At 33.6% G+C, this 144,179-nt stretch overlaps 1 long non-coding RNA gene across 3 annotated transcripts; it reads left to right on the top strand.

Annotated features, from left to right (window-relative positions):
- The first annotated feature begins 69,013 nt into the window (after positions 1 to 69,013).
- LOC129463847 (uncharacterized) lies at positions 69,014 to 101,497 on the top strand. 3 transcript variants are annotated; one of them, XR_008651305.2, is made up of 4 exons: positions 69,014 to 69,540; positions 75,284 to 76,603; positions 82,931 to 83,707; positions 97,856 to 101,497. It is a non-coding gene; the product is annotated as an uncharacterized lncRNA (long non-coding RNA). The 3 variants fall into 3 exon arrangements; XR_008651304.2 differs by lacking the exon at positions 69,014 to 69,540 and having other exon boundaries at positions 74,895 to 75,519; positions 76,192 to 76,603; XR_010115911.1 differs by lacking the exon at positions 69,014 to 69,540 and having other exon boundaries at positions 74,895 to 76,603.
- The last annotated feature ends 42,682 nt before the right edge of the window (positions 101,498 to 144,179 follow it).

Raw genomic sequence — 144,179 nt, 5'->3', positions numbered from 1 at the left:
TATTCCTTGGTATATTCCTCAGAGTAGAACTGCTTTGGCATAAGTTACGATATATATTAACCTTTAGTACATGCTACGAAATACTTTCTCAAAGTGTTTATATCTCTACATATATCACTTTATGTCCCTAAAGGCAGTATATAATAATTCATGTTGATCTATATTCTCAACACTTGATATTGTCAGTTTTTAAGTTTAGCTATTTGGGTGTATGGATTGGGCAATATTTGACAAATACTTTAAGGACTGATTAGATCAGTTAACTTTTATGTGTTTGTGGGTCACTTGGCTGTTCTCCTTTAATGAAGACCTGTTCAAGTATTTGCTCTTTTTTTTAAATAGATTTTCCTCCTTTTTTATCTTCTTGATTTGTGGGATGTTTTATGTAGTTTTAATGTGAGTATTTTTTTTTTTTTGGTTAAAAATATACACATATCTCCCAGCCTGTGCCATCCTTCATCATTTTTTAAAGAAATATTTGTGGAGAATTTATGGTCATGAATTTAATATCATCACTGTCCTATAAGGTCAGTAGTATTAGTTTCTGATTAAGAGGGAGTTGTTCTCATTAAATGTGTATCATGGCATGTTTATATCTCCTGCCTTCTAGAAATGTATTGTTTTTGCCTTTAATATTTAAAACTATATTCCACATGGAATATTTTTGTATGGTTTAATGGGGTCAAACTTTTTGCTTTTCTTTTCCCACTTCTTTTTCCCACATTCTATCATTTCTCACACTCTCTTCTTCTTCATCTCTCACCCTAACCCTCTCTCTTACCTATGTGCATTTAATTGACTTGGCAGCATTTATTTTATTTTAATTTTTAATTTTTACAGGTACATAGTAGGTGTATACATTTATCGATTGTATGAGATATTTTGATACAGAAATATGTGAAATAATCACATTGGGGTAAATGGTATATCCATCACCTAAGGCATTCATAATTTCTTTGAGTTATAAACATTCTTGTAATTCCAAAGTTATTTCAAAATTTACAACAAATTATTGATGATGGTAGTCACCCTGTTGTGGTATCAAATATTAGATCTTATTCATTGATTTAAAATAGTCATCTTTCCTTCACAGCCCTAGAGTACCAACTTTGATGTTCATTAAAAGTTTAATACAGTTAAATATTTACCTGGACTCTTTATTCTCTAATTAATTTGCTACATTTATTGATTTGGTTATTTTTATGCCAGTATGTGTTCTTAATTTCTGGTGCATTCTGGTAAGTATTGATATTTGGTAATGTGATTTCTTAATTAAATTTGCATTCTACTAATGAAATCAATGTGGTCTTTTATTTTCATTTAATTTTTTTGAAATTTTTCTCAATAATATTATATTTAGCAGATTTGCACACCTTTATTTAGCTTCATTCCGATGATTATAATATTTTTGGAGCTAATATGAATAACACCTGTTTAAAAATTTTGTTTTCTAAATATTTTTTGCTGATATAGAGAACTAAAATTAATTTATATATATTAAACTTATACAAGCAGAAGTTTTAATGGTAAATTTCACTCATTAATTGCTAAACTCACTTATTAAATGAATTTATTTTTATATCTATTATTTTACATTTTCTAAGTGCATAATCTTATGAGCATAAGGTTGTTTTATTTTTTTCTTTCTAATCTTAATACTTTAATTAGCTTTAAATGCCTTATTACATTGTTAAATAGAAATTCTTTGAAGGGGCATGATCACTTCAATTTCAGCTTCAGAGAAGTCGGTCAATATTTGACCATTAAGTAGGGTATTAGTCTTTTTAAAAAGCTATTATTTATTTCATTAAGACAATTTCTAGTTTACTAAGCATTGATAGATCCAACTTTATCTTCCTTTTACTGATAAGAGCTGTTTTTTTATGACCTAATAAATCCTCTTATATATTTTATCCTTGCCCTTTTGGTTTTTAATTTCTTTACTTTAAAATTTTATAAATTTATAATAGTTGTACATACTTATGAGATACATATGATATTTTGATACAAGTATGCTTGCATTTTCATTTTCTAGTCTTAATGTTTGTCTTTTCAAAGTCATTATTATGTCACTGTGTTTGTTATTGTATCTCATAAATGCTAAAATAGCTAGCCACCCCTCTATTTATGTTATTTTCAGAATGTTTCTGTGTTTTCTTGTTTATTTAATTTTTTAAATAAATTTTAACTCTTGTGTGGTTTCAAACATGTAATTGTTATTTGATATACTTATAAGTAATTTTTAAAGTATGATTGATATTTAATTTTTATTTCAGGGCTTTTTTTTCCAGTTTCATTATCACTGTTGACTGATTTAAAAAATCATGGTAGATTTCTTTTTTTCATGCTCTTAAAATAATATTCTATAACTTTTTTCTCTAATTTTTAATTATAATTTATCTATTAAATGTTTTTTGAATAAGAGTTTTCTGTAGGTATATGAATTCTTTTAAAAACCAATTTATTAATAATAATTAGTTTTCTCATATTGTCTATGTTTTGTAAAAAAACTTTGGTACATTTTTTTTCATAGAATACTAACTTCATCCAATTCCACAGAATTAAAAAAAATTGTTACATTCTGCTTTGAACTTTATTTATAATTTCATTAACTTATGTGTTGCCTTTGGTTATTACATTTTTCTATTCTTATAAAATAACAGAAGTTTTTATATTTAAATTTTAAATTCCATTTTTGACTATGTTAGCTAATGGTCTAATTGTGTAGTTTTTAAAATGTGTTTATTAAAGAACCAGCAATTACATGTATTTGTAACGTATTTCTTAGTTCTAAGGATTAATTTGCTATTTCATCAATTTTTAATTTAATATTTACTAATTTTTCATCTTTCTCTTTTCAGTCTTCCTTTGATATATTTTATATATACTTTCTTTCTGAAACTCTTACAATGTATGCTTAATCATTTACTTAATTACCCCACATCTTATAATACATCTTCAAGGGTACAAATTTTTTGCTGATTAATGTATCAGAGTTATCTCATTAGTTTTGATGATGTTTTTCAATTCATTTTGTCCTTTTTCAAAACTAATAATTTAATATCAGTTGGTACTTTTCTCTTTGACCCAAGAGTTAAGGTTTTGCTTTTCTCTTTTCCTAATTGATAGAGCGTATTTGTTTATTGATTTTGTTTTCTTGTTTTTGCATTTATTTTAAATGGTTAGTACTCTTTCTATAATTCAGAAATTTTTAATTAGTTTCTTAGGGCCTTTCATAACTCTGCTATCAGATTATATTTATATGCCACTTGGTTGAATGGACAATGATAATTTCAGCTTGTATGGAAGTCAAGCACGCTCAAGAGTGTTAATAATGCACTTTCAGCAATCCTGCACTTGGAGAGACTGCTATGTGATGATTTTCACCATGGTCATACTAGTGAATATAGATCAGACCGAATTTACTGAATGTTGAGATACTTAGGAGATTCAGCTTTAGACTTGGATATTAAGCATAAGGGAAATAAAAGCATCTAGATTTGGGGATTTGGATATGTAATAGATGATGATGCCTTCTGTTGCTAGGAGGCTGGATACGACCCCCGTTCTTATAATAGGGGAAGCTTCGAGAAAATTAAACAAGAATTTTAGTTTTTAACATGCTAACTTTAAAAAGCTTTTCAAAATATAGGAAAGGAATTTGATTTGGAGGTGTAACTTAGAAGAGTTCAACATCTGAATGGCGTTTAAAGGCATGGGCTAGAATAGACTACCAGATTATCATTATAGGTAGGTGAGAGAAGTTAGCCTTGTACACAACCCTATTCTCCCAAAATAAAGTCTCCAGTTGGAGCAATGGCTTTCAAAGAACATGTGTATGAATGGCTGGTGGGCTGAATGAGAAGTGATTAGAATATAATGTAAAGAAAGTCAATAAAATGAAATATCTAGAGAAGGCAAGCCTTTACATGTTTGTTCAGAGGGTGAATAAGATGAAACTAGGTAAATGGGTTTCTCAACACAGCAATTAGTGGCTTTAGCAAGTCATTTTTGAGACATTTCACCCGATTTAAGTGGGATGAAAAAGATATATACACAAGCATAAACAGAAAACATAATTGTAAGAAGTTCAGGAGAAAATATACTAATCAGTTGCTACAGTGAAGTATATGTCAAAGGAGGATATTTAATAGGTAGATCAGTTAATATATTATCAGGGAAATTGAATATGTTTGTATGCTGATGTGAATTACCTATATATACAATAAAATGCTATTCATCTGGTAAAAGACAAAGGAGATGGCTATTAGAAAAAGCTTCTTTGAAGAGACAGGATATGAAATTTACAGTAGGGCATGGGTTGACTTTGAGAGGAGCCAATTCAGCTCATGTAGTACAATCGGAAGAAGAAAAGAGTAGCAGCATGTCTCTGCAAATGTTTGTTCAATTGGAGGCATAAGTAAGTTGTTCTGCTTCTCTTTTCTCAATGAAGAATAAGCCAGAATAATATGTTGAAAGGAAGGGAGAGGAATAACACATGGACAGTTTCACTAAAGAAGTGATAGTTGTGAAATTTCATGAAATGGCAAAGCAGAACTATAACTAAATGCGGTACTATAGGTGGTAATGTTGGGTGTTCATTGAAATTTATGGTAACAAATTTAAAGTAATACAAGTCAGCAGATTTGTGTTACTTTTTTTTCAACAATATTTTGTTGCTCAATTATCCCAGGGAACAATTGTTTTCAAGTAGGGCTGAGTTTGTCCCAAGGAAATAATCAAATGAAAGAGAGGCTAAACCATTAAGAGTGTTCTGAGAAGTGACTTTATTAGTTAGGATAACTAAACTTTTCTTCTTTCTTGAGTTCTGAGCAAGAGAATAGAACAACAGAATTAATAAACTGAAGACAAAACTATTAGCTTTATTTCTGGGGAAAGTGGCATGGAGGATATGGTTTCCATAGGTGAGGCACAGCCTGCTTTCTAATAATTCTTGCCTTACTGCTCAGTTTAGATTATAAAACAGTGCAACAGGATGAAAGCTTAAGTATGCACAGTACACACTTACTGAGATTATTACTTTGCACAAACCTGAAGTTTATGGCAAGTGTGTCAAGAAAGCAGGGAAGCATTAGAAAGAAATCTACCCTTCTATGCTCAGGAATTTTGATAGAAAATATAAAAACCCATCCAGAAATCAGTAAGTGGCTGCCACCTACTTCTCAAGTAAAACACTCTATCTCTGTGGAGTGATAAATGGGATGATTCAAAAGACCAGGACTATTTAAGGGGAGGAAAATCATCTACATTAAAATAAGAAAAACAGAAAAAAAATGTTCCTCACATTCCCAAATAATTATAGAATGGAATTTAATCAAGTTGTGTTACAAGTCAGATTTAGTATCCAGAAATATATATTTTTTCTTTTGCAGGGTGCTGCAATCAAGAGAAAGAGACAGAGCCACACTGATAAGACCACGTTTGAGAGAGAAGGAAATATGAGAGGCTCAAGGGCAGAGCTGTGAGGACAAGCAGGGGAGATGAGATGAGGTAGCGTAAATCTTTTTTTTTTTTGTACTTTATGTAAAAATTTAGTTGACCAAAATGTATAAAAAGTGATACTATTATATATGATACTACCCAGGAGGTAGCATGAATCTTAGCAGCAACGGGAGGTCACCTCTGCCCACAGGTAACAATGTGACCTGAACCACAGACATGGAGAGAGTTGCCTCCATCCTCTAATGAAATGAAGACAAAAATTCAGTCTGTTATTGTACTTCAAATTAGACAGGAATGGGAATTTTAGATGAATGACATTCATTTTCAAGTGTTAGAAATCATATTATCATAAGGAGGAATCAGGATAAATCAAGTATATTTATCTTCACATAATTTCCTGATTGCTCCTCATTACATGGAGAAGATTTGGACTTCATTAAATTCATTATTTCAAATTTCCTTGGAAATCAAGAGTTGTTGAGGTGAAAAAAGAATTGTATGCTAAATTTTAAAATTTATATTGAAATGATATAAATATTAATAATTAGAATACTACTTTATTTTTAACTTTTATATTTTATTAACACTGACATTGTCTTACATTATAAATTATTTTCTATATTAATGATTTAAGAATTAATACATAGTTTGTATTTGACATTTAATTAAATTTGATAGCAAAAATCAATTTACCATACCTTGGAAGAGCCAAGAGTTACTGACAGAAACACATTCTCTGTCAGACTTTTCTCCATTAAAAATAATGAAGTATAATCAATATTTTCTACATCTGTGATTCGAAGTTGAAACTCAGAAAGAACATTTGGACATATATCCTGATTATACAAGGTTATAGATAAAGTCTCACAGGGAGAGTTTTCATTTCCTTTTTTCCATGCCCTTGAGTTCAGTAAATTAAATAGACAAATATAGGAAACATTTTTCAACAAATGAGAATCTATTTAATATGACTGAGAAACAATGCAACTTAAAGAAATTTTTAAAACAAATGCTTAGACAATGTAATGTTCTTCTACAGACTTCATTCTGATAGAGTTGTGTTTCTATATTTTAAAAAATATGCAATGGTATTAGCTATTCATATTTCAAAGCATTGTATCCTATACTATTGACTTGTAAATAATATGCTTAGTTGCAATGTACGGTGAATGAGTATTCATTGGAATTATTTATTCACAAAAAAGCTGTAACATTTTCATGTAGTTGAGGAAAACATACAGTTGGTCAAAGGATAAATCCAGGCATAGACAATAATTTAACACTCACATTATAAATTTACTTTTCAAATGGTAATAATAAATTTTAAAAATTGGACTGTAAAAGATTTCCCTATACAATATAGTAGCTATAGAATTCTGAGATTACTTATAGATATGAACAAGAAGGGATAAAAACTTTGTACTAGCTCCAATAGTGGATAAATTATTGATTTGCAGGTTAAAAACAGCAAATATTTGAAAGAAAATAATGCATTCAATTTTCAGAAACAATGCTAAAAAGAAATTGTTTTTATGATTCTTATATTTAATTAATTTTAACATTGTTTTAAAAAATCTTTCAATATCCCTAATAACAGATGCTTACAGTGAATGTGATAAGAAACTTTTTATAACAGATTAATTGGCTGATTTTACTTCTTCAAGTCTGTAAGATGATGGTACCTTTAAAAATCAATGGCATCTTAAGTTTATGAGGGAAACATATTTTACAATAAAATTAGAATAAAAAGTAAAATTTACCCCCATCGCCTAAGCCAACACTGAATCTTCCTAAAACATTGTTTTGAATATTTTTGAAAAGTCTTTTATATGCTTAATTTTCTAGTCTTTTTGTTCAATTTGTTGCCCCAAATAATAGATTTAGAATCAACTGAGAGTCATTTTGTTAATTTGACACCTATTTAGGCATCTTACCAATACATACAAATTTAATTAACTTCCTTCTTCAAAACACAAATTGACAGACATGAGATTATCCTTTCCCCTTCCTCCCTTTCTCCTTTCTTTTCTGTCCGATGGCCTTTGTTGCCCTAACCGAAGACTGCTGTGTGGGAAGCTTCCAAAGCACTCTGTGTGGAATCCATCTGTCTTTTTGTACTTGGAGGCTTTGTTTACATTTATACCTTGTTTGTTCACCACCTTAATAACGTGGTTAATCATTTACACAAGTGCTCTGAGACTTTATTCTTTGATCTGGATAAGATTTCTCTTCAGCGTGGGATAAGTACGTACCCATAATGTCATTACAGATAGCAATGGGCTGTCTGTGGCTTTGTGTTGAGCAACTTTTCATTTAGGAGGATGAGTATGTCTGAATTCCATGTGAAGGCATGGATGTGGACATCTAAATATTGTGTATACTTGAATATATATACATGTATCTGCAAGGGTGTTGTGTTATTATGTCAGTTCAAATGCAACGATTACAAATTTTGAGACTAGCGATTTCAAGTTTATATTAATAAAACAAATGTGTTTGTGTGTATGTTTAGAGACATCAAGAAATGAACGGGAACATTTTTCTAAGTAAAATTATAAAACATCTAGCTCTAGTATACTGAATAAAAAAACTATGAGGCTTACTTTATAGAACCAAAATATACAAAATAGAAGAAAAATAAATAAAATAGGAAAGCTCAAAAAACAAAGTTCCTTCTCATTTAAATATCTTCTCAGCATTTGACAGTTGAAGATTAAAAAAAACCAGAACATGATTAGTTAGAAAATATGACTTAAAGCTTGAACTTGGATCTATATATCTACCTATCTATCCACTCATCCATGAGTGTATGTTTTTAACCCAAAACATGAATAGAATATATAATATATTGTTGAAAATGAAAATAATTAATATGTTAATGATTTCCAACTTTCGTATGTTTGGAAATTAGTATATATTCAAGTGAATCACATACCATGGAGATGTGAGTCAGCAATTTTTCACTAAAATTTTCATATGATCCTAGGGTAATTCATGTAGTGTTGACAAATGGCTAGGAATGACATGATATTTTGTTGATACAATGTATTTCGGAATGTAAACAAAAACAAATTCCATATCTTATTTAGATTAAAACAAATGGGAAAAAAGAAATAGTCATATATTAAACAGTATTAAATAAATAAAAGATGCCATGTTAACAAGAATTTGTTCTTGCTATAATATATCCTTTATTAGGTTGGCAGGAAAAAAGCCAACCTTATTAAAGTAATTAATAATATATACTGATTTTAATTTGAGGAGCAGACTAGGCTTATTTTAAAAGTTATTCAGAAAAATATATAAGCTTGAAGATTTTATGAATGGGTTTCAATAAAACTATAATAATATTTGTCCACTGTCCTACCAGTGTTAACTCATAATTTAACTGGGGTTCCTGACTTTTTGGCCTATCATGGATGTAATTGTCAGTATGATAAAGCATATCTTTTTTTAAATGTACAACATAAGATATATGTAATCACAAACAAAATTATATAAAATACAATTATACAAATTTTAAAAATTCATATCATTCACTCTCAATACATTAAAATATTTTAAAATGCGTGGAATTCTCTATTAACATTGAACAACCAGTCTGATGACGTGCAATGAAAATTTCAAATTCTGTAGTTTCTTTTGGTGATGAAACAATTTCATTCTAATTCTATTATAGCTTGCTACCTACATTAATAATTAAATAAACAATAGATTTTATCTATAGATATTTAAAAATAGGTGTAAATTTTTACTCATAGTACTTCACAGATCCTCTGAATTCTATAATAGTTTCATAATAAATATTTTATAATAAAATCAGCTCCTATGAGCATATTAATAAGAAAACTTACATTTATGGATAATTAATATATTTATGGTATTTTATAATCTATAAACAGAAAAATTTTGGAAAAGAAATTTCTTAGGCTTTTAGCATGTCTGTTTTCTAGAGGCATTTTTTTTTCTAAAATCTTGTTCTTCTACCTCAATAATCCTAATTTACATGAGATTTATTTCACTTTTAACTTGCTTATATTTTTACACACACATATATATGTGTGTGTGTGTGTATATATATATATATATATATTTTTTTTTTTTAGCATCATTGTCTCACTCTGAAGTGCACTGGCCTGGCATAGCTCAACACAGCTTTGGACTCCTGGCCTCAACCCTCTAGCCTTGACCTCCTAAAGTTTTTGGATTACAGGCATGAGTCTTTGCTTCTGATCGTAAAATATTTGATAATGTAAAACAATCTTCAAATTGATTTATTTGGGGCGATTTCTGTATGTCTACTAGCTTCTGGAATGTATACCTTATGAAATAAAAATAAAATAGAATAAAACCAAACAGGAGACACGTATTTAGTACATTTTTCACCTACAGAATTAAAATTATGAAAAATATTAGGTTATGTAATTTTTAAAAGATCACTATATAAATGAAAATATCTTGTCATATTTGCAAATTTGCAGCTCATTCATTATTTGATATGCTACCATTTAAGTATGAATTTAAATGCAGTTTTCTTGCCTTTGGAAATAGAAACTTTATATATTTGATGCCATAAGTAATCATTAAACTATGCCCCAACTGAAGAGCATTTTAAAATATGATATATTATTTATATATATACATATTCAGAGATTGCTTTTCAATGATATCTATGTTGAAGTAACTTACATGTTTATATCTACTTTTTATTTAATTAGCTATCATCTATGTGTGAGTAGAAGTTATCTGAGGTTATTAAAATACATTAAACAAAAATACTAACATGAATAGCAACATTTATACATAATACCCCAAATAAAAACAAAATTCGAATATAAAATATAAATGTAATAAAAGTAGCACATGACACTGTTAACAGTGTTGAGTGATTCATTTAATACTCTATTTCTTAGTAGGCAAAAGAGAACAAATGTAAAAGTAATTCTTTAAGCAGTTTTTACTAACTTTAGGACAACATACTAATCTAAAATGAAATGTTAATGTAAACTTACAGTAATATATTCATGAGAAAATATCTTCAACAGCTTCCTTGAAGCAATTAACTCTCAGGTTTCATAAGACTATTTTTGTAGTAACACTTTGATGAATGCTGACTACATGATCCCAACAGCAATAATATAGAAACGGAGACAATATACCTACTGAATGTTTAACTTCTCCTCTCCTAGATTCCTTCAAAAGTAAACATTAAAATATCTTAATCAGTTGTTTTCAAATTTTGCCATTCATAAAGTTAACAGCTTTTTTCTTACATGCAAAGCTCAATTCCCATCAATCATTTTTTAACACATATGCGTTGGTAAAGATTGTCTATATTTTCAATATTCCTTCAAGGCAGTGCTAATGCAGATGGTCCCTGGATATCACTTGAAATAAAAATGTCCCATGGGAAATGTTCTACTATTTCTCTTACAAACAATTCTCCATAAATGTAATTGTTCTTAAATAAGTTTCAGTATTTTGAAAAAGAAGGATGGAAACATCCAAAATCTAATAATTCAAGCCAGGCATGGTGGCATGTTCCTGTATTACCAGCCACTTGGAAGGCTGAGGAGGGAATTACTTGAGCACAGGATTTTGAAGCTGCAGTGAGTTGTTATCCTGTAATAGTGCCATAAATGCATAATCATGCAATTATGATCTACTTAAATGCAAAATTAAAAAAGTAATACTTTAATATTTCAAAAATACATTATTAATTATATTACCCATATAATTCATAGAATAAAACATTTAAAACTGAACATCAACTATGTCTTCCCCTTCTTATCTAAATCTTACTAATAATGACTAAGTATCTTTGGGTATCAAATCATTATTTTTTATATTAATGCACATATACTTATTTTTGCACATAAGTAGTATCACATTACATGAACTTTTTAGTAATTTATGTTACTTCATATACTGTAGATATGTTTTCACATAGTCAAATTAATTAATATATTTTTATTAGTAATGTTCACTTACTGAGACAACTTTTGTTGGGATATAACATATTTCATTTTTTTATTACTTTTTAGGCAGTCATGAAAAAACCCACACTGTTTTTCTTCTACTATTGTAAACAATGAAATTTTTACTATTGTAAACAATGAATTGCTTCCTGCTCATGCACCTTTATTGGAGTATTTTAAAGTATAAGTTCTAGAAGTAAAACTGCTGAGGCAAAATCAATGCACATTTTGTATTGGATAGTTACTGCCAAATTGGCCTTTAAAAATATATACTCCCATCAATGTTGTATTAGGGTTCTTATTTTCTCAAATTTCCCTGCACTGGTTATTATAAGCATTTTACGTTTTGCCACTCACAGTGTTGCATCAATATTCATTTTCTGGATTTCTGGTGACATTGAGCAGTACTTCACATGTTTAAAGTTATTTAAATATCCCAGCACTTTGGGAGGCCGAGGTAGGCGGATCACGAGGTCAAGAGATTGAGACCATCCTGGCCAACATGGTGAAACCCTGCCTCAACTAAAAATACACAAATTAGCTGGGCGTGCTGGCATGCACCTGTAGTCCCAGCTACTCTGGAGGCTGAGGCAGGAGAATTGCTTGAACCCGGGAGGCAGAGGTTGCAGTGAGCCGAGACAGCGCCACTGCACCCCAACCTGGCGACAGAGCGAGACTCCATCTCAGAAAAAAAAAAAGTTATTTAAATAATTTTATTGAATAGTAGATACATATTTATCATTTTTAAAATAAGATTATTTAACTTTCATTTACTGACTTGTAGGCTATTTGTAAATAATTAATATTAATCCTTGATCTATTGTGTATATTTAAAAATAATTTCTCTCTGTTTTTTAATATTTTTCATGATACTTTCCAAATACATTTCACTGGAATTTTAATTGAGATTCCACTGAATTTACACGTTTATAAAAGGGAGAATCAAGATCTTTTTAATATTCCATCTTGTATTCAGGGAATTATCTACCTTTTTCATTAGATGCCCATAAAAGAACATGAGCAATTGTATAATGTCACTCAAACAGTATTGATACTATTTTTAGATATCTTCCAACACATTTAAAATACTTTTGATTAACATGAGTGGGCTATATTGCATATGCCATTCATAATTTTGAATCATGGAGAAGGCAAAAGTTGATAAATTTACATAACCATATGTTATTAAGGGAGACTATTGTATAAAAATGGTAGTTACGAGCCTTCTTCCATATCAAACTGCCTTTGACTGAATTCCATTGGGTCGCTTTCTAGGTGCACATCTTTGGACAAATTAACTTAGTCGCTGTAATTCTCAGTTTTACTATCTGTAAAATGAAGCTATGAATACAATCAGGTCTCCTGGTAATTGTACTGGAAATATTGCTAATATTTTATCCTTAAGCATAATGTTTTATATAGATTTCTTATATAAACCATTTAAAAGAAAAAATAAAGTTCATTTTAATTTCTAACTTACAAAATATTTTGTTTGTAATTATTTTTGTCATATTTGGTGAGATTTGGCTGGCTAAAAATCTGAAGGCCTACAGATATATTGCAATGTTTCATATCACCAAATTGCTTATTTCTTTAAAATAAAATAAAAATGTCATAGTAGTTGGCAAAGAGGTATGTTGGTACATACTTGAAAAATAATATAATTTGTTGAGTAATTATTAACTTTATTCTGCTTCAAAATTCAAGATTAAGTAAATAGTTATAAATCATTTTCTTTTTGGTATGCTTCCTATAATTACATTTGGTCACCAGAAAAATGCATTTATAATTTTATTTACATATGAATGACATCATTGGGTTCATAGTGATAGAGTTTTAGTAACAGGAAGATACATTAATCAGGAAAAATGTATACAGTTATGCAAAAGTAGCTCAGTGTGAATTTGCTTGTTACGATACTAAATTTGAGTTACTCATCATACCAACGATACTAAAAGCATGGGTTTGTTCTTAAAATTGATGCATTTGATAAGATGAAATATTAAGATTATTGTAAATAACAACAGTTATTTAAAATTATGTAAAAGAAATTAACTATACCACAAATAATATAAGAAAATAATTAGTTGAAATTATGTTAATTTTGTCAATATAAAATGGAAATGTGCTTTCAAATATAATTTTGTTAGCAGACCCATAAAAATCTATTTTTATTACAATGGACACATACACTAATGTATAAATTATAGGGAAACTTGTATAACCTATATATATTCTTTAAAATACATGGCATAGATAATCTTGGCTCTTTCTAGTTAAAACCTGAAGATATAATAGAGGACTTTACTGTAAATGTATGCTTATAGAGCTTCAAAATTACTAGAAAATTTGAAGTGCCAGGTTTTACATATTCTGTTAGAAACTTATTTCTTAAACCATTTGTTCTGGTTCTTTGTGTGGTGTTTGCATGGATATGAGGCTGAGATCATGTATATATTATGAAAAAGAAATAATGCCTGTTGTTTCATACATATAGTCATGGGAAATATGTGATATGATGATTGGAATTTTTTTGGGGGAGATGCCAACATTTTTTTCCGTTCAAAAGACATCAAGTTTACAGCTGTAAAAGACAGAAGTACACTGTTGTATTTTTTTTTAACTTAACATTCTATTAAAATCAAGGGTTATTTGGGTTATTTTAAACTGATGATAAATTTTCTTAATTACTCATAGAAGATCCTTATAGGTGTTTCCATGAATGAGATAGCATTTTTAAATGTTAAGAATTTTAAAAAATCAATGATGAAGAAAAAGTATTGATAGTAGAATGTGGATGGAATAGTAGAATGTGCATGGAATAGTAGAATGGGGATGGGATAGTAGAATGTGGATGGAATAGTAGAATGTGGAAGGTATCCAAGTTCAAGTGTTAGATATGTTATTATGATCACTCCTTTGAAATTAATTTACTAATCATAATCATTTACTAGTCTGTAAAATTGCACAGTCCACATGATAAGAAGCAAAAATTATCAAACTAAATAATCTATATTGTCAATAGGAGATGGTGAAAGGGTGAGCATTAGCAATGTTTTATCAAAATGATTTTATCATCTAATTTTTTCCTCAATGCAACATATAAAATGTATACATATTCTGATCACAATACAAGCATGTTTGTGTCCTGGTTCCCAGTAAGATGAAGTAAGCATATTTTACCTAATTTCTCCCACAGAACACAGAACACAAACATTGAAACTGCTGAGCCTGTATGAAGCTACTATCCCAGGGCTGTGAAAAGTAGACTAGTTGAGGAAGAATTCAAGTCAACACTGAGCTAGTGGTAAGTTACCAACAATCTGTCCCTATTTTCAGGGCCAGGACACTACACAGACATATTTGTGGTTTACACAAAAGCGAGCATTCATGTACAAAGAAAGAGAACACCATGAAAAGCTTTTGTCTGATTCAAGGAGCTGAAAAGTGAACTCAGGATCACAGAGTGGAGGGATTCACAGAGATTACAACAACATATTACAAGAGTTGGAACTCTTACCGGTGAATATTCCTTTCTTAGTCGTAAAGCAGTGGTCCCAAGAGGCTGGAACAAACCACTGTTGCTCTTAGACCTCTCTCTCTCTCTTTCTCTCTCTCTCTCTTACTCTCTCTCCTTCTAAAACTTAAAGATTGAGATAGGTATAGTCATCAAAGTGTGCCAGAGATTCTGGTAAGTAAAGCCAAACTTTCTAGATAAAGAAGCAGAAAGAGGAGCCCCAGAGAACCAGAAAGCTCTAGGACGATTACAAGGCATCAGTGGGTGGGAAAGTGACCCTCTAAAGTTTTCCATGAACTCCTAGGCTCACTCTTGAGCAGAAGCAAAACAAAATGAAACAGAAAACCTCAACAAATAAATGAAACATATAAAGGAGAATTAAGTGGAAATGTTAATAGCCGCAACATAAAACAGACTTAATGAAAAATGCACTAGATGAGCTTAATAGCAGGATGAAAATGACAGAAGAGACACTGAACGTCGAGTTAAATCAACAGACATTATCCAATCTGAACAACAGAGATGGAGAAGGTGCAAAAAAGAAGAAGCAATCCTCAGGGACCTATAAGAAATTAACACCATGCTAAATATTTATGCAATAGGAGTTCCAGAAGGAAAGGAGAAAGAAGGTGGTGCTGAAAATATTTACAAGATTGATAGCTGAAAGTTTCCTAGATTTGGCAAAAAACTTAACTCTATAAATTCAAGAAAGTCAGAGAATCTCAAATAACATTAATCCAAATAATGTCATGATTAATTACATAATAATAAAACTTTGCCAGACTAAGAAAAAGAAAAAATTCTGAATGTAGCCAGAGCAAAATGACACATGACCTGCAAGGAAGCAACAATTTGTAGGACATCAGAGTCCTAATAAAAATATTAATAATAAAGAAAAAGGGACATACTATTTTTAAAGTGGTGAAAGAAAATTCTAGTTCTATTGGATATACAATTCAGAAATGAATATGAAATAAAGACATTTTCAGATGAAGAAAATGTGAGAAAACTTATTATCTGCAAATCTGCTATAAAAGGATTGCTATTAAAATAAATTATTCAGACTGAGTGGAAATAATGCCAGTGAGAGACTTGGAGCCTTTGCAGTGAAGTAAGAACAACTAACATGGGCAAATTAGTATTAATTTACCTTTTGAGTTTTTATAACATACTTGATGATTGAAAGCAAAAATTATAGCACTGCCTAACTTGATTTTCACCGGTTGTAGATGAAATATATTATAAAACTAATTAGATATACAGGGACTGAAATGGTAAAATGTTGGTTGCACAAAGAGTGTGAAATTTGAGTATGTATGTTGCAATCTCCAAAGCAACTACTAAAAGGAATTGATATTGAGATAAAATCAAAATTATATATCTTAAAATGCATTACTAAAAAATGTGCAAATGACCCAAAGGAAACACAATGTAAATCAGAGGGAACAAAGGAAAACAAATAAGGAAATTATAGAAGTAATTCCCAACATTTCAATAATTGGAATAATGTAAATGATATAAATGTAAATGACCTAAATACACCAATAAAAAGATAGAAATTGCCAAATTGGATAAACAATTATTCAACTATATGCTGTCTTAAGAATTGATTTCAAACAATTATATACTTTTAAAGTAAAAAAGATAATTAGTGTTTGTATGTTATGCAAACACTATATATTAATACAGTATCTCTCACTGCCTAAAAAAGGCAGAGAATGAGCCAGTCCTTACCTGACTTCAAAATCACTTTACCTTCATTGCAGATAGCATGTGCTTATCAAATTCATTTTAACAAATTACTTAGAGTATCAACAAAGGTATTGTTCATTACTTCCTCCTCAGCAGAGAAGAACTGCTATAAGTCAGGGAAAGTCTGATATTTCTATGTGAAAACTTCAACCAATTCTATCTTTAATATGACCAGTAAAATAGGCAGCCCTACCTCTTAGAAAATTTGCTATTAGATCCAGAAGCTTCTTAAAAGAATCATAAGAGGACATTAATAAAGTCAGTGTTAATGCTATGCATTGTTATTATTATTATTAGACAGAATTTCGCTCTTGTTGCCCAGGCTGGAGTGCAATGGCACGATCTCGACTCAACTCAACCTCTGTCTCCCGAGTTTAACTGATTCTCCTGCCTCAGCCTCCCGAGTAGCTGGAATTACAGGCATGTGCCACCACGCTCAGCTAATTTTGTATTTTTAGTGGAGATGGGATTTCTCCATGTTGGTCAGGCTGGTCTCAAACTCCCGACCTCAGGTAATCCTCCACCTCAGCCTCCCAAAGTGCCGGGATTAGAGGTGTGAGACACTGTGCCCAGCTGCATTATTTTTATTGTATATATTTTTTGAGATGGAGTCTCACTCTGTTGCCCAGGCTGGAGTGCAAAGCCGTGATCTCAGTCCACTGCATCCTCCGCCTCCCAGGCTCAAGCGATTCTCGTGCCTCAGCCTCCCAAGAAGCTAGGATTACAGGTACCCGCCACCACGCCCAGCTAATTTTTGTACTTTTAGTAGAGGCGGGATTTCACCCTGTTGACCAGGCTTGTCTCGACCTCCTGACGTCAGGTGTTCCGCCCACCTCGACCTCCCAAAGTACTGGGATTATGGGGTGAGCCACCTCACCTAGCCACTATGCATTATTTTAAGCTGAGCTTTTCTGCTTTTCCTAGGTCAACTGCATTATCCATCATAACTCTTAGTCATTTCAGTAAAATGCATAGTACATTTAAGAATTCAAAATTATGTATTGAGTTATTTTTGAGTTAGATATTGAAGATAAGTAGAAAACAAAACAGATAAACCCCCTTCCCTTATGAGGTGTTTATCTACTGAAATAACTGTTGGTATATCTCAAAGAAAATGATGTCAACAGTAGCAAAATCACTGAAGTATTAATTCTACCATTTCCTACCCAATATCAAGTAATATCTATTTTTAAATTATAAGTTAGTGTTGAAAAAATTATTAAAATTTTTTTATGAAAGTCAACATTTCTAAATGTAATCATCTTCTGTTTTTTTTTTTTCTTTAATAGAAACTCTGGGCCGGGCGCGGTGGCTCACGCTTGTAATCCCAGCACTTTGGGAGGCCGAGGTGGGCGGATCACGAGGTCAGGAGATCGAGACCATGGTGAAACCCCATCTCTACTAAAAATACAAAAAATTAGCTGGGCGTGGTGGTGGGCGCCTGTAGTCCCAGCTACTCAGAGAGGCTGAGGCAGGAGAATGGCATGAACCCGGGAGGTGGAGCTTGCAGTGAGCCGAGATTGCGCCACTGCACTCCAGCCTGGGCAACAGAGCGAGACTCCGTCTCAAAAAAAAAAAAAAAAAAATAGAAACTCTGTAGGAAATCCCAAATCAAGGTATCTTTGGCCAAATATTACTTATTGGAAAACTCACATAACTCTAGCAAAAGCAAGAGGATAGATTATCCTTAGCATCAAATTCTAGGTGCTTCACCGTGAAATCTCTTTCACCTCATCTTTTGTCAGTGTTTCCCATTCCTTATTGGCTTCTTTCTCCCAAGCAAGTTTCCAACACATGTCAGGAAACAATGCCAGTAGTAAAAACTGAGCATGCTTCTACCCAAAGAAACACAGGGCCCCATTCTTAGTTTTGGAAAATTGTTTAGTGTAACTTTGGTGAAATCAGAATCCCTAGACCAATCAATAGATCAGTCAAGGTGATAAGAATTTAAAAAGTGATAATTATTATTTAATTTGTAATTGCACATGCAAAATCAATGTGTCTTTGAAGGAAAGCTGCTGGGCAAGGAAAGCAATACATTTCTCCAGTATTTGTCTGAACCCCAGGTGAGTTAGGCTTTCCATCCATATAGCTTCATTTTGGACTTCATTCTTTGTAATGGCTGACCCTTTATAAGAATACCCAGAGTCAGTTTATAAAATTTATCTAAACTGTACTTCTCAAGCACCTCACATTTGCCTAATTCCAAAGGACAGAGGGATATCAAAGCTCTAGCTCTGCATTCTTATATTTCAAGTCGATGAAGAAAATGACTGCTTCAAAGAATATCATTCTCTAATATTTATTATTCTATTTTAGAAAACAGAAAATCATCTAGTTTCATACTAAATCTAATCTGTCCATGCAAGCTGACTAGAGCTTATGAAAAAAATTGAAAATCAGATAACAGAAATCATCCACAGGAAATTAATTATGATCCTTTCCTATACCCGTATTTTCTGCAATGACTTCTTCAATGGCAACTTCTCCTTGTTAATTGACCTTCTGAATATTTGAAATCATTTAATTTCCATTTCCTTCTCTAACAATTTCATGCAGGAATTACAATGCAGAGATGAGCTCTTCTGGGGACAGAATAAATTTTCTATTTTGACCAGGGCACTTCAAATTTAGGACAGGTCACCGTTAACATCCCAGATTTTATTTGATTCTCACTTCATGCTATTCTGTCTGCATTGCTTCAGTCTCTGGAGAAGCTTAAGAAATTTTTGGAATGCATTCTACTGGGTGTCTTTCTTCATTCTCCTTCTTTCTTTCTCCTCCTGAATTATTTAGTCCATAAATTCAGGCTTTTGAAAAGGCTCCCCTCTTGTTTGAACATTTCTACCAGCTGGAGGAGAATCATTAACAGATTTCTGAACTGAAGCTGCTTTCTTGATGTGTCCAATTTTTGTAACCTTATGCATCCAGTAAGAAACTACATGTACTTAGCCAGGTGGTCCTCCCGAAAGCATCGCCTTCCTTCAGCATTTCAGCTTCCAAGGACTTAAATAACTTGCACTACATCAGTGACTGCAAAAACATTCCAAATTTGCTACCTCCTTCACTATAGCAATAAAATATCCTTTTAATCTTTCTTAATGTTTAATTTTCCTCTGTTGTTCCTCTAATCCTTTGAAGTAGACACAGCTGTTAAAGATATTTTTAACTTAATTCTCAATTTATCCTTAGTCTACCTCTGCCACGTTTTGCTGGATCAGAGTATCTTCCTCTCTATTTGCTACAGGCCAATACATTGATTTTTCTAACAAAGTATTGCTTTGTGGAATTGAGAGATGGGATTGGCAATTTCAGAGACTTTGACTGCATATTCCCATTAAGTTAGCTCTCACTGCACATGCAGGGATGCGATGTAGAAATTATTCCAATTATCATGTCTATAAATCCTACTTATAGACCATAGGTAGGGGAAAAATTATCAGTGGATCTGTAACCCATTGTAAAGCATGGTGTCATTTATGACTTGTTCCTCATAAACCCCCACTCTCACAGGAAGCCCATGGTGATACATGGGTCTCTGGGTATTCACGTCATATCAGAACTTTGTGTTCAACAGTTTTCAAAATTTCTACTCATACTCCTTTCCTCATCGTACAGTCAACTGACTAAATGGCCATAGGTTCTTTTGGAGAAGAACTGGAGGAATAAGTGTGGATAAGCTTACAGTGTAGTTGCAGAATACTTCCTACTAAGCATTCAGACTCCTCTTCAGTCAATGGATTTCACAAGTGAAAACTAATTAAGGTCTGGGAACTGAGAACCTGTCATTTTTGTTGAGGTAACCACTCTCAACCACCTACATGTGCACCATTGTTGAAGATCCCAAGGGATACCATGATCTATTAACCATCGACACAATTCCCAGCTGGCAGTCTCCTTGCCTGCCCTTCCAATTTTGTTATGTATTACAGTAATTGCAGCCTTCTGGCTCCTGGTAATTAAGTACTGTCAACTGGCCTCTATCAGTGTGGGGCCCCATGGATGTTGATGAACTCAGCACTGTAATCACTACTCCTTATGTTTTACCTAGCTGGCAATGAAGAGACATTGCTTGGCTTCCTGTAGCAATGCTGGTATTGCTACACCAACACATTCCTAAAATGCAATTCTCTGGCAGTGAGGTGAGGAAAATAGCCAGAGGATTGTGTTCCACTGGGAAGGCAAAAGGAACACACCATTTCCCAAGGATATGAGGAATGCCGGCATGCACATTTCCATCAGCCTCTGTCTTCTTTCGTCTACTGGGAGACAGCATAGTTACACACTGCATGTAAATATAAAAATAATTACCTATTTCTGTCAGCTCACATCTTTAATCAAGCTGCCTCGATATTCAGTTTCTGTGATACCCCCGTGGTTGACTGTAATATGTCAGTCATGAGTGAGTATTTAAATACTCACTAATTCTGTACCTCTAAATACTTGAAACTTTATTTTCTGCTCAGCTATGTTTATCTTACAACTCAGGAGATAAAGTACTACTCATAAGCTACACCATAGACACTTTGACTCTCAAAATTTATCTGATATTAATCATCTTAAGTCTCTCATCCCTCCGCAGAATGTCAGGAATAACCAGCCATCAATGCTATGTTCCATAATTTTCTAGTGCCTGAAGCATTGCCCCTGCAAGCGTAACTCTCACATGTGTGACATTTCCCAGGGCACCTCAGTGATATATTTAGTAAACCTCCACTGCCACACTATATATGCCATACATACAACTCTGGATATCATCATATTGGCTAACCATGTGATGAGTAAGCAATTTCAGAATGCAGCCTCTTAGCTTCAGATCACTACTGGAACCACATGCTTTAGTTGAGTCCTCCAAGAAGCAAACAAAATAGCATTAAACATGCAAGAGATTTATTAGGCAAGAGAGAATGGGTGGGAGCCTAAAAAGTTCAGGAAAGTCATCACACCATGAGGCAGGGCTGACTCAGTGAGAAATGTTAGATAGAAAAAAAAAAAAATCTTATCAACAGTGGTACAGTACCAACAAAGATATAGCAACAACAGTGATAAGTTTTCAAGCCAAAGTCATCTGTTGTAAACTAAACTGAAAACTAAATAAAATCTTAAGTCCCCCAACCAACTGAATGGACCCACTCTTGGCCAAGGGGACCCTAAAGAAACCTTAAAACTTGAGTTCTGGGCTGGGCGTGGTGGCTCACGCCTGTAATCCCAGCACCTTGGGAGGCTGAGGCAGGCGGATCATGAGGTCAGGAGATCGAGACCATCCTGGCTAACATGGTGAAGCCTTGTCTCTACAAAAAAAAAAAAAAAATTAGCTGGGCGTGGTGGCGGATGCCTGTAGTCCCAGCTACTCGGGAGGCTGAGGCAGGAGAATGACGTGAACCCAGGAGGCAGAGCTTGCAGTGAGCCAAGATTGTGCCACAGCCTGGGTGACAGTGAGACTCCGTCTCCAAAAAAAAAAAAAAATTGAGTTCCCAGCCATGATGGGATGGGAAGCCTGACACATCTTGTTACACCCTCTACCTTTTTTGTTTAGATGCAACAACTGACCAGCATTAATGTTACAATAGAAGTCATAAGACTAACAGAACAAACCATTTGCGGCAATAAGATACAAATTATAAACAGGACCTAAAGTCATGCCAAGCAAGGGTTAAGCCACACAGCCCGTACACTTAAAGAACAAACTATGCTCTAATTACCACAAGGCTCTTCTTTTTCTCTAGCAGCTAAACAAGCACTAGCCTTGAGATAAAACAAAATTCAAACGACTGAAGCTCCTTACCAGACACTGACTATCTGACCCTTTGTTCTACAAACCATAACTACAGCTTGGATTGGACAAGAGACTGATTTCTATAACTCTCCTTAGAGGAGGCCACTAACCATGAACTGGTTCTGGCCAGTTTCACAGGGCTGCGCATTACCGTGCCTTCCTGTCCCTGCTTCACCTTTTGACGTGTAGGGTCTAATTGTGATGCCTTCAGATGTTTTCATGGCCGGGCGTGGTGGCTCACGCCTGTAATCCCAGCACTTTGGGAGGCCGAGCTGGGCGAGATTACTTGAGCTCAGGAATTCGAGACCAGCCTGGGCAACACTGTGAAACACCGTCTCTACTAAAAGTACAAAAATTACCCGGGAGTGGTGGCAGGAGCCTGTGGTCTCAGCTACTCGGGAGGCTGAGGCAGGAGAATGGATTGAACCTGGGAGGCGGAGCTTGCAGTGAGCCAAGATTGAGCCACTGCACTCCAGCCTGGGTGACAGAGTGAGACTCCATCTTAAAAAAAAAAAAAAAGTTTTAATATCTTACATATGACTCAGTGAACATGAGTTATATGTAACATGCATGGTCATTTGGTATGCATGTGTTAGAACCACTTTTATAAATAATCAGAAATCCCCCTTAACCTACTGAATATGTATACGTGGCCAACCCATTCAGCATAAATCATTGTTTCACTCTCTCCTCCCTTGAAGTGCCTGCTAATCTCCTCTGCTGGAGGCTAATCTTCCCAGCCTGTCGGAAGGGCAATCTTGAAGATTGTAATGCTTTACAAGAAATAAATAGAAAAGAAATAATTCTCCTTTCCAACTTTATGAAGACCTCTGGATTTTTCAGCTGATAAAATGTGTTATATCTCCCAGGAATGAGATCGCTTCACTAACCCTGACAGGGACACTCAGTCCTTGCTGAGAGGATCCTACTGAAAGTATGACCTTGCTGAGTGTGCTGTAATGGATTTCAGGGCACAGCAACTGTGTCCAATGCTCAATTATGTTTCCTGCAGTCAGATATCTGATAGGCACATCTTCACGACAATGATTCCTATTTCCTGACCAGGTTTCATTGGCATACAACCTCTACAGTTGCATAAGGTCCCAAGCTCAAGAGACTTTACACTTCATTTAATGCTTCTTAAATTTCTTAATGATTTTAAAAGAAGGAGCCCCACCTTAGGCTCTAGAAATTATATAGTTAGTCTTATGTGTTACTGTAACTATAATTAACATTCTAAGAAAACTTGGCCATTTTCACCTAGAGTAGGGTATTTTTGAGCAAGAAGTAGTTTTCACTTATCATCCTAACATGTATCTCAACTGTTAGTTGGCCTATTATGACTTGCAATTACTCTGCTATTGTTTCTCATATGCTACAACTCTAAAATCTTCCTAGATTTGTTTCCTCATATAAGATATAGTTTTTATCACCCATGCAAACGTTACCTACGTTCCAACAAAGTCTCATGATTCTATAGTGAATTTTACCTTTATTCAAACATCAAATTTGTGTAAAGCACATAATTAGTCCAGTTTTCTAGAATATCATACGCAATAGAATTTACTTTTGACTCCCTTTTGTGTATTTTAAGGAATACCTTTCCAAAATTTGCCATTACCTTCGATTGTCTGGGCAGTTCATCCAAGTTTGATTTCTGAGTTTATTCCTTTTGTATTTTGATATATGTTTGGCACAGACCTCAAGATATAATGAAATATAATTTATAATCACCTATATTATGGCTTAAAAGTAACTAACTGTATTAGTTTTTTTCTTTTGTATAGAGTTCTAACATTGCCTGGTCATCATAAAATAATGCCTTTTTCAGAACAATGATTATTTTTTTCTTCAAGTTGGTTTCGCATTGCTTTTCTTCAGACCATTTCTAATATTATTTTATTACAATGTAAGTTTTCCTTTTCATGTTTAATGTTTAATATTCCCTTTGAAAAGCTTAATTAATGTTTTTCTATTTCAAATTCTTGTTCTTAAGTCTTTTCATCTTGTCATTGTGTTTTTTATTCAGTTGATAAAGCCAAAATTTTAAAAATTCTTTCTCCTTGAGTTTTACAAGAATATTATTAAAGCTGGTCCCTCATTCCAACTTCCAAATATAATAATTTATCTTTATAATAAAGGCCTCCTTTTTATACACATTAGCTAAAGGCTGCCATATAAGCTTTTACTGAATCCAGAGTTTGAGTCATTTAAATTTATAGTCATATGCAAGACTTAGTCTATGAACTAACTAGAGGTAATTTGAAAACAAGTAGCAAAAGTTAACTGTGAGATTGCTGTCAAACCCCTGTGAAAAGTTGGGTACTACAGTCTGAAGTCCACAGGCTCTATCATCTGGAGAACAGCTGGAGCGACCTCTTGCCAGGAGAAACCTGAGTGTGAGAATCTACATGAACATGTTCCCCCAGTCAACCCTGTGTTTGTGGAAACCATTGCCTATAGAAGATGCTGCGTCAGTGGTGTAGCTTTGGTCAGTGTTGCAAAGCTTCTATCCACTGCGTTGAGGACAATTCCTATCATTTTGCAGTGTTTTGACAAAAACAACAACAAAAAATGCTTTTACATGGTAGGCTGCATGATACACATTGATGAAAAATCAGGACAAATACAAGCCCAGCTGTCTGTATATTTTGAAATAGGGTGAGAGAAAAACCTTGTATGTTTAGAGGCCTTTGGTCTTGCTCATGCTTACGCCTGTTTATTGGCCATTGTGCTCACATCGCCTAAAGTGGATGTAGTCTCAATAACTATTAAGTGTTGCCAACAGCCCATATTTATTTAGTGTGATATTTACTCTCTTCCCAAAGCTTATTTTAACAGTTTTAGGAAGCTTGTGCCATGTTTTCGAAAGGAAGTGATTAAACTGGTCCATTTGTACTCACTTTAATCTAGTCTCATTTGCAATAGATATAATTAAAATTGCATATTGAATTTTGTCATGGGGATTTTATAATTTCAAAAATTCAAATACCTAAATATCTTCTATATTTAATTTCTTTGGGCATTTTCGTTAGCTAACTGATGGTGGGAAGAGTAAAATATAGCTCATAAACAATCATATGTTCTGGAAGTGTGGGGTTCAAATGGTCATTAGAGAAACATTTTTGAATGTGGTCAAAATGAGCACTAGTATAAAATCAATGAGTTCTTAATAAATAATATTTTATTTTATCTATTCATTATTATAAATGCATAATTAGCCACTGCAAATGCTAATAGGCATGTATAAAGAGCTTTTAATTCCCTTTTCAAGTTAATAATTGAAACTGCTAGTGAAACCAAAGATCAGAAGATATATGGATGTTTTGTCAGATCTAGTCTACTCTATTAATGCCAAATGTCTGGATTGATTATAAATTCTTATGTCCTCAAAAGGTCTGTTAATACTTACTGCTAAAGATGAAACATACATGTAACTGTGTTTTATTTTCTTTATTATTTTGTATTTTGTTTTTTATCTTTGAATTTCTACTTTATGAATTTTATGATTAATATGCATAGGTATAGAAGTTAAATTATATTGTATAATTTAAAAGTTCTCATGAAAGTGAAATAATTCCAGTAAGATACACTAAAATGTTCAAATTTATAATTCAGGATGAAATAAGAAGTCATTATAATGGGTAATTTGGAAGAACATAAAATAAGTAATGCACTGATAATGAAAAAGATTAAAAAAAGGTTTGAGTAATCAAGAGCTAAGCTATATTGAAGATAAAATAAGTTTTTTTTTCTATTTACAGAGGATAATGTGCATATTGGAATCAAAAAAAAAGTTCCCTGAAAAATCATGATTCTTATAGTAATGACTATAATTCTTATAATGCTTTCAATTTACATGACATTTCTAATTGCGATGACCTTCATGATACATATAAAACAGCATCTAGGCTATATCAGCATTTATTGTATAATAAGCACTTAATAAATTTTAGGAATAGAAGGCTTTACCAATTAATTTTTTAGCAGGAAGTGAAATTCAACTCAATCCTTTTTTTAAGAAAAAATAGCAATAATTTTGTCTGCATCTGGGGAATCACAAGATATAGCTGCTTTATGCACTACTAGATCTATTGCCCTTTTGAATAAGTCATTGGTAAATCTGATTTTTCTCCACCTTTCAACTAGGTTTCTTTCACATCCACTAAAGTATATTATAGTCATATTGTTAGGGGTAGAAGGTCTCCAAGTTAGCGGCGGTCAATCTGTAGGGTTCTGCAGAAACCTCAATTCATGCCTCCTCAGAAAAAGTAACTCAACTGAAGGGAATAAGACAGAAAAAGAGACCAAGGCAAGTTTCAGAGCAGGAGTAGAAGTTTATTGAAAAACTTTAGAACAGGAAAAAAAAAAAAAAAGAAATAAACTACACTTGGAAGAGACCCAAGTGGGCAACTTGACGGACAAGTGTGGCGTTTAACCTTGATTCTAGGACTTTACATGCTTGCTTACCTCCAGTGGCTTGCTCCCCTTTCCCCTCATTTTTCCCCTAGGGCAAGCTGCCCACGTGCACAATGCTCTCCTTACACTCGGGAGGTGAGCATGCACAGTGCGTTTAGGAAGTTGTACACATGCCCATCTGAGGTTTTCTTCCCTTTTCTGGTGGAATGCCTCCAGAAGACCATAGTCTGTCATTTTGTCTCTTAATCTGCATGCCTGGGCTCACTCGCCCAATTCCTGGGATTTTATTGGAAGTGATTGATTACTAATCTCAAGTATTTTTATCTGTTTGGAAAGTTGCCTCTCCCTGGTGCTTATAATCAATTAACACTTCAGTGTGACACGTGTGGACCATTAAAAAATGGCCTCTCCCTGGCACTGGCTGCCAAACTATTTTTAGTGAGGCAGTGTGATAACTGCAGAACCATCATCTGATGGTCACCTGACAGTCGTGGTAGGTGGAGGAAGGGAGAGGCCTCTCTTGCCTTGACTCATGCCTGTCTAACTACCTGTAACTACAATATTGCATTAGGACATTCTTTCATTGCTATAAAGCCATACTTGAGACTTAGTAACATATAAAGAAAAGAGGCTTAATTGGCTCACAGTTCTGCAGGCTGTACAGAAAGCATGGTGCTGGCATGTGCTTGGCTTCTGAGGAGGCCTCAGGGAGTTTTTATTGATGACTGAAGGTGAATTAGGAGCAGGCACATCACAGGGCTTGAGTGAGAGCAAGTGGGTTGGGGGCAGGTGCAACACACTTTTAAACAACTAGATCTCATGCAAACTCACTCGCTATCCTGGGGACAGCACCAAGGCAATAGTGCTAAATCATTCATGAGAAATCCACCCCCATGATCCAATCACCTCCTACCCAGCCCCACCTCTAACATTGGGGATTACATTTCAACATGAGATTTGGAGGGACAAATATCCAAAATACATGAAATATTAATTTAAAAAGTGGAGGATTTGATTCAATGAACAACCATCCACAGCTTTGTTTAAAAGTATTTACAGAAAGAGTTGTTTTTGTAAAACAACATATTAAAATAGCATAAATTTAAGATATCTTTAAATAAAAGTTGATTAATTACTTTAATAGGTAATATTGAGAGAAAGAAAAGTCAGCACGCAGTGAACTAGAAGCAACAAATATATTACACAGAGATATTCCCTAGAATAAAATATGAAGAATTAAAATAGAAATCACATTTTGCAAAAGTATGTGGCCCAATTTTCTATTAGGATGGGCTGAAATCTTTCTGGGGAGGGAATAGATCTGTGATTTTTATTGTTTTTGATTTGATGAGTTAGAGTTTATAGGAAAATAAGAGCAGTGTGAAGTTTTTTAAAGGAGGATCAGAAACTGAACATAAAATAGAAGTACCAGGCAAGCATAGAATTGTTAAGACATGGCATATCCATTAGCATAATAAGGGGAATAAAGAGTAAAGAATGTTGTAGGTACTTTATTTGAATATAAATATGTTGTTTTTTGTGCCTGCTAAAGTGACAGAAAAATAATGAACAAAAATATATCAAGTACTGTGGCTTGTAAAACCTTCGTTAAATAAGATAGCTTTCTAAAATCCTCTACAATGCCACTTTATTTCCCATGCCTACTAAAAGATCTTTACTGTCTGTTACCGGGTTCAAAATGTTCCTTCTTCTTAGCATGACATTCTTAAATTAATATGTGATAATTTATGTAAAACAATTTTAGTTTTTGCATAGGCATCAAGAGTGTTCATTTTCATAATTTGAGATGTTACATAATTTTTAAATCTTAAGCTTACTTATACAGTGGTCCTACAATGAAATTCTCCAGCTTCAAATTCATTCATAGCTGCACTTTTTCCTTGGATCTGAAATGTTCTGAAAGTAATTTAATTGTCTCTCTCCACTGCTTAGTGAATCATATTAGTTACTAAAGATCTCAGAATAAAGGTGAAAAAGGCACTCATAAGTACTGAGTCAACATGAGGAAAGTATTATGTCATTATGATAATACAATATATTTGTACAGAGCTTTATAGTTTATGAGGTGCTTTTATGTGCTTTAAATCATTTGATCTGTAAAATAACTCTGAATAAGTAAGGGTATTTTTTATTGCACATTACAGACATATCATCCTAAAGTAGTGTAAGAATTTAGAGAAATTTGGTGGCTGGCAAGATGACCAAATAGGAAGAGCTCCAGTCTGCAGATCCAATGAGATCAATGCAGAAGGATGGTGATTTCTGCATTTCCAACCAAAGTACCCGGCGCATCTCATTGGGACTGTTTAGATAGTGGGTGCGAAAAAAAGAAAAGACCCATCAATGTGCTGTATTCAGGAGACCCAAATCACATGCAAAGACATAGGCTCAAAATAAAGGGATGGAGGAATATTTACCAAGCAAATGGAAAGCAAAAAAAGCAAGGGTGGCAATCCTAGTCTCTGATAAAACAAACTTTAAACAAACAAAGATCATAAAAGACAAAGAAGGGCATTACATACTGGTAAAGGGATTAATGCAACAAGAAGAGCTAACTATCCTAAATATTTATGCACCCAATACAGGAGCACTCAGATTCAAACAAACAGTGGGAAAAGGATTCCCTGTTTAATAAATGGTGTTGGGAAAACTGGCTAGACATAAATCAAGTTCTTAGAGACCTACAAAGAGGCTTAGACTCCCACACAATATTTGTGGGAGACTTTAACACCCCACTGTCAATATTAGACAGATCAATGGAACAGAAAATTAACAAGGCTCTTCAGGACATGAACTTAGCTCTGGACCAAGCAGACCTAATAGACATCTAAAGAACTCTCCACCCCAAATCAACAGAATACACCTTCTTCTCAACACCACATTGCATTTATTCTAAAATTGACCAGACAACTGGAAGTAAAATGCTCCTTAGCAAATGCGAAAGAACGGAAATCATAGCAAACAGTCTCAGACCACAGTGCAATCAAACTAGAACTCAGAATTAAGAAACTCACTCAAAACCTCACAACTACGTAGGAAATGAACAACCTGCTCCTGAATGACAACTGGGTAAATAATTAAATTAAGGCAGAAATAAGTAAGTTCTTTGAAACCAATGAGAACAAAGACACAACATATCATAATCTCTGGGACACAGCAAAAACAGTGTTTAGAGGGAAATTTATAGCACCAAATGCCCACAGAAGAAAGCGGGAAAGATCTAAAATTGACACCCTAACATCACAATTAAAAGAACTACAAAAGCAGCAGCAAACAAATTCAAAAGCTAGCAGAAGACAAGAAATAACTAACATCAGAGCAGAACTGAAGGAGATAGAGACACACAAAAACGCTTTAAAAATTAGTGAATCCAGGAGCTGGTTTTTTTTGAAAAGATTGACAAAATAGATAGACCACTAGCCAGACTAATAAAGAAGAAAAGAGAGAAGAATCATATAGATACAATAAAAAATGATAAAAGAGATATCACCATTGATCCCACAGAAATACAAACTACCGTCAGAGAATACTATAAACACCTCCATGTAAATAAGCTAGATAATCTAGAAGAAATGGATAAATTCCTGGACACATACACCCTCCCAAGACTAAACCAGGAAGAAGTCAAATCCCTGAATAGACAAATAACAAGTTCTGAAATTGAGGCAGTATTTAACAGCCTACCAACCAAAAAAATCCCAGGACCAGATTGATTCACAGGCGAATTTTACCAGAGGTACAAAGAGGAGCTGGTACCATTCCTTCTGAAACTATTACAAACAATAGAAAAAGAGAGACTCCTCCCTAACTAATTTTAAGGCCAGCATCATCCTGATACCAAAACCTGGCAGAGACGCAACAAAAAAAGAAAATTTCAGGACAATATCCCTAATGAACTTCGATGCAAAAATCCTCAATAAAATACTGGCAAACCAAATCCAGCAGCACATCAAAAAGCTTAGTCCACCACGATCAAGTCGGCGTCATCCCTGGGATGCAAGCCTGGTTCAACATAAGCAAATCAATAAATGTAATATATCACATAAACAGAGCTAATGACAAAAACCACATGATTATCTCCATAGATGAAGAAAAGGCCTTAGAAAAAATTCAACACTCCTTCATGCTAAAAACTGTCAATAAACTAGGTATTGATGGAGTGTATCTCAAAATAATATGAGCTATTTATGATAAACCCACCGCCAATATCATACTGAATAGGCTAAAGCTGGAAGCATTCCCTTTGAAAACCGGCACAAGACAAGGATGCCCTCTCTCACCACTCCTATTCAACATAGTATTGGAAGTTCTGGCCAGGGCAATCAGGCAAGAGAAAGAAATAAGTGGTATTCAAATAGGAGGAGAAGAAGTCAAATTGTCTCTGTTTGCAGATGACATGATTGTATATTTAGAAAACCACATCATCTCAGCCCAAATTCTCCTTAAGCTGATAAGCAACTTCAGCAAAGTCTCAGGATACAAAATCCATGTGCAAAAATCACAACCATTCATATACACCAATAACAGACAAACAGAGAGCCAAATCATGAGTGAACTCCCATTCACAATTGCTACAAAGAGAATAAAATATCTAGGAATACATCTTACAAGGGATGTGAAGGACCTTTTCAAGGAGAACTACAAACCACTGCTCAAGGAAATAAGAGAGGACACAAACAAATGGAAAAACATTCCATGCTCATGGATAGGAAGAATCAATATTGTGAAAATGGCCGTACTGCCCAAAGTAATTTGTAGATTCAATGCTATCTTCATCAAGCTACCATTGATTTTCTTCACAGAATTAGAAAAAACTACTTTAAATTTCACATGGAACCAAGAAAAGCCCATATTGCCAAGGCAATTCTAAGCCAAAAGAACAAAGCTGGAGGCATCACACTACCTGACTTCAAACTATACTACAGGCTACAGTAACCAAAACAGCATGGCAATGGTACTAAAATAGATATATAGACCAATGGAACAGAACAGAGGCCCCAGAAATAACATCACATATCTACAACCCTCCGATCTTTGACAAATCTGACACAAACAAGCAATGGGGAAAGGATTCCCTACTTAATAAATGGTGTTGGGAAAACTGGCTAGCCATATGCAGAAAACTGAACCTGGACCCCTTCCTTACACCTTATACAAAAATCAACTAACGATAGATTAAAGACTTAAACATAAGACCTAAAACCATAAAAACCCGAGACAAAAACCTAGGCAATACCGTTCAGGACATAGACGTGGGCAAAGACTTCATGACTAAAACACAAAAACAATGGCAACAAAAGCCAAAATTGACAAATGAGATCTAATTAAATGAAAGAGTTTCTGCACAGCAAAAGAAAGTATCATCAGAGTGAACAGGCAACCTACAGAATGGGAGAAAATTTTTGCAATCTATCCATCTGACAAAGGGTTAATATCTACAAGGAACTTAAACAAATTTACAAGAAAAAAAAAAACCCATCAACAAGTGGGAAAAGGATATGAACAGAGAGCTCTCAAAACATTTATGTGGCCAAAAAACATAAAAAAAAAAGCTCATCATCCCTGGTCATTAGAGAAATGCAAACAAAACCGCAATGAGATACCATCTCACACCAGTTAGAATGGTGATCATTAAAAAGTCAGGAAACAACAGATCCTGGAGATGGTGTGGAGAAATAGGGACACTTTTACACTGTTGGTGGGAGTGAAAATTAGTTCAACCATTGTGAAAGACAGTGTGGTGATTCCTCAAGGATCTAGAACCAGAAATATCATTTGACCCAGCAATCCCATTACTGGGTGTATACCCAAAGACGATAAATCATTCTATTAGAAAGACACATGTACACGTATGTTTATTGCAGCATTTTTCACAATAGCAAAGACTTGGAACCAACCCAAATGCCCATCAGTGATAGACTGGATAAAGAAAATGTGGCATGTATACACCATGGAATACCATGTAACCATAAATAAGGATGATTTCATGTCCTTTGCAGGGACATAGATGAAGCTGGAAACCATCATTTTCAGCAAACTAATACAGGAACAGAAAACCAAACGCCGCTTTTCTCACTTGTAAGTGGGAGCTGGACAATGAGAACACATGGACCCAGGGAGGGGAATATCACACACTGGGGCCTGTTGGGGGATGCGGGGCTAGGAGAGGGATAGCATTAGGAGAAATATCTAATGTAGATGACGGGTTGATGGGTGCAGCAAACCACCCTGGCACATGTATACCTGTGTAACAAACCTGCACATTCTGCACATGTATCCGAGAACTTAAAGTATATTAAAAAAAAAGAATTTAGAGGAATTTATATAAAGGTCTTCAGCTGATACTTTGAATGCTGTGGTCAGAAATGACTGAAGAACATATAGACAACAGCTAAAAAGTACTCTATCTCTCTCTCTTTCTCTCTGTCTGCACCCTGCTTTTTCCTATTCCTGTATGTGCTCTCATCCTCCTGCCCTCCTCCATTTCTACTGATTTTATTCATTCTAGTTTTACATATTTATCAGGTATGTAGTATAGAAAATATGTCCACTGGTAGACTCAAAGCTTTATGCTTTGGGAACAGACAAAGACAGACTTCTCTTTCTCAATACCCTTTCGAATGTTTTGTGAAGCGTCCCCTAGACCAGCAGGAAGCTTCTGCAAAAACCATTCAGATGAGTGGAAAATAGGGACAAGTCCATTTCACAGAGGGATAAATGAGTCTTATTCTCTAAGAATATCACAAGGTACACAGGAATATCAAACCAAATTTATAAATAAGGAGCCAAGTAAGGCTCAGAGATCTTAATTTATTTTCAACATATTGTATAAAATTTTATCCAAAATATTTATATAAGACTGTGCGATTAAATTAATTTGGAATATTACATATCACATATAAACAGTTATTAAGTGATTGCAAAGTAGATGTGTGTTATAATTTTTACAACTAACTTAAAAGACTTACCTAATCTTAGTTTTTAACTTATAATTATAGATAATTGAATGAATAGACAAATATATACATGTATATAACACTAGACATACACATATGCATGTATGTAAATATATGTGTATATATACATATATATAATTTATAGTCACGTGTATATTTCTGTTTGTCATTTGCAACTCTAATGGAAACTAATATGTATTGATTAAAAGATCTAGACTGATATATGTTGAATATGAAAGCAACTGGTTGTGGTGGCACAATGCTTTAGTCCTCACTACTTGGAAGACTGAGTTAAGAGTATTGCTTGAGTCCTGGAGTTTGAGACTACAGTGCACTATGATCAGGCCTGTGAATAGCCGTTCTGCTCCAGCTTGGGCAACACAGTGAGACTCTGTCACTAAAAAGAAAATAGGGAATGGAAATTTATAACTTTAAAGTTAAAAGTATACTATTTGGTTGTCTAAGTTGATCTGTATCCAAAAGAAAAAAACACCAAAATAAGCCAAATTAGCCATCATGGTGGTAGTGTTACTTAAACACCAGGGGGTTAGTCTGGCTCATGCTGCTCTCCACACAGAAAGCCAATCACTGACACAATGAGTATTGCCAAACAAGAAGGCTTCAACTGGTGCTGCAGCTGAGGAGATGGGAGATCAGTCTTAAATCCATCTCTTTAACTGACTAAATTAGGGGCTTAGAGCAGAAAAGAAAATGTAACAATATACCGGAAAACAGGAACTCAGAAGGGGTAAGGAATTAATCATAATGAATAAGGGGCCTGTCATCTCATTGTGTGTACACTATGATCTGGTGAATTTCAGTTCTTTGATACTTTTTGAGAGACCTGGGGATCCTTTCCTGAGGAAGGAACTCAGATAAAACAAATTTAAGTTCCAAGCTTAAGAACAGAGTCTCAATATCTGTATTTATCAAAAAAAAAAACTGTCTATGAGACTATTGGGTCAGTTTCATTAAGAGACTTACATACTCTAATAAAAGATGTAATCAGGTGTTCTTTGTTCTGAAGTAACTCTAATTTGCTACATAGTCAATATGTTTTTGAATATTTCCTGTATGCCAGTCGCTTATCTACCTGCCTTCCAATTATTCACTCAAATAACATCACATGGTAGTCTTTTTAGAGCTCAAACTTCTCCAAATTTTTGTAAGACAGTATGTTTCTAAATTTATTTCCCATTTAGTTAGTCTTAGAGCCTGTTGTTCTGGCTATTGAAAATATTACAGGTACTAGAATATCAAATAGTCAAGTCTCCTGTCTTCCAAAAATATTTCTGGTATTTCTCAGATGCAATATTTAATACTCATAGTTATTCCATAACAATTAACCATATCTATAGTTGGAATACCTATAGGTAACATCATCTTGCAAATAGCAATCATTCATGCAAAAGTAACTTGTTGATTTGCTTTAAAAGTGCTACACTTCAAGTAAAGACCTACTTAGATAATACAATAATATTCATTTTATTTTTAATGTCATGTGTCATGTGGAGGGAAAAACTTTTCACATTTTTTCAAATAATGCCTAGGCACTCTGCTGTATGAAGACGCTTATTTGATAATTTTATCTGTTGTCATACTCCAGGTAGGGACACAGATGAACACACATGTACACCCACATATGCATTTTATTTTACTTTTCTCAAGTATAATTTTATATTGTGACCTTTATCTATTTTTTTATTTTTGAGTTGGACTATCACTTTGTCATGAGGCTGGAGTGCAGTGGTGTGATCTCAGCTCACTGCAACCTCCGCCTCCCAGGTTCAGGAGATTCTTATGCCTCAGCCTTCCAAGTAGCGGGGATTACAGGCATGCACCAACACGCCCGGTTTATTTTTGTATTTTTAGTAGAGACAGGGTTTCGCCATGTTTGCCTGGTTGGTCTCAAACTCCTGAGCTCAAGTGATCGCCCGCCTTAGTCTCCCAAAGTGCTGGGATTACAGGGGTCAGCCACCGCACCCAGCCTTTTACTACTTTTAATTAACTCATTTTCTTGTCAAGTTGTTTAAATTAATCTCATATTCATCAAAGATTTTTCAGCTTGTAGAGAGAAGACAACTATCAATGTATTTTACAGAAACAACCGTTCTCTGTATGACTTTATATAAAAATATGCAAATATTTGATGAAATAAAAGTTGCAGAATTAAAATGTTTAATAATGAATTAGAAGTAATCATATCATAATGGTTGAGCATTCCTAATCCAAATAACTGAAACCAAAAATAATCCAAAATTCAAAACTTTGTGAGTGCTGACATAACTCCACAGGAAGAAAGTTCCACATTTGACCTAATGTGTTGAGTTGTAGTCAAAATTTTGTTTTATAAACAAAGTTATTAAAAATATTATCTATCACACCTGCAATTCCAGCACTTTGGGAGGCCAAGGTGGGCGGATGACCTGAGATCAGGAGTTTGAGACCAGCTTGACCAACATGGAGAAACCCTGTCTCTACTAAAAATACAAAATTAGCTGGACATGGTGGCACATGCCTGTAATCCCACTACTTGAGAGGCTGAGGCAAGAGAATCGCTTCAACCCGGGAAGCTGAGGTTGCAATGAGCCGAGATCGTGCCACTACACTCCAGCCTGGGCAACAAGAGCAAAACTTTGTCTCAAAAAAAAAAAAAAATCTAATATTACCTGCAGACTATATGTACAAAGTGTATATGAAACATAAATGAATTTTGTGTTTAAACTTGAGTACTGTTCTATAAGATATATCATTATGTATACACAAAAATTCCAAGCTTGAAAACGCTTCTTGTCCCTAGCATGTCAGATAAGGGATACTCAACCTGTACTACCACATTTTAGACTTATTTCAAACAAAGTACTTAATAACAATTGTTTTAAAATAGAACACTGAGATTATGGCAAGTAGACTAAAGATGTATATTGATAAGTGACTGAGAAATGTATTTATTTTTATAATTTTGCTTAATGTCAACTATATTCTATTTATGTAGGTAGAGCTCTCATCATATAGATAGTTGGAAAGTAACATCCCAACAGTTCTGAGAGAAAAAAAGTGAGTATGTATAAACACACACACACACACACACGTTTCGTTTTTGCCATCATTACGGGCTAGCTATTTACTTTGCATTGTCATTTTCTGACTTCTCTTGGACTTCTGAGCTTCAGATACCTGATAAACATTGTATAAAGGAGACAGGAAGAAAAGAAATTGATTTGTGCTGGCCGGGTATGGTGGCTCACGCCTATAATCCCAGCACTTTGGGAGGCCAAGGCAGGCAGATCACGAGGTCAGGAGATTGAGACCATCCTGGCTAACATGGTGAAACCCCATCTCTACTAAAAATACAAAAAATTAGCCGGGTGTGGTGGCACACTCCTGTAGTCCCAGCTACTTGGGAGGCTGAGGCAGGAGAATCGCTTCAACCTGGGAGGCAGAAGTTGCAGTGAGCCAAGATCGTGCCACTGCACTCCAGCCTGGGCAACAGAGCGAGACTGTCTCAAAAAAAAAAAAAAAATTGATCTGTGCCTTAATGCCCACAACTGTGACACATGACATCTTCTATATTCAATGTAGGCTGAAAAATTATATTTTTAACTTTTAAAGAATCAGTAATTTAACAAATATCTCTTCATGACGTTGGAAATGATAGATCAAAAAGCTTTGGCTTTTGATACAAACCATGATATACAACACCTCTTGAAAATTACTTTTGTAATCAAGGCATGTAAACACCTGTCTCTCACTCCTTCTGTCTCTCTCTCTCTCTCACACACACACACACAAACACACAAAGGTAAATGCAAATATAGTAACTCATAAATTACTGGAATTTCACTTATTTGTTCCATACTCTTTTAGTTACTCTATAATATGGCTTTAAATACAATGAAGTGTATTTCTCCACTTAATTTATTAAGTTCTTCTCATGTCCTTGTGTTAATGTGTGTTCTACCTCAAGATACTTGCTCTGCCAAAAAATAAGATCTTTCAAGATAGAAAGTTTTGACTACCTTTTATAATGGAACCCAATACATGAAGAATTCGCTCTTTAAAAATGTTTTTTTTCTACAAAGAATAGATTTATGTTTTATTGTTAGCAAAATTAGCAATCTATTATTAGCAAAATTAATGAAACTCCAGAAAACATAGATCAGCTATTATTTGCTGGACCAATAATGACTGGAGTACTAAAGTGATCAGAGTAGAAGTTAGGTAGTATATTAATTAATACCAGAGACTGAAACAAGGTATAAAAAACACAATGACAGAAAGGAAACAGGGTTATCTTTTGCTGAACTTAGATGAAGATAATAAAAGTTTGTCCTAAGTGAAAACATAAGTCAAGTCACAAGAAGAAACCAAAAGTAAAACTGCATCATACATAAGATTAAATGCACAATTAGACACAGAGTAAGAGAGCATAAATATTCCATGAGTAGTCCCAATAGCAATACCATTTATAATAGTCAACAGAGTCTGGAAAATGTTGGAGTAAAAACAATGAAACTGTATCAGTACTTCAAAAAAGAAAGTGAGATGTTTCTTCTCCATTGCAGGTATGCATGAAACTTTGTTTTTATCCTCTGCCTATCTTCTAATCTGACAGAGCTTCCACCTTCTGAAATCACACTGGCTAAAGCAGCAGGAGGAGAGGGCATCATTATTAGGAAATGCTGCTTAAACACTTCTTATAATTTTCCCTCATATCTCTTTGGTCATAGTGACTCATATGGCCACTGCCAACATTAGTGATGACATGGTTTGGCTCTGGCTCTGTGTCTCCACCCAAATCTCACCTCAAATTGTAATCCCCACATGTTTAGGGAGGGACCTGTAATCCCCACGTGTGGAGCTGCAATCCCCACGTGTGGAGGGAGGGAGTTGACTGGATCATGGGGGTGGTTTCCTCCATGCTGTTCTCATGATAGTGAGTGAGTTCTCACAAGGTATGATAGTTTTAAAAATGTCTGGCATTTCCGTTGCTTTCACTTCTCTCTCCTGCTGGCATGTGAAGAGCATCCTTGCTTCCCCTTTGTCTTCCACCATGATTGAAAGTTTCCTGAGCTCTCCCAAGCCATGCTGAACTGTGAGTCAATTAAACCTCTTTCCTTTATAAATTACTCATCTCGGGTATTTCTTTATAGCGGTGTGAAAACGGACTAATACAAATGGATACTGTGATTATCTTTTATGTCGATAGTTTGAGGAAAATGTTAGTAATGTATACTATAGCAGTGATCGTGGTAGGTGTTCTGTAACCATTTGTTATAGGCATCGTAACACACCCAAATTCATATGCTGAAGCCCAAACTGCCAGTACTGCAGAATGTGATTGTATTTAGAGATAGGGACATTGAAGAGGTAATTAAGTTAAAATGAGACTAATAGTGTTGGCCGTAATGCAATCTGATTGGCATCTTTATAAGAATAAATTATGACGTATGGGGAAACAGGAGGGGTGTGTGTGCACAGAGATACCACCATGTGAAAAGATAGCAAGAGGAACATTATCTGCAAGCCGAAAAGAGAGGTTTCAGAGGAAAGAACCCTGACAGCACCCTGATTTTGGACTTCGAAACTTTAGAACTATGAGAAAATAATTTTCTGTGTTTTAAGTCACTCGGTCTATGAGATTTTGTTATGGCAGCCATAGCCAACAAATATACCAGTCGTGCTGAAATTATTGGCCATTTCATAGATAATAGACAATGTTTGAGATTCTTATTATGAGAACCACATGAGAAATTTTTACATAAAGCAAACAACTTTATAAAAACCTGGCAAATTATTTAATTATTTTCTCCAGTTAAACTACATTTCTATGAACATGGCATGGTCATTCCTACCTCTGGGTTTATATGTTACATTTATGCTGCTGTGTCAGTTTCCCATTGCTGTTGTAACAAATTAACATGAAATAGTGGCTTAAAACAACACATATTTACTTGTTAACTGAAAGTTCAGGATATTAAAAGTTCAAATTGGGTCTTATTGGGCAAAGTTGAGATGTTAGAAGAACTGTATTTCTTCTGGAGGCTCTGTAGGCTAAACTATTTTCTTTACTGTCTCAGCTTCTAGAGGCCATCTGAATTTGGAATTTTGAACCTGTCATTCATCTTCAAAGGGAGTAGGGTAGCTCCTTCCAAAATATTTCAGACTGTAAAGTCTGTTACCACATCTCTTACTCTGATGTTTCTGTCTCTGTTTTAGTTTCATTTACAAACACTTGTGATTATGTTGGGTCTGCTGTGATACTCCAGGATACTCTTCCCATCTCAATATCCTTAGATTAATCATATCTGCAATGATTCGCCATGTAACATAATGTATTCAGGGTTTCCAGAAATTCAACCATTATTCTATCTACATGTAAACCTAGAACATTCTTTTTCCCCTTTGCACCTTCTTATAATATAGATCTCAGATTATTTCCTACTCAGGAAACCATCGCTTGCCTTAATGAACCCATCAGATCTCTGTGTTATAAATGATTATGGTACTTTATGTATTTCCATTAAACTACTTAAATGTAGTCACTTGATATAAATAATTATATATTTATTATTTTTTCTTGTTTTTCTTCATAGAACATATGAGGGGAGGGACAAATTCTGCCTTGCTCACTGCAGTGTCCTGAATGCCTTGCACAGTATTTTAGTGATAATATTTAGCAGATGAATGTTGATTAGATAAAAAACTCACACTCTAACGAATATCTATTAATACTTTAATTAGAATGAATTTATTTTAAGCATTTTAAATATATTTGCAAACGATCAGTGTTACTTCAGAAAATAAGAAAATATTTGGAGTTATACAAACCTATGGCCAAACCTCACTTATTTAGATCAGTTTCTGGCCGTACAATCTTGTACAAGATATGTAATGATACATGTAAAAAAGGGGTGGTTACATACTCTAAGATTCTTTGGCAATTAAATATCAAAAGTAGCTCCTGGAGTTCCTGGGCACATTTTGAGTACTAAATGCATCATATTCTTCAAAACCGTTTTAACTTGAATAAACTTTGTATTTTCTATCATACATTTTTGTTCTTCAGTATTTTATTGTTCAGTTGTTAAAACCTTCAGACCTTCACGTTGTAATCATATAATTCTGTATAAATCTAGCCAAATAACGAGAGGTTCCTATAGTAAATTTTAGGGCTTTCTAGGGCCAGATCCATTGTAAAAATATACTCCAAAACAGAATAAGTTCACATATATTTTAACTAGGAAATTTAGCAAGTAATGAAAGTCAAAATTGCATATTAATGTATTTAAATTTTAAGCTTATATATTGATTATGTTCTTTATGAATTCTATGTATGTTATTGAAATATTTAGTCTAACACTTGGCTCAATTATTATTTGCTGTGTGTTTTTCTTTTGTTAGTAGACATAGGTGTTTGGCAGATCAAAAATATGCCTAATTAAACTGTGAATCAAAACATCTAAAACTTGGTAGATGCTCAATAGATGCTGGTTAATTAGATATATGACTTAATATTATATCATATCACAGTTAATATAATTTGGTATCTATCAAGCATTGGGGAAAAATTTCATGTCTCTCAAAAGACAGAAAAAGTTCACTCATACCCCATTATAATTATTGCAGACAATTCTGATGCCAAAAGAAAATGGTTTACATTTCTGTGATCTTAGGTAAACTAATATAAGTTAAGCAAAACTAAACACAGAGAAAAGAAATTCATTTTTTAAAATGCTGAGTATATTCAGTGCATTTGTAAAACTGGTGCATAATTTGTAGTGAAGCCATAGATGCATGCATACCTTAAATATTCATAAAACTGACTTTATGTCTTAAAATGTTTTTCTATATATAATGGTGGGATTTTATTTCTTCTATTTTAGTCAATTACCATTTTTAGGCAAGGTCTTTTTATTGATGCTAAAATGTCAGAGTTCCTGATGTCTGTCAATTATGAACTTTATGAGATGTGCTACTAAATGTATGCTTTTTAAATAACTAGGTCTGCACCACTTGATTCAAAGTTGGAGCATGTATTCATCTGATGTGATGTTGTGTTTTGGACAAAAATATAGCAAGTATAGTAAAAATTAAACTAAGAAAAGAAATAGAAAAATTTAAATCTTCAGGTAATTAACCTCAGGGTCTTCTTCTACTAGAAGAAAATCAAATACATCTATTTATATTGTACTATAATGTAAATACAAATCATACTAAAATAAAATACAATTATATTAGCAACTTATGTATTTAATACATTTTCTATATTCTTTGTTTCCTATGCAATAAAGATGATAATTTAAATACGTTTTGCAGATAAAATAAAATAATGTTATTTTTAGTTATTTTGAATTTTTAGTTGCTTTCCTCATTAAATAATGATGAAGTGAAACCAGCTCCCTATTTTCTGCTATATAGACACACAGCTCCTCCTACAGCTATATTTTATACTTAAAAATTTAGCTGTTTTTTTTTCTCATAGTCTTCCAATAAACGGTCTCTGAAATAGTATTAAAATAATAGTTTCCTGTAGTTGATACTTTGGAATATTGTTGATTGAGTATTCATTTTTGCTCATTTATTTTGCAATTTTAGATAAATGCTATACATATTCAATATGCATTACTGAAAGTAAACATGTAGATTTAAGTTAATAGTTAATATAGCTTGAGGCAAAATTATTATCAAAATACTTTATAAATGCTTCAGCTGAGCATTTTAATACACACCTAAAACAAGTTAAACATTATCCCAAGAGTTCACTCTCAATTAAAGCTTTAAAAAAGAGATAACATAAATTATAAATCATTATTGCACAAAGCATAGTATTATAATGTCATGGTTGTAAGAACAATAAAGCTTTAAATTTCCCTACAGGCTACTCTTGCCTATTTGGATATGTTGTTCAAGTTATGCATTGCCTAAAGGGATATATTCGCTGTGAACAATACTTTCCAAACAAATGGATGTTCCGTATCACAAGTTAGGATTTGATTACTGAAAATGTATATAATGCAAAGCTAATTATAAAACCCCAAGATTTAAATGTAGTTTTTTCAGGGATTTACATTTTTTCTACTTAGGAAGAGGAATTTTCAATATGCAGAGAGCTAGCATTATGCTTCTACGAAATAGTAAAATAGCTCAAGCCAAGTAACGCTTTCCAAAATTTTTTTCTAACATTTCTATGTGGCTTTAGAGAAATTCCAAAATAGTGCTTAGGATCATATTCTACATAATGCTTATGCCTAAATGAAAATATGCACTGCTTTTCTTTCTAAAAATGTCTTTTATGTATAGAGATGCTGTCTTTCTAATTAGCGATTCTATAATTAGCAATCTAATTTTGGCTACTCTTGAGAAATAATAAAATGAAATTTTCATTTGCCATTTAGTTTCCCCGGGAATTTCCCAGCCATGCTAAATGACTGCCATGGAGCCACAGATTGAATTGAAAACAAATGTCACACACATTTTTGTGACTTGCAGAATGTCATTAATGTTTTGTAAAAAAAAAAAAACATAACATATTCTCTAGTCTTCAAGGTATTTATTATTTTATGCCTCATGATTCTTTCTTATTACTTTATTACTCTTCTTCACTAACAAATTCATAGCTTTTTAGAACAATCTTTACATCTTAATAAACAAGAATGTTAGAAGCTAATGTAAATATTTACCTACATCTCTGAAATGTTCATATTCCTTTTAGAAATATTTTCACACACCACAGTGTGGTGCTGTGAATATCTAATAAAATAAGGAATAAAACCCTGCCATATAAACTCTACAATGTAGAGCAACGTTCATACAATGGCATGCTGTGAAAACAACAAAGTACTTTTGAAATCAGGCCAATTGGAGTTTGACTACAGTCCCACTATGCTGTGTAACTTTATGACCTTTGCTCTCTGTACTTCTATTTTCTCCCCTAATAAAACATCAACACCCTTACTTAGGATTATTTATTTCATGAAAAATAGCCAACTCAATGCCTAGCACATAGTGCTGTTCAATACTTGTATTTCTTGGTTACTTTAGAATAAAGTAAAAGTGGAAAGATTTCTTGGATGCAATATAATCTTCGACTTGACAGTTGAATGGAAAATTACAGCAGAAAGATGACTGGAAGCAAAGATAAAATACACAAAGCTGTGTTGAAACAAACAATTACATCTATTACCACATAAAAAATGACTACAAGTCAAAATGAATAGGCTAGAAATGTTCATAGTAGTCAGGTTATAAAGAGCCAGAGAAAAAGATGTGGCTCTTACACTTTAACATGTATCTAATGCACAACTATGGGAAAAATTTAATTACAAAGTGGCTAACATTTTGATAGAATTCTCTCACAGTCCTATTATTTGATTACCTCATCATCATCATTTACTTAATTGATAAATACATTTGTTAATTTATTCAACTCAATGATTGATTTCTCAAAACAAAGCAAGTAATGAGGGCAGGGATAATGTCATTGTGATAGCAAATCTGAGACACGCTGAGGGATTGAGTTTGGTTTGTGTAATAGGGAAGGTGGGAACAGTATTTCAAAGAAAGATTTAAGGTGTAGTGTTGTTTGTAGGATTTCAATAAGTAATAATCCTGTCTCCTTCCTCAAGTATTCCTTCCTTTATTTAATAACACTTATTAAACATCTGCTATGTGACAGAACTCTGTTAAGAAAATGTATCTGTTATGTGATATAATTCTTGCTTTCAAAGACCTGACACTTTAGAAGGGTGGTTCAAAGGCTAAAAAAAAAAAAAGCCTATATTTATAAATACTATGAAAAAGACATAAATAAAGATTACATATTTTATAGAGAGTAGTTGCAAAAATTATCTCAGTGAAGATGGCATTTAACCATAAACAAAATATTAAACGAATAAGTCACACAGATATCAATGACAATAGTGTTCTAGAAAGATGAATCAACAAGAAAAATGCATGTAAACCATGACCAAATATGTATTTTGTTTAAATCAGTAGTTAAACTATTAGGATTACAACTGAATAAATGTGGTCAAATAGATGGAACAGAAAGTAATAGAAAAATCAAGGAACCAAAACAATGTAAAAATTTGTACAGCATGGTGAGGAATTTCATTTTTATACACAGTGAGATTGAAAACTTTTGAACGCTGTTAATCTTATAGATTACTTTGGTTTCCATATGGACTAGTTTGTTAGTAGAGAATAGACGTGGTTATATCAACCAGTGGTTTATTAAAATGGTCCAGGGAAGAAATGTTGGTGGCTTGGACTAGAGTACAGCATAGATGCCATGACAAGTGTTATTTTACATATATTTAAAAGGAACCTGCCATAGGACTTATTGGTAGATTGCTTAGACTAGTGATAAAAAGAGAGAGGAAAAATAGAGTCAAGAATGAATTTTGTGCTAAGAATATAGCAATTCATTTAATTGACATAGGAAATTTTGAAAGAAAAGTTGTTTTTCTTTAGTTTATTTTCTTGAAAGGATTTTTTTAAATTGCTTTTGGATACATCATGACTATATTATCTATTCTATATATCCTGTTACAGATAGATAATAAGTCTACAGCTCTGAACATAAAACAGGGCTATAAATAAGCATGAAGGAGTCATCAGCAAATAGGTGATATTTAAAGACATGTAACTAAATGAGTTCTTCTAAGGTTTGAATGATAAGATGCAGAAGATGGAGAGTGATCAAAATGTCTGCTTTATTAATAAAATTATATTCAGTAGCAGATGTGAACCTTGTGCAAAGCTAAATTGTATCTTCTTTTATAATACACTTCTGAATTTAAATTGTCCTTTTGCCAGTGTCTGAAGCTACCTTGCAAAACTTAATGCATGTCTGAAAATAAACAAACAAACAAACGAAACGACCAGAATGGACCTCTCTGCAGGAATGAGTTTCAGGAAAGAATTGAAGAGAAAGGTTTATAACTAGGCATTTTTCAATTAACAGTTAGGGTATTCCTGACAGTAAAGTAATGAGGGGTAAGGAGAGAGATAGATGTTTTTCTAGTGTGTTCTTGTCATGATTAGGGAAAGAATAGTATTCTAACAGTGATGTCCACTGATATTAAAATATAATTTCAGAAAGGAGATAAGGCTGAGGGAGGAATTTCTGCTAAATCTCTGATTTTCTTTGAGGATATATAAAGAATAGCTATTTCACTACATAACAAGGGTGCTCAAAAGGGACATTTATTGTAGTGAAAGAAATCCCTAAAATTACATATTAATGGTCTCATGGGGGATTAGAACAATATTTTCGTAATGTGTTCATGAAATAACACACTTAGAAATAACATCAGTTTATTTATTTATCTTAAACTGAAGATTGGTTTCAGATGTAATTGATCAGCTGAGGAGTCAGTGTTGCAACATAGGCCACCCCAAGGGATAAGGGTAGCAGTATATTACACATATATTAGACATACTTTCTTTTTTTTTCTTTTTCTTTTTCTTTTTTTTTTTTGAGACAGAGTCTCACTCTGTCACCAGGCTGGAGTGAAGTCGCACCATCTCGGCTCACTGCAACCTCTACCTCCCTGGTTCAAGCGATTCTCCTGCCTCAGCTTCCCGAGTAGCTAGGACTACAGCACACGCTACCACTCTCAGCTAATTTTTGTATTTTTTAGTAGAGACGGGGTTTCACCATGTTGGCCAGGATGGTCTGAGTTTTTTGACCTCGTGATCTGCCCACCTCCCAAAGTGCTGGGATTATAGGCGCGAGCCACCACGCCAGGCCTAGACATACTTTCTTTCTTTCTTTCTTTATTTTTATTATTATTATTATACTTTAAGTTTTAGGGTACATGTGCACAATGTGCAGGTTTGTTACATATGTATACGTGTGCCATGTTGGTGTGCTGCACCCATTAACTCATCATTTAGCATTAGGTATATCTCCTAATGCTGTCCCTCCCCCCTCTCCCCACCCCACAACAGTCCCTGGAGTGTGATGTTCCCCTTCCTGTGTCCATGTGTTCTCATTGTTCAATTCCCACCTATGAGTGAGAACATGTGGTGTTTGGTTTCTTGTCCTTGCGATAGTTTACTGAGAATGATGGTTTCCAGTTTCATCCATGTCCCTACAAAGGACATGAACTCATCATTTTTTATGGCCGCATAGTATCCCCTGGTGTATATATGCCACATTTTCTTAATCCAGTCTATCATTGTTGGACATTTGGGTTGGTTCCAAGTCTTTGCTATTGTGAATAGTGCCGCAATAAACATACGTGTGCATGTGTCTTTATAGCAGCGTGATTTATAGTCCTTTGGGTATATACCCAGTAATGAGATGGCTGGGTCAAATGGTATTTCTAGTTCTAGATCCCTGAGGAATAGCCACACTGACTTCCACAATGGTTGAACTAGTTTACAGTCCCCCCAACAGTGTAAAACTGTTCCTACTTCTCCACATCCTCTCCAGCACCTGTTGTTTCCTGACTTTTTAATGATGGCCATTCTAACTGGTGTGAGATGGTATCTCATTGTGGTTTTGATTTGCATTTCTCTGATGGCCAGTGATGATGAGCATTTTTTCATGTGTTTTTTGGCTGCATAAATATCTTCTTTTGAGAAGTGTCTGTTCATGTCCTTCGCCCACTTTTTGATGGGGTTGTTTGTTTTTTCCTTGTAGATTTTTTTGAGTTCATTGTAGATTCTGGATATTAGCCCTTTGTCAGATGAGTAGGTTGCGAAAATTTTCTCTGATTTTGTAGGTTGCCTGTTCACTCTGATGGTGGTTTCTTTTGCTGTGCAGAAGCTCTTTAGTTTAATTAGATCCCATTCGTCAATTCTGGCTTTTGTTGCCATTGCTTTTGGTGTTTTAGACATGAAGTCCTTGCCCATGCCTATGTCCTGAATGGTATTGCCTAGGTTTTCTTCTAGGGTTTTTATGATTTTAGGTCTAACATGTAAGTCTTTAATCCATCTTGAATTAATTTTTGTATAAGGTGTAAGGAAGGCATCCAGTTTCAGCTTTCTACATATGGCTAGCCAGTTTTCCCAGCACCATTTATTAAATAGGGAATCCTTATCCCATTGCTTGTTTTTGTCAGGTTTGTCAAAGATCAGATAGTTGTATATATGCAGCATTATTTCTGAGGGCTCTGTTCTGCTCCATTGATCTATGTGTCTGTTTTGGTACCAGTACCATGCTGTTTTGGTTAAAACTTTAAGCATGTTGCAATGTCTTCTTAATGCTTGATGGACTCCATCAGGTGCAATCACTTCTTGGCAGATTGGAAACGTCTTTCTCTTTTCTTGGCTTATTTTGCTAACACATCTTCCAGGCATTCTTTAAAACATATAATTGTACTGTCTGCATATCTATTGAACTCTGTCTAATATTTTGAGGTGCCTGTGCCTATGGAACAATAGTACAGTACTCTTTGGAGCTGCATGCCTGACCAATCTTTTAAGACAAAACTCTTTATAGAAGCTCAGTTGGTACACGGGATTAGGTTGGGGATTCTATCAGAGACTTCCATTAGACTTTTAAATATTTGCCACTTTGGGACTACTACACTCAGGCCTGCCTTTGGCAATAGAGAGCAAGAATACTGGCATCACTTTCCCATATGACACCTACAAGCCCATATTTTGTAACATTTTTAAACTTATAATAATAATTGGATACATTTGTAGTTTATTATTATATTAATAATTAAAATATATGGAGAGTATATACATATATTCTTTTTGCATGAAGAAAACGAGTTTAAAGGTTTCTCTGTGTAAAGTCATAAATAAATGCTGAAAATCTAGACAGATATATCAATAACAGCTCTTATAGAATGCTATTTTCAATAATCCTTATTTCTGTATATTTTTTACATGTTATATATGCCAAGATCATTTACTGCATATAATCTCTGAAATGAGATCTTTAAACTTAGTTGTGCTCCTACTGTTTAGCTTTTTAACTCTGTTTCCAAGTTATGAAAGCATACAATTTTAGTTGGTAATCCAGTCTGAATGATGTTTCATTACAACTTTGAAGATTGCCTAATTTGAGTAGGGGATTATTTATATTTAGAGCAACAGATGAGGATCGAGCTTAGAAACATAAAGTGTGTTAAGGTAACAGAAGTATACTGAGGCTAACGTGTACCTACTAGCAAGTTAGTTAGTATTCACCCTTTCTCAACTCTGTGTTCAGTGATGTCACGTGGGTAGCATTACGTCAGCCATGGTGGGAGAATTTACAGTACAGAAATGGGCAATATGGTGGACCTTTGAATAACAGGTTGTGAAGTACTCAGGTCCACTTATAGGTGGATTTTTCTCAACCTAATGCAAGAAAAATATATTTATGGTATAGAAAATCTCACATGGATGACAGCAGGGCTTGAGTATGGACATTTCGTATATGTAGGGGTTCTCTGAAACCAATCTCCCATGTATTCCCAGAGATAGCTGTAGTTGCAAATCAGTTCCCTTCTCCCTTCCACCTCAGAGTTAGATTTTAACATTTGCTATCCAGCCATCAATCACAGATGCCTTGTGTTTTATTCTTGACAGTTTAGGTCAATTTTGTCCAACCCATGGCCCATAGGCTGCAAGCCGCCCAGGCCGGCTTTGAATGCGACCCAACACAAACTTGTAAACTTTCTTAAAACATTATGAGATTTTTTTGGTGACTTTTTTTTAGCTCATCTATTATTGTTAGTGTTATTGTATTTAATTTGTGGCCTAAGACGATTTTTCTTCGTCCAATGTAGCCCAGGGAAGTCAAAGACTGGAAATTCCTGGTGTAGGCTATATTTGATACACAGTAAATGAAATTAGAAAATTGTATACAGCAAAAATTTATTTATGATTGCATCATAAAGAGTAATGTGGGAGCTTTTCTAAGTGTAAATGAGAGTTTTTAAGGAACTAGAGGCAGAGGGCAGGGCAGTGGTTGCTGCAGTATCCTAAAGAAGGATTTGTAACTCTCCAGTTGTGGTAGGAGGCAAATGAAATGAAGAGAGCTTCACAAATGTGTGTTCAGAAAGGTTCATGGATACATACCAGGTTTTAAGCCTAAGCAGCTCTTGTCAACAAATACAGTAAAATTGAGAGGAAAGTGATTTAATTTATAATGAAATAGACATAGGTATATAGATACAAAATCACGTGGAGCAGAGAGGCTATGTTGTACTTTTTTATTATTATACTCTAAGTTCTAGGGTACATGTGCACAACGTGCAGGTTTGTTACATATGTGTACATGCGCCATGTTGGAGTGCTGCACTCATTAACTCGTCATTTACATTAGGTATATCTCCTAATGCTATCCCTCCCCCTTCCCCCCTTCACACACCCACGACAGGCCCTGGTGTGTGATGTTCCCCTTCCTGTGTCCAAGTGTTCTCATTGTTCAATTCCTACCTATGTTGTACTTTTTAAAAAAATATTTCATTCCAGAAATCCTGAATTGGCCTGAAATTATACCCATGAAGGTAGTCTACTCTGCAACCATTCTCTGAGCATAGCACCTTTAGGGACCAAAACAAAACAAAACAAAGAAAGAAAAAGGAAAAGAAAAAGAAATTCAATTTTTCCCCCAGAAGAAAATTAGAGAACTTCTTTAACATATTTTTAACATATTTATTTTCATTAAATTTGCTTTTTAGTTTCTGCTAAAAATATAGAACATTTTTGAACATTATGTGTGCATTATGTCTTTTAAATTCTTTCCCTGGAGTTTATCGATTTTTAAAAATTGATATTTATATTTATTTACTCATTTATTTATTTTGTGACAGGAGATGGCTTTGTCACCCAGGCTGAAGTGCAGTGCCACCATCATAGCTCATTGGAGCCTCTAACTCCTGGGCTCAAGCTGTCCTCCCACCTCTGAATAGCTGGAATTTCATAGTGCACCAATACACCCAGCTAATTTTTTAAAGTTTTTTTGAAAAGACAATGTCTCACTGTGTTGCCCCAGGCTGGTCTTGAAGTCCCAGGCTCAAGTAATTCTCCCACCTCAGCCTCTTAAAGCAGTGGGATTATAGCCGTGGGCCACCGCACTGTCTTTTACTGATTAAAAAAAAAATAGTTATGTGATTGATCACACAGATTTGAGGACCTTAAATCCAGGACTACTTATGCCACTACAGTTGTCACTTGAGATCTGTAATGAATTAGTTACAGGACTTTCTGCGGATACAAAAATATACTGATGCTCAAGCCCAATATAAAAAATGGTGTCATATTTGCAAATAACCTGCACACATCCTCCCAAAACACTAAATAATCTCTAGATTATGTATAATACTTAATACAATGTAAATCCTGTGTAAATAGTTATTATACTATTATGTTTAGGGAATAATGGCAAAGAAAACAAAGTCTGCAGACACTTTTTATTCTCCAAATATTTTTTATCGGTTTTTGGTTGGATTCAAGAATGCAGAACCCAGCGATAGTGAGGGCCGACTGTCCTATGATGAACAGACTCATCGCGTTCCAGGACATAAGCACATCTCTCTGGGCTTATTTTATTTTTTTAACCAAAGGTGCATAACCAGAATGTAACCAAAAAGGACTAATTGAAGTATATTCTACACAATAAATGACATGTACTCTGCAAAAGTGTCAAGGTCATGAAGGCTGAAGAATGGTTCCAAATTGAAGGAGACTGAAGAAAGACATTACCAAATCCGATGAATGATTCTGAATTGTATCTGGGTCAGCTAGTTGCTTGACTGCTCTAATAAGGAAGGCTCCACTGGTCTTGGTTCCAAGTTGTAGGTTGAGTCCAGTCTGGTACCACGTGTTCATATTCTCAGCAGCTAACTGAAGCACATTTTTCCACAGTCAGAATTCAGGACAAGTTCAACTGCACAAAGATATTTCAAGTGTCTGCTCACTTCACATCTAAAACATCTAATTGGCTAAAGCAAGTCACAAGACCAACCCCAATGTCAAGGGGTTCATATGGATGCATAATACTGTCACTACAGGGCAGTGAAGAACTGAGATCAATAATTCAAGCTACCACACTAGCTAAGTGCCTTACACTTTCCTTGGCTTGCTACATGGTATAACACACAGTGGCAAATTCCCATCTCAAGTGACAGTTAGTGCCAACCACATTGCTGAACCCATGGATGATGCTGATACTGAATGATCTACTACTGTAAAATCTTTCTACTCTGTTGATGAAGAGGTTGCCATGCCAATGTTCTATAACTATGTTGGTTCTAGGGAAACATAGCTTTTTGGAAATTTACATTTACCTATTATAAAATCTGCAATCATCTTATAGCAGAAGTTCCAATTATATGGTCTGGAAAAGTAATTACAAATATGACCAAAAAAGAAAAACCAACAACATTGTGAACAAGGGGGGTTAGTAAGCATGAAATACGAGGGTGACAAAGTGAAAAATTCCCAAATTTCCTCAAAAGGGTAAGAAATAAATAATTCCGTCATTTCCATGACAGTTAAAAAGAATAAAAAATGAAGTGTTGTTTTTAAAAATAAAGAAAAAATAAAACAGTGAAAAATATAAGCTAGCTTTAGAGTCACAATGCCCAGATTTATGTACTGACTCCAACATGTAGAAGGCCTGTTAACTGATATAAATTATCTCACCTATCCAATTCTTAACATCCTATTCTCTAAATCCAGACAATAAGAAGAATATAGTTCATGGAACTGTTTGAGAATTAAAAGAAGTAATACATGTAATTCCCATAAAGTGGTGGCTGGTTGGCCCTATTTAAAAAGTGTGTGGAACTTGTCAATACATTGAAATTATTATTTTATAATTATTTATTATCAATTTTGAGTACAGTAATGAAATGTCATTTATTAGTTTTAAAATAAACAAATATATTACTGATCTTAAAAAACTTCCTAAGACTTAGTTATATATTATTATACACATATTACAACATATATTTTGATGATAACTATATACAATATACTTCATTATACATCTTATCTATGACAATATACACATAAAATATTGCTGTCATTAGAAAAATTATTGTGTATTTTTTGTTAATAAAATAAATGTGATAATCTGGTTAATCATTTGGAAGAAAAATAAAGATTATTCTTCCCAGAATCATTTTAGATTATTCTTATAAATATGAATAACTCATATGTTAATAAATTGACATATTTTAACATATAAAATAAAAGATTTAAAGGCGGTAAAAATTAGTTAAAACTTTCATCATGTGAGGATGATAACAAAAACTATAAAAATTTTGCTAGTTAACATTCTAGAAGAAAATCACATCTTTTTGTAATAAAACACATAATAAACTTGAATGCAGAGGAATATTGAAAGATTACATTATAATAACTTGTTAATGAATTTCAATTATATACATTTAAATTTTAATTAACAAAAACAGTTAAAAGTAACAATTTAAATCCTAAAATGTATCATTTTTTCTCAAGTATAAGTAACATATCTAGCCAAGCAAAAAAATGCATATAGATGAACTTCTTTGACCTCACAGCTTAGATCAAGGATCTAAGTGCTTTCCAATAAAATATTTTTATTAATTTATTTGCTCTACTCTTGATTCGTGAACACTACAGATGAACCCTATAATAATTCTTTCCCAGTTGAAATTTGTTTCTGAAAAAAGGTACTTCACTTATTTGTTGTATTAACTACCTAATCCTCTGTTCAACACATTTCTTAATGCATGCAGGTATAAATTAATGTATTGTCTTATCATGCATTCAACATGCATGCTTACTAACACCATACTTAGTTAATGAATATCTTCTAGATGAAGGACAATGTGCTAGAAACATGAATGGACACTAAAGTCAAGGATGTATATGAGACATTAATTTGGTATTTCATCATTTAACTTCATAGAATGTAAGAATTGTAGTGCATTATGAATTACTAACAGCCTGTAAACTCTTAGGGAAATGCTCTCTAGAACAGTCTGACACATGGCAATAGTTCATTTTCCTTTGCAATATCACAGCATTGGCTTTTACTATTCATTAAAGAGGAGATTTCTAATATATGAAAGGTGTTTTGATATTTGGAGGACCAAACAGTATTCATGAGACCACTTTAAGTAATTTCATAATATCCTGGACCTTACTTAGGCCTCTCTACTGCCTACATTTGCTCCACAGACAGACTTAATTACCTGCTCAATCATGAACACACGTTTCATTCTTTCTAGTCTCTATTGTCTCCATTTAGTAATTTTTTTAACTCTAAAATTTGAAAAGTCATCCCCATTATTTATAGGTGACAGGGCAACTTGCACTCCTGCCTCTCAGCCTCCCCAACTCATGTATACACACAGAAATGCACAAATCTTCAATATACTACAAACTATTGGCAAAATCAGAATGTACTTTCTATAGAAACATATCTTCCATTCAATTCCTTTGACTTCTTTCATAACAGTTAGTCATTCTTAAGTTCCTGCGGTAATCACATTCATTTTTAGTTCACCTAAACATGGAAGGCTTTACTGACTCACCTGGAAACTGTGATCTCACCACTACTAAGTTATCCTCATGCACTTTTATTGGCTGTAATAATGATAACAATGATGTTCAAACCAACAATATCAATATGGCAATGTCTGTGATTACTTTGCGTGTATTGTTTATTCATGCAACAAAACTGATGTGGCTATTGCAATCTACTTTTAACAAACAGGTGAGAGAGAATTTAAATAATTTGCCCAAGGTAACATAGCCTAGGCTATTTGTTTTATTCAAATCTATCTATCTATCTATCTATCTATCTATCTATCTATCTATCTATAATTGTGTAAAACATGCATCTTTTTATCTATAATTGGATATATATATAATATCTATGTTATAGTCTGTCTATAGTTCTAGAGATTTATTTTATAACACAGTAACTGTAGTTAATAATTTATTATATACTTGAAAATTACTAAGAGAATAGATTTTAAATGTTCTCAAAACAAAAAAGTTAATTAAGTGAAGAGATAATCGTATTAATCATCCTGATTTCAGCATTCCACAATGTATACAGATATCAAAACATCACATTGTACCTCATAAATATATACAATAATAAATATTTCAAATGTTATGATTATTCCATAATTCTTATATCTTAATACGTATATTATATTTTCCTTTTTTTAATTTAAGGGTATTTATTAACTCATTAGATTGTCAAATAATTTTAGAGAGGCCTATAATCTCTCTATTATCTTTCTACCTATCTATCTACCTAATCCATTGGTTTACTTGGCATAGTGGCCTGCCTGTAAAATAAAATAGTTGCTCATTAGGTGTTGGTTAAATTTAATAGTTGGTAAAAAAAGATACATCAAGGACTACAAATATATTGACTACTTTAACATCATAAAGCCCACCAATAGCTCCTGTATAAATTACATTAAATCTTACAGCAGTTTTCTTAGTTTTTTTTTTCTAATATATGTGTGTGGGCTGTGATCCTGACAAGCTTCGGAAAAACTCTCAGACTCTTGTTACTGTGGTGATCAAAGATCTGTTTGTATAACTGCAATCTCATTTCTTTTGGAGGATCAGAATGAAAAGAAGTTGAGAATTCTTATGCTTGTTTTTCATCATGTTATTTTGTTATAGGGCTGTTGGTATTGGAAATTAGGAATCATAATTTCAGAACAATTTTAGAAGAAGTATTTTGGTTTTATCTGAAATTAAGATTATAAACTTTAGTAGCTTATAGTAATTCACTGATGAAACAATATTTCTAAATATATAAGAATAAATATAAATATAAATTATTAATATAAACAGAGAAACAATAAAGGAAGCTATTTTTAATTTTAAGAGAGACATTTAAATGGTTGCTATAAGGTAATATGTTATGTTCAGATTACTATGGTGGCAGCAATAATTACAACTGAACCACTGAGATGGGGGAGGGTATTAGAAGAAAGGAGAAAAGAGAAATAAATTTTGACTGCTGTGAAAATACATAATTTTGTAAATTTTATAATATCTTGTGACTATATTATTAAGATCTCTCCCTGTGATTGAAAGAAGCCAGTACGAGTAAGATTCATGAATGTTATGCTTCATTGGCTTCTCAGTAGTTCTGCTACTGTTCATCATATATATATATTAAGTTACATATTAAACGCACATATATGGATATATATATATATATATATATACACACACACACACACACACAAACACACATATATATGGTTGGCCCCATTGCAAAAGCTTTTGGAACTTGACACTACATTGAAATTATTATTTAATAATTATTTATTATTAATTTTCAGTAGAGTAATAATTTGTCATTTTTTAGTTTTGAAAGAAACAAATATATTAATGAACTTAGAAATGTTCCTGAAAGTTAGTAATATATTATTATATGCATATATTACAACTTATATCTCCACCTTTTTGTCCAATAATGCTGTATCTGACATTCTTCAGTAGTCACTAGCCTTATATCATACATTTCAAATTTTGGACCATAAGCAACCCAGACAGAATGGGCTTCTTCTGTTAACGGACATTATAAGAAGAACATCAAATGCTTTACTGAATACATTCACAGAATCATTTTACTGATTTTTTTCGTGTTCTCCAAGGTTACAGAATAACTGCTAGCCATTTCCTTACCAGGAAAGTAATTCAGAAAAGTATCATAAAAATTAAAATTAAGATAAAGATTCTTGAGAGATACAGCCCTGCATTAACAGGACTGTTTATTTTTAAAAATCTGCCTAGAAAAAATATTTCATTATGTTACTAAATCACGTATTGATTTTGCACTTACCAAATTTTTGAAAATGAAGAGTCAAAACATTCATTTTGTTGAATTTCAGGATCATTATAATTTATTTAATTTTGCTATCCAGCAAAAGGTAAGCATAATATCAGATACAATCTTATGGCTAGGGTACAGAATCAAGTAAAACATCACAGTGAATTAAAAAGAAGTAAAAGAAATAAAGCCTCCAATAGGAAATTATCCAATTTGATCTTAAAAATGTTTCTTCTTCCTCTTCTTTTTCTTCCTCCTCCTCCTCTTCTTCTTCTTCTTCTTCTTCTTCTTCTTCTTCTTCTTCTTCTTCTTCTTCTTCTTCTTCTTCTTCTTCTTCTTCTTCTTCTTCTTCTTCTTCTTCTTCTTTTCTTCCTCTTCCTCTTCTTCTACCTCTTCAGCTTCTTCTTCTTCCTCCTCCTCGTCCTCTTCCTCCTCCTCCTTCTCCTCTTCCTCCTGCTTCTTCTTCTTCTCCTTCTCCTTCTCCTTCTTCTTCTCCTCCTTCTTCTCCTTCTTCTCCTTCTTTTTTTTCTTGAGATGGAATCTCTCTCGCTCTGTCACCCAGGCTGGAGTGCAGTGGTGAGATTTCTGTTCACTGCAACTGCCTCCTTCCAGGTTGAAGCTATTCTCCTTCCTAAGCCCGCCAAGTAGCTGGGACTACAGGTGCCCACCAGCACACCTGGCTAATTTTTGTATTTTAGTAGAGAAGGGGTTTAACCATGTTGGGCAGGCTGTTCTTGAACTCTTGACCTCATGTGAGCCACCGCCTCAGCCTCCCAAAATGTTGGGATTACAAGCATGAGCCACCACACCTGGCCTGTAATTTATTCTTAATTAGAAAATCAGAAATAAAAAGTCAGTACTGTTCATTAGCTACCCAGCTAATAGTGGAAGATAGTTTCTCAAGGTCAAATACACATTGAGGTAAGTTAAATACTATTAAAAACTTGATAATAACTAATGTTAAAGATATGTGATTCGTCCCTTCACTGAGAACTTAGAATGACCATAAGTAAGTATGATAGCACATGATAAAAAATGGTAAAAAGAAAATGACACAGCATTTATACACAATAAAAGTGAGTTGTAATATACTCTTAAAATGAATTGTGTACATCTTCCTAAATTATAATGAATAGACTTGAAGCATGACAGAATGTAATTAGTGCAATGATACGGTATGTCAAATGCACTTTCCTTAATAGCTAGTTTCAAAAACCTTCATAAGATGTGTGAATCGACCGTATCATATTCATTTGTCATTTCCAATATTGCTGTCACTTGAATGTGTGTGTATATCTATATGTGCGTGTGAATATATATATAGATGTCTTAATGTTGCTGTCATATTTGCCAATTTCTTTTTGTGATCATCATTGATTTGAATTTACTGAGTATATTAAGACAATGATTAGACAATTTTAGATCAGACTTTGATTTAAACATACCAATTACTGTATATATTAAATTATACATATTATATATTAAATTAAATATATATTATACATATATCAAATTATTATACATATATCAAATTAAACCATCTTGAGAATATCTCCAGAGTATAACATGAGTCTTTTTTCTGGGTTGTTTTCCAAATACGGTTTGTTGATATTACATTAAAAAAATTAAGGAGTCTTTCAACATCAAATCCTTCTCTAAAATATATAAACAGTAATAAAATATTAAGAAGTCTATAGTGAAAGAAAGAGGTAATATAGGTGTAAATAATAATTAGAACAGATATAGATTCTTTATTTGAGTACATTGGCAAATATTTCTGAAAATCAAGTATAAAATAGATCCTTTACATTTTGAACTTTTATTTTCAAACATTGCTCAGAAACAATAGAAAAAGTTGGAAAAAGAGGAGAAAAAGGAAGAAAAGTAGGAAGAAAGTGGCAAGCTTTCATAAAATAGTTTGTTCTAAGTTCTAAAGAAACGTATTAAAAATTTTCTACTTTAACTTTTGTTATTTTATGTCACAGGTCATTTTTCTTAACTTACTGAAATATATAAGACCAATAAGCATTGAAATTTCACATCGGTTTGTCAACTAGGCAATGTATGCTGGACAAATTATCTTTAAATTAGATTACTATTTGTAATTTCATACTGTATTAGTTTTCCATTGCTACCATAACAGGTTACCATAAATTTGTTGAGTTAAAATAACACAAATTTATTACATCACATTTCTTAGGTCAGAAGTTTGATGGAGGTTTCATTGGACTATCAAAGTCTGAGCAGGGCTGTGTTTCCTTCTACAGGCTGCCAGAAATAATTCATTCTACAGGAATATTTAATCAATAATTCAGGAATCAATAATTTTGTATTGATTAATTGGCATAGCAAAAATTCAAAGCAAATCAACACCAAAAAATATAATTTTGCAAAGGTGCCTTGAAACCACTCTGAGAAGAAGCATTTTTTTCAGAAATTGCCAATTCTATCTTAGAGATTTTGTTATGATCCACAAAGAAGCAGGTCAGGCCTGGCGCAGTGGCTCACGCTTGTAATCCCAGCACTTTGGGAGTCCGAGGCGGGAGGATCACGAGGTCAGGAGATCAAGAACATCCTGGATAACACAGTGAAACCCCGTCTCTGCTAAAAAATGCAAAAAATTAGCCGGGCATGGTGGCGAGTGCCCGTAGTCCCAGCTACTCCGGAGGCTGAGACAGGAGAATGGCGTGAACCCGGGAGGCAGAGCTTGCAATGAGCTGAGATCTCGCCACCGCACTCCAGCCTGGGAGACAGTGCGAGACTCCGTCTCAAAAAGAAAAAAAAAAGAAACAGGTCAGATTTTCATAGTCTGTACTCCCCATGTGTCTATCAATCCAAATACCATGATGAGAATATAATCATAACTCTGAGACAGTTTAAGCAAACTGTTTCTGAAAATTCAGCTATAATATGCTCAGGACACACACACACACACACACACACACACACAGAGTTTCTCAGGATCACTGAGACAAAGGCAGATGGAAACCAAGTCATAGGTAAAATAAAATTTGTCTTCTCATTGTACAAGTTTAACTTGGGTTTGCACAGCCTAAAAGAGAGAGAAAGTCAAATATGATTTGCTCTGTTCTGAAGCCAAAATGGCATGTACATCAAAGGCTCAATGCTGATAAATTTGATTATTTCTGCAGAAACAAAATAAATGCCTACTTGGAAGTACTTTATGTCATTTGTATAATTCCCTTTATCTCTGAAGTATATATTGATCATAATATTCTGGACCTAACAATTAAGACATTTCCTCAGTTTTCCATTTATCAAAAATAACTTCTAACTCTTCTTCAAGAGCAAAAAATATACTATGTCTAATACGGGTTATATTACTATCAAAATGTAAAATCCAAGGCAATTTAAACCCTTAACTGAAAACAAGACTGTAATCAAGAATATTATTTCTATGGAATTTGGAAAATAAGCCCGTGCTGAACTGTATTTAAGGCAATTAAGAAAAATTACACATTGTTTTTCTTAATGATCTACAATCCCTGAAAAAGAAAACAAGTGGGCTAGAAATGAACAAATAAATAGACACTTTAAAAGTTTTATGTTCGGTAATCAAGAGTTTCAGAATTATTTGCCAGTAAAGTGATTCACGCCAATTTATAACTTATCCACCTCCTCCAAATTTGGCTAGCTTAAAATTCCATCTGATTTTTTAAAGCATATGTAATAGGTAAGATTATTCAATGTATATCTTCATTTGCTTTATCTGTACTTTTTTTTATCTGTACATATAATTATTTAGGGAAAATAAGTTTCAAGAATATTGTTTTTTTACAATATTGAAGACTGCTACTTCAAACTAAGAGTAAACTATTATAACACAACCATGTGAAAGATTCAGATATCCCTTCCAATTAATCTACACATACTCAGTGTAACTAATGACCATTAAGTAGAACTACTTTTTTGGAATGAATTATGCTGTTAGCACTTAGTGATAAGAGCTGTTCTAGCTATAAGACCTACCACTTCTTTTCTGTAACCAGACAAAAAACCAATTGACACAGTAAATTCATTGTAATTTTTTTAAAAAAGAGAAAAAAGGTTATACCCTTTAAGTGATATACCATTTATGCACTTATAAATGGATTCTTGCTTTATTGTAACAGCATCATGGAATTTGTCTAGAGTGCATCTGCTTTCAAAAACAAACAAGTTAAGAACACTGTAATATTACATCCTCATGCCATAGTCATCCATCTAAATATGCAAAGAAATATAAATTGTCTTGTTACTTTTAGGATGCCACAAAACAGTCTTTCCTCTGAAATGTTAAATGATGCATGTTGTATACTATAAAGTTACATATTATATATATAGTATAAATAATTATATATACTATATGTATTAGACATAGTTATATACTATACTATATATATACTATACAGTATATACTAATATATACTACATAGTATATACTAATATATACTATATAGTATATACTAATATATACTATATACTAATATATACTATATACTATATACTAATATATACTATATACTAATATATACTATATACTATATACTAATATATACTATATAGTATATACTAATATATGCTATTTTCAAAAAGTGGTTCCTTAATAAGAAAATTACAAATGTGGTTTTGTATTGAAAAACAAGAAATCGATCTCCATAATTACAAGATAAGATTCCTTTTGTCAATATCTAGTACTTTTTGTATTTGAAATTCAACAAGGAAAAGACCCTGTGAGGTCTTTGGTGTAACACTTATATGGTATAACATTTTTTCTCATTTCTTAAAAAAATTACGATGAATTTACACTATACTATACTATATACTATACTATATAGTATATGGTATAGAGTTATACTACTATAACTAAGTAATTTTCCTAAAAGATAAATTAAGGTATCGAAAATGTTAATGTGTTTTCATGGTTTTTCTTCATGATGTTGATTCTTACACAATACTATATTCTATTGTATAAGTTTTCCCTTGTTTTCTCCCACTGTATTATATGAAGATTAGAACAAAACATTACCTACTCTAACACACAGAATCAAAATTTCTGAACTCTTTACACTCTAATGTCTATTTGATTATGTGGTATCTATGTTAAAACATTAATATAATATTAAATATTGAAGTTATATATTCTTGGATATTAACAGGGCAATTCTACATCTATATACAATATAATTCAAATTTCTACAAGCACAATGCTTTATGTTAAAAAATGAAAACAGTTTTCTCCTGTTTGTTGAAGGTATTAATCCCATGGATTTCTTGTACACATTTTCACAAAGTTCTGCAACCTGATTTCTACAGGAAATTTCAGATTAATAACTAAACTTATGGATTTTGAGAACAACTGTAGTGAATTCAGAGATTTTACAAATTCTAAATAAAGTCTTAAATGTAATTCATCTACAAGGGACATTGTCAACATACGCAGTATTGAACAAGTTATTCTCCTTCAAACCTCGCAGGGTCTTTGCCTTGTTGAATTTCAAATACAAACAGCCCTAGATATTGACAAAAGGAATCGTATCTTGTTGTAATTATGGAGATCCATTTCTTGCTTTTTCAATACAAAACCACATTTGTAATTTTCTTACTAAAGAACTACTTTTTGAAAATAGATGAATGAGACTGACATAACACACCTGTAGCTGGGTCATCAAATCAGACTCACCGCAACTGGAGATCTTAGTCATTATTACGGTTTACCAATAAATCAAAAGACAGAAGAGATCAAAAGACACAGGTGAAACAAAGTTTGAGACAGCTCTTGGGTTCATCTTAGCTGTTTTAGAGTGCATCCAGACTGAGATCCAGCATATGATGTATCTAAGTGATACACAAAGAAGCATCGCCTTCAAAAAGGGACCTATCTCAGTCAGAAAATATCTCCACCTTTTTTTGTCCAATAATGCTGTTTCTGACATTCTTCAGTAGTCATCAGCCATATAACATAAATTTCAAATTTTGGACCATAAGCGACATGGACAGAATGTGTTTCTTCTGTTAAAAGACATCATAAGGAGGACATCAAATGTTTCATGGGTATTTTTACGGAATCATTTTATTGATTCTTATTTTTGTGTTCCCCTAAGGTTACAGACTAGCTGCTCTCCCTTTCCTTACCAGGAATATAATTTAGGAAAGTACCACAAAGATTAAAATTAATATAAGGACTCTTAAGAGATACAGCCCTGCATTAATTGGACTATTTATTTTGAAAAATCTGTCTAGAAATTATATCACATTATATTCCTAAATCATGTATTGATTTTTGCACTTGAAGCTGAATAGTCAAAACATTCATTTTGTTGAATTTTTAGGATCATCATAATTTATTTTATTTTGCTATCCAACCAAAGGTAAACATAATAGCAGACAAAATCTTATGGGCTAGGAGTGAGAATAAAGTAAAAAATCACAGTGAACCACAAAGACATAAAAGAAATAAAGTCTCCAACAGGAAATGATTAAATTTGATCTTAAGAATGTATTCTGTGCTTTCTTCTTAATTAGAAAATCAGAAATAAAAAGTCAATACTGTTCACTAACTACCCAGCTAATAATGGAAGATAATTTCTCAATGTCAAATACATATCAGGATAAATACTATAATAAGAATCATCTGGTTCAAAATCCTAATATTTCTGAGGATATGAAATTTTCTCAAGTTAGTATATCCAGGCAGGACAGAGCATGACAGCATAAGATTTTATCACACTACTAAGAATGGCACACAATTTAAAACTTATTAATGATTTTAATGGAATTTCCATTTACCATTTTTGAACCATGACTGACCACAGGCAATCAAAGCCATAGAAAGCCAAACCATGGATACTATTATATAGGATTTTGAGTTAACAATTCTCTTCTTTCAACGTCTGAAAAATATTTTGCCGCTTCCATCTGAACTCATGGTTTTGGGTAAGAAACCTCCTGCCTTTTTAATTTCTTCTCTGATATCACTTAAACCTGGCTGCTTTCAATATAGTTTGATTATAGTTTATACAAGCTTAATTATGAAGTGTATTGGCACGGATTTCTTTGAGGTTATTCTGGTAGACTTTGGTCTGGTTCTTGAATCTATACTTTTATTTATGTATCTTGCCAAATTTGGGAAATTTTCCGCCAGTATTTCTTAGAATACATTCTTCGCCCCACTCATTCTTCTACCCTGTTTTCCAATGATAAAAAATTAGATTTTATGTTACATTTCCACAGTTCCCTGAATGCCTCTTTATTTTTATAAGGAATTTTCTGAAGGAAGAATGTTGCACAGATTCAGTAATAACTATTGTTCTTTTTTTAACCACTGATTTTTTTCTTGTCCTCTCCATTTTGTTATTTTTGAGCCCATAATCTGAAGTTATTGTATTTTCAGTTCTTTCATTTGTTATATCTTCTATTGTTTGTAAAGACTTTCTATTTCTTTCCTAACACTTCCAATTTTTTTTTCACTTGTTTCAATCATGCTCGTAATTGCTCACTGAAGCTTCTTTATCATGGCTGCTTCAAAATCTTGTCAGATAATTCTACCATTTTGGTATTGGTATCTATTGGGTGACTTTCTTAATTTAGGTTGAGATCTTGATTATTGGTATGATGAATACTTTCTTCTGAAATATCGATGTTTTTATATACTGTCATGTGACCCTGAATCTTAATCTCCTGTTTTTTTTTTTTGTTTTGTTTTGTTTTTTGTTTTTTTTGAGACGGAGTCTTGCTCTGTCGCCCAGGAAGGAGTGCAGTGGCACGATCTCGGCTCACTGCAAGCTCTGCCTCCCGGGTTCCCGCCATTCTCCTGCCTCAGCCTCTCCAAGTAGCTGGGACTACAGGCGCCCGCCACAACGCCCGGCTAATTTTTTTCTGTATTTTTAGTAGAGACAGGGTTTCACCGTGCTCTCGATCTCCTGACCTCGTGATCCGCCCGCCTCGGCCTCCCAAAGTGCTGGGATTACAAGCGTGAGCCACCGCGCCTGGCCTTAATCTCCTGTTTTAGCTGACATTTTCTGACACTAGTTAGCATGGAAATGGGGAAGGTTCTGCTTCATTACTGATAAGTGAAAGTACAAGTTCAGGTTCTCCACTATAAGTTATTTGACAGGCAACAAGCTACTATCTTCCTTATTGTTGGGCAGGTGTGAGTTTAACTTAGTTTACACTGACACCATGTGGGACAAGCTGTGTCAAAGCTCTGACTCTCCCCTATACCTCTTCTGACACTATGCCAGTGGAGAGAGGGATAGCACAATAATGATATCCTGGCTTCCAAACTGACCTTCTTTGAGATCACTTCAGGGATATTGGGATGCCTTATTACAGTGGGGTGAAGCTCAGGCTTCCCACTCAGATTTTGCTTGCATGTGCCGGATTTAGGTTAATGTTTTTTTTTTGTTGTTGTTGTTTTCTTTTTTGTTGTTTGTTTCTCCATGTTGTTTAGATGTAGGGGATTGGTTACTTCTGAAAGTTGTCTGTTATACTAGCTGCACTCTTCCTGATGTTTTGACTAGAGACAGGTGAGTCTGTGGGGGATAGGGGAGCTTGCCATGGTATTTGTGTTGTCAGTTTCTTCAAGTCAAAATCGGAATTTTTGTGGGAAAAAAAGGAAATCTTAGTGAACTCAGCATCATGTCTTTTTGAGGGTCACCAAGTCCTCTCTCCAACTTTTAGAGGCTTCTTATGTATTTTTGACATGCTTTGTCCAGTTTTTATATTTGTACTTATTGAAAGAAAGAGAGGACACATATCAATTCCATCTTCCTGGAAACCAAATTTTTTGTAAATATTAATTTTAAGTTCTATTGATCTATGTATTATATTTTTATTGTGCATTTGATCTATGCTTAAAATTCTACTATTAGTTTGTAGGGTATAATGTACACAATTTATTAACATTTACATATGTTTATATGTTTATAAATTGACTACATTATACCATACAATTTATAAACATTTACATATCTAAAAGTTGATTAATTCACTTAACAGTGATCTGTTGAGTAACTATTACATAAAAGAAATTAGTCTGGATGTTGAATTACAGAGTATATACTCACATGATACTCATATTTTAGTTGGAGAAGCTATGAAACAAAAAGAAATCTACAAAATAAAATAAATGAATATATAGTATAATGTCAGGAAATAACTTTTCAATCAAATATATTCCTTTTATTCAGTAAACTTCCAAGAATTTTTTTGATGAGTTGAAAATTGGGCCATGATATGAATAAAGAATTAATTCCTATTTCTTGTGAACCAAAATGATACCTACCTCTCTCTCTTGCCATGGTACAAATTTGACTTCTTTATGCTATTATCATGACAGAGGAGCCTGAGGTCATTCTGATACTTTTATCTTCCATATCCTTTATTCAACTTTTGAAAGATCTATTTTAATGTTGACATTCAGAAATTTTATTAGAAGATATCTAGTTGCTAATTTATTTTCCATTTGTTGATTTTGTTTAATACCCCATAAAATGTCTTCACATAAAGTACATATTTACTTAGAACAGGAAATTTATTTTTAGCTCTTCACTGTATTGTTGCTTATATTTTTTACATTTACTTCTCTTCTGTAATTTCTACTATACGGATTTCAAAAAACTATTTTACAACTTTCTTATTATGTTTGCTCATCAATATTAGTTTGGGAATCCTTTTATTTTGAATTATGGAAGAGTGCTAGAGCTGATCCTGGTGTCTCTATCACAGTGTTGGTAAGTATATTAACTATTAGTGCTATATTTTCAAGTTCAGTAATTATGTTTTTCTTGTGAAATAATATTCTGATACATATGTCCTCTTTTATATGTATTATACATAATACACATATATAAAGTATATGCATATATACTATATATTTTTTATATTTTGTATATATAACACATATATATGTATATATTCCTTTTTAATCTTATTTGGAATACAACATTTTTGCAAGAATTCATTATTTTTATTATGTTGATTCTGTTATATCAAGGAACATTTAATTTAATTGCTTATAATCATTCCATGATTTATTTTAATAAAAAATTAGAAGTGCTTTTGTATATTTTCATTTGTAAAAAAAGTTTTCCTGTAACTTTTTTCCTGAAATTGATTTTATAATGGAGTATTTTCAGAGACTGGATTGGCCTATTTTTAAATCATTTTATACCTGTCAATGAGGAGTTATATATATACATATATATATATATATATATATTTTACTTCATTCTGGAATTCTCTAGTGTGAATATTAGGGAACTTTTACCCTCTCATTATTTGTGTTCCTGCTCTTGTTCCAGGTCCCTTACCTGGAAGTTTAGCATTTATTTCAGAAATTAATTTTAATGTGAAGAATAATGAATAAATTGCTAGAAGTAGTTAGGTGGTTTTTAACCTTGCCATAAGACTAGATGATTCTTGTTTTTTATTTTATTCATTTATTTTTTTGAGACGGAGTCTCGCTCTGTCGCCCAGGCTGGAGTGCAGTGGCTCAATCTCCACTCACTGCAAGCTCGGCCTCCCAGGTTCACACCATTCTCCTGCCTCAGCCTCCCGCGTAGCTGGGACCACAGGTGCCCGCCACCACCCCCGGCTAATTTTTTGTATTTTTAGTAGAGACGGGCTTTCACCGTGTTAGCCAGGATGTTCTCGATCTCCTGACCTCGTGATCCGCCCGCCACGGCCTCCCAAAGTGCTGGGATTACAGGCATGAGCCACTGCGCCGGGCCATTTCTTGTTTTTATTAAATCTATTTCTATGTTGGTTTTGACAACTTTCACTTACTTAGGGTGATGCAACGTCTATTCTCCCTACTATCTGCCTTTTAAAAATCACATTTAAGCAAGGTCCTCTAATTTGGGTACCTCAGTCCACAGGAAGCAAAACTTGGACATGAAAACTATTGTCAATGTTTCAGTGCAAGAATCAAGTAGAATTCCAGACATTCTTTTCATAAACTCCCTGTACTAATCCTACTTCATGCTAAAAAAATCTTAATAGTATCATCACAACGTTTCCACTTGAGATTTTTCTGAACAAATTAGACAGTTATTCCCTCTGTTCGTAACAATTAGTCTTATTTTTCTTGCATCTATATGCCTTTGGGATTCTGAAAATGCTTTGAGTTAAAAGCAGACATTTGATTTCTACATTGTTACTTCTTAATTAAATATTTTGTCCATTATTTATTTTTAATATAATAAATATCTACTGGAAAACTTGTATGAAAATGTTAAATATCACTTTATTATTTTTCAATATGTAAATGATTTATAATTTTATGACATACTGGATATTAGAATACATAAATTATTTTCATTAGAAGCATTGCTTTACATTAGAAGGAATATTATTTACCTAATTAGAGTATTATTTTCATAAAGGATTTCGAAGCTTTTTTTTTTCTTTTATTGTGTATTCGTTTTTGTCAAAAACAGACCAAATATAAAGAAATGTAGAGATTAAAGTAAACCATTACAAGGCCTGAAATTATCTACTACCTGCTTAATATTAAGTGATAAAGACCTGATTTATTCTTAAAATATTTATCTAAGAAGTGATTTTATTAGAGTTCAAGCAAAATACTTAATATCCTGGCTATTTTACTCTTATTTTGAGGCAACCCTTGTTTCCTTTTTGAAAATGTGTTTATGTGTACGTGTGTGTGTTATCAACTCGGAAGTTTCAAAATTATATGGAACTCTGTTTCTCCTTGAGTCACCCTGCTGTGGAGTGTAAATAAATGTAACCAGCTATTTCCTCAGGCTTATCTGTGTGTCTAACTCCAGTGGAGGTACATGGAAAAACATCCATCTGAGAAGTAAATGAATTATTCTGCAAACCATGTCTTACCGTTAAAATGAAGATATTAAATTCTCAGCTTCATACTTAGAAAGCATCAGCAGGTGGTTTATAATTTTAAAATAAAATATTTAATAAATTACTTGAACGTGTACCTAATTTATAATATATGATTTAGTAAAATTATTTATAAATAAAATAGACCTGAGACTAAGAAGCAATGTAGTATTTTATTAATTTTGGAGCAAAGTGAGGTTGTTGCTTCACATATGCTATTTTTCTCTGACAAATACTAATCCAGTTTCATTTTGCCATGCCTTAAAGACTAAGTTAAAATTCATAATTGATAAGAAAAATTGAGTTTTACTGTTAGCAACATATCTCCATTTTCTCCTACTTAAAAGTAGTTAAACAAATCATTAACTGTACACATTGAAACCCTCAAATACCACAAGGTTACACACGGAAATGAAATACCAGTCTTATATAATTTATTCCTTAGAGAAATAGTATTTTTAAAAATTTACAACTATAGCATTCATTGCCATGTTGAGTACTAGATGGACACATAACTACATATTTATATATGTTTATAACATTTTTTAGTCTTAACTGAATTGCAAGTATTTACTTTGAATTGAGTACATTATATTCTATTGTAGTACTATAAATGTTGTCAAGATTATTACTGAAATACAGTATCTTATTAATTTAAAAGCTCACACATATGGATTTGAGGTTAACTGATGACATTACAGAATATTTACTGAATATAGAAGAGTTCTTTTTTGTTTTGTTTTGTTTTAGTTTTTTGGAATCAGAGTCTTATATCTCACTCTGTCCCCCAGGCCAGAGTAAGTGGCATTGTGGCGTGATCCTGGATCACTCAAGAGATCCTCACACCTCAGCCTCCTGAGTAGCTGGGGCCACAGACACGCACCACCACATCTGGTTAATTTTTCTACATTTGTAGAGATGAGATTTCACCATGTTACTCAGGCTGATCTCGAAATCCTGGCCTCGAGTGATCCACCCTGCCTTGACCTCCAAAACTGCTGGGATTATAGGCATGACCTGCTGCGCCCAGCCCAAACGTAATGAGCTCTAAATTTTAGAAAGCAGTTCTTAGGATAGTCAGTCATTGAAATTCAAGAGGATCTCTATCTGATGTTATGCTAATATACTAATATAACTAATATCCTAATAACCAATATACTAATCAGTGGGCAAAGGTAACGTTAAAATTAAAAAGAGTAATTTATTTGCAGAGGTATTTTAATGTCACACTTTGTTTTAATTTCAAGCATATCATATTTCATGTCATAGGACTGTGCTGGTTATCAATTTATTGAATTAGAACTCCACATTCATATTTCATTGCTTGCAGTGCAATAATATAGTTTGGCTCTCTAAACATTTTTCCCATGATACCTCGCGCAATCTTAAAATTTACTGGTAGAAGGTATTGAGGTTCTTTGAAGGAGAAAGTGGCTTCTCTCCTTCATTCCATTGTGCTTGCGTTCCCTTTTCTCATCTGTCATGACTTCCATATGGAGAATGCTCATAGTCACTCACCCCCATCCTGTTTCAACATCTCCTCAGGAAACGGCTTCCCAATGAGTCTCCCTGAGTTCATGGCAAGTTGCACTGGTACGTCAGAAGGCAGAATTGCAAGAATGTCCTTAGGCTTTCCTAAGCATCTCTGCACAAGGTTTTCAGTTAATTTAATCAACACAACAGAGGATTGTTCACTGCTTGGTTGTCCTAACTTATGGTACCTCAATGGACTTTCCCATCCAGTAACTCAAGGCCAAAAACTTTTCAACACAGTCTGAAATTCGGGTTCTAATTGGAATTGAAGGAGCTTTTTCATTTGTTTTTCTTTGTTTCCTCTGTTTCAGCCCTCAAGAGAGTGGTTTTCCCTATATTTGATATTCTTTTATTCATTAGTGTTCTTTTAATAATTCACATTTAACCTGTAGTTATTAATTATTTACATGTTAACTTTCCTCTGTCAAATTGTTGTATGGTTTCTATCGCTTGATTTCCCTAAAAGATACATGTGTTAACACAGAAAAACAATTAAATTTGACACTAAACTATTTCAAAGACAATGATCAGATCACTAAGAACAGTCAAAACTATTATTTTACACTCTTTTCTTGTTGCTATCTGCTTTATGCAGCATCAGCATCATTCAGTGCAACTTTTTAAAGGCAGGAATACAAAATGAGAAGGAAAAAACCTTCAAATAAACTTATTTTTTTCAACACTGGGATCAAATACATGATTAGGGATCAGAGTGCCTTCCAGCTCTGAGGATGTGGCTGTCCTGTTTTTAAATGCTGGCCAACTCATTCCTCAATGTATTTTCTTTCTTGTCTGGAATACACAGGTTTAAAAATACATCTGCATCTAATTTTAAATGTGTACATATCTTTTATTAACTTTTAACAAAAGCAATTAGTCTCAATAAACTGACCTATTTCAATCATAATGATATTTCCATTGCTTTGCCAGTTCTGGTCTTTTAACTTTTTGACACTGAGCCTTTTTTTTTTTTTAGTTTGATTCCCTGAAAGCTCATTAATAGAGAAAGAGTCTTTAAGAAACAAGTAATACTTTAAGACAATAATTTGGGAAATTAGATATGGAATTGATGCTCTTAAACGTAGTAATCAGACCGTTCTTTGAAAGCTTAATGATGGATTCAATACATGTTAAGCATACTATGTTATAATGTATAAAAAATCACAAGAATATACAATAATATATGTTTGGCAAAAGTTCTAAAGTTGGGAAGAGTTGTTAAAATTTTGATTAGAATTTTTTTTTTGTATCCCACAAATTAGTACCAACCAGTAAAGTTGAGAATGGTATGACATTAAAATAGTGACAATTACAGCTTTTTTATATGAAGTATATATAAGTATATATATGAGGTCTATATATCAGATGTACCTCAATACTCACGACAACACCTTAATGGAAAGTAACTGTCTTACTACTCTTACAGGTGAAGAAATGTAGATTTATAGTTTATGCAGTATGCCCAAAGTCACACAATTGATAAGTGACAGAGGCATGGTTTAAAATCAAGTTATTTGAACTTGCAGTTCATATTATTTATATTTAACTTATTGGTTTAAAAATCAAGTTAGTCCATTTTTCTAAATTTTATTAAAAACTATTCACAAATATATTTGCTTTATGTTTACAAAAATTATAAATATAATTTCAGGTAAGGAAAAATTAAATCCCTTAAATTACTCAAGTTTATTATAAAATTAGATATATTAAAATTGCAATCAATATTCCAAAAATTATTCAACTGACAGCAATATAAGAAAGAATAGAGAGACATAAGAATGGGAATTTTCACTGACCATTTTCTTTATCCACCCCAAACACTATATTATGTAAGCTGGAAATGCTAGTCTTTGAAATATTTTAAAACAATGTTAAATGATTATTAACTTTTTCAGATTATGTTTGTGTTGTGTTATTAACTTTTTCAGATTATGTATGTTTGTGAATAATAGAGCTTTATAATAAAAAGATGTAAACAAGACACATTTTATTTTTCTTCCAGGACTGCTATAACATTTCTACCACATAAAGTTCTTAGCAACTTAGATTCCATTTCTTGAGCTTGATGGGTGACATCATTCTGACAGTTAACATCTTGCCAGTTGGGTTTTCCTGGAATCAACTCGGAGTTAAAGATTGGTGTGAAAGAAATTTATTAGCATTTACCCTTGGGATATATGTCTTAGTAGGAAGGAGAGGAAGCAGCACTGAACAGAGGATAAATTTGGCTGCAATGCTGTTACAACAAAGTCTCTTCTCACAGTACAGGGAGCTCTGTAGCTATAATAGCTTTTCAGAGTTGTCCAGTGTTGGATCAAGAGGCTGGGGCTTTCTACCCACACTAATCGCTTACTAAATGCAGGGTGCTATGAAAACGTGGTGGGATCTTGGTCAAGATGACTTAAGTCCTCCCAAGAGAACAATGCTCTAAGGTGGAAGGATAACTCCTTCTTCCTTGACGAGTGGCTCTGAAAGCACAACTCTGAATCTACTAGAGACCCTGTGGTCTAGTTTCTAATTTCAGACAGAAACAAGGAGAAAGTATGAATGAGAAAGTATTGTACTGAAATTTTTATAAAGTTTAAACTGCAACAAAATACTTCTACTTATATATTATTAGCCTGAACTTATTATTATAATGAGCCCTCTCAAAATGAGAGGTTATAAATATGTATTTATTTACAATACATTAAATTGGTCCAGCTGAAAATTGGAGAGGGAATTTATTAAAATAGATGAAAGGTGTGTATATAATAAGAATTAGCTCTATTTGGTACATCATAGAAACAAGAATTCTGAATCAGAGTTGAAATAACTTGCCAGGGCCAGATGTCTATGTATTAAACTCCTAAGTACACTAGCCTATGTCTATTTTCTTTCCACTACCAACAATTACCTTTCTAATGTAAGTAAGATGAATGTATGAACAACTCAGTTTCTAATCAATTACAGTAAGTTACATATTCAAAGGGAAGCTACTGGGAATACCAAATAAATGCTTTCAGAATCATGCAATTATAACATACTGCTCTTATTTAATTACAGGCAACATCAATATTCTGATGTAAGTAGGCAATTCATTTCCTCTTTCATTTCATGTTTGAGATGCTGAAGCTCAGATAGTATCTGACAGCACATAATCTGATAGTAAATAGTAAAATAATTCAAGCTGCATAAAAATGTTATCTTTTATCTTCTTTTTTAATTATTTCATTTTTTTGCTTTTTCTGAAGACCAAATGATCAAAAATATTATGTTTTTTAAATTCTTAAATAAGAAATTCATAATCAATTTTATTAGACTTTAAATATCACATCGTGCAATACCCAAATCTTGTTAAGACTACTTTAAATCTAAAGATGTCTGGTGCAGAACCAAAATTTTTGATAGAATGTAAATCTGTATACATTAGAATAACTAAAATTGTAGTTTATTGTAAATGTGTAGAAAAATATCACATAATTTAAGTATGAGGAGTGTCATAAGGTTAGTCTTACTCAGTTTGTTTCTAAATTGAAAGTTGCTTCAGAGATACCAGCCAAATTCAAACACTGATTTTAGTGCTTCAGCATCCATGTGATTTTGTTTCATTCTATGTATCGTTGCCTTTTTGTGTTTCTTGAGTGAGTTTTTTTTTTCTTTTGGTACAATCAGCTGAGGCCCGAGGGAATAAATTTACAAAGCTGAGAAGGGGCGGGTTCTCTGTAATTGGAAAACCATCCATAAACAAGTTCTAGAAGAAGTAGTTTACATTTACTGTATTATATTGCTATATTTTATTTCCCTGTCTACTTTATATTGATTAAATGATCTATTGTTAATTAGTTAAATTCTGCAAATAATTTCTAAATGTATTTAGAAAATAGAAGGTAAAGTACTTAGTGGATGGAAATAAACATATTAATATGAATAAAATCTGTCTAATTAAATTAAGCCGTATTCAACTCTTGAGTCATGTGTGTGTTTACAGATGATTCAAGTTATTCCCAGTAGTTACCTTCTATAAATTTGGCTGAGCACTGAAGGAGTAAATACTGAAGAGTGCTCCTGGCTGGAATAGAAGTTAAGACTCCTGTGAGACACCCATGACAACACCTTTGTCTACCAATCAATGCATAACCTTGTTTAATGTGCATTTCTTTTAAAAGGCATCTTATTTAATAGATATTGTTGATTCACTAACAGAGAACTGGCCAAAAGCATTATATCTCATACCTCAATGTAGCTTATTTAACAAAAGCATTTCCCCTTAAGGCATATCACAGCCATTCTGAGCTTAGGAAAAGTAGAATACACTTCAGTACTATACTCAGAGTCCACTTTAAACAGGAAAATCACCAACAAAAAGCACAAAAATGCAAAAAATATAATCCCAAATATACTTTAAAAGGACCTTTGTTTACAGTATGAGGACTAAAACAGAAAGTAGAGCACTGTCTTGTTTAGCTTCAGCTGGGAACGTGTGTGTCAGGTGACTAAAATTGTTCAGTGCTGTCCGCATATCCATGAATGATGGTAAAAGCACCAGGTGTGTTGATTTTGGGGTTACACATAAATGTTAAATTTGTAAAATTGGCACATTTGCAAATATAGAGTCCATAAATACTGAGGATTTTTAAAATATATACACATTACTTTCTTTTAAAATAAAACCTGTGTTCCCCTAAATGTTTATGCCATATCAACATGATGGACTAGTAATATTTTTCAGTAACATTTGGATATGGGCACAAGAAGTTTTATATCAATTTATCTATATATTTACCCCTTAAAAAGTCCTTATTAATTTAATTAGTAAAAGTAATTGTTTTCTTATATATTAAGATGTTTGTTATAACATAGAGTAGAGTTTGACCAATTCACTCCAAATGTTGAGTGATTTTTTTATGTACTTGAAAAACAATTTATAAGTAACAAAATTTTCTGCTAATCGGAGTGCTAGCAAATGTTGGAGCTACAGTTGAAAGCAAAAATGCAGTCCTTACTATTTCATATGTGCTTCTCTGGGACTGCTTTTATTAAGTCTAAGATGAGACAAGATTTGAGTTTGAAATTACATAGACTAGGCAGACAGGCAAACTAAAAGAAGACAGGAGGCAGGGAAGTTGAGAGGGGTCTCAGAGAAAGTTACTAGCAGGCGTTCTCTGATTCTGTTTTTCTTTGCAGGTTTGTGATTGGTGGCTTCACAGAAGGTTTTCAGGCACATGCTGAGAAGTCTAATTAAGAGAGTTATCTCCATTTGTGCAGGCTTGAGGGGGTACTTCAATCAAGTAGAACCTATTGAAGTGTGAATAGGATGAGCAGGGAAAGTTGAAGTGTCATCAGGAGAAATAAGTTGGCTGTCGACCAAGAAGTGTCACAGGACAACTTTAGCAAAAATGTCTCCAGTTTCATAAGAAGAGTTGGGGCAGAAATGAGCTTTTACCAGCACACTGGAAATTAATCTGTTTCTCAGGGATAACTTACAGAGCCCCCAGATGCCAGTGAGTTCAAATGTCAATGTATTATTTTGCAATGAGAAGGCAACTTACTCTTCTCATCTGAATAATATATTTTCTCCACAGAGGATGGATTTCCTTTAGATGTCGACACATTTTTCAATAATTGATTGATAGTCATAAAATCTAAATAAGGAGAAAATTTTAATAATAAATCCTGATAGTCTGATGAATGAATATTCTCAGTAGAAATATTCCTGCCTCCAGAATGAGGAAAGCCGTATATCTCATATATCTTCACATCTGGCTACAGAAAACTGACAGTGATATTATTTGCTTCTCCAACCTCTTTTTTTTCCTCTCTTTCTTTGTATTACTGACTAGTTATTTTAACTGATCTATTTCACAAGAGTATCTGGGAGTATTAATAAAACTATCTTTATAAACTTTATAAAATTAACTATTAACCGGGAAAGAAGGAAGGGGGAGAAACCAAAATAAACCAAGCTTGTAGCACATTCAGCAAATTGATCATTAGGTCAGCTTACTCTCTAACTCAGTCCCTCATAGTTAGTTGTTCAGTGCCTATTCCCTCAGAATCATGCAGACCCTATCATAAGAGTATAGTTCTTCTTAACTGTTCTGTAGATAACAATGTGAACTTTATGAAATGTTAAGTTTCCCCTTTGAGAGATTCTTTCACGTCCTGCATACCAGTGAAACTGCGGATGTCAGCTGGTCTGAAGGACTCTGTGGAGAACAGCTCGTCTGAAGGACCTCATTGATGCCAGCTGGTCTGAAGGACCCCAGTAGGAGCTGACGGACCAAATAGTGAACTCTCAAAATCTTGGTGATTTCATCCTCCTTACCCTAACCAATCAATGACCTCAATTTTCCAGCCCCTTTCACTCTATGATCCTATTTTAAAAATCATGGCCCAGAAATCCTTGGGGAAATGAATTTGAAGGTCTCTTCCCATCTCCTCCCTAGGTGTCCTGCAATCATTAAACTCTTTCTCTGCTGCAGATCCTTCTGTCTCAGTGTATTGGTGTGTCACTGCATAGCAGGCATATATATGACCTATTGGTTCTACAGCATTAATATGCAGTTTTATCCCAAGAACTTGGAGGTAAGTTAACCTGTAAAAATAATAAATCAGACAAACCTGACGCCACAGAAATTGTTAGCAATCTGAAAATACAGTAATAATTTATCAGTGTATGCTAGGTAGTTTGGGAAGCCTGGAATCAAAAATGATAGTTTTCTAGCGGTAACTTGATGCAAATTTATTCAGGGAGTATGTCACAATTACCTTTTGTTAGCTAAAATTTGACTTTTTCTTCCTTTTTTTTTAACTTTTATTTCTTTGAGAGATTGTATGTTCACAGCATTGGATTAAAATCCTGGTTCACAACTTATACCCGTCGTTGCATTGTACAAGATTTTATGTGTATATGTATATGTGTATGTGTGTATGTATATATATGTCTGTCTATAGATCTATTGATCGATCGATTGATCTATTAATTTAAAAATACCATATATCTGAATGTTAGAATAAAGACAATAAGATAACTTAATCACCATGCGGTCATTCCCTATTTTCTCTTCTTCATTCTCCCTCTACATTTATCTTTATTATAAATCTTGTCTCATTATTGTTTTTTATATATAATTTGAATTATCTATGTAGAGGATAAAACTACATGTGAGATGTTTCCACTATACCAGTGAAGAAATCCACAAAGATTCAATTTCCTCTAGTAGTGAGAGAGAGTGGCAGAGCAAGCAACTGGGTGGGAGTGTGGACCCCAGTTTTGCTTAGAAACTCCATAAATGTCTTTGTTCTGATTTCAAGCTCGCCTCACAATCTAATAAATACACAGCAAATTTCCAAGTAAGTTGCCTAGAGATAAAAATGTTCTAACAACTTTAAAGTTTTGTCTTATTAAATGTTTGCATTTTTCATTATAAATTTAACAGATATTGTCATTATAATTTGGCATGCCTTGTAGCATATTTAGAAGAGAATACACAAAGAGTTCGATTCTTTGAATATTAGTGCTGGAAATGCAATTGTTGTATTGAATGCCTGATTTGAAATTAAAACATTTTTCAGAGAACTTTAAGGAAAAAAATGAACAAACTAGAATTATTTTTCAAAATATTGATAAAAAATAAGAATTAAGAGCCAAAATATTAAATAGCCTGGGCTTCAGGATTTTAATAAAATCCAAACAATGTCACTTAAAACTTATATACGCCTTTTTATTCACATAGCAATAATATTTTAATCACTTTATTGATGTATGTTTGACATAAATAAGGCTCTCTATATTTAATATATACAACTTGACTAGTATAGAGGTAAGAAAACACCCATAAAACCATCACCACAATCTATGCCATATCTGTTACTTCCTAGTTTCCTCTTGCCTTCTTATTTATTATTTTTGTGGTTAGAATACTTAACATATGTACTCTGTTAGCATTTTTTTAAATATACAATTACAGCATTGTTAACTACAGGCACCACTCTGTACAGTAGAATTACAGGATTAATTCATCTTATGTAATTGAAACGTTGTACTCTCCAAATCTTAATTGTAACAACATTCCAAGTTCTTGAAATTAATAACTATATTACTAAAGCACCTATCATAGTGCTAGGCATATAACAAGTGCTCAATATATAATGCTATTTTTCCTTCCTCTCTTCTTCATTACCTGGTACATTTTTCTATGTTCAACCAAAATATCATCTTATGTTTTATTTCTTCACATCACGTTCAATTGCATGTCAATAAATGATACTTAAATTGCATGTCAATTGAATGTGATGTAAAGAAATAAAACATAAGATGACATATTGGTTGAACATATGTCAAACAAAATAATTGTTATGATGAAAACTCTCGTATAATGCATTGTTGGGTGAATACATCATGTTCTAGATCATATAAAAGCTTGCTCTTCTCTAAGAATACTTGGGATCTTAGGACCATGTCACTGAATTGACTGTGACAGCCTTACTTCTATGGAACATTGGTATGCACACAGATGACACTATGCTCTCTGCCATCCCAAATATGTAACCATTCAGTAATATTATCCAGAAATCTGTCATTCTGAAAACTAACCTCAAAGGGTGTATAACATAGGCTGGAATCTACTGTGGGTAAATGAATTGAGACTGTAGCACATCTTGTTGAACTCCTAAGCTAAGCACCTAATCATTAGTACTAATCAGATTTAGAGACATAACTAAGAATGCAGATTGTTTAGAAAAAAATATTAAAAAGAAGGAATAAAACCTGTAATCAGTACACAATACAAGGTATTGGCAATAAATGTAGTTGTGGGATCACTTGACCCCTGCAACATCCATAAGAGGTTAATCTATTTCATGTAAGTACATTTTTAGTGGCAAATTTCTAGAGAATGAAACCATTTATGCCACTCTCTTATCTTGAATTTTGTGTGAAAGAAACAGCCACCAAATCTTTAGTTTTGAAGCAATTAAAAATAAATATTGTTTTGCAATATTACAGAATCAGCTGCTAATTTAAGGATGACTCAAAAAACAGTATGCCTCAAGGTATAGTTTATGGAACATCTACAAATTAATCATCTGGCCTGCCTGTACAAAATTAAGATTTCAAGTATCTGTTTAGGTTAATTGGTATATAAACCCTGGGATTCTACACATATTGTGATACTCAGATAATTTGTATGCATGAGCACCAATGTCCCAGGTAATCTTGGGAAAATGACCAAAACAAGGAGAGAGATATTATTTAGAGGCCATTAAAAAAAAAAGGGCCACTTGAAGCTAGAACCACACACTGACATTCAATATAGGCAGAGAGTGGCACTCTTGAGGCTTATTCCACTAGCTGTGTAATCGCAAATATAACTATTCTTAAAGATAGCTGTTGCTTTCTCTTATTAAAAAAAAAAAAAAAAAAAAGATACTAGGCTGGGCATAATGGTTCACACCTGTAATCCCAGCACTTTGGGAGGCCGAGGCGGGTGGATCACCTGAGGTCTGGAGTTCGCGATCAGCCTGACCAACATGGAGAAACCCCGTCTCTACTAAAAATACAAAATTAGCCAGGGCTGGTGGCACATGCCTGTAATCCCAGCTACTCAGGAGGCTGAGGCAGGTGAATTGCTTGAACCGGTGAGGTGGAGGTTGCAGTAAGCTGAGATCATGCCATTGTAACAAGAGTGAAACTCCATCTCAAAAAAAAAAAAAAAAAAAGATACTAATAATAAGTGATAAAAATTGTGATAAATATTTGACTAACAATAATAGAATCCATTGACCAGGCTGTAAGGAAATAGGCGTTCATATTTTACTGTTTTGAGTGTAAATGAAACAACTAGTGTGGAAACAAACTTAGAAATAGCTATCAATATTAAAAATGAATTTATCCATCAAATCAACAACCCACTATTAAAAACATATCCTGTAGGTATAAGTGCACCTATACGTAATCATGTATGTGTAGATCTCTTCATTGCAACATTATTTATAATAGCAAAAGACGAAACAATTCACAATGCTGCAATATGAGATTCGACAAATAAAAATAAAACATGTTATACTTACACAATGAAGAATACTGCATCTGAAAAAGTTAGGTTGCTCTCTGTGTATTGAGATAAAAGTATTGCAAGATAGCCTGATTAAAACAACAAAAACAACAAATTATAGAAGAGTATACGTAATATACTAACGTGAAAAAAAGTGGAGTTTGAAAAAACATATCCATATTTGCCCTAAGAAAATCTGGTTGTTTTTATAAGAGACTACAAAATGTAGGTTTGTTTGTTTTCATAAATTATATTTTATCTGAGAAAAGTAATACTTCTATGTATTTATGGAGTACAATATGATGTTATGTTACTTGTATAAATTGTTGAATGATTATATTAGGCTATTTTTTTCTTTGTGATGACATCTCTTAAATTTCTTTAAACAATTTTGACATATATAATACATTATAATAACTTTAGTATTTTTATGGGAAATTTAGGAGAAGAGTAGACGTCAGGACAGTACTGGGGAAAAATGTCTCAAACTATATAGCATTTTATGTCCCTTTGCTTTTTGACTTACGTTAATATATATCACGGCAAAACTAACTTGCTATAAAGTGTTTTATCTCAAAAGTAAAACCAAATCCTTGTTACAAAAAAGTAGATGTATTCTTTATATCACTTTCTCTTTTACTAGTACTTAACATATATTAAAGATTGTCAGCAGATAAAACAACAAGGAAATTTGAACAAGCATTAAATTGATTCACATGAACATTGATGAAATTATCATTTAATGCTTAAATTATTCTTATATTTTTACTATATTCTTTTTGCAGCATTTGTTCCCTGCCTTTCTGAAGAGAGGTTTGGATAATGAATCTGTTTTGGATTACTCCTGCGAATTTATATTTTATCTATTCTGTTTCCTTAGACATGTGAAAGTTGTCAGACTACAAAGAGGATTTTTCACATGGGCCAATGTGAACACATGATTTACTTGAAGCTGCAAGTAGCAAGACCAGAAATATCTATAACAGTGCTTGTTCCCGCTGGAATGAACTAGATTGAACTGTAATTTTCCGTTTAATTTCATTCCTCGCATTTAGTGTAGTCAGTCAGAATCCAAATCTAAATCGGTCTCAATCAAGTTTATATGCAGCAATTTGGCAGCTGAAGAAACATTATTCAAAACCCTAGTTGGCCATGCCTGTAGCATCTATTTCAACTGAAATGGAGACAAGAAAACTTAGAGTAAAACTGTTCAAAATATTTCCTTTGTACGCATGAATAACCAAAATATTCTTAGACTAGAAATTTGCAAGTAAATTCAAAAATATATATTTGTCAAATTTAGTGGGGAAAAAGATCCCGTTTTAGGAAAACATAATAAGCTACATTTTTCATTAGTGTTTTTTTTTTTTTGGCAGTCCCAACTTTATCTGGAGAACTAAAAATTATATATCAACTAAACTAAATGTCTTATTTACGTCATATATATTTGAAATATACTATTCTAAAGTGAATCAATGAATTATGACATTGTACAATCCGGTTGTCACAAAAGATTGCTTTTCAGAGGTTCATGTTATCTATAGTACTTATTATTATTTTGAATTAAAAACATAAATAAAGCTATCTGTGCTTGACTTTCCCCATTTGCAAATTTAAAAGTGAAATTCAAATAACTTATTTGCCTATATTTAAGTTATATAATACTCTGTAGTTCTTAAAAATTTTGCTAAATTATGTAGTCCTCAAGGTAACTCTGTAAGATAGAGTCATTATCACTATTTTCATTCACTGGTGAGAAAATTAAAACACATGGGCATTAATTAATGTTTCTTATCCCTATCAATAATATAATTTCTATGCAGCCTTGGAATTTTCAGTATCAACAATTGCCTTTAGAAGATGACATGCAATTATTATTTATAAAATAGAAAGCATTGATATTAATATTGGACTTTTACATATTTTCACCTCTAGAAATAATACCTGCATGCCTGGGTATTACTTAGGTACACCTACGTGTTTTAGCCTCTCTTTAAATTGTGCTTTGTTACACACTCACAACTCATTTGTTACTTCTTATTTACTCTTATACACATGACAGCTGCTGAACAGAACTGTCTATACATTTTTTAATTGGATATCCCATTCAAATTTTGTGGTTTATGTCTGAAACGAAATATTTAAACAAGGATCATTTGACTTACTCTTTTCCAACTTGGATATACTTGATTTCTTTCTGTTGCCTAGTTGCTCTCGCTAGGTCCTCCCACACTATGTTAAATAAAAGTGGCAAAAGTGGGCATCCTTGTCTTGTTCTAGATCTTGGGGGAAAGTCTTCAGTTTTTCCCTGTTTAGTACAATACTAGCTATGGATTTGTCATCTATGACTGTTATTGTGTTGAGGTATATTGCTTGTATACCCAGTTTTTTGAGAGTTTTTAATCATGAAGAACTATTGAATTTTATTGAATGCTTTTTTAGCATCGATTGAAATGGTCATATGGTTGTGGTCCTTCATTATGTTGATATGTTGTATCACATTTATTGCTTTGCATATGTTGAACCTTGCCTGCATCCATGGGATGAAACTCACTTGATCATGATGAATGATCATTTTAACATGTTGAATTCATTTTCTAGTGTTGTGTTGAGAATTTTTGCAACTATGTTCATCAGATATATGTTTATTTGTTTTCTGCTTTTAGTCATTGTCTGGTTGTAGTATAAGGGTAATACTGGCCTGGTATGATGTGGTTGGAAGTTTTTCCTCCTCAATTTTTAATGGTTTGAGTAGGATGAGCATTAGTTCTTTAAATGTTTGGTAGAATTCAGCAGTGAATCTATCAGGTCCTGGAATTTTCTTTAAATGAAGACGTTTTATCATTGCTTCTTACAGGAACAGAGACCGGGAAATATTGGGTAGAAGAGGGTAGTTCTTTGGCAAAGGCCTCACCCTCATGCCTGAAGACCCGTGGCCCTACATGAGAACAGGCATTTCTGTTTTCACACCCAAAAAGTTGCCTTTTGGCCCACCACACACCCTATCCTTCCCTATATAAACCCTGAATCTCAAGCTCTAGATGAGACCCACAAGTGAGGAGAAGAGGAGGCAAGCAGACCAGCAGACCAGTGAACCAGTAGACCAGCAAATCAATGACAGTGGAAAGATGCTGCAGAGAAAGATAAAATAGGAAGGATGTCTGGGAACTGAGGGGAGTTCACCCATGGGCTGTCGGAAAAGAGTCAGCTGCTGGGTGGCCCAACTCCAAGGGAAGACCACCTTCCCATTCCTTCACTCCTTCTGGCTCCCCATCCATCTCACTGAGGACCACCTGTACCACTCAATAAGACCCTGCACTCATCCTTTGAGCCTGAACATGATCTGATTCTTTTGGGACTTTGGGAAAGAGCTTGGGATCAGAAGGATATCACACTGGCACACTGCCCTTGCGATAAGGCAGGATCCATTGAGCTGATTAAAACACAAGCTGTCTGCAGACAGTAAAGTTAAAAGAGCGCACTTTAACACACTCCCTCTTGGGCTTGAGGAGTCACAGACACCCACCCCTAGAAGCTGCCAGAGGACTGAGAGCCCAAAGCACTCACCCTTGCCTCTGCATCTGCCTGACTGCATGCGCCCCCTAGGAGTTTGAGCTGTGGGGCAACCAAACAGGTGAGCCAGACCCCTCTTGCATGTCCTGTCCCTCAAGGGGAATCAGGGAAATCTGCCATTTTACTTCTATCTCATTACTTGTTATTGGTGTATTCATGTTTTGGATTTCTTCATGGGTCAATCTTGGTAGGTTGTATATGTCTAGGAATTTATTCTTTTATATCAGATTTTCCAATTTATTGGTATACATTAATAGTTGCTGTAGGCCAGGTGTGGTGGCTCATGCTTGTAATCCCTCCACTTTGGGAGGCTGCGGCAGGTGGATCACCTGAGGTCGGGAGCTCAAGACCAGCCTGGTCAACATGGTGAAATCCCACCTCTACTAAAAATACAAAAATTAGCTGGGCGTGGTGGCGGGCGCCAGCAATTCCAGCTACTCAAGAGGCTGAGGCAGGAGAATCGCTTGAACCCAGGAGGCGGAGGTTGTGGTGAGCCGACATCGCACCATTGCACTCCAGCCTGGGAAACAAGAGTGAAACTTCATTAAAAAAAAAAAAAAGATTGCTGTAATAGTTTCTAATAATCCTTTGAATTCCCAAGTTATCAGTTATAATGTCTCTTTTTTCATCTCTGGTTTTAATTATTTGGTCCTTCTTTCCTTTTTCCTTTAGTCTGGCTCAAAGTTTGTTGATTTTGTTTATCTTTTAGAAAAAAACTTTTCATTTTGCTGATCTTTTGTATTAGTCTCAATTTTATTTATTTCTCTTTTGATATTTATTATTTCTTCTACTAATTTTGGATTTGTTTTTTCTTGCATTTATAGTTTTTTAAGATACATAGAATATTTATTTGAAGTTTTAAAAAAATTTTTTTTTACATAGGTGTTTATTGCTATAAACTTCCCTCTTAGTACTGCTTTTGCTGTATATCGTAAGTTTTGGCATGTTGTATTTCTATTTTCATTTGTTTAAAAACATTTTCATTTTCATCCTAATTTCTTCATTAGCCCAATTTTCATTCAAGAGCATATTGTTTAATTTCCATTTGTTTGCAAAATTTCCAGAGTTCTCCTTTTTATTGATTTCTAGTTTTATTCCTTTGTGGTGAGAAGATATTTGATTATGATTTTAATATTTTTGAATTTCTTAAGATTTCTTTTGTGGCCTAATATGTGGTCTATTTTTGAGAATGTTCTATGTTTTGAGAATGCTGAGAAGAAGAATGTGTATTCTGCAGCTGTTGGATAAAATATTTTGTAAATTTCTATTAGGTCCATTTGGTCTATAGCACACATTAAGTCCACTGTTTCTTTGTTGATTTTCTATATGGATGATACATCCAATGATTAAGGTGGGGTGTTGAAGCCCCCTGCTATTATTGTAATATACTGTATATCTCTTTTTAGCTCTAATAATATTTGCTTGATATATCTAGGTGCTCCAGTATCGAATGCATAGATATTTATAATTGTTATGTCTTCTTGCTGAATTTATCCCTTTTTATTATATAATGACCTTTCAAACAGAATAGAGAACCCAGAAATGAATCCATGCATTTACAGACAACTTATTTTGACAAAGGTGTAAAATTTATACATTGGGGAATTGTCAGTCTCTTCAATAAATGTACTGGAAAATTAGATATCCATATGCTGAAGAATGTAACTAGACCCCTCTCGTTATATACAAAAATATAATCAAATGGATTTAAGGCCTCCACGTAAGACTTGAAACTGAAACTATTAGAAGAAAACATTGGGGAGATACTGCAGGACATTGGTCTTAAAAACAATTTCCTAATTTGAACTTAGAAGCACAGGCAACCAAGGCAAAAATAGACAAATGGGATCATATCAAGCTAAAAAGCTTCTGCACAGCAAAGGAAACAAACAACAAAGTAGAGAGATACCCACAGAATGGGAGAAAATATTTGCGAACTGCCTATTTAACAAGGCATTTATAACCAGACTATATAAAGAGCTCAAACAACTCAACAGGAAAAAAAATTTGATTAAAAATTGGTAAAAAGTCTAAATTGACACTTCTGAAAACAACACATGCAAATAGCCAACACGTATATTTATAAAATGCTCAACATTAATGATCAGAAAAATGCAAATCAAAAGTATAATGGGATATGATCTTACCCCAGTTAAAATTACTTTTATCCAAAGAAAAGCAATAATTTACGCTGGTGAGGATGTGCAGAAAGTAAAATTATTTCTCCTCATACACTGTTGGTGAATGTAAGTTAATACAGTCACTATGGTAAACATTATGGGATTTCCTCAAAAAACTATAAATAGATCTACATATGATCCAGCAATCTCACTGTTGAGTACATATCCAAAAGAAAGGAAGTCAGGATATCAAAAAGATGTCTGCAATCCCATATTTATTGCAGCACTAGTCACAACAGCTAAGATATAGAATCAAGTTAAGTGTCCATCAGTGAGTGAATGAATAAAGAAAAGGTGGTACATATACACAATGCAACATTATTCAGCCATAGAAGTATTGAAATACTGTATGGAGCTGAAAGGTATTATGTGAAGTGGCATAAGCTAAGCACAGAAAGACAATTATCACGTGTTCTCACTCTTTAGTGGGAGCCTAAAAAAAAATTGAGTTCAATGAGAGAGAATGGCATGTTAGTTACCGGAAGCTAGAAAGAGTAGTGGGGAGGAGGGGAGGAGAGAATAAAGTGAGATTGGTTAATAGGCACAAAAATATAGTTAGTTACAATGAATAAGATCTACTCCTTGGTAGCACAATATGACAACTATAGTTAACAAAAATACATTGTATATTTTAAAATAACCAAAAGAGTGAAATTGGAATATTCCTAATCTTCCTAACACACACAAAAATGGTAAATGTTTGAGGTGATTGATATTCCAATTATACTTATTTTATCATTATACAATGATGCCTACATCACAATATCACCTTTACTCCATAAATATATACAACTATTATGTATCCATAAAGATATTTTAAATTTTTAAAAAAGAAATCAAGATATTTATCTTTAAAATTTAGGCATTGTCAATGCTCAAAGGGACCATAAAGAATAGTTAATATTTGCATTAGGAATGCATATTAAGTTTTATTATAATAAAATCAAAATACAAATTTTAATGAAAATAAAACTATAATGTACATAATTTTACAAAAGATACATAAAATTTACAAAAAAGAATGTAATTTTATAAAATTTTATAAAAAGCTACAAATCAATGAAATGTTCCTTTCACATGAACCCAATAAATATATGCCACTATTATGTATTCATTATAAGTAAAAATTTAAAAATTCAAAAATTAGTGATATTTACAAATAGGAACGTTATAAGTACTGCAACCCAACAACGTTTTCTAGAATTATAACTTATCTTTGTAAATTTCAATCACACTGTTACAAAAAATTTGTCAAAAGTGATATTTTATTCCCTTAAAGTTTACATAACTGATAAATTTTCTAGATATATTTTGAAAAAAGTCACAAATTAACACATTTTTAAGAAACACTTTGGTTAGCAGGGTCTTTAGCTTTAATTAATTGTATTCTATGAATGTAGACTATGGAGAGAAATTTAGGAAGAAAGCAATGTATTACTAAGTATAGTGACCAACTTTCAAAATAGATCTCTTGAATTTATTCTTCTTAACGGAAATTTTTTATCCTTGACCAACATCTGCCCAATCCTCTGTTCCCAAACCACTTCACTCCTTGGTAACAACCAGCCTACTCTCTAGTTCTAGGAGATCAAATTTTTAGATTCCACACGAGTGAGATCAAGCAGTATTTTTCTTTCTATGCCTTGGTTATTTCACTTAACGTCCTCCAGGTTCATATATATTGTTGCAAACGACAGAATTTCCTTCTTTGTTATGGCTAAATAGTATTCCCTTGGGTGCATATATTGTATTCCTGAAAAATGCTAATAGGGTGCACGTAAAGTGTTCTCACCACAAAAGCGATAATTAAGTGAGGTAACGTGCATGTTACTTAGCTAGGTTTAGTCGTTCCACAATATTTATATATTGCAAAACATCATGCTGTACGCAGTGAATACATACAATTTTATCTGTCACCTCAAAAGTAATTAAATTTATAAAAATCAGGGATAATTTCTGCTCTGAAAATAATAAGTTAATCGTATCTTTCAGAGACTGACAAATTCCTCCAAGAGCTGATTTTAGAAGACTAGGTGTAAATATTTAGCTCTTCTTTTTGGAGTGGGTATGCTAAGAGGGTATTCAGATATCAGAAGATCCTTACAGATGTAGGTTGCCTTCCATTATCTTTCCTTCTCCCCTCTGTGGTCCTATTCTGAGAAGGAGAGTTAAAATTCAGGTGTAATGCTTCTATGGAGACAAATGGGCTACTCATTTTGGCTAACCCTTTGGGAACATATGTGATTAAACTTTATCAATGGAGGAAAATTGTGTGACTTCAGTAATTTCTCTTTATTATTCTTTTACTCCTCTCCTTAAGGTGGGGAGATTAGAGAGCAGATATATTTCCAGAGTGCCACTGAAGGCTATAATGGGAATTAAACAACCCACAACACTCTTGGAGGAAAAGCTGTTTAAAGCTTCACTGAAGAATCTTGGCCTCTAAACCCAGTATTTAGTGATGGCAGGACAGAAAAATTGTGGAGTGGGAGGTTGCTGCAGAGTGTAGTGGCAGCAGAGTTACTCATTAGGAGGCAAGACATGAGGTCGTGTGATGACCAAGACGTCTGGGTGGCAGTGGTTTGGCTTCTGAATACTCAAAGCACCAGAACTCTTGTGATGAATTACAAGGGGGATTTTAAAGCTTTATTGTCATTAGCTTGACCAAGTCATTGAACTCATTGGTTACTATAATGAATGAGTGAAGGAGTTTGTCATCAGAGATAATAAGTAACAGTGTCATTAAATGGGAAAATTGTTGAATTATTAGTGTTAGGGCTGAACAATCTCTACCATTTTCTCAAAGTGAAAAGTTAATGAACATACAGTGATTCTTTAAAAGTCCTTGGAGAAGAAATTGAATTGCTTCCAGGTTGTCAGAAAAGTGCTTTTGCAGGACAGTTAGGAGGAGGCAAGAGATAAAAGAGAGTGTCTCCTGGCCAATAAAGGACAAGGATAACAGTGAGTTGCAAAGTTTGGAAACTATTTTTTTTTTTAAAATACAGTTTGAAGTATGTCTTGATTTCTTTAGGTCAGAATGACTAAGATTGGACAGAGTGAATTCATTACAGTCTCACAGGAGGGCTTGTTTTTAACAACTATTATTTATCAATGAAAAGAATAATAATTAACATATTCATTGTTTACTGAGCATCAGGCAATGTTTTCAGCACTTCACTTAAATGAACTCACTTAGTCTTCACAGAAAATATGTGGTAGATTTATCAGTTGCTACCATTATTCCTGAATTAGAGGGAAGGAAACTGCAATAGAAAAAATTTATGTGACTTGAGTCTCTGATACTTGAGTCTCTAATCAACTAGCAGAACTAGTTCCAAATCTTGTTCAATTAATTACTATTAGAAGGGTTGGGTGGCTATATTTAAACATTGTGTTTTTATAGGCAAAACTGTTAAGATTGTATTCTTAAAGTAATTCAATATTTTAAATAGGAAATAGCATATTATTATCTATTGGAAATTAATCTATGTAGGTTTGTCGTTGTCGTTGTTGTTGTTGGCAGAGTCTGGCTCCATCACCCAGGCTAGAGTGCAGTGGCGCAATCTCAGCTCAGTGCAATCTCCATCTACCTAGCTATTTACTAAAATAACTAATCGTGCTACATTTGGAGATGTTTTCTATCAGTGATTTCAGCATGAATAATTTATAAACACACAATGAAATGAAAATTATGCTTCCAAGATAAGAGTAAACATGCGAAATAACTTGTTTCTATATAAAATTACCAAATCAATCATTGAGCTGATCTAACTAATTTTACAAATAAATATAGTCTGAGGCTACTTGACTTGCACAAGGTCACTCAGGGTTCTTTTAAGGAAACGGCATACAGAGGGTTTCAACCTGTCTTTTGTTGTATATTTGGGTTGTTTTCAGTCATTTTCTATAAGAAATATACAGGAACATTGCAAATGCATGTTAGAAATATATTCCCGAAATACTTTTGCTGGTTGAAAATGTGAATGTCTATGTCATTTTGCAAGATTTTGTCAAATCTCTCTTCGCAGTGCTTCTATTATTTTGCATTTAGACAAGAGATACATGAATTTATTCATTTAACCACAAGTTTCCCGACAGAATATATTACCAAATTACTGCACTTTTGTCAATGTCATAGATAATTTATGGGATCTTAGAATATTTTACTATGGTCAATTCTAATTAAAAGCAGGATTCAACATTATTTTATATATTAGGAATATTTATATATCTCTGTGTTTGTGTGTGTATGTGGGTGTTTGTATGAAACTGCTATTTATCTTGTAATTGTTTATTAGATTGTTGGCCTTGTTCTTATTTATATTGTAGAAACTCTTTATATAGAATTGTTCAATATGTGTTATACAATTTGTAAGTATTTTCTAGGACTTTTCTCACTTTTTTTGTTGTACTTTACAAGTATTTGTTAATCTGTTCAATCATAGGACAGCTTTTGACTCGTAGGATAATTTTTCAACAAATTAAAAATTATATTTTTCCCCATATTTTAAGATGCACCTTTCTTATGTGCAACTTTTCCACATATTTTAAAATAGATCTTGTCAACTCTATTTCCTAGATATTTTATAAAGGCTGTTATGATGGATGATATATGCTCTAGGTGCAAGCTGATAGCAAAGTTGCAATACAAACTTCTGTTTCTCTAACTACAATATTTATGTACTTTATACAATTACAAAAGAATTTCACAGTTCTTATGAACCTGACAATTGTCTAGCTATTTTACATGTATTAATTGTCTAGACCCTGTGAAGTAGGTACTGTTATCCTACTCATTTTGCAAATTCGAAAACTGAGATTTTAGAGCCACAGATTGAGTGCAGACAGCCAGAGTCATTTTTCTAAACCACTACAACGCACCATATTTCACACTGTTCAGACTGCAACCATCCTACAAGTTGATATTTCTTCAGGTCTTAAAATACTTATCATTTAAAATTGAATATGATATGTAAAATATTAAATATTGTACCCACCCACTTAATTCAAAAAATATCAAGCAATATTGCACAGATTTTATTAAACTTATTAAATATAAATTTCAGACTATTTTAGTATTTCACGTTTTCTACAAATGGTATTATTTAACTGTAGCATGATATTATCAGCAATAGCAAAAATAGCCTGTTTATGAATGTCTTCTACTTGTATAATCACTAAAATCATATCTGTCATATTGAGAGGCCATGAAGGAAAGTAGTTAAAAGTGCTAGCTTGGAATCAGCTTGAATACAATATGTACTCAACTGCTTAATTATTTTTGTAGTCACAGGCATATTTATTGTTTAAATGTTAGTTTCCTTCTCACTTGAATGGGGAAGAAAATAGTATTTTTACTTTTTCTCTAAAAATTAAATGAAATATCAGAAATGTTTTACACAAAAATGCTATACACATTTTAGCTAGTATTATTTCAAAAAGAGCTAGCCATTTTCTATACAAAGAGCAAAACAATACAAATTAACTACATGTTAAAAACAAATATAAAATAACCAATGGATTTGCATTCACTATCTCTAATGAACTAAAATGAAAGTCAAAATAAATTTTTACATATGATTAGGCATGAGAAATAAAGCATGCTGCTCTGATAATTGGGTTTGGAGACCACATAGAACTGTGATATCTTTTTGGCATCAGTGAAATTGACACTAAGCAAAACTAAGAAACTAATGGGAGAAACACAGTGAGTGATGAGATAGGGAATGAGAAGAGATTGTCTTCTCATTATTCTCACCTGAAGGAGGCAGACACATGTGGAGGAAAAAAAAAATGTTATCTTCTAAAAAAAATCCAATTAGGTAACAATAGAAAATAAATTGAGAGAAAAATAGAAAAATATGTATGGAATTTATTCTAACTCTTTAGTAGTCACAGTGAAAAATAAAAGCATATTGTACAAGTTACCCAATTCTTACTTTTTAGTCATCTTTGAGCTTCTTGGAATAACTTCATAAAAATAAGAAAAAAAAGTCTGTTGACTTCGCGCAATTAAAATAAGCTACTTACATATTATAGTATTTTGGGGATCTCTTAGGAATTTTATTCTGATGTTAATTTCTTTCCCATTAACTTGTTCACACTGAAATTCTAATGTCTTTCACTCTTTTGGGTTGAGAACCTCAATTTGAGAGTATGAATATTAGCTTGGAGACATATTATATTACATCAAACTTTTTGATGGCTAATAATTATGGTTGCACAATTAATCTGTTGTCTGTTTTATATTCTCAACCTTCATCTGAATCACATGAGTCTACACTTTTTTTGGCTTTCAGAAAAACAAACAAGCCCAGATGACATTCAATATTTACAACCTACATAGCATCTTAAGAATTATCCCTATAGCAACATATTAACATTTCTGCAGCTAATAAATGATCACACTAAGTGAGACATATAAAGAACATAAGTAGTCTTAAAATAGTTTTCTTCAGGTTTTTTACTAAGTAACTCTATTACGGCTTTCAGAAATTTTTGGATTCTATAAGTATGAATAAGTTAATGCCTATAAGCTACTTAGCTACATTAGGTAGCTAGTTACACAGATGTTGAAGTAAAAGGCATTAGTGAACAAGAAAGTGAATACAAAGCACTCCAAGCTATTTGGAGAACAAGCCCAGAAAGTGGTTTCAGAAACATCAGAACCTATTGCCATCACCATGAACATTTTCTTCATTTTTCCTTTGAAAAGATGATATAAAGAAAATTTTTGGTAAATCTAAATATACAAAATGGATCTTATTACATGAAAAATAAATAGTTCAAAGTTGCAACTCAAACATAGAAGTACTCATAATTATAACATAATTACATGGACTATCACAAATGTGACTAGATTAGATAATTTTGAAAGTCTTAAAAATCCTAATTATAATCTCACTTAATGTTATGACAAAATTTCTTTATGGAATATCTCATTTCAGTTTAAATAGCCCAATAAAGTATATCAGAAGTGTTTATTTTTGTGGAAAAATTAATTAATCTTAATTTAAAACAAGTAAGAACCTTATGCATATTTCAGATTTCAAATCACTACTTTCTGCTACCCAGTTTTATAGAATAACTCTAGGCAAGTTGCAACACATTTAATTAACTTTATGTTGCTTCACTAAAATAGGGATGTGGTCTGTTCCTTTATATCCTACTTGTAATGAAAGCATATGAACTTATAACAGAATATTTATTTTATAAAATAAACATATATGAATGCGTATTACTTAGCAATGGCTTTTGATCTGCTTCATGGCTGATAGGGCAAGAACATTATGTAATAATATATTGTTCTGTTTTCTACTCTTATTTGATTAATGTGGCATATGGATATTTTTATTTTATTAAAAGTTCTATTTTAATGACCTTCATTTGATTATTTTTGAAATGTAATGTGCATAAATAATATGAATTCTTTCATACACACTAGTGCTAGTAAATTTGTGGAACTGCTTTGAAGAAGAATGACACTTATACAAATTCAAATAATTTGACTTTGAATTTTGAAGAATTTATTTAAGCTGGAATTGTCAAATAAGTGTGCAGAGACATATGCTTGACGATGTACATTGAAGCATTATATACAATGGCAAATATGTACATATAAGGTGAACTTTTATCATTAAGAGTATGACTAAATAAATATTCTTAAGGCAATATTATTTGTAGCTAGTAACTAACATAGTGTGAATCTATAAATACTAATAAGGTAAGGATGCCTATGAAATATTGTTCACTAAGCCTGCTAATCAGTATTTCTAGTATAATTAGTTTTTTAATATGTAGATAAATTACATATTCAAATATTAATTTCTATATATTTATGAATATCTGTATAATATGTATGTTTATATTTATTAAGTACTTGTGTCTGATTATGTCAATATATTATGTGTGGCAAAGAGGTATTTTAAGGAATATTTTGAAACACCATAGAACAAAATTGGACCTGTAAATCTATTTTTAGAAAAAAATTTTACATCATATAAAGATAATATCAAATATTAAAATACCTAAAACTGTACACATCTATAATGTTTTATGGAGTCTCAGAAAGAAAAATGAATTTAACTTTAAAAATTAACATATACTATTGACTGTCTATATTAATATCCATGCAAGGGTGCAAGACGTAAGTATATAGAAAGAAAGAACAATCCAAATAACCAAGAAAACAGACAATTTGCAAGAAGTTATGGTAATGATTATTACATCTGTTTAGGAAATTCCAGGTGCTTGTTGGATGGTAAAACTGTTGAACATCAAATTTTACCATTTCTTTGTTGGAATTTAATTCATTCTAGAAGTTTCTGTAATAAGAACTATAAAAATTCCTGACGAATATTCAGGGAGAGTCATGGGGTTAACTGGAAACAAAACATTAGCATCTGGTTCTACATCTTTCTGCCTCAGCAATGCTTGAGGATTTGACACTTCTTAGAATCCTTCTTTGAACGACAGCCTCAAGGAGTCAACAGAAGTTTATTTATACTGGATCTAAGAGGAATGAAAACGTGGCTTAGTATTATCACTCTTACAAAGCATCTGTACTTCATTTTTTAAATTAACCACAATATAATTAGTAACTGATAAATGATGAGATGTTTTTGTGCTGGAAATCGGCATTTTCTTTTTCTTTTCTTTCTTTTTTCTTCATATATTTGAGAAGTTGTACGGCTTACTAAAGTATAACAATTTATGCTTTCATAGGCTTCTCTAAAATGAGATTATCCATGCACACTCAGCCTCTTCTCTTGTGTCCCCACATATTTAAGTGTATATTGTGTATATCAGATGTTGTACACTGAAATTGTAAGCCAGTGCCTTGTTACTTGCCTTCTTCAGTTGTGTAAAGTAAGTATGCTTCTGCTACACAATGCCTTTAATGTCCTATGAATGTGAATATTAAAACAATCCAAATATGGCTAGCTTAGTCAAATGCACTGTGTCCAACCAAAGTTAACTTATAAGATTAAAATAAACAGATGAAATAAATTATAAATTGAAAGATAGCAACCCACAGGCTATTTTTTGAGTGATGCTCTGGGCAGGAGAGGGATGTGGAATAATAAAAATATTTTCAAGCATATTTAATGTTTTAAATTGAATGTGAATGATTGGAATAACTAGAGTACATCATATTCATATTTCTCATAATGATCTTCATTAAACTTTCTGTAATTCATCTATAATGTATCCATTTTTGTCCACTATCTTTACCTGTTGGCATTACTGTTTTGGTAGAACTGTGAAATGGAAGAAAAATTGAACCTCCTTTTCTGAATCCTAATGTAGCTGATTTTTGCCTATGATAATTTAAGTAACTTGATGCTTTTGTTAGTCTTTTTTTTTTTTTTTTTTTTTTTTGAGACGGAGTTTCGCTTTTTTGCCCAGACTGGAGTGCAATGGCGCGATCTCAGCTCACTGCAACCTTTGCCTTCCAGTTTCAAGCGATTCTCCTGCCTCAGCCTCCCGAGTAGCTGGGATTACAGATGTCTGCCACCACGCCCAGCTAATTTTTATGTTTTTAGTAGAGACGGGGTTTCACCATGTTGGCCAAGCTGGTCTCAAATCCTGACCTTGTGATCCGCCTGCCTTGGCCTCCCAAAGTGCTGAGATTACAGGTGTGAGCCACGGTGCCTGGCCTTATTAGACTTTTTTAATATTGCCCAGGAGAACTAAACACATTCCGATTAAATCAGTAGTGAGTTTAAAAGGTAAAAAAATCCAACTTTTTAGAAGAAATAAAAAATATATCAGCTATTACCCAGTCATACTAATAAAACTACTATAGTACAGTTTATTATATTGATGAAGAATTGAGTTGTGCAGATATGAGTTAATAATATGCCACACCTCATTTCATAGACAATAAATAACCCTAATGTGGTGGATATAGGTCGTTGAATGTGTATGCTAACTTGTGATATATATAGCTTAAAAACAGTAATTCATATAGTATTTGATATAGAGATAATGTATTTACTTATCAATTTTCACTTAAGACTAATTTTAAATATCAGCCCATATAGACTAATGTTCATTTAGAATTATCCAACTATCTAATTTCTTCCAGTTTGGTGGATATAAAATGGTATCTCATAGATACTTTGCTGGTTATAAAGAGTTTGATGTCTTTGTATTCTTAGGCATTTACACTTACGTTTAGTGTATTGTCTACACTTAATCTTCATTTTCTTACTTTTTTCCATTTTAAATGTTTTGTTATGCAAAGAGTTCCCTGTCAGTTTTAGGAATTGCAAATATGTTCTTTCATATTGTCATCTGTCTGCTAATTTTACTTAAGATTTCCTTTGTTGAAAATAAATCTGTAATTTTTTTTTGTAATCAAACGTCTCAGTGTCAACATATAAAGTGTGCTTTGAAGTATTGTTAAGTTACTTCAACCATTGTGGAAAGCAGCATGGCGGTTCCTCATAGATCTAAATGCAGAACTACCATTCGACCTAACAATTCCATTACTGGGTATACATCCAGTGGCATATAAATCATTCTAACATAAAGACACATCACACGAATGTTCATTGCAGATACTATCCACAATAGTGAAGACATAGAATACACCTAAACGCCCATCAGTGAAACACTGGATAAAGAAAATGTGGTACATATACACCAGGAAGTACTATGCAGCCACTGAAAAAAGAGATCATGTCTTCTCTGGGAATATGGACAGAGGTGGGGGCTATTATCCTTAGCAAACTAATACAGAAATCTAAATGCTGCATGTTCTCACTTACAAGTGGGAGCTAAATGATGAGAACTCATGAACACAAAGGAGGGAACAATAGACACTGGGCTCTACTAGAGGGTGGAAAGTGAGAGGAGGGAGAGGAGCCAAAGGGAAAACTATCGGGTAGTTAATACCTGGGCAATGAAATAATCTGTACGACACACCTCTGTGACCCAAGTTCACATAAGTAACAAACTTTCATATGTACCCCCAACTCTAAAATAGAAGTTCAAAAATAAATAAATAAATAAATAAACAAATAAATAAAATATTCTGCACACCTCATGGCCACAAAGACATCTGTGCACATTTTCATCCATCAGGTTTGCTTTGCCTTTCACATTTGCTTCTTAAATATAGATTTCAGATTTCAAAATAACATAAGAAATTCAACTTACTGTTCTTTCAAAGATTAATCACACCACTTTAATCCTTTTTACTGAGAAATTCTTGCCTCTTCTATTTACAATACTAACTTTTAATTAATAAATATTCTATCTATAAATAAATCTGTGCCTGAGCACATTTATCACTTGAATTTTTTGTTGTTGTTCCTGCATCAGTACCATACTTTTAAATACTTGCCTTTACAGTATGGTTTCATGTGTGGTTGGCTACAGCTTCTTTTTCAGGCTGATTTGTTTCTATGATAATACATACATATTCTTTTATATACATTTTAGAGTCTATTTTTTAAATATCTCCAATATTTCTTTGATTTTTTTTTTGTTTTGTTTTGTTTTTGAGACAGAGTCTCACTCTGTCACCCAGGCTGGAGTGCAGTGGTGCGATCTTGGCTCACTGCAACCTCTGCATCCAGGTTCAAGCTATTCTCCTGTCTCAGCCTCCCAAAGTAGCTGGGACTACAGACACCCACCACCACGGCCAGTTAATTTTTGTATTTTTAGTAGAGGCAGGGTTTCATCATATTGGCCAGGCTGATCTCAAACTGCTGACCTTGTGATCCACCCGCCTCGGCCTCCCAAAGTGCTGGGATTACAGGCATAAGCCACAGTGCTCGGCCTATTTCTTTGATTTTTATTGAAATGCTTATTCTTGGTTTGTTTGGGTATAGAGACATCATATACTTTTTTATGTTATTATTCATATTTTGACATATTTTTTATTTTCTGAAGGAAGTATATTAAAATATCCAATTATAACAGTTTATCTATCCCCATAATTTTGTCAGGTGCAAATCCATTCCGGCATGCTTATAATGATTTTTTTTCTTTCTGATGTGCTATTCTTTTTCCAATAGATAATTTCCCAGCTGGGTGCAATGACTCACTCCTGTAATCCCAGCAGTTTGGGAGGCCGAGGCAGGCGGATCACCTGAGGCCAGGAGTTTGAGACCAGCCTGATCAACACGGAGAAACCTCGTCTCTACTAGAAAATACAAAATTAGCCGCGTGTGTTGGTGCATGCCTGTAATCCCAGCTACTCGGGAGGCTGAGGTGGGAGAATTGCTTGAACCTGGGAGGCAGAGGCTGTGGTTAGCTGAGATTGTGCCATTGTACTCCAGCCTGGGCGACAGAGTGAGACTCCATCTCAAAAAATAAATAAATAAATAAATAAAAATAAAAAGATAATTTCCCATTTGTCCTTTACAGTATCTATTGAAATACATTTTCTTTGAAAACAAAGTGGCTTGCACTGATTTTTATTTTACATTTTTCTAGATTATAATAAAATTTATTGTTCGTATAAGGATATGTGAGAATAAAACATATCTAAATCTAATTAAAATTTAGAAATGTTTGTTTATTTAATGACATATTGGACTAATAGAACGGTAGACAAAAAACAAAGTTTATTTATTTCAGGATTACAAGAATTCAGAATAGTATAAGTATATGCATGTTTTCATCACCCATTGTAACAATGAACAAATCATCACAAGTTCTGCCCACTACATTTATAGTGACATTTCCTTTTCTCTTGTTATTTTGAAGCAACTATTCCACTCTGTCATTATAGTGCAAAAGCAGCCTTAGATAATTAACAAAGAGTGCGGCTGTAAGCTTTATGTCTAAAAACAAATGATATGAAGAATTTGACTTGTGGCCATCATTTGTTCACAATTTGGTAACTACTGGTTGAGCAAATATAAAATTTGGGCCTTTACATTACTCTCATTTAACACCCTGAAAATGTTACTCCAAGGTTGAGCTTTCATGTTGCACGTGAGGTATGAGATAAGTAATTTTCCTTTTAGGCGATCTCTTTTTCTAAGACATATTTTGTACATTTTCCTGTAATCTTTAAAGCTTTTAAATTGCATTTTTGGGTGCTTACTAACTTTTCATCATTCATAACTATTTTTGAACCCTATAAACTTTTTCAAGGTGCCATCTCTATCAATCTTTAATCTTAGGAAATCAACATCATTATTTATTCAAATTTATTTATTCTTTAGATTTTTTTCTCCTCCACCTGAAAGTGCATGATCAAGAATGTTGACAGGTCCACATATCACAGTCATTCCTGTGAATTGTGTTAAGCATTTTTAAATGTTTTCTGATCATGCTTTTCTTTTAGGAGAAATTTTGACTGTCTTTCAGTTCACTGTTAAAAACATGATTGCAAAACAAACTCTATCAAGAAGATAAATAGATCCAGAAAGACATCATGGTGTACAAAGAAACTACCTGTCCTTTAGCTATAGCCATCCAACTTTATCAACTGAACAGCAAGTTCTTTGTTTTTCAACCATTATATGTTTAAAACCCAGTATTTCAAATGGATCCCTCTTTTAATTATTTAATATGGCTTACTATTCTTGTACACTTATGATTTTGAGAATATTTGCAAAACTTAGTTAACATTACTTATCCCTTTTGTCAAAAACTTCTGCTGTAGTTTCCATAGGTTACCACACTTGCCATTATTTTTTACTTCTGTTTTTTGTTGTTATTTTATATATATTGTTGTTATACATGTATTTATTCTGTGAGTACATTATTTTTCTGGATAATATTTTTCTCCACACTCATAAAACTTGCCTGATAATATGAAGGGGCTGAGCAGGAAGGCTCAGGTTATGGCTCTCCTCATTATTACTATTTTTTCATGTGTTGAGTTTTATACCAAAGAATAAAGAACCCATTGCCTCAATGGAGGGTTTTGGTCATTATTGTCTGTAGGATCATTCTGTATGTCATTTCCCAACCTCAAAGAGGTAACAATTAATTCTGTTCTTTTGGACAACCTATACACTACACTATGCTACTTGAAGAGTTGTCCTCTGTTTTCATTTCCTCACTTTTGAGGAAGGGATGATGTATTTTCAGAAATTTCCTATTTTCCAGATTGTGTAGTCATCTATAATTCCACACAGCTAAGTTCCCACTGCCCTAAAGTTTCTCTGTCACCCCCTAAACTGCACTGGGCTGACTAATATGTTTTAATTCTTCACAGTTACAAATATATTATCCAAATTAGTGCAGTGGTGGCTTTGTTAAAATATTTCCCCCTATTTTTATCTTGTCTGAAATAAGGTAGAAGCTGGTGATATGTCAATCTTAAGTATTGAAATTTGAAGCTATATATTAAAAAGTAATTTTTTATGGTTTTAATCACATTATATTTATTTCACTTACTGGATTATTAAAAATATAATATCAGAAAACATTATTAAAACTCAAATTTTACTACAGCACTTGCAAATTAGAAGGAAGAGAAAATCACTTTTATTTAATCTTTTCCTGTTAAAGTATTTAATATTCAATTCTTTTTCTTGTAAATATCAGAATCATTTTTGTGTATAGATTGCTATACTACATGCTATAGCATTTTTTACATTCAAGACTATTTCTTTAAAGCATATTGTTTTGAAGTAGAAAACCACATCAGACTATGAATATTTTAGCATCTTATGCCATAGCATCCTTCCTTTAGAGATGGTTACAGACATTCCACCACAACTTCCTCAAATTTAATTTAAAAAATACCAATTTAGTTTCTGAAATGACATTTTATTGTTGATATTAACCTTCAGTACTAGCAATGTTAAAGTTTCCCACACTGTCGTATATTTCTATAAATGTTTTGTGAATTGTCTCTTCAAACATTGTGTTCATTTGTGTGGATATCTCAATTTCATCACACAAAATTAAATATAATACAATGAACATATTTAACTTATCCGGTTCTTCCAAAATATTTCAAAATGTATTTTTATGTATTTTTTACATTTTTATATTGACAAATTTATCTTTTAGTAGTTACAAATCTCTGTTCTTTGTTTGCACATATTGTATTTTATCATGAAAACGATAAATATTATTCCCATTCATTTTTATAAATATTCTTATTAATATTCCCATAGTATCTGTGTTTTGATTTCCAAATAATGTGTTTTTTTCAAATGAGAAAAATGTTTTCTTCTACATTTTGCAGGTCTAAATTTAGTTATTATATTCACAAAACTACCCTGTAAAAATCAGTTTATTTTTATGTTGAGTTATGATTCATCCATTTTTTGTGTAACAACTCTTTAGAGAAAATAGTTTCTATTTCTGGACCATTTCCTTAATAATCTGTTTTTCTCTTTAGTAACAAAATACTTATAAGCACTGCAGCTATTTCCAATGATTTACTATCTCATTATGTTTCCTTTGTAAATTCTTCTTTGAGAATTTTATCTTGTTCATCTTACATGCACACTGAATAAATGGGAAAAGAGATACGGACATCACTCACTAACAAGAGAATAGTGTTTATGTTATTTATTATATTTCCTTCATAAAAAAAGCACCTGCAAAATTCTTGTTTACATTTGTATAATCCTCTGCATTGTTTTTCAATAAATAATTTCTTATGCATCTTGAATCAAAACAATAAAATTTCAACATTACCAACTTGTCATCAGTTCTGTCTTTCCATTTCTATATTATACATGTTTTTATTTTCTATATGCCCTGGAAAAAACTTATAAAATTTACTCTTTTTGATACAACCAATTTTTTTTGACATTTTGCCCTGCTTACTGATACTATCATTAAATTTCTTATTGATGTTATTATTAAATTTCAGTGGGTTGTACCTTTGAAGTGTTAAAATAACCTCTGCAAGCCTGAAATTATTTAAAATGTCAGGTAATAACTGCAATTTTTCTTGATGGTGTTCAGTCAAAATAGTAAATAAAACCTTTATAAACTAGTGTGTGGCATTCAAATAAAAGTCAAGAAATATATTTCCACCTTCAGATAATATGAAAGACTATTACAATGAATATCTCATTTTTATATCTGAAATAAAATTTACATTCAATATATGAATGTATTTTTGGATGTTTTGTGAACATATTCATAATTTTTACTTTACTCAAGTAGAACTATGTTAGCAGTTCAAATTGTATATGTATAATGGCAGTATAATACACAATATTAATTTAATTAGAATTTTTCAGACTAACGGATTCAAGTTTTTATTCTAAGATGTCTTGTATGTTTTCGAACAATTTTAATTTTTAATTATATATCGCTAAACAATGATCATTAAATATAGGGTTGGTTGGTTAAATTCTCCTATATCTTCCTATGCAAATTATCTCAGGGATAAATTTCATGAAAATTTACTGTTTAGATAAGATAAAAACTCAATTTACTATTCTTAAAGGAAGCTAAATAAGAACTTACCACTTTCTTTAACCACATGGAGGGCAAATCTACTTGAAACAGAGATATTAAATATATATATTTACAAAGTACAAGCAGAGTACCCAGTATCTGGCCATGATGCTGTAACATTTTATTAGGATACACACACACACACACACACACACACACACCATAATTTTTATGAGATCTGAAAAAGAAAATACCAAGAGGCCAGAGAAGCGACTGATATACTTTTCTTTCCCCCAGTATCACTCAAATTCACGTAATTTTCTCCAAAAGCAAAGTAAAGAATACGGCAATATGGCTCTTTTGTCACTGCCAAACTGGGCTCCTAGATACTCATGACTCCTTGAAGACACAAAAAGAGTACATTCCCTTTGAAAGCAGGATGCTACTACCTTCTTACTGGCCCTACTTGAAACAGCAAGATTCCGTTTCATTTTGTTTATCACAAATTGATTCATGCTAGTCCATCCAGTTCTAAGGAGAAGCAGGTAAATCAGCAATCCATTACAAATGAAGTAGGTTGTCTGGGATGTTGCAAGGTAAGAGAGCATAACATACTTATTTTTTCTACTCATCAACCTTATTTTTTAAATGTAATTTTTGTTATACTCAATATGTTTGTGAAAGCATATATTACTGGAACTACAAAATATTATATATAGTTAATCAATTTCTGACAAATTATTATATTTATGTATATTTTGTTCTATATAAAAATGTTGACAGCTTGAGAACCTTTAATTTTAAAGTAGGAGTTATCAGTTAAACCAATTATATCTCACATCAGAAATAGAAAGGGAAAAAAGATGGCAAATAAAAGAAGAAAGGTTATAAATAAGTTACATTTGATATAGTAATAGTCAAATAAATAATAGACAAAGTTACTATTTACACACAGCATTCACCCCTAGTCAGGTTCAAACCCACAAGCTCCCTTTTCTTCCACCACAGTGAATGACTGTGTATCCTGCTGACTGCATGCTCTCATTATTTCAACTTCTACACCAGATACTTTCTAAAAGTATATTTCCAAAATGTAAAACAATCATCAAGCCAGTTTTTGACAAATTAATCTTTTCTCATATGTAAGATGGATAGAGGCAAATACCCATTGGAATCATCTCCTGTCAAGATTCTACCCATTCTTATGTCCTGAGGCAACTGATAATTTTTTATATATCCTTTACTAAGAATCTCAAATAGAAATGCTGTTTATGTATTTTTTACAACTAACAAAAGTCTTTGTACCATAACATGTTCCTGTTATTAAAGTCATTTATATCTACATTTTCTCCACAATGTTATAAATCCAGCATGGATTAAAGCCATAATTTTACTTACCCTTTAGCCTTCAATTTCTCATGTTTTAATTATTGTTAAGTATACAAACATGTTTTGAGCAAACAAACTGTATGTGAGTTTGGAATACGGAGGAAAATGGGTAACGGTATGCTGGGAGGAAAAAGAAGAGTTCGAGAGCATGCAAAACTATGGTACTTTTTTTCAGTGTAACCTTTGGCAAGTTTAAGGATGTGAGAAAATATACTAAACTTTGGAAGCTTAATGTTTCCTATTAAACAAAACACAGAAAATAAAGTTCAATTATATTTTCTTTAAAATTTTGTAAATTGGGATTGTCACAAACAGACCTAAACCATTTTTTTTTTTTTTTTTTTTTTTTTTTTTTTTTTACCAGTGAATGGTTTTGGGAAAATACTCTTGAACCTTTTATTGGACTAAACTAAGTGAACTAAAAAGAATATGCTTTTAGGATATTTTCAATCTGAGATATTCTTGTCACTCAGCAATTCTCATGTCTCTAAGAGACTAAAAGAATTAATAATAGTAAATTATTTTATACAAACATTTATAATACATCAGTTTGTATGAACATTTAAGTCAATAACACAGAGTTCGTATATATACATATATATATATATATTAGCATTTAAGTCAAATAAGCCAGAAAAAATGAGAGAAATAGTTGAAAATTATTTAAGAATGTAATAACATTAAGTATCTTGTAAAGCTCATGTGATTCAAGTATAATTTTTTGTTCTAGTAATTTTTCCCACTATTATATTTGCAAAATGAATATCTCCTAATTTTGTTTATTACTAAAAATGCTTGTTCCACCTAAGTAACAGATATTTGTTTCTGCTACATTGACCTTCACTAAAACAAACAAACAAAAAACACTCATGTTGGTTCCTTTGTATAAATGCGCTTCAAGGACAACTGATTTTCTTTACACACCTCATAAACGTCAAAACTTCCTTTGCTGAGAGCTGATGTTTTTACACGGTGTCATTTTTCTTCTTCCCATGGGGTAACTGATGCCTTTACTGTAACCACATGAGTCACCATTTATGATTACCGTTGCCTAAGACACTTTGTCCACTGCTGTTTCTCCACATTCCATTGCTGTGTCATGTCGTGGGAAGCTGTGCCTCACTGAGCACTTGCTGCGTTTCTCCTGCCTGCTGCGTGCTGGTGGTTTTCCCTCCTCACCTCACCATATCGCAGCTGTCATCCTGCTGTCATCTGTTTTCTGTGGATTTCGTCCCCAGCAGCTCTGTTACAATGTGCATCGCCTCATTGCTCAGAAGTCGGCTGTGATCCAAGAACTTAAATGTGGCAATCCTTATAAATAAAAGCTTTTGCCGATGCTCTTAGTCATCATAAGTATATTGAAATTGTATATGCAGGGCAGAGATCAGTTTCATACCTGCCCACCTAAATGACTGCAAAACAACTAAATAAATTTACTAAGGATTTCAATATTAATTTAAACTGGGTAGCAAAATGAATAAGGGGTCTCTATTATTCTGAAATATCCAGAGAAACAGACCAATAGGATACATGCATGTGTGTATGTGTGGGTGTGTGTCTGTGTATGTATATGTAAAACAAGGAAGTGGCTCACATGATATGGAGGATGACAAGTCAAAATCTGTAGCGTGGGTCAGCAGGCTTAAGAGATAAGGAGTGCAATGTGCAGTTTCAGCCTGAAGACCAGTAAGCAGAGACCAACGAGAGCCAATTGCATGAGGAAGCCTGCAGGTAGTCGACTGGAGAATTCTTTATTGTTCTGGGAGGCTGACATTTTGTTCTAGTGAGGCCTTCAACTGATGCGGGCCACCAACATTTTGAAGAGTAATCTGTTTTACCCAAAATTTACTAATTTAAATGTTAATCTGATCCAAGAGCACCTTCAATGTTTACATAAAATTAACCCTCACAGTATGTGTTGAAGTATATTCATTTCATTTTAAATACATTCTCTCATTTTAAATGAATCATTTTTATTATTTATTTAATCTGTTTAACTGTGTCCAGCTTGGCTATCTATACTATTTTCATTTTCAAGATTACTGTAATTAGCTGATCTGATGTTTCAATTTAAGCAACATCATACTGTAAACATTTATATATGACATGTTGTGAGCTTAGCAATCACAGTAAAGAGATTTTTTGAAATAATTTTTTTAAATGAAGAAAAAAATCAGTGAGTTGCATTATGATTAATACATATTTAAACAAAATTTAGGGACAAGTATTAAATAGAGTTGTAATAGAAGGAAAAATATATTTGTATTATTAGGCTTCCACCAATTTCGGATTATATGAAAACACACGCAATATTAAGAGTGTAATACCCGAAAATCAAAAAGAATTGCAAAATGACATGGGGCTCAGTCGCAATTGAATGCGTGACTTCTATTTTGGTTTGTAGTAAGGACTATTGCACTTTGGGAGAGCCTACATGTTGGGAATGAGAAGTATTTCAAAGACAAATAGATTGCCAAAAAAATTCCAAGGATAAAAAGAATAAGAAAAATTGAAAATAGATGGAAATAAATAGCATGTGTCTTTACATATTCAAAAATATATTCTGAGCAGTTACAATGTGAAATATAGTTTTGGAAATTTAAAAGAAAACACAGCCATTCACACTCACAATGAAAACTCAGAAACCTAAACATATGTTTCAAATATTATAAAATAAATGGAAGTAAGCTAGGTGTACATCAATGGTGGACTGGATGAAGAAAATGTGGTACATATACACCACGGATTACTATGCAGCCATAATAAAGAACAAAATCATGTTATTTGTAGCAACATGGATGCAGCCAGAGGCCATTATCCTAAGTGAATTAACATAGAAACAGCAAACCAAGTACCGCATGTTCTCACTTATAAGTGGGAGCTAAACATTGGTTACTCATTGATATGGTTTAGTTTCTCATTGATATGGTTTGGTTCTGTGCCCCCATTCAAATCGCATCTTGAATTGTACTTCTGTAATTCCCATGTTTTATGGGAGGGACCCAGTGGGAGATCACTGAATCATGGGGGCACATTCTGCCATACTGTTCTCGTGGTAGTGAATAAGTCTCACGAGATCTAACGGTTTGATAAGAGGAAAGCCGTTTCACTTGGTTCTCATTCTCTCTCTTGCCTGCTGTGATGTAAGATGTGCCTTTTGCCTTCTGCCATGATTGTGAGGCCTCTCCAGCCACGTGGAAGTGTAAGTCCAATTAAAATCTTTGCTGTATAATTTACCCAGTCTTGGGTATGTCTTTATCAGTAGCGTAAAAATGGACTAATACACTGAGGGACATACAAATGAGAAAAAAAGACACTGAGGACTACTAGAGTGGAGAGGAAGAGAGGGGTTCTTGGACTGAAAAGCTGTCTATTGGGTAGTACGCTCATTACCTGGGTGATGGGATCATTTGTACTCCAAACGTCAGCAGTATAATATGCCCATGTAACAAACTTGCACATATACTCTCTGAATCCAAAATAAGTGTTGAAAAATATAATGATAAAAATAAAAATAAAAGGACAGCCTTTTAAAAAACAAAAACAACAACCAAGAAAACCCCCACATACTTTGGGGACATAAAGGTAAGACCATTTAAGTTGTATTTTAAACATCATACATAATTTTAATAGAGTAGTATACTGTGACTTTAGTGATGGAAGTTCCATGTGAAGTATGTATTGCTTTTAACACACATTTGCAATCCAGTAAATGGTCTATGTAAATAATAAATGCATTTAATTAGAGATTACATGAGGCCACAAACATCATCATCATCATCACCTTATGTTGGAATTCGGGCAGCAAATTTTAAGAGAGGAAATTAATGAAGCTAATAAAAGCATTGCTATCATCTACATAGACATTCCAGGGGATACATCAAGAGCGGTTTGAAATATAGAGTTTGAATATATAGTCGTAAAAGGTAATGTCAGTGTTCATACTTCTAAAATTTCTTTGTTACATGTTATTTTTATGTTATTATTTATGCATTTTATTTTTTAATACTAGTCTCAAATCTTTTAATTGTATACTTATTTTAAACATATCATTTGGAACTTGGATCCATGTTGTATCTTTAGGGTTAAAACATAATTTCTTTTTTTTTTTTTTTTTTTTGAGACGGAGACTTGCTCTGTCACCCAGGCTGGAGTGCAGTGGCGCGATCTCGGCTCATTGCAAGCTCCGCCTCCTGGGTTGCCGCCATTCTCCTGCCTCAGCCTCTCCAAGTAGCTGGGACTACAGGCGCCCGCCACCACGCCCGGCTAATTTTTTTTTTATATTTTTAGTAGAGACGGGGTTTCACCGTGGTATCCATCTCCTGACCTCGTGATCCGCCCGCCTGGGCCTCCCAAAGTGCTGGGATTACAAGCGTGAGCCACTGCGCTGGCCTGGTTAAAACATTTTCTTAAAAACCTGTCAAGTAATGATTACAACTTCATGACTTACTTATACATAATATATTCAGGGACTGTATTATCTTTAATATTTGTTCTTTAGAAAGTTTATTTAAGATTACATGGCCTGGCGCAGTGGCTTATGCCTGTAATCTCAGCACTTTGGGAGGCCGAGGCGTGTGGATCACCCGAGGTCGGGAGTTGGAGACCAGCCTGACCAACATGGAGAATCCCCGTCTCTACTAGAAATACAAAATTAGCTGGGCATCGTGGCACATGCCTCTAATCCCTACTGCTCAGGAGGCTGAGGCAGGAGAATCGCTTGAACCTGGGGGGCAGAGGATACGGTAAACCGAGATCGCGCCACTGCACTCCAGCCTAGGCAACAAGAGCAAAACTCCGTCTCAAAAAAAAAAGAAAATAAAAAGTTACACTTAGTTTTCACTGATCTGTGAAAAAGAATATGTAGCTGTTATCATAATAAATATCTTATATAACAATTTTAAATATTGCTGTAATGAAAATACTTCTTAATGTATGAAATTTTGCTGAATATGTTAATCAAAAATAGATATTTGATATTTTTAAATGGTAAACTTTTTAGAATATATGCCTCTTTAAGTCTTGTTATAAGAGAATTGTTAATTACTTGTATTAATTTCATTAATTGCCATTAATAAGAAATATGCTCCTTTTTCTAAAGTTTGTATAGCTTAAGGGAAGCTCTGTAAATGCAATAATGACTATTCATTATTGCTATTGAGAAAAGTAAGAAAAGAGCCAGAGCCTGGAAATGCACACTGAAAAAAAAAATCTGTATAGAACCAAGTGTGAGTGAAAATCTTTAAACAACATATTATCTTGGTAGTAAACTGACATCTGGATTCAGGTGCAGTATGGGGGCCCCCTGCTTCTTCACATTAGTGCACTAAATTAGCAATCAACTAGTTCATTGTGAAATCAACTGCTGTTTCCAAACAAAGGATGCCAGCATCCAGTGTCAGGGTTGCTAAGTGCCTGATTACACAAAGACAATGATGGGCTGCCAAAGCAATCCTTTAGCCTAGCTTTAACACTAAAGCCAAGAGGCATTTGGTATGCAGAGCAGAACATAGTCAAACACGGGTAACTGAAGGATTTAAATTAGGTTGTTTCTGTGTAGTCCCCTTTTCTTACAATCACATCCTTATGTTTTCCTTGGACATAGTAAAGGGTATGTTTGGATCTAAATAATTTTTATAGAAATAAGTAAAGAGCTACTAAAATAATCAATTATATATCTTTATATTCATTTCATATTCATCGGACCCGAAGTGGTTTTAAGATATATGTATATTCACCTTTATTTAACCCAATTGCCCCAACCTCCAGGCATCCTTTGTTGTAGTTAAGGTCCTAACAATCCCGTCACAAAAATTATATTAGATGCTCCCAGTTAAAATTTACTTACAGCCATTTTCTTAACCAGGACTTCACACACAATGGCATAGTCCTCTCCCTGAATAGGGCCTTGTTGTTAGTTATCACCCTTGGCTTTCTGAAAATAGACATGTTGACTGAGCAATCAGGACAAAGCAGGAAAATGAAGGCTGTTTTCTTCCAAAAATGTCTGACATGCTTGTGTGCTTGATCACTGGACATATTAGACCTTCAATCATTCCGTAGCTTACTTAGAAGCTGTTGTCTTCAACTTGCTTTTTTCCCCATTGTTGTACCAAAAATTTCATACTTAGGCAATGTAATAACCATAGAAATGCTTTAGACTCTCATATTTACATATATATGTATATATATATGCATGTATGTGTTTATGTAAATATATATATATATTTACATAAACAGTCCAGGTCTCAGTCATTTACTTTTACATCCAACTTCTTGTTGTCATTTCTGTCTGGGATATTTTAATTCTTCCAATTAAAGTGTCTCGTACAGAATTCTTTATTTCGGTAATGTCATTACCAAATACCTTATTTCACAAGTTAGGGTTTGTCATTTATCTTTGCCTCCATCCTTTCCCCTGCAATATCCTTCACTCATTCAGACCACCAGCATTTCTTACATTGTAATTCCTTTGTCCTTCTCCAGTCTGTTACCATGAGAGATATATAAACATGAGAAGATAGCCTTGAAATGAGAAGATAGGCACGAAATACTAGTCATCAGTTCTAAGATTAAAAAAAAACAAAACAAAACAGCTTCTCTAACAAGACATAGAGGTCTCTCAGTGACTTGGATCTGGCCCAGTGATTTGAATCCTTCCAATATTAGTAAACTCATCTTTTTTGTCCCTTACCTGACACATCAGGAACCTGCACAGTAGATTTTGTATAGTTTCCAGACAAACGTGGTCTTCTGCAATACTCATTCATGTATTTATTATGTTGGAAAATACAAATTTGCCATTATATAGAGCTTCATTTGGTCTTTGCTTTCTCTCTTTCTTCCAAAAATATGCTTCCTCCCTACCCTAGCTGGTTGAATTTCTATCATTATTTAATCCACATCAGGTGTCACTTCACTGAGTCTCTTACATGTCTACATCTGATGACTCATTCATCAGGTGTCACTCTCTTGGACTCTCTTTCATATCTACATCTCTAACTCTGTATTTGGTATTGTATTAGTCAGACTGCTTCAGAGAAACAGAAACAACAGGATATCGAGAGAGAGGAGAGACTTATTATAGGAATTGGCTCATTTGATAATGGAGGTTGCAAATCTAAAATCTGCAGTGTGGGCTGGCATGCTCAATACCCAGGAGACCAGGTGGCACACTCCCAGTCCAAAGGCAGGCAGCAGAGACACAGGACAATCTAAAAGTGCAGATAAAGTCTAACAGCAATTTGCTGGAGAATTCCTAGCTTGGGAAGGTGGTATGTTAGTTGTGTTCAGGCCTTCAACTGATTGCATAAGGCCCAGTTATATTATGCAGGGAAATCTGCTGACTCTGACTCGAGTTTCACAAATAAAATGTTAACCTCATCCAAAAACATCTTCCAAGTTGACACATAAAATTAACCATCACAGGTATATATTTTAATAATTGCGTATCAGCCTTTTTTATGGTCCAACAATATTTGTGATTGCAAACATTTTTTCCTTATTTTATGACAAAATTAGTAAAAAAAAAAGTCGTATATTGTAGGTGATCAATAAGTGGTTATTAAATTATTGCAGAGGTTTATCAAGTTTCTCTAAATCTAAAATTATTCCGACATGAAAACCTCACTTGACTTATTGCTACCTTCTCTCTAAACATGAATACATTGTTCCAAGTACTCAATTCCCACATACTATTGCCCCTTCCAGCAGGCTACATGAAAGAGTTCATACATATTTGACACAATGGAAAGAGTTTGGCTAGTTACCAATTTTTCTGGATTTCAACTACCAGGGCACATAAATAGAGACATTACAAATACCTTGCATGCTTATTATCATGTAAATTTTTCTACACGACCTGCAGTGTTGTCTTCGTATTATAGATATCTCCTCCACCCTGTACAACTAACTCCCTTATATCATGTTAATATTCTATCTAGTGAGTTTCAGGTTAATTTAGTGTTGTTGTTTAAAGTAACTGGAAAACATGTGCAATGATTGATAGATATAGTGGATTACCAATGAACAGTGAGTTTCTGAGAATCTCAAATTAAAATATTAAGCATATTAGGCAATGGCATATGTGTAATTAAAAGAAAAATAAAAAGTATATAACGAATCACTGATAGTTAATGATTTTCAATTCTGAGGTAAAAGACATTATTTTCTCCACTGTGTAGTTCTTTAATATTTAATCTTTTAACATGAGCCTGTATTACTTTTTATACAAATACATGTTTGTGACGGGAAATATAGTATACAGTATGAAAGATTATCATTCATCATTACAAAAAGCATCTTATGCAAAGTAAGAGGTATGATTGGCATGGGTAAGACTTCTTTCATTCACTCTTTAAAGAAATAGAGTTTACACAAGCAGTTCTATTAGAATTACCAGTTAGATTTGTGTATCTATCGATCTCATATGTACATACATACATACATACATATATACGTGTGTGTGTATATTTCTATCATGTATATGTATATATATTTCTATCATATATACAATAATAAGAAAAAATGAAAGTAATCTGAGTTGTAATCTTTTTTTACTGACCCTAATATGTAAAAAAATTGGTAATAAATAAATTAGTGAATAATCATGACATAATCTTTGTTTTTATAATAGTCAAGATTTCAAGATTTGAATATGCTATTAAATCTATAGGTGAACTACATATAAATTCTGGGGCATCTCCATTGAATAATTTTATGCTTATAAAATTAATAAGTAACTAATATTAAATTTTTTTTAAACCCTTTTCAAGTAAATATATTCATGTATCAGAAAGATAATGCAAACTATACATGCCACATAGGCTTTAAACTTTTAGAATCTGCATTCTGAAGAATGTTCATGAATGAAAAGTTTCTAGCTATAAATAGAAAAAGGAAACACTAAATATTTAAAAGAAGCCAACTTGTCATTTTCAGGCAGAAGGTATGGTCTAAAGGAGAAAAAAACTGCATCTGTATGTCTGAGGCACATTCCCCTCATTCTGAAGAGTCTCAGCTGCTGTTTTTCAAAGCTGATGTGAAAGACAATAGAAAGTAGAGTTGTGACATAAATGGGTTGGGGAATTTATAAAAGGAAGGTGACATTTAGTCCTAGAATTTCTTTTAGTGCACTTGTCCTGCTATGTTTGGTATAGAATTTTATTTTAATTCAGACACCTCAGAGTAAAGTATTCAGCTTTTAAATTTGTGGTTCTAGAAAATATTTTGTAAATATTTTAAAACATTTTTCTGTTTCTTCATTAACAGCTACATAAATTGTGCATATAAGACAATTTCTACTCTCTGTCTGATCATTTACAAGCTAAAGCTACATATGCTAACATTTCCCACGGTGGCAATGGCTGCAAAATTGGAGTCATGCCAAACTGCATTTTAGTTCTGACTGTGTCACTTACTAATTGTGCGATTAATAATAAAATTCAAATTCTCTAGTCCTCAATTTCCTCACTTGAAAACGGTAATCTTTTTTCTAAAGGAAACATTTGTCTTAATGTCTAATACAATAAAAAGTTGAAGGAATGCATTTTGTGAACTTTGGTCATTCAAAAACCATTAATTGGATACACAGATCCCATGCCAGATGATAGAAATACATCTCTGAAAAATAAAGACATGGTTTCTGTCTTCTGGGACCTAATGCATTTGCATACCTCAAGTTATGAAATACAGAGCAATAATTGTATTATTTTTGTCTCTGTAAAATACAGAGACAAAAATAATACCTACTTCAGCTACTATGAGGATTAAATAATATGCCAGGCACCTGGAAATAATTACATGCTGGGTACATTTTCTATTTATTATTAATGCCGTCTGTCTCCTCTACATCTCTAATGCTGCCTTCAATATGCTCTTCCCAAAATTAAAATCTGGATACTTTTATTATAATTAGAAAAGAATTATTTGGAGAATAAACTTGATTTATATAAACAGTGAGGGTTAATATTCACAACCAATGTACCTACTTTTTTTTTTTTTTGAGATAGAGTCTCACTCTGTTGTCCAGGTTGGAATGCAGTGGCATGATCTCAGCTCACTGCAACCTCCGCCTTTCCAGTTCAAGCAATTCTCCTGCCTCAGCCTCCCGAGTAGGTGGGACAACAGGCACCCGCAACCATGCCCGGATAAGTTTTGTAGTTTTCGTAGAGACAGGGTTTCACCATGTTGGCCAGGCTGGTATCGAACTCTTGACCTCGTGATCCGCCCACCTTGGCCTCCAAAGTGCTGGGATTACAGGCATGAGCCACTGCGCTTGGCCCAGCAGTAACACTTCTATGTATTTATCCAAAATAATTAAAATCTGGATCTCAAAAAGGTTTCTGCACTTCCATGTTCACTGCACTGTTATCACCATAGCCTGATGTGAGCCCAACCCAAATGTCTAAACAGAAAAAAAGGGATAATAAAAATGTGTATATACACAACGAATATTATTTAGGCATAAAAACGTGAAATCCTGCCATATGCGACAGCATGGATGAATCTTGAGAACATTATGCTAAGTAAAACAAGCCAGTCACAGAAGGACAAATACTGCAGGATTCCACTCATACAATGTATCTAAAATAGTCCAACTCATAGAAGTCTAAAGACAAATGGTGGTTTTTAGGGACTGGAGAAAGACAAATATGGGGAGTTTTCACTGAGTGTGAAGTTTCAGTACTGCAAGATTAATGAGTTCCAGGGACATTTGTACAATATTATGCTTATAGTTAACAACGCTATTGTTATAGTGTGCACTAGAAAACTTGTTAAGCTGATAGATCTCATGTTATCTGCTTTTGCTATAATAAAAAAAATATTTTCTTAAAAAGTCATTCAGGTGACAGAAAATATATTCTACACAAATTTGGGCCTATAGAAAAATTCAAAACATTGGAAAGTATATGAAAAATATATACAAAAAATTGGAAAATATGTAAAATATATATATACTGTGTCCAGTTTCTTATTTGAAGATAATGAAATGTGTAAATCAAACATTATGACAGTGTATTGCAGAGTTTATAACATATGTAAAAGTAAAGTGTACAATGATACTAGCACAAAGGGTGAGAGATAAGAAGATAAAATTTTAAAATTCTTACAACAAACATGACAAGGTAAAATATGATTTTAAGGTAGACTGATAAATTAAAGATGCTAATTGTAAACAGAGAAACCATGGAAAATTTAAAACCAAAATAAATATCTAATGAGTAGGGGAAATATAAAATACAAAAAATAATCAATGTATCAAAAACTGAGGAGGAACAGAGAAAATCACCAAGGACAGAATAGATAAATAGAAAACAACAAAATTAGACTTAAACATAATCATATCAATAATTATGTTAAATGTAATTTAATAGTACACCACAATTAAAAAAACAAATTTTGGATTGTATTTGTTTTCTAAAAAGCAAGGCTCAATAATATACTGCTCATAATAAAGAGCTATGATATGAAAAAAGATGGGTCATATCACATATTTCATGTCACATATTATTATGAGAGAATAAAGAATTTACTCCATGTACATCAAAAAATGATTTATCATTAGTCATTAAGGAAATACCAATTTAAGCCACAATGATATATCACTCTACAGTGACCACAATGGTTAAAATTTGTTAAAAAAAGCAAATTGACAAAAAATTATTGTAAGAATGTAGAGGATATAGAAATATCATTAATTGCTAATAAGAATATAAAATTGTACAAATACTTTAAATATTACTCTGACATTCTTTGTCACATAAATTTACACAACCCTATGAATCAGAAATTCTATGTGTAAGTATTTCCCAAGATAAATTGAATCAGATGCACACACAGAGGCACAGAGACATATAAATGTTCAAAGCTACTTTATTTTTTTAAGGGTATGGGATATGTGAATATATGACTTTTTAAACCCTTACATAGATTTTTATATTTAAGATATGTTTGTGGCACTATGTACAAATGATACTTCGATGAAAGTTAATAATTTTTAAAGAAATAATTTTGAGGGAAATACAACTTAGCTAATATCATTCTTGTTTTGCATTTTTCCTGCTTTAATTCCCTCTTTTCTCAGATATCTGGAAAGAAAAGACTAGCTAGCAAGCATAATAAATCAGAAACTTTGAATTATTAGCTACTTTATTTCAAAAGTAATTGAATAATATTTTTATCACATATACAGAAAGGTTCCTTGAAGTGACAAAGCTATAATCTTATTGCCCGTTACACTCGCACTGTTAGGCTCTCCTTGAATAAGCATTAGCTCTGAAGAATCATTACTGTATGAATAAAACTTGACACTGAGTTTTAGGACACTTGTAATTTCCTACGCAAACACAGGGCTTATAGTATTGCTAACACAAGTTTGCATTTATTCTGCTGGCCAGGGTACTGGCAATTTTCCTTAATTATAAAATGTCCTTATGTTTTGAGCATAATGCACATATGGACAAGGCAAAATGTTAGCAATTAATCCTTAAGTAGAAAGCCATGTGGATACAATGCATCGTGAGTTATTGTATGCTATTGCAAATCCCACAAAGGGGCTCTAGCATCAAGAGGTTCAAAATAACTGGCTTTGAACACATAGTTAAAATTAATATAAAGTGTACTGCCACTGGCACCCAGTGTGCACTGCAAGAACCATTTTAGACAAATGCGTAGCCTAATCTCATACCAACTATAAATCATGAACTTTTCTCTTTTCAACTCTATTGAACTATGGCCTTATTTTCTAGTGAGCAATTTCAACATTCTTACAGTTAAAACTGTAAAGAAATGGCATACACGTATAAAGAAGATTAAGCCATTTGTTGAGGTTGTCAATGATCTGTTTTCTATACCAATCTCTCATTGGTGATGGTCTGATATTTTTTATAAAACTTAGGATAGATCAGCTTCTTCTCTCTTAAGACTATAGCTAGTTCGTATTTATTCATTGGAATTTATTTTTTTCAAATGTAAGATTCTAAGAGTAGAACTCAATGTTCTATGTACACATTGCAGATATTATTTCTCAAATTATAAATAAAATATTTTCTATATAATGCTAAAATGATATTTGTATGAGGTATACCTATTCAGGCATAATACAATATGTGAGGATATTTTATATGACAAAGATTTTTAAGAAGTAGAGGTGAAGATTAAAAGAATAGCATACAGAAATATTATTTTAAGGTGCATATTTACTTAATAACAGATACACAGAAAATTGAATTAAAAATGTAATCATTGCTTTATGTTTACTTTTTTAAAATTGTTGGTCATCATATTAGTTTCCTAATACTGCTATAACAAAAACAATCAATAGGGTGACTTAAAACAACAAAAAAATGTATTCTCTCATGCTTGTGGAAGCCAGAAATCTTAAATCAAGGTATTGACACACGCTATACTCTGAGATTTGAGGGAATAATTTGTTTTGTTCTTCTCTCCTAGCTTCTAGTGGCTTCCAGTAATGCTTGGTGCTCCATGGTTTGTAGTTTCATCTCTCCAACACACCTTCATTTTCACATTCCCTCCTCTATCTCTCTGTGTATGTGTGTGTGCCAATGTGTGATGTCCAAATTTCTCTCTTATAAGGATGCCAATCATACTGGATTTAGGGCCCACCCTAACCAAGTACAGTGTCATCCTAACTTGATTACATCTGCAAAATCCTTATTTCCACATAAGATCACATTCAAAGATTTCCAGGGAAGACAAATTTTTAGGAAACACTATTAAACCCCGCACAAATACAATAAAATAAAGTTCTTCTTGTTAGCATCATGGTGAGTATTCCCACCTGTCATCAACAATAAAAAGTATTTTTAATGTCATTTCACTTTAGATTTTTATTCTAATTCAACTCAGTAAATGAAGTATGCCACTTAATAATTTATTTACTGTTTTAGTCACAAATACTTACAGAATACCTATTCGGTGATACTGTGGTAGCCACTGGTGATTTAAAAAACAATAAAAGAAAAAAAACAAACCTAGAAATCGACAATAATAAAAAACACCCAAGCTATTAATATTTGTCTTAAATATATTGACTTTGACAAATGGATTTGATGCCATGTTGCTAAGTGTAGGGTGCCTAATGACAATAATAATGCCATTTCAACAAAAGATATCTTCCTTGCAGGATCCAACGTCATTTCATACGGGCCCTTGGCTCCCAAATGTCAGTTTCCTGGGTTCTGGTAGTGAACAAATGATCAACCACAGCAATAACAATTTAGTCATAGACATACTGACAATCTGCTGGCATTATAATAGTATTTAGTTAGAAGAACAAGATTACTCGAATTATTCCCTAAAACATAGCACCCTGTATGTGGTTACTATAGGCAAAACATACGAAAAGAAATAAGCAATATCAACATCTGTTACCTGACTAGTTTTCAACCTCAAATTCTAATACATAAATTTCTGAACTAGCTGATTTTCAGCATATTTTTCCCATCATAAAATAATTATCTATGAGAATCACCATATTTGGATTATCTTCAATGCTTGTTAAACATAGACATTCTTTGGTCTAAGACAACTAATTTATTGATTCAGAATCTTTGTGTATATTTATAAGCATTTGCATTTAAATCAGTTCTCTAACAGAATCTTACATTAAAGTCCAAGAACCATTGCTATAGCCCATAAACATCATTACTAAGAGGGAAAATAATTTCTTTCAACAAGAAGGATTATAGAATAAAAAATTTAAATGAAGCAGAAGGATTAATAGAGAGAAAGAAGGTGGAAGAGTGTTCAAATTACTACAAATAGCAGCAAGAAAATAATTGTGGGGTGGGTAAATAGAATTTTTAAGGAAAGTCATCTAAAATCTTTGTTGATGAAATAAAATGTCCAAAAAACAGAGTCAAAAATTGCTGAAATGTTCATCTTAGCTATAGGCAAAACACATAGGCAAACAAATTTTTATTTTGGCACTATTTATTAGTATTATGACATATTCTTGATGCCTGATCAATTTTCCTGCTTAGAAGTGTAATTTTTCTTCTTAGAAGTACTATCCTTGGAGAATATAGAACAAAAAATTATGAGCTTCTTCTAGTGGCTATAACCTTGTTCAGAGAAACACTTTTTACAGAAAATTATGAGAAGCATCTAAATATTTCTCTTGAAATTTGGGATCAAGAGAAATCAAGGGAAAATACTATATTTGACTAATGTTACCTAGGCCTGCAAAATTGTTTTCCCAAGTTACATTTCTGTATTATATATTGAACATCAAAAATATCTCCTTTTTCAGAATGCAGAGCAAAGAAAAGATGAGTGAAATTCTAACCAAGTTTATATGTTGCAAATGTGAGTCTACTGGGGGGATTTTCAAGTGAATGGACAATCTAAATTACTGTCCCTTGCTTGTGGAAACATACCCAAATCTTTTGTAAAGACCTTTTTGATCTGGTCCTTGTCTATGTTTCTTAACTGTGTTGTTTAGTTATCTCTATATTCACCTTATCATCTTAGCATGTTAAAGTTAGCCCTGTCCATACCTAAGCACAGGGTATTTACATCGCCTCAAAGGTTTTTTTCCAGTTGCCTAGATCATGAGCTACACATTTTTAATGGTTCCACTCTAAAGACAAATCTTTAGACAATCTTTCTACATCATTGCAAATGTAAACTATGCATATTTCTTTACATACTCATACTTTCCCTTTTTGCTACTTCTGTTATAACTTACACTATTCCCTTAAATAATGGGAGTTATTAACAAATCTCACTTCCCCGGTAGAATATGTTGGAAGGTAGATTTACTTTCTTTATTTTGGCCCCAGAGATTGTATCATAGTAACTGCAAACAATGTTAAACTTTATGTGCAGCCTATTCTGCAGAATAGTAATAGCCCAATACCTTTGTGTTCCGGAAACAGGTTATGACAAGCAATCATCCTTCTTAATATGATTTAGGTAAAACTCACTGATACCTTATTCACCTCTAACAAAGCTAGACACAGAACCTCCAAATTTCCATTATTTATCTCATAAATGATTAGCTGAACTGCTTGTCTGTAGGAGTTCAGTCAGGGTGGTGGGAAAAATTATAAGTTATAGAGAAAGACGCAAACTTTCTTGGAAGGCTGGGAGGTTTTGCAAAAGCTTCATAAGATAATTTGGCTGAAGGCAACAAAATTCTCTTATCTGGAGCCTGAGAACAAAAGGTAGATAACAAGCAAGTGTAAAGGAATTGATCTAGATAAGTTAGTTTACTTAGGCCTGGGAACCTGACCTTTAATCATTAGCACGTAGGATTGCTCTCTGGGCAGGAGTTGTGGGGGGAGCATTTTAATTACCCACAAGTGTGTTGACTCAAAGCCTCTGTCATTACATCTGTACTAAAAAAATGCCTGCAGTGCCAGCATGTCAGGGCTGCGGCCGCTGTGACTTTTTGTGGCATCCTCTTCGATGTCTGTGAGTGGCCCAGTCTCCTAGCCATGCAGCTAGGCAAAAAAAACCTGTGTCTGCATACATTTTTCATCCGTCATTCAGCCAGAGTCTGTGGATCAGGCCTGGCACTTGTCTCCACTAATTAGTCAGAGAAAAATCTTGTTAGTCAAACTTTGGTTAACTTTTTCTCTTTTCCCCAGGCCTCTTTACCCACCTCAACCTAAATCAAAATACAGCCCCTCCTTAAAAGCCCATCCTGAAATAGGTTGTTCTCAGGATAAAACACTCATTGCATCCTTACATTCCACTTCACCACTTATGGTTCCTTCTAGCCTGTTTACTTCTCTCCATAAAACAAAATAAAATAATAATAATAATAAAAACCCTTTTGTCTCACTTTAGAGACACTTCAAGAGTTTTCTTGGTTAGACCATTCTCCTTATTGCAAGAGTCATTTTGAATAAAGTTTCTTCTTACTTAGGTATGGAGTTTATTTTTTATTTCCTAATGACTAGTAAATGTGTTGATATATTGATGAATTAAAATCAACTTATTATTTACCACTACCCCTTAAAATCTTCTATATCTTCTGTTTGCATAAACATGCCATCATCAGCATCCAAACAATAAATGTATAGTGACCTTTAATTTTCCTTATTCTTATATTTAACCTGTACCTCTATTTCACTATTACTGCAAATGTTTTTCTCTTTCTAATTCATTTCTATTGTCTTAGTTCTGGCTTTGAGAACAGAGTGGGACTCTAACTCATTCTCCCTTCTCCTTGTATGTCTTCCATTTTACATTTATTTTTGCTATCATATTCACATTTGCAAAATAGAAATAGTTCCATGTCATAAGCTATGGAACAAGTGTAATTAGTTCTGTGTAATTTATAGAAAAGAAGTGAAAATTTCTTGGCTGAGGATACAGAGAAATAACTCACTACACCCTCTGTTTCCTTTCTGCTTTTACCTGCTACTTCTTATTAGAAAATAATTTTATGTATTTGCTGCTTATCATACCTCCTGGCCATTTATTATTTTTCGTAATTTAATTTTTAACTTTAGTTATCTTTATGAATACATAATATTTGTACATATTTATGAAGTGCATATTGATATTTTGATACAGTTATACAATGTGTAATGTTCAAATCAGGTTGTTTTAAATATCCATCACCTCAAACGCTAGTCATTTCTTTCTGTTGGGATATTTCAAATTTTATCTTCATCTGTTATTTTGAAATATATTGTTGTTAACCATAGTCACCCCATTGATTTTTTCCCACTATCTAACTGCATGTTTGCACTCATGAAGCACCTCTCTTCATCCCCCAACCGCACACTTTCTCAGCCTCTGAAACTATCATTCTACTCATCTCCATGAGGTCCACATTTTTAGCTACAACACATGAGTGGGAACATGTGATATTTATCTTTCTATCCCTGGCTTATTTTACTTAACATAATGACCTCCAGTTCCATTCATGTTGCAGGAAACTAACAGGATCATATTCTTTTTTATGGCTGAGGTATATTCTGTTGTATTTGTTTGCATAACACATTTTCTTGATGGAGACTTAGGTTGATTCTCTATCTTTCATTATTGTGAGTAGCGCTGCAATAGATATGGGAGAGTAGCTAATATTGATTTCTTTTCCCTTGTATAAATACCCAGTAATTGGATTGCTGGATCATGTGGTCATTCCACTTTTAGTCTTTTGAGAAACCTCCAAGTTCTTCATAATGGCTGCATGAATTTAAATTCCCACCAACAGTATAAAAGAGATTGCTTTCCCCCATGTCCTCTCCAGAATTATTCATTTTTTTCTAAATTTTGATGATTAGCCATTCTAGCTGGGATAAGGTAATATCTCATTATGGTTTTGATTTACATTTCCTGGATGATTAGTGATGTTAAATTTTTTTTCATATACTTGTTAGCCATTTGTATGTCTTCATGAATGTAAAACCCAAAATGATAAAAACCATAGAAGAAAATCTAGGCAATATCATTCAGGACATAGGCATGGGCCCAAAATTCATGACAAAAATGCCAAAAGCAATTGCAACAAAACCCAAATAGACTAATCAGATATAATTAAACTAAAGAGCTTCTGCACATCAAAAGAAACGATCATCAGAGTGAACAGGCAACCTCAAGAATGGGAGCAAATTTTTGCAATCTGCCCATCTGACAAAGGTCTAATATCCTGAATCTAAAAGGAACTTAAACTAATTTACAGGAAAAAAAAAAATGATCCCATCAAAAAGGGGGCAAAGGATATAAACAGACAGCCCTCAAAAGCAGACATTTATGTGGCCAACAAGCATAGGAAAAAAATGCTCAACATCATTGATCAATAGATAAATGAAAATCAAAACCACAATGAGATGCCATCTCATGCCAGTCAGAATGGTGATTATTAAATAGTCAAAATACAATGGATGCTGGCAAGGCTGTGGAAAAATAGAAATGCTTTTACACTGTTGGTAGGAATGTAAATTAGTTCAACCACTGTGGAAGTACAGTGTGGTGATTCCTCAAGGGTCTAGAACCAGAAATATCATTTGACCCAGCAAACCCATTACTGGATCTATATTCAAAAGAATATAGATCATTCTACTATAAAGACGTGCAGATGCATGTTTATTGCAGCACTATTTACAATAGCAAAGACATGCAATGAACCCAAATGTGCATCAATGATAGACTGGATAAAGAAAATGTGGTACATATACATCAAGGAATACTATGCAGCCATAAAAAGGAATGAGATAATGTCCTTTGCAGGGACATGGATGAAGTTGGAAGTCATCATCCTCAGCAAACTAACACAGAAATAGAAACCAAACACTGCATGTTCTCATTCATAAGTGGGAGTTGAAAAATGAGAACACATGGACACAGGGAGGGAAATAACACACACTGGGGCCAGTCAGAGGGTAGCATCCAAGGGGAGGGAGAGCATTAGGACAAAAAGCTAATGCATGCGGGGCTTAAAATCTAGGTGGTAGGTTGATAGGTGCAGCAAACTACCATGTCACACGTATACTGATGTAACAAACCTACACGTTCTGCACTTGTATCCCAGAACTTAAAGTAAAATTTAAAAATTTTTAAAAACGAAGGGTGTCCACTCAGATAATTTGCCCACTTTTTAGTGAGGTTATTTGTTTTTTGCTCTTGAGTTGTTGAGTTACTTATATATTTTGGATATTAGTCCTTTGTTGGATAATTAGTTTGCAAATATTTTCTTCCATTCAATGGGTAGTCTCTTCATTCTTCTGTTTCCTTTGCTACACAGAACTTTTTAGAATATAGCGAGATAATATTTCACAATCTAAACAAAGGGTGGAGATTTCTGTGAGTCTTGCCTAAATCAATGAGAAGGGGTGATTGTTTACAGTAACCTGTTTCCAGAACACCAAGGGACTGGGGTATTACTTTTTTGCAGGATCATGTGCTTCACATAAAGTTTAACATTGTCTACAGCTACTAGAATACAATCTCAAGGGTCAAAATAAAGAATTAAAGTAAATCTACCTCTCAAAATAATTAGTTTACCATGGAAGTGACATCTGTTAATAACTTATTATGTAAACAGAGTGAGTTTTAATAGAGGTACCAAAAGGTGAAATATGTGTGGTTTTATAATTCTGCATATAGATTTTCAGTTTTCCCAGCACCATTTACTGAAATTGTCTTTCCCTAAGTTATGTTCATGACTCTTTCATGTTTCATGTAATTTGTCTCCTATATGCAAATTATTTTTCTAATAAGTTCATGCCTAGTAAAACCCTATTCTTTCTGCAAATACCATTAACATTTCACTTGCTAAAATGCACAGTACTCAATTTCCCATCAGGATTGTTTAAACTGTCTGCTTTTTACGTTTACTCTGATGTAGTACTTAAAATAATCATTGAAGTGTATTATTTGTGTAACTTTGTAGACTAACATATCATCAGAATTAGTTTTAAATAAAGCTCCAGAAACACAGTTATTATTCAATACATACTTATAGAGTTAATTGTATATGGGTATTATGTTCATTTAATATACTTTCTAATTATAAAATAAGTATATATATGGTACATGAGTTTTAAAAGTACATAACATGACAAAGATTAAAAGAAAAAAGATCAGCTCTTTCATCAATTTTTTACAATGCTTTTCAAGTTTTGTAACTACTTTGTAACATTATCTCAGTCTCCATGAATACAAAATAGTTTCATAAGAAAAATGAAATAAAATGACATAAAACACTTCTTATTTCTTTTTTACCATACGATTTTGAAGGTGTTATTTTTAATAATTAAATACTAGCCAATACTCTATTATGATAAAATATGTTGATTTATATGTTTCGCTTCTGTTAGACATTTGCAGTTTTTAAATTTCTACTAATATACACATGACAGTGATATATATATATAAAAATTATTAGCCAATTACAAATGAAGAAGCAAATAGCCTGATTTTGTAAGTTTTGAGTATATCAATAATTATATCAGAAATTATGTGCATAAGAATACAAGAAAGAAGTGTCATAAATTTAAATTTGTGTGTGTGCATAGATAGATAGACATAGATATAGATACAGATATAGATGGTGTATATATCTTGTATTTGCTCACAATATCAATGCCTCCATAATTCATACTTTAGCAACAATTGATTTTGTATGTGTGTGTATGTATGTGTGTTTCTCTACATGCTATCTTTTTTTCTGTGGTGTCTGCTCCATTAGCTTAAGTCACCTCCTGGCTTGTAGGTAACTAGTCAATTTATATTCACTCCCTTCTCTACTTTCTTTCATATATATTTACATGTATGTATAGCAATAAGAAAATTAATCTCAGGTGTTAGTATTGTCAAATAACAAGGAGGGAAATATCAAGTGGTCTCCTAGACTGAAACTCTAGATTAGAAGACTGTTGGTTTATATAATCTTACTCCAAATATTTCTTGTATTTGTGAATATTAAGAAATTTAGAAGCAATTTTTATGTTAATGCTCAGATGTTTATTCGACCTCACATTGTTTAGAACCTCTCTTCATATTGGTGTCTCTCTTTGCTCATGATTCAATACTTAGTGCCGGAAACTTACAGGACCTCAAAACATATTTATTAAATAAACCAATAAATCCTGCAAACCAACTGGTGAAAAAAAAGTCATGCACTGACATTTGGGAGTAAAATTCATTCTTGGGTTGCTCTGCATTAAAGATTAAAAAAAAAAATTCCTAAAGCTCTATAACCCCTTAGTATTGAAACAATACAATATGATAGCCAGATACTTTAGGTAAGAGCCTAGGAAATGACTCTCTTTCTAACAAAAGCCCCACTGGCCCAGACACACACACACACACACACACACACACACACACACACACACACATATACAATATTTTTAAACAAAGTCATGTCAGTCTTCTAATTATGAATTTGTTTGTTGTCACCCAGGATGGAGTGCAGTGATACAATCACAGCTCACTGCAGCCTCAATCTCCTGGGCTCAACCATCTTCCTATCTCCTGAGTAGTTAGGAATACAGGAGAATGCCAACATGCCTAGCTATTTTCTTTCTTATTTTTTTGTAGAGGCAGGACATCACTATGTTGCCCAGGCTGGTCTCAAACTCCTGAGCTTAAGTGATTCTCCTGCCTTAGCCTCCAAAGTTCAGGGATTACAGACCTGAGCCACTGCACCTGCCTTTACTGGCAGTTTTATCTATCAGCCATTCGCTCCTCAATATCCTCCATCAAATTTTTCCTATCAATAAAATATAAAATATGGAGTTTGGAATTTAAGTGAATAATCAGGATTTGGTGACTTTCACCCTTCTCAAAGGATAAGGTCTCTCAAGGTGATACACTTTGGCTCTGTGTCCCCACCCAGATCTCACCTTGAATTGTAATTCCCATAACTCCCATGTGTCAAGAGCAGGACCAGGAGGAGGTAATTGAATTAGGGGAATGGTTTTCCCCATGCTGTTCTCATGACAATGAGTGAGTCTCTCAAGATCTGATGGTTTTAGAAGCATCAGGCATTTCCCCTGCTTGCACTTTCTTCATCCTGCCACACTGTGAAGAAGGTGCGTGGTTCTCCTTTCCCTTCTGCCATGATTGTACGTTTCTTGAGGCCTCTCCAGCAATGTGGAACTGTGAGTCAATTAAACCTCTTTCCTCTGAGGCCTTTGTAGCAATGCGGAACTGTGAGTCAATTAAACCTCTCTCCTTGATAAATTACCCAGTCTCGCTATTTCTTCATAGCAGTGTCAGAATACACTAATGCAGTAAATTAGTACCAAGGTAGTGGGGGACTGCTGTAAAGATACCAAAAAATGTGGAAGTGACTTTGGAACTGGGTAACAGGCAGAGATTGCAACAGTTTGGAAGGCTCAGAAGAAGACAGGAAGATGTGGGAAAGTATGAAGTTTCCTAGATACTTGTTGAATGACTTTGACAAAAGTGCTGATAGTGATATGGACATTGAAGTTTAGACTGAGGTGGTCTCAGATTGAGATGAGAAACTTCTTGGGAATTGGAACAAAAGTGACTTTTGCTGTTTTAGCAAAGAGACTGATGGCATTTTGACCCTGCCCTAGAGATCTGTGGAACTTTGAAGTTGAGATAGATGATTTAGGGTGTCTGGCAGAAGAAATTTGTAAGCAGCAAAGCATTCAAGAGAAAGCAGAACATAAAAATTTGAAAAATGTGCAACCTGACAATGAGATAAAAAAGAAAAACTCATTTTCTGAGGAGAAATTCAAGCAGCCTTCAAAAATTTGCATAAGTAACCAAGAGCCAAATGTTATTCATCAAGACAATGGGGAAAATGGCTCTAGGGCATGTCAGAGACCTTCACAGCAGCCCCTGCTATCACAGGCCCAGAGGCCTAAGAGGGGAAGATGGTTTCCTGGGGTTGGCCCGGGGCCCTCCTTCTGTGTGCAGCCTCAGGAATTGGTGCACTGTGACTCAGCTGCTCCAGCCATGGCTTAAAGGGACCCAGGTACAACTCAGGACTTTTCTTCAGAGAGTCCAAGCCCCAAGCCTTGGCAGCTTACACATGTTGTTGGGCCTCCTGGTGCACAGAAGTCAAGAATTTAAGTTTGGGAGCCTCCGCCTAGATTTCAGAGGATGTATGGAAATGCCTGGATGTCCAGGGAGAAGTTTGCTGCAGGAGTAGAGCCCTTATGGAGAATCTCTGCTAGGGCAGTGCAGAACAGAAATGTGGAGTTGGAGCCCCGACACAGAGTCCCCACCATGGCACTGCCTAGTGTAGCTGTGAGAAGAAGGCCACTGTCCTCCAGAACCCAGAATACTATACCTGCTGCCAGCTTGCACCAGGCACCTGGAAAAGCCACAGACACTCAGTGCCAGCCTGTGAAAGCGGTCAGAAGAGGGGCTGTACTCTGCAAAGCCATAGAGGCAGAGCTGTCCAGGTCTGTGGGAGCCCAACTCTTGCAGCAGCTTGACCTGGATGTGAGACATGGAGTCAAAGAAGATCATTTTGAAGCTTTAAGGCATAATGACTGCCCTGTTGGATTTCAAACTTGCATGGGGCCTCTTGTCCCTTTGTTCTGGCCAATTTCTCCCATTTGGAATGGGTGTATTTACCTAATGCCTGTACCCCCATTGTATCTAGGAAGTAACTAACTTGCTTTTGATTTTACAGACTCATAAGCAGAAAGGAGTTGCCTTGTCTCAGATGAGACTTTGAACTTGCACTTTTGGGTTAATGCTGGCATGAGTTAAGACTTTGGGTGACTGTTGGAAGTGCATGATTGTGTTTTGAAATGTGAAGACATGAGATTTTGGAGGGGCCAGGGGCAGAATAATATGTTGTTTGCCTCTGCTTTGCCTTCTGCCATGATTATAAGTTTCCTGAGGCCTCTACAACCACGTGGAGCTGTGATTCAATTAAATCTCCTTCCTTTATAAATTACCCAGTATCTGGTATTTCTTCATAGCAGTGTGCGAATGGACTAATATGAAGGGAATGAATATTTAGAAAGAATAGGATGAAAAGCACAAGTGAGAGATGAGTAATTTTTAAAACATGTCAGAGACATGGTAATCTAGTAAATCAATGACCACTTCCCTTTTGTGTTGAGTTGAATGTAGCCAGAAAATCTTAAATGAATAATTTAATTCTGTCTTCAAGTAAATAAGCACAGAACTGCCTTCTGCAAATGTATGAGTCATTAAGCTGTCTACACATAGCTTCATTCCCAGATTTTACAGTTTTTTTTCATGATAAATTATAAGGACATTGTAATGAATTGTTATTATGTATAATAACAATTATTATAGTGATGTGTATAAAATACTATTCAGAAAACACCTACTTGGAATTAAATGTATACCCTTATTAACTGATTTACATGTGAGGTTTTGTTGTGGCCCAAAGCATTGAAAATATTTTAAATGATACCAAATTCTATGTAGGGAAATGCTATTTCAAAACAGCAGTTTAAAATTGTTTTGTATCATTATCATATTTTCTTCAAGTAAAAGCTTCTCTTGAAGCTGACTATAAAAAACCTATAAAGGTGATACTATTACATTGGATAGAGTAAAAGAAAGAAAGTTTCTGATAGTTGAACCCTTGTTATTTCCCAATGTATTTGGAACATATACCTTGGAAATTCAGGTTATGATAACAATTTGAAAATGAATATTGAAAAATAATTAAATAGTTTATAAACATATATTATGATTATCTGTTTTGTTATCTTTCAAAATGCACAAAAATGGGTATGGATGTCTATCAAAAGTGTCTATACAACACCATGAGCACTTATAGGGTTAGTAGATTTGGCCAGATTCATCATCACAAAACCAAAACTTTGCCTTAACAAAGCCTCACCATGAGTTCATATTTGAAAAAATAATATATATGTATGTGTGTGTGTATATATACGTATATATAAATATATACCTATATATTATATAATATTATATATACATTATACATATATACATGCAAACCAGATCAAGAACATAAAAGCAAAGTTCTTTTTCGGTTGCCACTAAAATGCACTCTGAATCTCCAGTTTACTATACGGGGCTGAATTGAAGATTCCTTTTGCTTAGGCTCAAGGCTAAACTTAGTAGTTTCTTCTTCCATCGCCAGTAACATCACATCAATCTGACAGTAACTTCAACAATAGTGGCAAAGGGAAAGGTGCCGGACAGCTCTGAAGGAAATCAGAGACGAATTGGTGATCACCTTCAACCCAGAGAATATATTTTAAAGCCAGCTTAATCTCCCCATTGGACATCACTCTAAAATAAACACAGCTTCCAAAAAGTAGCATCCCTGAGTCTTCTAAACAGTATATCAATGTGGAACAAGAGAGTAAAAGAGACAACACTTTAATAAGAACTCATAATTTCACCTACTCTAAGCTGTACCTCTTCTTTTGAGGTGACATTGGTGTGGGAATATAACAGTGAGAAGCTATGTATCTGAAAACAAATAATAAATTCACAAAGCAATACCTCATTGATTACATAATTTAATAGTACCTATTACTATATCTGCATATTTGGAATTTATAAATCGCATTTTATAGATGAGAACTACTGCTCCTCAACAAAAGTAACTATTATCTGGATTTACAGCAACATAGACTAGTTCTGCCTGCTCTTGAATATAATATAAATTATATCGTATAGTTTTTATTTATGTATGACCATTTTCTTTAAATTGTTTTTTTAATATGGTCCTGATGCTGTCCATAACGTACTTTATTCGTTTTCTTTCCTATAGAGTACACCATTAGAGGACTTACCATAATTAAATAATTTGTTGCTGCTGATAGGGAAGTGCATTATTTACAATCTGTACTACTATAAGTAATGCACATATTTTGTGCTTGTCTTATTGAAAAGCCATGTATACATTTCTGTTGAGAATATATCTAAGAGCAGAATAGCTGCCTCATTAGTATGCTCAGTTCTAATAGATAATGCTAAACAAACTTCCAAAGTGGTTGTAACAATTTATACTCTCCCATTTCTAGTCATAGTTTATATAGGCTGGATCCAGTGAGGTCAGAACAGTCATCCTAAAATTTGTATGTGAATTACTTGATGGTAATGCTTTTAAAATACATTGTCTCAGTGATCCATCTCAACAAATGCAATTCAGTATGATTGGGGAAGCATCAAATAATTTGGGCTTGTAATGCATAATTTCCTAAGACTGTGATGAGTATGATTTGAAGAATAGTTATACAAAAACTGAATTGAAAACTTTTGAAATTAAGGCTTCTAAATCAGAAGTCTAGAACATGATATATAGTTCTCTAAATAATGACATGCCCTCTCAAATGTTCCCACCACTATAAAATTTAGAATATTATTATGGAGATATTTTCCATAGATTAGTGGATTGCATTTTCAAGAAAAGCATGGGTACAGTGGAAAAAAACAAATAAATATATGGATTGACGCATAAATATAAGAATTTTTTTCATACATATAAATACAAATCTATATATTTGTGTGTGTGTGTGTGTATATATATATATGAATTGGTGATCACCTTCAACCCAGAGAATATATTTTAAAGCTAGCCTAATCTCCCCATTGGACACCATTCTAAAATAAACATGGCTTCCAAAAACTAGCAGCCCTGAGAGAGAGAGAGAGAGAGATATATATATCTCAGTTATTCTTTTAGAAAAGACCTTGAGACTTGGTATGCATGCCTGGCTAACTCAAAGAACAAATACCTCAGTGACACATCTCTGTTTGTGATTTTATCTGAAGTCTTTACTTTTCTCCGCATTTATTGGTTTTGAATTTTTGTTATATTTGCAATTTGCTTAGTTGACAGCTATGAGAGAGATATTTAGTGGCTATACCTGCTTTATCCCGTATTTCAGGCTCTGCTTTAATTAGATTGGGGCATTAAGGTGAAGGTGTGCCTCCTTTAGTCTACTCTCTTCTTTCTGAAGGACGCTTGAAGGCCACATATGCCAGATGTGGCAGCACAGGATGGAATAACCTCCAGAAGTTCACAGCCCTGTGTGGGAAGGAGGACCCCATGAGCACTAAGCATGTAAAATGGGTGTAGACTTGACATCCTATAGGCATTGTGACAAAAGCAAAAATCTCATATATGTGGTATCAAATTAGCACTCAGTTTGTAGGTGGCAAAAAACTAATAGAGGAAAAAATTCATATACATTAATCATTGGCAAAATATTTTGTTCCCTTGCTATCAACAGTATCTTGGCATGCTAACTAAAATTGGAAAAAAAATCCAACTGTAGGAGAAGATCTTGAAAAAAATGAAGGTAATAGTATGTATTGGTTGTTATTGGATATATTTGACAAGATATTACAAGACAATAATGAGCTATTGAAAGAACTGGCTAGTCTGTAAGTAGAAATAAAATTTAATAGAGAGATTCCAGAATTTATATGCTTTACAGAATTGTAAATGCTTACTGCTTTTAGTAAGAGATGGAATCTGAATGTCCCATACAGTACATTATTATTTGTTATAAATGAGCACCCATTATTGAAATAAATATCATCAATACTTTGATAAAATATATGACATTGGTTATGTTATTACAAAAGTGCCAAAGAATCAAACATAAAAATGGAAAGTAGGAGATAAGATATTCACATTTTATATTCTTATCAGTATTCACATTTTCGACTTTCGGTCCTATAGCAAGCCATAACCTTCCAAACGTCCTCAAAAATGTTGCAATTTTTAGAGAGAAAATTTTTACAAGAACATCTTTTATACCTACATTAACATTCTGTCATTAGTGTCTGGGAGGATACTAAGATATCCTTCAAAATATCCCTTCTTTTGGTGCATATGTCCTGAATAATCTGCAGATCTGCAAAGATGATAGATTTTACTCTTTGATGAGGTTATGTTATAGGGCATAGTTGATTGTAAGGTAGTCTGCATGGGCCTCACCAAATCAGGTGAACCCTTCAAAAGCAATATTTTCCCTGTCTAGAATTAAAAACAGAAATCAGAAAGATGAATTCCAGCTTGGCTGGAAGAAGGCAAACACCCATGTGGTGAGCTGCTAGTGGAGAAGGCTGCTCTTTAGAAGCTGAGTGATCACCAGCACAGTTAGCAGACAAAGAGTAACTTCAATCCTACAACAGCAAAGAAATTAGTGAGCCAACCACCTGAATGAACTTGAAACAGATATTTACCCCAGCATTCAGAAGCCAAACAGCCCAGTTAATACCATTTCAATCTTTTGAGATGCTGAGCAGAGCATTCAGCTGTGATGTACCCAGACATCTGACCTACAGACCTGGAAGTTAATAAATAAATATTGCTTTTTTGGTGCTGAATTTATGCTAATGTGTTTTTCAGGAACAAAAACTAATATAGTGTACACACATGGACAGAAACTAGTATTGGTCTCCTTGAATCTTGAAACCATAATGCAAATATCCCCGAAATCATAATGCAGTGTCTCTGAAACCATGGTGAATGGCTCATTTTGCTTTTCTTTCCAGTATATACTACTTCCAACAAAATGACTCAACCATTGGCACTAGAAAGAAACTCAAGAATTACGATTTTAACTTATGAATACATCTTTCTAGATATATTAAAAAATCTAAGTATTTTTAAAAAACAGGATAATTTACAGTGTAGTTATATGTTTTTCTTCTTCAAATAAGAATGTTTAAATTAAGGCTGCATCAGTCAATAAGTTTTATCATTTTGAAAATAAGTATTTTTCTTCTTAAGAAAATGTACAGCACTAAACTAAAATAGAATTGAAATAAAGTGTTAAATGTATTCATGATCAGGATATCCATATGTTATTTATGACCTCCGAGTTTGGTTCTAAGACAAATAAATGTTTGTATATAAATGGAACATTAATGGGTTTAAACTGATAATTAAAAAGATGATGAGTTTTGGCCCAAGTAAGACTCTCCTGGATGTGATAAACCCTACATATATTTAAGGGATGGAAATCTTTTTTCTTCAAGATGTATATTTTATCATAATGTATAGTAAAAATATTTGGGGCATGTGACTCATTACTTTGATAAACAGAAAAAACAATCTCATTGAATATTGACAAAATTACTAACGTAGGGTTAATGGCCATAAATTGTTTTACATATATAAATACCCATATAATTTTGAGCACACACACACACATATTAAGTTGTATGAAAGAGCTTTCTGTGGTGATAAAATACAATGATCAATGTTAAGAATATTTAAATAATACTATTTTATTACTTCAGAAATCATGAGCTAAGTAAATTAATGAACACTTTTATGGGATTGTACATATTTTTATCTAAGTAAAGACACAAAAAATATTACATTCCTGGGTTATTTTGAGTTGTTTTGAATAAAAGCCTTGCCATTGTTTAAGAACAGTAAAATGCACTCTTTTAATGACTTACATATTGTTACAATGCTTAGAAGTTCATTTTTATTTTACTGGATATTAGAATAACAAAGCAGTAGATAAATTTTTAAGGGCTGTTAGGAGACAGTTTCTAGGTGCAAAGAAAATAACACACTTGGTAATTATATTTCTAGAAACTATCTGATTATGAAAGCTTTATTTTAGAAATACAAGATATAAAATACATTGCAATGTTTATTTTGGCTATTGCTTATATACCTGATTTAAAACAGAAAGTTTAGTGGTATAGTTATTTTAAATAAATAATTATGCATTGAGTGTTATCAGTTTTATTTATGTGACATTCTAACTCATTTGAAGCAAGAGTCTAAATTTGTATCACAGACATCTGGAGACTCCCATAAAATCCTGCATGATGTATAAGCAGCACTGGTCACATTCACATTTGATCTGAAAAACTCTCTTGGACACAGGAAGGGGAACATAACACACTGGGGCCTGTTGTGAGATGGCGGGAGGGGGGAGGGAAAGCATTAGGAGATATACCTAATATAAATGATGAGTTAATGGGTGCAGCACACCAACATGGCACATGTATACATATGTAACAAACCTGCGTGTTGTGCACATGTACCCTAGAACTTAAAGTATAATAAAAAAATATATATGTATATATAAAAGAAAAGCTCTCTGGAAAGATGAACAAGAGTATCTTATCTGTGAGAATGAATCTCACATTCAGGCATTACTTTTTGTTTAACACCTACAGTTAAGGCTAGGTGCTGTGTGTGTGTGTGTACACTTCTGTGTCTGGGTGTGTATATATATATATACTTATATACCTTATCTGAATTATCCGTATTTACATACATTTAAGCAGAATTCATTATAAAAATAAAAAGCTATCTCTGTAGGACTGCATAAAGTTCCAGGGAAGAATCTATGATAATATTTTGTTATTGGCACCAGAATATGTTGACATTGACTTATCTGTGCATTGTTCTGCCAAAGATAGACATGCCTCCAGGCGGCACCTGCTGAGATGTCTGGATACCCATTGTTCTCTGTTCTTTGATCCATGTGTTCTGTACCCTTCATATGGCCCTAAGACACAGGATCATCCAATTCAGCCACACAGCTGCAACCATTTGATCTTCGACAAACCTGAGAAAATCAAGCAATGGTGAGAGGATTCCCTATTGAATAAATGATGCTGGGAAAACTGGATAGCCATATGCAGAAAACTGAAACTGGACTCCTTCTTTGCACCTTATACAAAAATTAACTCAAGATAGAATAAAGATTTAAACTAAAAACCTAAAACCATAAAAACCATACCTAGGCAATACCATTGAGGACATAGGCATGGGCAAAGACTTCATGACTAAAACACCAAAAGCAATGGCAACAGAAGCCAAAATTGACAAGTGGGATCTAATTAAACTAAAGAGGTTCTGCATAGCAAATGAAACTATCGTCAGAGTGAACAGGAAACCTACAGAATGGGAGAAATTTTTTGCAATCTATCCATCTGGCAGAGATCTAATATCCAGAATAGACAAGGAACTTAAACGGATTTAAAGAAAAAAAGCAAACAACACCATCAAAATGTGGGCAAAGGATATGAACAGACACCTCTCAAAAGAAGACGTTTATGTGGCCAAAAAACATGAAAAATAGCTCATCATCACTGGTCATTAGAGAAATGCAAATCAAAACCACAATGAGATACTATCTCATGCCAGTTAGAATAGTAATCATTAAAAAGTCAGGAACCAACAGATCCTGGAGAGGATGTGGAGAAATAGGAACGCTTTTACTCTGTTGGTGGGAGTGTAAATTAGTTCAACCATTGTGTAAGATAGTGTGGCAATTCCTCAAGGATCTAGAACTAGAAATACCATTTGACACAGCAATCCCATTACTGGTATATACCCAAATGATTATAAATTATTCTTTTATAAAGACACATGCACACATATGTTTATTGCAGCACTATTTCCAGTAGCAAAACTTGGAACCAACCCAAATGCCTATCAATGATAGACTAGATAAAGAATATGTGGCACATATAACCCAGGGAATACTATGCAGCCATAAAAAAGAATGAGCTCATGTCCTTTGCAGTGACATGGATGAAGCTGAAAACCATCATTCTCAGGAAACTAACACAGGAATAGAAAACCAAACACTGCATGTTCTCACTCATATGTGGGAGTCAAACAATGAGAACACATGAACCCAGGGAGGGGAACATCACACACTGGAGCCTGTCGGAGTGTGGGGGGCTAGGTGGGAGATTGCATTAGGATGAATACCTAACACATGCAGGGCTTCAGACCTAGATGACAGGTTGATAGGTGCAGCAAGCCATCATGGCACACGTATACCTATGTAACAAACCTGCACTTGTATCCCAGAACGTATAGTAAAATATAAAAATAAATAAATAGTGTATTAAGAATAATTATTAATGAGGCTTTTATGTCAGATACATTTTCTCATTGGTAAATACTTTTGTCAGAGCTGAGCTTCAGGAAAATTTATTTGGCAGGAAGGAATTGGATGGGTAAAAATAGGGAGAGACAGTGGAAAGGGAAAGTCAAAAAATAGAATGTGTTAAAAATTCCATTTTAATGAATTAAAAATGCATTGTCACTCTGAAGCTAGTAGTGGCGATATTCTTTTATGGACATTTTAAAAATGTTGACTCTTAATTCACTTAAGTAAACTCATAGGTAGCTAATTCCTATTGAAAGTCTAATGATGAATGGACAAGAATACCCTAATAGAATAATCTTTATTCAAGAGTTATTATTTCATGATAAATATTGCTACATTCTGATAATACAAAGAAAGAGAGAAACCGTTTAGTGAATCTGTCTCCTTAAGCTTCTCCTTTCAAAATAAATAAATAAATTTGATCTAGGCCCAGTGGCACACACCTGTAGCCCCAGCTACACAAGAGGCTGAAGAGGGGGATTGCTTGAGCCCAGAAGTTTGAGAACAACGTGGGCAACATAGCGAGACTCCACCTGTAAATAAATACATAAAATAAATCTAGAAAGACTTTTTAAATAATTGGCATTGGCCATAAACCTAGATAATGTCACTAATATATTAAATATGGCAAGTTGATAAAACTTTTTTTTAAGTTTGAAATTTAGTATAACTCACGTATTAAAGGTTGAAAATTTACTGGGTAGAAATGATATGGCCATTATCCTTAGCAAACTAACACGGGATCAGAACACCAAATACCTCATGTTCTCACTGATAAGTGGGAGCTAAATGATGACAACACGTAGACACATAGAGGAGAACAACACACACTGGAGCCTTTCATAGGGTGGAGGTTGGGAGGAGGGAGAGGATCAGAAAAAATAACTAATGGTACTAGGCTTAATACCTGGGTGATGAAATAATCTGTACAACAAACCCCCATGACACAAGTGTAGCTATGTAACAAACCTGCAGGTATACCCCTGAACTTAAAATAAAAGTTAAAAAAAGGAGTTCATAACAAGTACAATTTGTAAGTTCAACATTATTATATGGGTGCTAAAAATAAAAAAATAAAAGCCTAATAGCAACACAGACAACATTTTGTGTGTTTTGCATTGTGAAATATAGACAAAAAACAGGTAAGTAGAATACGTTTTGTTAGTTTCAAAGGGAAATAATAAAATGGATTAATCATGATAACATCATATAATGACATATTTTTCTTGAAATTCTAATATATTTTCTCTTATTTTTGGTTATCAGACTTCAAAGGGAATGCTGTACACAGTTCTGAGAGTTATAGTTAAAGGAGAACGTGTTAAGCTGGAATTCTTCCAAACGTTAGCAGTGAAGATAGAGAAAGAAAAAGAAGGCTTATCATAGAGAAGTTCTAAAGGAATAGGATCTTCTTAGGCAGGATAAGATTTCAGACAAACATAACTTTTCAAATATTTGAAAGTCTGTCACAACAAATAGGGTTTAGATATTTTATCTGGGACTATGAATAGTAGAGTATTAGAAAACAAGTTTGTATGTTTAATGCCATAAAATTTTATAATAATTTGAACTGACATTGATATGGTTTGGATTTGTGTCCCCACCCAAATCTCATGTTGAACCGGAGAAGAAGCCTTGTGAAGGGTGATTGGATTATGGGGGCGGATTTCCCACCTGCTCTTCTCATGATAGTGAGTGACATCTTATGCGTTCTGATGGTTTAAAAGTATGTGGCACTTCCCCCTTCTCTCTCTCTCTCTCTCTTTCCTGTTACCATGTGAAGATGTTCTCGCTTCCTCTTCACCTTCTGCCATGATTGTAAGTTTTCTGACGCCCCCATTCATGCTTCCTAATAAGCCAGTGGAACTTAAACTTATTGTTTAAGTGAGTCAATTAAACTTATTTTCTTCACAAGTTACTCAGTCTCAAATAGTTCTTTATGGCAGTGTGAGAATGGACTAATACAGTCATCTTAAAATAGTTTCAGAAGGTTATCTACATGATGAGGGTTGTAAGATCCATATCACTTTGTTAAACAGTTAGTGAATAGTAATTGTGTGGAATGCCAAGTTATGTGAGAATAAGCTAGTGTAGATGATCTTTCACTTTCCTTTCCTTCCTGAAAATGTACGGTTCTGTGAAAATAGGATGATTTGACATCAAAAGAATGAATAGAATTTAACATTATTTGGTCTTATTTGACAATTGCATGTTTTTTACTCAATGTTTGAAGCTTATCAATCATTTGGGCATAGATATAAAATGTTCTTGGTCTTTAATTTTTTGAAAAATTCTTGGTATGTTAATGAGGAATGCACAGATATTTGCTGCTGACTTTAGCATGTTTAGATAATTTTAAATATTTTAAAGCATAAGTATATTAAATGGTTTATGGCAAGTCGGGCAAATTAATTATTAGCCTTACCTAGAGACAAAAAGAGAAAACACGCTGGACTCAGGTTAAAGCCAGAGTCAGGGTAAGACGGAAATATATTTCTGTACTTGGCCCAGCAGGCATGGAGATCCTCAGTTGACTATATCCAGACAAGGTGAAGTATCTCATCTGTGAAAACAGAGCTTAACTGCAGGCGATCAATGTCAGCCAAGTGAAGGAAACTGCAGGGCTCTTAACTTCTCTCTCTGAAACAGGAGAACCCTGAAGAAGCACACCTGCTCATATAATCTTGTCTTCTGAAACCCTGGCAAGGGTCCACACAGGAACAGAAAGCTCTTTTTAAGTATTTCTGATATATGTGAGTTGACCAATTATGAAAAGTATTTTGTGGTGTGTCTCCTTGTGTTTAAAACTAGCCAACATGTTTTCACATGTGTGTATCCTGCCAATATGTTTTATTCTTTAATTCATATTTTGTGTTAATATCAGTCACATACAAATGTGTGATATGGCTTTGTTATATTGTGTTGATGCTACTATAAATGTCCCTGCCATATCTCATGTTGAAATTTAATTTTATCCTAACAGTATTTAGAGATGGGCTCTTTAAGAAGTCATTATTTGGCTGGGTGCATTGGCTCAGGTCTGTAATCCCAGCACTTTGTGAGGCCAGGCAGGCGGGTCACTTGAGGTCAGGAATTCAAGGTAAGTCTAGCCAACATGGTGAAACCTCATCTCTACCAAAAAATACAAAGAAAAAAAAAAACAAAACAATTAGCCAGGCGTGGTAGCAGGTACCTGTAATCCCAGGTACTTGGGAGGCTGAGGCAGGAGAATTGCTTGAACTTGGGAGGTGGAGGTTACAGTGAGCCGAAACTTTGCCACTGCACTCCAGCCTGGGCAACAAGAATGAAATTCTGTCTAAAAAAAAATAAAATAAAAAAATAAAAAAGAGTGATTATTTCATGAGGGCTTGGCCTTTATGAATGGATTAACACTGTTATTGTGGGAGTGTGTTAGTTATTGCTGGAGTGCAAAAAGGATGAGTTAAGCCCATTTCCTTCCCTGTCTCAGGGGCTCTGTTTCTCTTTCCTCCCTTCCTTCATGGGAGGCCCTGAGCAGGTGCTGGCACCATGCTCTTGGATTCCCCAGCCTCCAGAACTGTGAGTTAAATCAACTTCTGTTCTTTATAAATTAACCAGTCTGTCGTATTCTGTTATGGCAGTAGACAATGGACTAACAGAAAATTGGCACTGAGAAGTGGGGCTATTGCTATTGCAATTACCTGAAAATGTGAATGAGGCTTTGGAACTGGGTAATGGGTAGAGGCTGTAAGAATTCGTAGCAGCCAATTAGAAAAAAAGCCTGTGTTGCTTTGAACAGAGAATAGAGTAATTCTGATGAGCTCTTAGATGGAAATGAAAAACAAAGTAATGGAGAGTGGACTAAAGACCATCCCTGTTATAAAGAAGCAAAAGCCTTAGTTGAATTGTGTCGATGATAGTCGGCTTAATTGAAGACAGAAGTTAAGAGCAATGAACTAAGATATCCAGCAGAAAGAATATCCAGATAACAAATAATTTAGTCTTCTGTGTGGCTACTTTTACCACCTACAGTTAAGATGTGGGAGCAAATAAATGTCTTGAGAGATAGTTTAAAATTAAAAGGACATCAGAGTGGAAAATAATTGGAGACTTCGTAGTATGTAGCTGCTACCTGCAGGCAGGTTGTCTGGATTTTTTCCAGTTTGGCTGAGTCCTGGATTTTCATGGGCTCAGAATGGAGGAAGTATATACTGATTGGTCCATGGGCAGCCACAGGCCAGCCTGGAGAAAGCACTGTCAGTTTTCACTCCTGTCTGCAGACTCCACCTGGAACTGACAGCCTGAATTCTTCAGGCCATCCCTGGCTTGAAGGTGGAGCTTCACAAGGGACCTGCCCCTTTCTGCCCAGAAGACTGTCTGCCTCCTGCTGCCATCAATTACGTCCATGGTATCCAGGCCTATGCGGAGCCACCCTCAGGAACCCACCTCACCCTCACCCTCCCTTCCATGCTCTTCAATGCCCAAAGTTCTGAGGGGGCCAAGGTGGCCGGGGGCTTTCGTGTCCACATTGCCCTGAGTGTGTGCACAGCTGGCCAGGTTGTGACAGCCCCCAGGCCCAGCCTCAACTTTGCTCCAAAATTGAAGTGGACACCCAGGAACAGGGAGAGGCTGGGCAATGGGAGCAGGCATTTCCTAGCCTTCAGGCGTGGGGAGGCTTCCCTGGTCCCTGAGGTGCAGGGGTGCCTGGGCCCTCAGCCAAGGCTGGACAGTTGCAGCTGTGCCTGGGAGGGTGGGGATCCCTCCCTGCCAACTTGGAAGGGGGTGGAGATGCCACCTGTTTCTGGATCCCACTGGCTCTGTGGAGTCTGCAGCCCTGGTTATGCCACCCATGCTGCAGCCAGCATCTTCACAGCGGCTGTTCCACACCAGCCACCGCTGCCATCAGTGGTAGTACAACCCTGAAGCTATGTTGCTACAACGCAAGAAAAGTAACTGTTATCATATATATTATATTCCCTGATGGTAAAAATGTTAAGTAGAAATTACAGATACATATAATAAAAATATAAGAATGCTATCAAGTTAGAAATCAAGCATAATTACTCCCAATTAAATATTGAGTAAGAAATAAAATTACAAATAAGCATTTGATATATTTAATATAAATATTAGTTTCATTTATTTACTTTTGTTTTTGCTGCCCAAGCTTTTGGTGTGATATCTGAAAGAAGAATTATGGTCACGACTTTGGCAGGAGCTTTTTCCCTATACACTTTTCCAGAAGTTTTATAGTTTTTAGTCTTATTATTTTTAAAATGTTTTTTGTGTGTGCTTTTTATAATATTCAGTGATCTCCCATCTTTTTTTTTTTTTTTTTTTTTTTTTTGAGATGGAGTCTTGCCCTGCTGCCAAGGCTGGAGTGCAGTGGCATGATCTCGGCTGACTGCAACCTCTGCCTCCTGGGTTCAAGCAATTCTCCCCTGCCTCAGCCTCCTGAATAGCTGGGATTACTGCTGTGCACCACCACTCCTGGCTAATTTTTGTATCTATAGTAGAGACTATGTTTCACCATGTTGGCAGGCTGGTCTCAAACTCCTGACCTGATGATCTACCTGCCTTGGCCTCCCAAAGTGCTGGGATTACAGGCATGAACCACCATGCCCAGCCCCATCTTCCTTCTTTCCTGGGCTTTCCTTCTTCATATTTATTTTCTAGGCCACTCATTCATTTTTCATTCTTTTAATCCAATGGGATTGTATTGTTTACCAAGTCCATAGATCTGAGTTTGTCTTATTTTCAGTCAGTATCCCTTAAGATATATCTGATACCTATAACCCATGGTCTTCCAGTGCTCACTCAATATTGAGTTAACTCCTAATTTATGTAAAAGTAGAGTTTTTTATTTAATTTTCAACAAAACATGTATTTTAAATGTAATGTTTTACATATTTATATATGTGTGCATTAGAATGCAGTGGGCTTGAGTTGGGATTCAGTCAGATCAATCCAGTTCACCATATTTATTCTTAATTTAAAATTAAGTGATTATGAAACCATATGGAAAATAAGATCAAAATATATATAGCATACAAGTGCTTCTGCCCAAGTTGAGTCATAAGTGTGTGTGTTTATTTGTATAAGTTTGTGTTATAAATCACTGTACATTTACTACCAGGCTACATGAAAAAGGGAGCCTGCTCACAACATGGTTAACAACACTAATACAAATGCTCATTTGGGGTACTGTATTTTTGGAGGGTAAACTTTATTTTAGATTTTTTTTGAAATTTTTTTTTATTATTATTATACTTTAGGTTTTAGGGTACATGTGCACAATGTGCAGGTTTGTTACATATGTATCCATGTGCCATGTTGGTGTACTGCACCCATTAACTCGTCATTTAGCATTAGGTATGTCTCCTAATGCTGTCCCTCCCACCTCCTCCCACCCCACAACAGTCCCTGGAGTGTGATGTTCCCCTTCCTGTGTCCATTTCTCATTGTTCAATTCCCACCTATGAGTGAGAACATGCGGTGTTTGGTTTTTTGTCCTTGTGATAGTTTACTGAGAATGATGGTTTCCAGCTTCATCCATGTCCCTACAAAGGACATGAACTCATCATTTTTTATGGCTGCATAGTATTCCATGGTGTATATGTGCCACATTTTCTTAATCCAGTCTGTTGTTATTGGACATTTGGGTTGTTTCCAACTGTTTGCTATTGTGAATAGTGCCGCAATAAACATACGTGTGCATGTGTCTTTATAGCAGCATGATTTATAGTCCTTTGGGTATATACCCAGTAATGGGATGGCTGGGTCAAATGATATTTCTAGTTCTAGATCCCTGAGGAATCACCACACTGACTTCCACAATGGTTGAACTAGTTTACATTCCCACCAACAGTGTAAAAGTGTTCCTATTTCTCCACATCCTCTCCAGCACCTGTTGTTTCCTGACTTTTTAGTGATGGCCATTCTAACTGGTGTGAGATGGTATCTCACTGTGGTTCTGATTTGCATTTCTCTGATGGCCAGTGATGATGAGCATTTTTTCATATGTTTTTTGGCTGCAGGACCTGATGGATTCACAGCCAAATTCTACCAGAGGTACAAGGAAGAACTGGTACCATTCCTTCTGAAACTATTCCAATCCATAGAAAAAGAGGGAATCCTCCCTAACACATTTTATGAGGCCAGCATCGTCCTGATACCAAAGCCTGGCAGAGACATAACCAAAAAAGAGAATTTCAGACCAATATCCTTGATGAACATTGATGCAAAAATCCTCAATAAAATACTGGCCAACCGAATCCAGCAGCACATCAAAAAGCTTATACACCATGATCAAGTGGGCTTCATCCCTGGGATGCAAGGCTGGTTCAACATACACAAATCAATAAATGTAATCCAGCATATAAACAGAACCAAAGACAAAAACCACATGATTATTTCAATAGATGCAGAAAAGGCCTTTGGCAAAATTCAACAACGTTCATGCTAAAAACTCTCAATAAATTAGGTATTGATGGGACGTATCTCACAATAATAAGAGCTATCTATGACAAACCCACAGCCAATATCATACTGAATGGGCAAAAACTGGAAGCATTCCCTTTGAAAACCGGCACAAGACAGGGATGCCCTCTCTCACCACTCCTATTCAACATAGTGCTGGAAGTTCTGGCCAGGGCAATCAGGCAGAAGAAGGAAATAAAGGGTATTCAATCAGGAAAAGAGGAAGTCAAATTGTCCCTGTTTGCAGATAACATGATTGTATATGTACAAAACCCCATTGTCCCAGCCCAAAATCTCCTTAAGCTGATTAGCAACTTCAGCAAAGTCTCAGGATACAAAATCAATGTACAAAAATCACAAGCATTCTTGTACACCAATCACAGACAAACAGAGAGCCAAATCATGAGTGAACTCCCATTCACAATTGCTTCAAAGAGAATAAAATACCTAGGAATCCAGCTTACAAGGGATGTGAAATTTGTTTTTTAACATTTAATAATACCTTGCAGAAATATCTCCAAGGTGAATTTTATTGTTCTAATACATTGTTTGCTCATGTCTACATACAATTTTATTATGTAGACATCTCATGATTTCTTCAATTCTTCTTTACTAATTGAAATTTTCTTGATGTAATAATGGAATAATTGTACTAACATATGTGTCCTTAGTGTCACCATTTATCTCTATAGGATAAATTATACAAATTGAATTTTGCTCCTTAATCCTCACAATTCCATAAGTTTATTATTGTTATAGCCATGGAACCTAATACTGTCATTCTATTTCCTCTCCATGTGCATATCAGCAAATGTATAAGAGGATAAATATAATTCATTGA

This window comes from Symphalangus syndactylus, chromosome 15, assembly GCF_028878055.3.
Source record: "Symphalangus syndactylus isolate Jambi chromosome 15, NHGRI_mSymSyn1-v2.1_pri, whole genome shotgun sequence".
Lineage (NCBI taxonomy): Eukaryota > Metazoa > Chordata > Mammalia > Primates > Hylobatidae > Symphalangus > Symphalangus syndactylus.
Note: the sequence above shows the minus strand (reverse complement) of the source record. Positions and strands in the feature narration are given on the sequence as shown.